General features: G+C 39.4%; 1 protein-coding gene across 1 annotated transcript; it reads left to right on the plus strand.

Annotated features, from left to right (window-relative positions):
• Nucleotides 1-113210: 113210 nt before the first annotated feature.
• LOC117873759 (general transcription factor II-I repeat domain-containing protein 2A-like) lies at nucleotides 113211-115527 on the plus strand. Its single transcript, XM_034763497.1, has one exon. The coding sequence runs from the start codon at nucleotides 113446-113448 to the stop codon at nucleotides 115252-115254; it is 1809 nt and encodes a 602-aa protein (XP_034619388.1). The 5' UTR covers nucleotides 113211-113445; the 3' UTR covers nucleotides 115255-115527.
• Nucleotides 115528-144179: the final 28652 nt, after the last annotated feature.

A 144179-nucleotide genomic window follows, 5' to 3' on the forward strand; every position in this document is an offset into this window, starting at 1 on the left:
TCTACTTCAGATTTGTATAGCTAGAAGGGAGTAGGGCTAGAATGTTTCTTACACATACTCTGCATCATGTCATATCAATGACATCATATCATGTCAAGAAAGACATTGATAAGTTGGATAGGGTTCAGAGAAGAGGCACGAGAATGATTAAAGAATTAGAAAACATGCCTTATAGTGATACACTTGAAGAGCTCAATCTATTTAGCTTAACAAAGAGAAGGTTAAGTGGTGACTTGATTTATAAGTATCTATATGGGGAACAAATATTTAGCAATGGGATCTTCAATCTTGCAGAAAAAGGTATAGCACAATGTCTGGAAGCTGAAGATAGATAAATTCAGACTGGAAATATGGTGTACATTGTTAATGATGAGAGTAATTAACCACTGTAACATATTACCAAGGGTTCTGGTGGATTCTGCATCACTGACAATTTTTAAATCAAGATTGGATGTTTTTTAAAAAAGATATGCTTCAGGAATTATTTTTGTGGAAGTTCTATGGCCCTTACTATACAGGAGGTCAGACTCGATCACAATGGTTTCTCCTGGCCTTGGATGAATCTATAACATAGACCATTACATTTGTGAAAAGCTCAATAAGGGGATGTTTCTATGCAAATAGTAACCAAACTATTTGGTAAAAAGCAAGTTCCGGTGCTTTTTTGGTCTAACATTGGTGTAAATCTGGAGTAACTGTACCAAATTCTTGCACCTGGTACAGGGCCACTGATGAAGAGTTATTAAACTTTAATGATAGTCCATTAAATAGAGCATCTGTGAACACAGAGATGGCTGGCACTCAGAGCAAATCAATGTTTGAAGTCTGAACTCCATGTGGGAGAGAACTAAGCAATGGATTGCTTGCTGAGGGACTTTGATCTTCAGACAGAAGGGGACAGGAGGTTGTGGAAGGGCACATGACTGACTCTATAACTCAGAGGAGAAGCCATGAACTGCAGGAGAATCACCTGGACACCCTAGGGGATTCTGACCTACGTGAAGAGTGGTGAGGAAACTGAGTGAGGAAAATGCATGTAGAGTTTTATTATTTTTTGTTTGGATTTTTATCTCTTTAGTGCTATTCAAAATACAGAGTAAATGTGTTTAGAAAGCCTTGTAAGACTATAGTTACACCTATCAAGTGTCCCTGAAGGTGTAAGCCAGAATGCCCACAGTGCTGGAGCACTGGGAAGGGTGTATTTAAAGCAACTGGTATGTCAGGGTCTAGTTCTGTGGACTTCAGTCTCTTAGCTCTCAGAAAGGGGTGCTAGACAGTGGATCTGTCTATAAACCCCCAAACAGAGGTAGAGCCTGGACTCTGCACAGACTCTGAAAACGTAAAGCACTTGGGGCCCAACATTGTGAGATCCAAACCCAGAAGCCTGGTGAGTATCCAGGAAGGGGAGATTTATCAGGGCTGTGTGACAATTACGAATAAGATTGCTAGGATTGAAAGATTTTTAAGACATAGGACTTGTGAATATTTTTAACTCCATGAAATGCTTGTAAATACTATTTTTCTCAGTATTCATTATTGGGCATTCAGATAGTGCTGATTAGTTTTGATTGGTGAGTAATATCTCATAGTAGTGCTTCTGTTCCCTGATAGAACCTGTGTGTATGTGTGTGATTCTAAAATTAGATTCCTTCCAATCCTTCATATGCTTGGAAATTTACTTTCTGAAGTAGAAAAGTGAACTTGAAAAGTGTTTGGACCAAATTTATTTAAAAAATCCAAACAAGTACTTATGGAAGAATTGAAGTTATTCACACAGCAATACTGAAAACAACAAATATTTAGGTTGAATGTGGGGGTTGGGGGAAGCATTACTGGAGGCATCCAAGGCAAAGCTAAGCTCACTAAAAGCTGGCCAGATGGGAAATAAGTGAATCTTACTTGGAGATGGGAAACTCCAAACTATTTTTAACCTAACAATGGCTTTAAATTGTAATTCTGGAAGACTGGAGGAAAAGGAAAATATTCCTAGACAAATTCATAGCATTCAGTGCATATATCCACACTTACATAGAACAACTATGGACTATTGTTTTCACTTAGAATAAATGTTTTTTTTTTCCTTTCAGGATCAATTGAAACAGCTACAAAATGTTTTGAAAAGCTTGTAGAAAAAAATATTTTCTCTCACCTATCCCGTGTCAAGAAAAAAAAATAAGTTAAACCATTATTATTACCATTTGGAAAGGTCAGCATGATTAATAGCATTGCATGCCTGTTTATAGTCTCTTTATATAGAAGATTAATTGAAAACACAGACAAGCAAGTTGCTCCTATCAGAAACATCAGTTTATGGTATTTATTCATCTATGTCAATAAACACAACCAGAACAGAGGACAAATTGAAACATCTCTGAGAGCAAGACCAAACAAAGACTTGACCTTTCTTAAGTCTTGTCTACAGTGCCCTAAGTTTGAACTAAAGGGGTATGAATAGCAGTGCGCACAGAAGTGCTGCATTGTTACTCCCCTATGTGAATGGTGCAGGTGTGAACTAAAACATTCCTAGTTTGCATTAGCACAGTTCTCTTCAAACAGCCATTTCTCTGCAATGCATCTAAGTGTTACAGATCACACAGTTCTATGTAGTCTTGCTAATGGATGGTTTACATTGTATCTGATACTGCTCCAACTAAGTCTATATGACTTTTTCCATTTACCGCAATAGAATCACAGAAACATAGAAGATTAGGATTGGAAGAGACCTCAGGAGCTCAAAGCTGGACCAACCCAATTAAATCATCCCAGATGGGGCTTTGTCAAGCTGGGTATTAAAAACCTCTAAAGATGGAGATTCCACCACCTCCCTAGGTAACCCATTCCAGTGTTTCACCACCCTCTTAGTGAAATAGTTTTTCCTCATATCCAACCTAGACCTCCCCCACCGCAACTTGAGACCATTGCTCCTTGTTCTGTCATCTGCCACCACTGAGAACAACCTAGCTCCATCCTCTTTGGAACTACCCTCAGGTAGTTGAAGGCTGCTATCAAATCCCCCCTCACTCTTCTCTTCTGCAGACTAAATAAGCCCAGTTCCCTCAGTCTCTCCTCATAAGTCATGTGCCCCAGCCCCCTAATCATTTTTGTTTCCCTCCACTGGACTCTCTCCAATTTGTCCACATCTTTCTGTAATGGGGCCCCCAAAACTGGACGCAATACTCCAGAAGTGGCCTCACCAGTGCCGAATAGAGGGGAATAATCACTTCCCTTGATCTGCTGGCAATGCCCCTACTAATGCAGCCCAATATGCCGTTAGCCTTCTTGGCAACAAGGGCACACTGTTGACTCATATCCCTCTTCTCATCCACTGTAATCCCCAGGTCCTTTTCTGTAGAACTTCTGCTTAGCCAGTCGATACCCAGCCTGTTGCGGTGCATGGGATTCTTCTGTCCTAAGTGCAGGACTCTGCACTTGTCCATGTTGAACCTCATCAGATTTCTTTTGGCCCAATCCTCCAATTTGTCTAGTTAACTCTGACCTTATCCTACCCTCCAGTTTATCTACCTCTCCCCCCAGCTTAGTGTCATCCAAGAACTTTCTGAGGGTGCAATCCATCCCATCATCCAGATCATTAATGAAGAGGTTGAACAAAACCAGCCCCAGGATTGACCACTGGGACACTCTGCTTGATATGTTGCCAACTAGACATTGAGCCATTGATCACTACCCATTGACCTTGAAGATCTAGCCAGCTTTCTATCCACATTATGGTCCAATCATTCAATCCGTACTTTTTTTAACTTGCTGGGAAGAATACTGTGGGAGACCGTATCAAAAGCTTTGTTAAAGTCATGATATATTACGTCCACTGCAATACAAGTGTTGGAAATAATCATCTCCCATGCATCAGCATTACAAGCTGGTGATCCCTGCTAGGGTCAGGAAGGATTCCCTTATCTACCATAGTACCTCCCAAAGAAAAGTATAATGCTTCAGTAATGGCATTCCCTCTTTCCATGTTGTCATAACTCTAAAGGGAAGGGTAACAGCTGTCCTGTGTACAGTACTATAAAATCCCTCCTGGCCAGAGACTCCAAAATCCTTTTCCCTGTAAAGGGTTAAGAAGCTCAGGTAACCTGGCTGGCATCTGACCCAAAGGACCAATAAGGGGACAAGATACTTTCAAATCTTGGGGGGGGGAAGGCTTTTGTTTGTGTTCTTTGTTTGGGAGTGTGTTCGTTCTCGGGACTGAGAGGGACCAGACATCAATCCAGGTTCTCCACATCTTTCTAAACAAGTCTCTCCTATTTCAAACTTGTAAGTAAATAGCCAGGCAAGGCGTGTTAGTTTTCCTTTGTTTTCTCAACTTGTAAATGTACCTTTTACTAGAGTGTTTATCTTTGTTTGCTGTACTTTGAACCTAAGACTAGAGGGGAGTCCTCTGAGCTCTTTAAGTTTGATTACCCTGTAAGGTTAATTTCCATACTGATTTTACAGAGATGATTTTTACCTTTTTCTTTAATTAAAAGCCTTCTTTTTAAGAACCTGATTGATTTTTCCTTGTTTTAAGATCCAAGGGGTTTGGATCTTGATTCACCAGGAGTTGGTGGGAGGAAGGAGGGGAATGGTTAATTTCTCCTTGTTTTAGATCCAAGGGGGTTGGATCTGTATTCACCAGAAGTTGGTGGGAGGAAGGAGGGGGGATGGTTAATTTCTCCTTGTTTTAAGATCGAAGGGGTTTGGATCTGTATTCACCAGGGAATTGGTGAAGGTTTTTCAAAGCTTCCTAGGGAGGGAATCCATTGAAAATGTTGGCACCGGCCAGAGCTAAGCTGGTAGTTAAGCTTAGAAGTTTTCATGCAGGCCCCTACATTTGTACCCTAAAGTTCAAAGTGGGGATACAGCCTTGACACATGTATACATGTTGGATTTGTGCAGTTTACCTAGTCTCTGCTTGCAGTGATGTAGAGGTTGAATACAGGGGGGTTGGCCTATGATTTTACATTTGAAAAACTCTCTGACAGAAGGCCAGATTGGCTGCAGTACTTAGAATCATAGGACAAGAAGGGATCCCGAGAGGTCATTCAGTCCAGTCCCCTGCACTCATGTCAGGACTAAGTATTATTTAGACCAGCCCTTGGCAGAACTTTCTGTACTGATCCCCCCTCCTTTGCTAGAAAATGATTTTTGGCTAGATTCTGGCCAGCTCTTATGCAGATGTGCAGTAGGAAGGGAGGCAGGAAGGAACTTATCTGCCCTTAGTGAGATCAGATTTGCAGTTCCTGTGCTCAGATGACTAGAACTCTTGAGGTGCTCCCCAAAGGGATTGAGCATGGGTGAGAGAAAACAGAGCCCCTTCTTCCCCAAGGTCTCAGTGTACTATCAAGCTTTGGTTAAAGGGGTGTAGTATATTGTACTCAACGCAGCACACCAGGGAGCTCAGAGAGAAGCCTCTAGTGCTTCCCTTATGGTACACCTCTGTGCACCCTTAACAGAGGCCTGTGATGAACAGGCATCACCTCCACCAGTATATCTGACTCTGAAAGCTTTGTTTTACTTATCTATTTGAATAAGAGCCTCAAATTTAACTGAATATAGTTGGGAGGGTGGGGATGAGTTCTTCCCTTTCCAAAATTTATTTTAGCATAATTTGAAAAGGTTTAGATGTGGGATTTATTAAATGGTTCTTTCAGACAGACAATACAACAACAAGAGTGCACTTAAAACAAACATCAAACAAAGATGTTACCAATAAAACTGTAGCATGGAGTTGGTTTTAGAACAGTTAAATACCCTGGAGGGAAGAAAGCTCAAACAGTAAGGCCAAAATGCATGAAGAAATTTTTTTAAAAAGATAGAAATCTTAAATTCTAACAGCTGAACACACACATCAGGACTCTGGTCTTTGATCCATACAGGAATTTTGCTTATAGGAAAATCAAATACAGACAACCCAAGGAAGTTCCATCCTAACAAATCCCAGAAGGATATCACACAGGTAGCTTTGAGTTACTTTAATGACTTTGCATCCAGCAGCCTTACCACCTTGCCAAACACAGTACCTTGGATCCCTTGATAATATTGAATACCAACAGCTCAAGTTAAGCTGTCTTCCCTCATCGTCGCTGTGACACTGCACCCCATATTCTTCACTGGGATATTATTATGATAGGATTATGGAATAATTATGATGCATTTTGTACAAGACAGGTCATGTGAGGTGTCACTGGAAAAGTTATGATTTGCTAAATATGAGTATCCTATTTGCATGCACGTATCATTTTTGTATCTAAAGTTAGGAATATTGACTCTATATCTGTATTTCAATCCTGCTTACTCTGGGTGACACCCACAACTAGCCTTTCTGGTACAACAATGAAGAAGCCAGACATTGCTGATGGTCCATCAGCAAAGACAATGGACCCTGGAAGAACTGAACCTTCCTGTGAACGTTCCAGACAGCCTGTAAGTAATGACTGCTAGGTATGCAAGAACATGTAACCAGGCCACATGACTCTGGACTCCATCTTGGGATGTCAGTGTTTTTCCACAAACTGAGTTTGGGACAAAGGGTTCCCACCATATGCTAAAGCTATATAAGGAAGGGAGTGACATCATCTGTCGTTCTTCACTCCCCACACAAGAGGATTCCTAGAAACACCCGAGGAACAAAGACTGAACTGGGCAAAATGCTGGACTAGGTTAAAGGGCTTTCTAGCCTGTGAATGAAAGACTTGGGGATTCCAAGCTGTAAAGCAAGTGCAGCTTGTCCCTTAAGAATCTGAAGCCTGCTTGTATCATCAGTCAGGATGAGAGTTTGTTAATTCAAAATCTTTCTTGTATGTTAAGCTTAGTTTGCATATTTGTTTATTTACTAGGTAATCTGCTTTGATCCATTGGCTATCCCTTATAATCACTTAAGATCTATCTTTTGTAGTTAATATACCTGTTTTATGTTTTAAATTAAGCCCAGTGCACCTTTAAGTGAGATGTCTGAGGGAAAATCTCAACTTGGTTTAACACAGGTTCATTGTATTTCCTCTCCCCACTGAGAGAAGTGTGAACTCTATGAGCTTATACTGTAAAGTTTCGTGTGCAGTGCAAGACGGTATAATGTGGGGTTTATTCTCCAGAGGGGGTGTGTTCCTGGGGAGCTGGAAGTTATCTTGGCTGTAGCCTTTCTATTGTTGTTTCATGCAGTGGCTGGTCAGAGAGCCTGCCTGTAACTGCAGCTGGGTGTGACCCTACCTGTGTGGATGCTGGTGGAAGTGTAGGACTGGGAGCAGGTCTGCAGCTTGTCACAGCACCACAGTGTGAGAGGGAGCCCAGGTTCATGGGTCCGGGGGCTCAATTGTACCCCAGTTGCCTCCACCCACATTTTTGAATAAAGTTATTTTTGAGTAAAGTTGTTAATTTTATAAATAATTATATTATTTAAAATAAGTGAATCTTCTCAGATCCATGGGAAATAGATGAAAAGAATAATATTTATTGATGTTACCGATTCCAACTTCAGTAATAAGCCATGTACAAATACTGAAAAATAATTTCAGTTAAATAGAACCTGCCTTGAAAGGATAAAGATGATACTCTTAAGTACATAGAGGAATACTAAGCACTTAAATGATAACTAACTCTCTGTTGGATAATAAACTGTATATGACATTTTTAAATCCTAAGATTTTGTTTTGAGAATTTGTGATGCTCCTTCTTAGGCAGTGCTCAGTTATTAAGTGGTTGGGTGGATGTATTGATAGATAGTTGGAATCAGCAGTCCATCCCACAGCTTGACCCATCAGAAATGCGTCATGTTCTATGGTGTCTTCCTTTTATTTTTTTTTCCAAATCAGAAATGCTTCTACGTTTTTCCAGTGAGTCAGAGTTAAAAGCTTCAATTCAATCAGTTACCAGCAACATTGCCTGGAAGTTAGGAAACCTTTCTTAGGAGAGGTCACCACTTGCACTTACTCATGTTTTCAGTGCTTGTAAGCTGATGTCCTACTTTGGAAGCTTCTGAAATCTGAGGCCCTTGTCTTAAAATGAGACCCTTACCCTGAGCCAACCTGTTTTCAGTTAGGATCAATGCTAGAGCAAAAGTAAACAAGTACCACATGGACAAGAATCAAAGTAAACCATACTGGCCAATTTTATGCTGACAGTGTTGTTCAGTTCATGCTGATTCCATTCAGGCACACTGAGTGCAGAACTGACCAGAAGAGGGCACTCTGCTATGTCTCTTGATAGCAGAATGGGGGAGCAGAAATTTGAATGCCTACAAGAGGTGCGGCATAACTGACTCCCTCCCTAAAAAAGAAAAAATAGCTTGGAGCTACCAAGCAGCTGTTAAGTATCAGAAGGTTAGCCGTGTTAGTCTGGATCTGTAAAAAGCAACAGAGAGTCCTGTGGCACCTTTAAGACTAACAGATGTATTGGAGCATAAGCTTTCGTGGGTGAATGCCCACTTCATCGGATGCAACCATTCACCCACGAAAGCTTATGCTCCAATGCATCTGTTAGTCTTAAAGGTGCCACAGGACACTCTAAGCAGCTGTTAGTTTCCATTGCTCCTTCCGCTCCCCAGACAGAGAGCTAAATTCACGTTAAATTCTAAAGAAGTGATTCTCCTCTCACTTATATCAGGATTAATCGGGAGTAACACCACTGAAACTAGTAGAATTACAGCAGTGTAAAACTGATGTGAGAGAAAAAAAATCAGGCTTTATGGGTATGTCCACATTGCAGTTAAAATTCAGGGCTGGCCTGTGCCAGCTGAGTCTGCCTTGGACTGAGGGGCTGCTTAATTGCAATGTTGAGGCTCAGGCTGGAGCATGGGTTCTAGGACTTTGTGAGGTGGGACAGTCCCAGAGCTTAGGCTGCAGCCCAAGCCCAAATGTCTATAGTACTAGTAAACAGTCCTGTATCCGTAGCCTGTGTCAGCTGGCATGGGCCAGCCATGGGTTTTTAATTGCAGTGTAGACATACCCCGACTCTCCAGTTTTGCCACAGAACCGGAAATATAAACCTGGAGAACTATAGCATTGTAATACCGTCCAAGTGAATAAATGTGCTATAATGCTTTATGGCTTTGGTAACATGTAAACAAACAAAATACATCTCAGGTGATCACTTGCAAACAGCATATCAGCTGCACACATTTTAAAAGACTGGACTTATAAAACCTCATAACAAATTAGGGCTTGTGATGGAAAAGATGTCCCTGAGATTGTGGGACTTATGGAGATCACAATAACTCTTGATGTATTTTATGGAGAATCCAGAATTTATGTCTGTATAGTTCACATGTGAAAGGACTATAAATAGCTTGTTTGGTACTAGCACCTACAGAGCATGGCATTTCTGTTCTTTCTTGGTGTTACTATGAATGATCAAACAACAAACAAAACACCACCAGTAACTAATTATCTCTCTCTTAGTATCATTTTTTAAATAACCACACTGTGCAAAAATACTTTTCTTGAAAGGATCTGATATTAAGTCACAATGACCTTTATATCAATAATGCTATATAACAGCATGGACACTCATTAGGACCTGTTATGGTAACTCCGGGTTTACCATCCATTCCAAAACCAGTGCTTGGGATATTAACATTGTTGGGATTCCCTCCAAGATTCTTTCCACTTGGCTTATCCAGAACACCTTCTTCTAGTTCTGGGAGAAAATTTCATCCAGTTCTCTGGGATCCAAAAATTCAGTTTGACTCCAGATTTCATCACTCAGGTTCCTTTACTTGGCACACAGAAATGCGACATTGTGTTGATCAGATTCAAGTGTAGCGGGTGGGCATACCACAGATTCAAAATTATACAGAAACCCTCTCCCTTTACATACATTTACACATCTCATTGCAATTACTATTCATTAAATCACACGTTTTTGGATTGGCTTGGTTACTTTGCAGGTACCAATTCCTGTCCAACATGCTCTGTCCATGAACTGTCCATGCTCAAACTACCCTTTACCTCATCTCTACATTCCTAGCTTACCATGCCCATTGCCAATAAGTGGTTACCTAGATGTTCTCCCTCTTATTTTAGCTGGTTCAGATATTGTCTTTTTTCAAACTAATGATCTGTTTACCTCCCTAATATTATCCTTCAAGAAATAAGATCTCCCTCCATGTGTTAATTACTCATGTCAGGCCAGGCCAGGCCTCAGCTACAAACAATTTATATTTAAATGATGCACAAGTAGGTGCTTAAGGCCACATTTATTTCTTAAACTTTATTTTGATTTATGGAAGTGTGAATCTGAAAGTGAGTGTGTTTCTCCAAAGATGCTGTTCTCCATCCCATCTATCCTCAGTAGTATATATTGACCATGGTTTTGGCAACATATCTTAGAAAAAGGTCTATGTTTTGGGGGTGGGGGGGGGTTAGTGAAAATTAGCATAATTGCTAAATGATTGAAGTTTGCTATACACTATTGTCTGTCTAATTGGATCTAGATAAATGTTCAGACATATACTACTGATTTTTTGTGTGTGTGAACTAACCAGTGTTTTCAAACCTCATGTCTTTTGCCAATAGAGGACTGTCTGTCTCCTTCTGGTTTAAATCTGTATGCATTTATAAGGCTGAAAGTTTGTGGATGCGATTTCATAGAATCTTCTTAAGGAAACTTCTTAGTGTAGCATCTCTACTTATAATAGCTGTGAAAGTTATGGTATGTTTCTTTAAATTTATGAATAGATTATTTGCTCAATCTGTGAATGATCTATTCTTGATCCTCTGTTCTCCATTCACCTTCACTTTTTGACAACACAATCTGTGAAAGAACACATCAGAATGGAAATTGCTTCTGGAAAACTTGGTAATAAATATATGTCAGGTGTATTGTATGGAAAGTGTTTGTTTATTTTTGACTCAAAACAAATTATTAGCATATGAGAAAATTTGAACACATTCAGTATCTTTCATTTTCACCTTTGTTAGGCAAGAGTGTATCATGTTTTTTACATTTCCTTGGTAGCTCACGAAAGAAAAAAAAGATTCCTCTGACACGAGCAGCATCTCTTAAAGAAAATGTATGTGTTGGCTGTCAGATGTTTGATAGAACTACTCTGTCAAATGTAGGGGCCCTTTTAATGTGAATGTTAGTGATATTAAAATGTAGCATTATGGTTACAATGTGTTTAATTTAGTAAAAAAAATATTTAAAACATTATCTAAATGCAATGCCAGGAATATTTTATTTTTGAACTTTTTCTTCTTCAGGGGATTTTTTTGTTTTATACCTTAAAGAGAGTTTTCAAAAGCTATAATTCAAAAGCCTCATGCTGGCACGTTATTTCTATGAAGTGCTGTCTACTTACCAATTTCTTACTGTAACAGATAGAGACTGCTGGGTAACTGAGCTTTGGGAAGAACTGATGAGGAGAGGGGAGGAAACACACTGTAGTGGAGAAGAGGGTAGAAGGGAGTAAATGAAATGAGGTCTGCTAGTCCTTAAAAAAAAAAAAAGTCTGTAGAAGTTGAAGTGATTTTTACAAAGAAACAGAATCTGGACATAGTCTGGGACATATGCATTGTTCCATCACATTCAGGTACCAATAATGCTACCACAAAGAACTTGTACTTTCCCAAAATCTCACATAGATCAACATCATACTGAGATGTGGACATGACCAAGAGACAGACAAACACAGATTGTCTGCAGCTAGTTCTGTAACAGTCCCTGTCACATTCACTCTGACTTTCTTTGCATTTGAGCACAGTTTTAGTCTGTTCTTCTTAATTGAAGCCCAAAGAATGATTGAGCCTTGGATAATTCTTTGGGTTTTGAAGGCTTCATACAAGTCATGCCCCAAAGTATGCATTTGACTGACAACTTTAGCTATGTCATCACTGAAGATTGTTTTCGTCGTGATATTAATGAGCTCCGATCCATCCTGTGTGAATGGGTTGCCAGCAAAGTACACATATTCTTGGTGTAACATTCAATGTGATGTGCAGTGTTGTATGTATGGGCGTCTTTTGGGTCCATACACCCACCTAACTTTACTTTCCATGAAACTTTTTTGCTAAGAGTGACGGCTTCATACAGTTTCTCACCTGTCTCACGTGTTTAAACTATGCATATGCTTAACACAGAAGAAGTTATTCTTCTCGAAACACATACTGTGGGACCTAGTATAAGGCAAGTCTTGTCCACAGATTGAACTCATCCCAGCATCTTCAACTCTTTCCTGATGCTCGATGTTCTTCCTTTCCAATCTTGCCAAATGCAGTTTATGGTTGCACTTATAGCCTGTAAGGTGCCACTGAGCTTTGTATTTAACCAGGTCCACTGGAGTGGTATTCTCCAATGATTCAGCTACTAGTTGGTAGTCTTCAATTCTCCACTGATGGCTAAAAATGATCGAGACCAAAGTAAAAACAAGGATTTTGTAATAAATTACTTTGGGGTTGTAATTAATTATGTTATGTAATTGTTTGTGGATAGATTACATTAATTTCTGGCTCGGGGCTGGTGTTTTAATCAGTGCCTCATTACGACTCTTTTGACATAAAGCTGATAATCAATATCAGTGAACTTTTTTGCTGATGATGTCAAATCAACTTGAAGCACCCCTTCCATTTTTAGTAATGTGTAACATTAAAACAATTAATCAGGTATCACGTTCTGCGCATTAACTGATAACACAGTATTGTTGGTCAAGGACCACAATTTAACTTTGTGAGGGCTGAATGTTTGACATGCCTGCGTTAAGGTATAATTTTTAAAAAGTTGCTTTTTAAACATTTACTTGAATACATACCTGCATACTTGTTCTAGATTTTGTACCCTTGAATTCATAGGGAAAAGTGCTTTTGAACCATAACCAACCTGACCCATTTTCGATGACTAAACAGGAGACGGGGGAGCAGCATGTCCACCCAGCCACACCACAGAGGGTGACATCACTGAAATTCTGATTCTGCAAATTTTTACAAATCAAAGGACACCTCACTTACCTTTTTACTCATGCTCCAGACTGACAACGGTAGCCAGTGAGAGCAAAAAGGCATACAGGCTGTATTATACACACGAGTGCTGGTCCCTTTGTATTCTTCTTGTTCTATGGTATGCATTTTAATTAGATGCATGTCAGGTTTTTTTTTGCTTGATAATGCTTCCATTTGGGGAGTGTAGTTTTCACTAATGCAAAATATCAGCTGTTCTTTGCAGAGACCTTGCTTTGACATTATTAGTGATAGGGCCAGGGTGTGGGCAGACAGGCCTTATGGAACCAGGAACTGGAGCCGACATCAGAATCACTGTCAGGTGCCAAGCCAAAGGTCAAGGTCAGGAGTTGAGCTGGAGTTAGCATCAAGGGTAGAGCAAAGGAGTAGGAAGCTGAAGCAAGGGAGGAAAGCAGGAACCATGAACAGCCGGGAGTCTGGGATAAGGAGGACAGGAGCAGCCTGGGAGATAGGAACCAAGAACAGGAGGGAAGGCAGGGTCAGGTAGGCAGGCAGGGCCCAGAGTAGCTGCTAGCCAGAGATTCACCTAGTTGCTCATTACTTGTTCACATACTTTTTTGTATATTAAGTGATATACCACTCTGGCCTTTGACCCTAGAAGGTGATGGCATTAGCCATAAAAATAACACATGGCATTATGCCTCCCTTATGGGAAAACAATGTATAACTGGGTTGGAAAATATCTATAATGACACCTCATTCCAATTATGAAGATAATATAAATTCTATATCTGCAATTGACACATCAGGAGCTCTTCAAGGTCCTCTCTTTCTAACCATAACATTCTTTGAGACGCTTCAGAGAAGTGCTCACCCATTTAAAGTGTAAAAAAGAGGTCTACAGTATACAGGAACAATCTACCACAGAGGACTAAAGGTTAAAATGTATATTGGGAGCTACCAAACGATATGTTGCCTACATATCATTTATGGAAAAGTTCTATCAAATATAATAGGGATAAACTTATAGGATTCTATAGAAATTTGACAAAGAGTCCTGTGGCACCTTGTAGACTAACAGATGTATTGGAGCATAAGCTTTTGTGGGGGAATACCCAATTCATCAGACGCATGACGAAGTGATGCGTCTGATGAATTGGGTATTCACCCACGAAAGCTTATGCTCCAATACATCTGTTAGTCTATAAGGTGCCACAGGACACTTTGTTGCTTTTTACAGATCCAGATTACCATGGCTACCCCTCTGATAATAGAAATTTGAGTAAATCCTAGAGAACTGAATAGAGAATGATATATTTTCCATTCCTTGAACCATCCTCTAGAATTTTATACCAGGGATACTGAGTCTGATCCATCACAATATTCCAGTTTTTATCCAAATTAACTACATTAACTTCAATAAAGGCCTACTATTTTTTCTATCATTTTTTAAAAAGTCCTGTAGATAAGTTTGCATCATTTTTTATTAAATAAGACTTTATCATATATTGTACTATTCACTTAAAATTGGCTGTGTTGGTGAACATTCCTGCCAGTTTGATATTTGCTTGAATATTTTTGAAAAGTGAACACAAGGACCATGAACAGAAGTGAGGAAATTGTTTTTATTGAGAACAAAAACTCATAGGAAATATTTTTATGAGCAGCCCAGCCACAGTACTGTGTAGTTTTTGTGAGCTCTGAGCTCACAACACTTTATTAAATACCCCAAAAGTCACAATCCTACAAACGAGGAAGAAGACAATATTGGTTTGAAAAATGATCTGTGTCAGAGGGAAGGGAAAATAGATCCTGTCAAACTAACTTAATATATTTTTTATGAGATAGCAAGTTTGGCTGATAAAGGTAATAGCACTGATATAATATATTTAGATTTCTATTTAGACTTTTATAAGGCATTTGTCTTGGTACAACACAGCATTTTGATAAACTAGAATAGTGTATAACCAACATGGAACACATTAAATGGATTATAAACTAGCTAATTTATGGGTCTCAGTGTAATTGTATATGGGGAATCATCATTGAGTGAGTGTGTTTCTAGTGGGATCATACAGGAATTGGTTTGCTGGGCCCTGTGCTATCTGACATTTTTATCAATTACTTGGGAAAAAAACATAAACCCATCACTGCTAAAGTTGTCAGAACATTGCCTGATCTATGGATTGTGTATCAATTATATTGTTTACAGAAGAATTTCCAGTTATCACTCTGAGGTTTGACAGGTTCTTGTTCCAATATCAGGTCCAATATTATTAAAATTACTCTTCAGTTGGGAACCCCAATGTGTAGAGTTACCATACTCACACTTTAGGAACCCTTTTGTATTTGCAATAGTTTTATTAATATGTTTAGCAAAGTCACAAACATTGCAACCCATCCAGGTAGACAGAGATAGTAGAGAATGTACATCTGAACATCCAATTACTCAAACCATCCTTTGAAGAACAGCCTGAAATGTTACCCATTATCTTCCTCATCACCTTTGCCAGTGGCCATAATTCTGGCACCCCTCCCCTCCGAGCTATATTTTTTCCTCCTCAAGTCCACAGGCTGGGATATTTTTAGAACAGATTACACCAACGCCATTATGCCTAATGCCTAGTCAGTATCAGTAGGGGTTTCTCCCCTCTTCCTTATTTGTATTTCCTCACCCTACTAATGTAGGGGTGCTTTTCTCCTATAGGTTAATATTTTAATGAACTCAATTTATTATCTGTGCATCAATTAGTTACCATCACAATCTTGTGGTCTGACATCTGCAGATGTTTCTATCCTAAAATATCCAAAAGCTGGTGGTAGTTAATATTCCTATGGTTGCCTGGTGTCATTATGTACAAACTTCCCCCTAAACTCTATTCCCGGTTCTCCAAAACTTAGGGGTGAGCATTGTGTCATTTATCTGTGCCAAAGTTCACCAGTCTCAAGCCTTATGGTAACTGTTGAAGACAATAATCTCAGAGGGATACAGAACTGTAGTTTCCTTGTGTTGCTTCTAAATAAAATAAATGTAAAAGTTAGCTCTATTGGGTACAAGAAGATTCAAAAATGGGGGAATGGTTAATAATGAAGAGGACAACCCACTGATAGGGTGATCTGGATCGCTTGGCAAGTTGAATGCAAGCAAACAATACATGACATTTAGCCATATTGAAAATAAATACATCTAGGAACAAAGAATGTAGGCCATACTCACAGGATGGGAGATGCTATCCTGGGAAGTAGTGACTTTGTAAAAGATTGGGAGGGGTGTGTGTGTCATAATCGGGTGAACATGAACTCCCAGTGTGATACTGTGGCCAAAATGGCTAATGCAATCCTTGGATGAATAAACAGGTACATTTTGAGTAGCAGAAGAGAGGTTATTTTGCTTCTGTCTTTGGCTCTGGTGTGACTGCTACTGGAATAGTATGTCCAATTCTGGTGTCAACAATTCAAGAAGAATGTTGATAAATTGGAGAAGATTTAGAGAAGAGCCACGAGAATGATTAAAGTGTTGGAACATGCCTTATTGTGATGGACTCAAAGAGCTCCGTCTATTTAGCTTGACAAAGAGGTTAAGGGATGGCTTGATTACAGTCTATAAGTACCTATATTAGGAACACATATTTAATAATGGACTCTTTAGTGTAGCAGAGAAAGGTATAAAATGATCCACTGGCTGGAAGTTGAAGCTAGACAAATTCAGAATGGAAATAAGGTGTACCTTTTTAACTGTGAGGATAATTAACATTGGGACAACTTACCAAGGGTCATGGTGGATTCTCCATCACTGACAATTTTTAAATCAAGATTAATTTTTTTTCCCTAAAATATATGCTCTGGGAATTACTCTGGGGAAGTCATATGGCTTCTGTTATATATGAGGTCAGAATAGATGATCACAGTGGTCCCGTTACATAAGAACATAAGAATGGCCACACTGGGTCAGACCAAAGATCCATCCAGCCCAGTATCCTGTCTGCCGACAGTGGCCAATGCCAGGTGCCCCAGAGGGAGTGAACCTAACAGGTAATGATCAAGTGATCTCTCTCCTGCCATCCATCTCCACTCTCTGACAAAGAGAGGCTAGGGACACCATTCCTTACCCATCCTGGCTAATAATGGACTTAACCTTCATGAATGTATCTTTTGGCCTTGCAGTCTGTTCTGTAAGACAAATCACATCCATATAATCACATATACAGTGGAACTGCAATAAAGCACAATCTTCTTTGGGAAAAGACAGAAATTACTTACATTATGGCAATAAAAAGGTTTGAACTATGAAATAATAACTACAACTATGATTTTCACAATTTTTCCCCACACAAATTGAAATGAGTGTCAAAACTTATTTATTCAGCATTTTACTCTATAGCCTGACAGTATGTTTTGCCTAGAATAGCAGTGCTCTATGAAGCACAACAAGAGAAAGGCATTTTGGAGCATTGAAAGCGCCCATGCACTTTTAAAAATAAATGGACTATATATTTGTTTTTCATGGTAATCTTTAAGAACTTTGTAATCACCTGTCTCTTTTTTACAGCTGTCATCTGCATGCTGTTGAACTCATTCAGGATGTCATGGAGTTCTGAATAGAGAGATTCATAAGGTCATTTTCTGCCTTGCAGCTTACACTTAAAAGCTTCCCAATCTCTGCATCTGGAAAATGCGAAGCATTTTGTCCAGAATAAATTTCCTGTGGAATGACAATTCATATCTATGCAAAATGTAGCTTTAATTCATGTGATAGGAATGTTTCTGAGTAGAGAAATTGAAGCTTAGAGAAGCATTTTAAATGTATTGCAGGGAATAGCTGATTTGGGGATGGGAACCTGCCCCACAAAATATTTCTAAAATTGATCCCAGCTACTCAATTTTTTAAAATTTGTTTACTTCATTTTATTATCTAAGGCTCTGAGACTGTGCGACAGAGCCACAAGTACTCCTGTTCTTTCTGCATATTAAAATAGTTTGGTTTGAATAGAATTCCATTTGGGAAGTAAAAACAAATATGGTGTTTGTGTTTTATAGCATAATTTTTTCCAGAATTGCTATTTTTAGCTATTTGAGGACTGACTTTGTTGTTATTTACTATTTATAATGCAGTGTTACCTAGAGCTTGCAACCAAGATCAGGGTGTCATTGTTCTAGGCATTATACAAACACATATTAAGAGACACTCCCTGTGTCAAAGAGGTTTAAAGAGGTGATGCAAACAATGGGAGGGGAAACTGAGGTACATAAAGTGAATTGCTTTGCTCAAGGTCACATATGGGATCAGTAGCCAAACCAGGAATGTAACCCATGTCTCCTAACTCTTATCCTAATATCCTACCTATGAAAAAAGGTTTTAGTTTGGGACATGGGAAGCTGTGAATTCTAGGGTAATTCTACTGCTGTAATCAGGTTACTGGTGAGGGAAGAGAGAAGTGATTTAGGTAGAAAAAGTGTAAAAAGGAACTAAAGAAGTGAAAAGCCAGCAACAGAGTAAAACAGAACAAGTGTGTGAATTCATATTAAAAATGAAGCAGAAAGAGAGATTAGGTCTAAATATACTGTCTGCATGCCAATGCTGCTCCTGTTTGAGCAGTTTCTCATGCCAGTTGGACATACGCTCCAGTAAATAGAGTTCTGGTGTCTGAGAGCTCCATTTTGATCACTAGTGTCGCTCTGGTGTCATCTAGACAGGCCTGCATGAGGCCGAGTGGAGAATCAGGAACTGAAGAACCATGTACTTTTTTCTCTTCTCCTTTAAACAAGAAGTTTAATTTTTCAGTCCATGTCAGTTTCTTGGTGCTTTGCTACCTGCTTTACTGATGTCAGTGCTCAGAGAGTTTGCCACTCAACTCACTGTTAATCTGAAGCAGGATGAAAGAAAAACTGATCACAGGGACACTCTGCCTCTGACACTAAGTGCTTGTAGGGAATGGGGAGAATCCCATAATGACCTCACAAAAATGTGCTGATAGCCTACTGGGAGTGGCTCTCTTCTCATAGATCAATCTTCAGTAGACCACTGTGGAACACAGGGAGCAATCAGATTTTAAAGAAATTGCAGAGGGGCTTCATGATTTTTAGTTTACATCATTTGTCACCACAGACAATGATGAGGAAATAGCTACCTGGGGGTTACTCTTTTCAGACAATGAAGGTGAGCTACTGTCAAAGTTAGAGGTATCACAAATTTCACAGATAGAACAGCTCAAGAAAGTAAATTACAATAAATGATGAGTAATAGGAGATATTCACCTGAGACTTCAGAAGGAACTAAACAGTGAAGTAGCTGAGCCATTCATAAAAACAGGTAACTTATTATTTAAAAAAAGCAGCTGCTATTCTGAAGGACTTTTCACCTACCTTTTAAAAGGTAGTTGGAGGATCTCAGGACTGCAGACTGCTTCCCCATACTTCAGTGCCAAGCAATATGTTGGAGTATATCAACTTCTAAAGCCCTTAGTTAAATATAATACACAATAACATTTTTAGGGACATCTGAGTGTTGTATTCATATGCATGGGACTAGGAAATATTCTACAGAGATCCCAGAAAAACTCACTAGTACACCTCAGTGAATAACTGATTTTCTGGTTTGGCCAGAAAACAAAAATTAGGCAAAATATTCAGTTTGGTTCCAAAAATGTTTGGAACTTGTTAGCAAAATGAAAAAACAATGTGCCAAGGAGTTGAGGAATTTGAAGTTGAAGTGGAATGAGTTCACATACCTGGGGTCAACTATCACAGTCAACCTTTCACTTGAAACAGAACTCAACATCCACATTGGAAAAGCCACCACAACAATATCTAGACTGAGCAAGAGGGTCTGGAAAAACAACAAACTGACAGAACACACAAAGATCTGTGTGTATCGTGCATGTGTTATCAGCACACTTTTGTATGGGAGTGAGACATGGACCTTATACTATCTGGAAAAGAGGCTCAACAGCTTTTATATGCGTTGCCTTCATCAAACCTTTGGCATCTCCTGGAGGGAGAGAGTCACCAATACAGAGGAGCTCAAACAGGCCAGCATACATAGCATGCAAATACTCCTCAAACAGAGATGCCTCTGCTGGCTTGGCATTTGTTCTGAATGAATGATGGGCACACCCCAAAGGACATCCTCTTCTAGAAAAAGACCCAAAGGACGCCCAACACTGTGTTTCAAGGATGTGTGCAAGCAAGACTTCAAAGAAATGGACATGGATGTGAACAACTGGGAAGATCACACTCAAGACCACAGCCTTTGAAAACATGATCTTAACAAAGGTCTCCGGAGTTAGGAAAGGAAGCAGTCCAGATTAACATATGAGAAAAAAGCTCGCAGAAGGCAGAGTCTAAAGGGTTGAAACATCACCTTTAAATGTGACAGATACGGCAGAGATTGTCTCTCTTAACGTGTCTTTTCAGCCACAGCCACGGCTGCCATAAAACCAACTATGTACATTCTTTACCTCTCAGGGGCAGATACCCATGGTATCTCGACATTGAAGGATGCCTACTACCTGAGATATGTCAATAATATTTTCATCCCCTAGACAAAGCAACAGAGTCCTGTGGCACCTTATAGACTAACTGTCAAGGCTGGATCCCCACTTTGAACTTTAGGGTACAAATGTAGGGTCCTGCATGAAAATCTTCTAAGCTTAACTACCAGCTTAGCTCTGGGTCGGCTGCCACCATTTCAATGGATTCCCTTCCTGGGAAGCCTTGAAAAACCTTCACCAAATCCCTGGTGAAAACAAATCCAAACCCCTTGGATCTTAAAACAGGGAGAAATTAACCATCCCCCCTCCTTCCTCCCACCAACTCCTGGTAAATCAAGATCCAAAACCCTTGGATCTTAAAACAAGGAAAAATCAATCAGGTTCTTAAAAAGAAGGCTTTTAATTAAAGAAAAAGGTAAAAATCATCTCTGTAAAATCAGTATGGAAATTAACCTTACAGGGTAATCAAACTTAAAGAGCTCAGAGGACTCCCCTCTAGTCTCAGGTTCAAAGTACAGCAAACAAAGATAAACACTCTAGTAAAAGGTACATTTACAAGTTGAGAAAACAAAGGAAAACTAACACGCCTTGCCTGGCTATTTACTTACAAGTTTGAAATAGGAGAGACTTGTTTAGAAAGATGTGGAGAACCTGGATTGATGTCTGGTCCCTCTCAGTCCCGAGAACGAACACACTCCCAAACAAAGAACACAAACAAAAGCCTTCCCCCCCCCAAGATTTGAAAGTATCTTGTCCCCTTATTGGTCCTTTAGGTCAGATGCCAGCCAGGTTACCTGAGCTTCTTAACCCTTTACAGGGAAAAGGATCTTGGAGTCTTTGGCCAGGAGGAGTTCTATAGGACTGTACACAGGACAGCTAATACCCTTCCCTTTATAGTTATGACACTAACAGACGTATTGGAGCTTAAGCTTTCGTGGGTGAATACCCACTTCATCAGATGCATGTGATGGAAATTTCTCAGGACTCTTTGTCGCTTTTTACAGATCCAGACTAACATGGCTAGCTCTCTGATACTTGATCCCCTAGACAGACATCTTAAACTTCCTCATAGATTTCCACCACAACTTCAACCACTACCACTGCCCACTAATTTGTAACCCACTAACCCCCCTTTTTGTCCTACACTGCAGTGGTATTAAAAGGGCCACTCTACCTTGAATGATTCCTTGGATTATGTGCTAACTATTTATGCTAAGTAATCTGTTCCATCTTTCATTTAGCTGTGACCCTCGGAGTACATTTCCTAGACCTGAAGAAGATCTCTGTGTGGCTTGAAAGCTTGTCTTTCTCACCACCAGAAGTTGGTCCAACAAAAGATATTACCTCTTCTCTTTAATATCCTGGGACCAACACAGCTAGAACTACACTGCATAAAACAATATAAGTATGAAGTCTTATTTATTATTAAAACAAACAAAGCCTTATATAGGAATGAACACTTTCCTAATTAATATTCTCTGAAGGTTATGGTGACTTTCTTTTAGTCTTCTCTGTTGGATCACATTCATAGGCGATAACTTTTGGTTTTGCCAGTGGGTGCCCCACACCAGCTGCGCCGCCCCTCCCCCCCCCAAGCACCTCTTGCCCTCTGCTCACTCCTTTCTTGCCCTGTCCTGCCTTGAGGGGGGAATGTAGAGGCAAAAATCTTGAGGCCATCTTGGATCCTCTTAAGGACAACTAGGCGTCCATGTTTGTGAGTCTTCTTGTTCCTTCCCCACCCCAGTTTGGCGCCCTTTTCTGGTTTAGGCGGGAAAAGGGAACTTTCAGTCACATAATCTGCCCAGAAACTGGGAGTCTATATAAAGTAGTGATCAGATCGGGGCTGCCTGAGTGGCAGAGTGCAGAACAGCCAATTAAGGGTAGGCCATTCGCCTCATATGGGTTATTCTTGTTAGGGAATTTCTCTCTTACACACACTCATTCCATCTTCTGGGAGATTTACACATCACATGCACGATGACGCAGATTCGCTCACTACACACACGACAACGCAGGTAAAGGGCAGAGGGAGGGTAGAACTCAACAACTTACCTGAAAGAAGCTCGTCCAGCCCTGCTTCAAGATCCTGCTTTCATCCAGGGGATCCAGCGACCTGCTGCGCTGTACCAATCTAAAAAGAAGAGAGACATCGGTACCACAAGCTGCTGGAGATGGTATTGTAATCATTGTGTGTCTGCTTGTACAGTTCCCTATTGATACAGCCTGTCTTGTTAGCTATTTGCCCTGTTAACACCTGTTTCCCCTTCCCCCTGGTTATTTTTGGGGTCCTTGTCATGTTCTCCCTTTAATAAACCTTGTTGTACCTTGATTCTGTGAAGTTTTTTTTATAAAATACAAACTCCCGGTGACAGATACAGGTAGGGGGCGAAACTAAGACCGAAAGATCTGGGCTACTTTTATTTCCAACTTCTGTTTCGGTCCACAGGAGGAGGCAGAGAAGAATGGGTGGCCCCACTCAACAGTTGACAGGTGGTGGGGCAGCAGCCCCAGCCAGCCCCTTAGGTGCTGAGGACCCCCTATTTTTTTTTCAAGGGTGTTTCAGCCCCTGAGCATCCATGGAATCGGCACCTAAGATCCTATTAGTATACATATTTGTGTGATTTTCCTCACTAGGATTATCATTAGCTCACACAAAAATAAAGATTTTTCTCTCAGAATGTAAGTGAAAGCTGGACAGAGAGTAAGAGGGATGCGAAAAAGGGAATTTTTTAAAAAAGAATGAATCTAAGAAGCTATTTTAATTCCCTTCCCTCCTAGGTCGCTAGCATCTCACATTGATTTTCCATTAGATCAAGTAGTAGAGCTCTATGCTGTCGAGTGCTATGTAGGTAGAAATCAATACATTATATATGAACCAGAAACAAACAGGCAGTCATTACAGACAGAAGAACTGGTATAAGAGCTGAGCACCTTTTTTTTTTTTGCCAATAGTAAATATGCTAAAAAATATTTTTTGGGGGCACCAAAACTATTTGCCAAATTCAGGTTTGAACTGGGGAATTCATCCACAAAGAAAACAACAACAACAAAACCTCTGAAAACAAATTTCAGAAATGTTGAAATGGTTAGTTTTGGGAATGTCAAAACAAACCATTTCAACATTTAGTTTTGAATTGACATTTTCTAAATGAAGTGCTGTTTCAAACTGACATTCAAAACATTTCTTTCACCAGAATGAGTTTTTTGTTTGTTGTTTCAGCAAGAAAGACTGGAGGAAAATAGTTCTGGCTTAAAACTAAACAGGTTTTTTTGGAGGGGTGGGAGGGTGGATTTTTTGTTTTGGCCCTCAAACCTAAAAAGCAATTATTCACTCAGCTCTAACTCGTATCTTGTACTTCCACAGAGATGCAGCATTTACCACATGAGCCATCTCTTTCTGAAGTACCTAAATTTTCAGATTGACTGAAAGAGTGAAATCCAGATTTCACTGAAGTCAATTGAAGTTTTCCCTTTTGTAGAGGTCATTAAAATAGTCCTATCTATAGGTGACCAAACCATGGTTCTTCTTCGAGTAGTTACCCTATGGGTGCTCCACTATAGGTGTGCTGCTTGAATCCCTACACTGCTGATTGGAGAACTTCAATAGCAGTGTCCGTTAGGCATGCACATGCGCTGCCTCTCCTCATGCCCTGCCAGGAGGCTAATCAGCATGTGCAGGCTAACCTCCTTTACCTTTTCAGCTGCTCCCAGCTAGAGATGGAGCTATTAGTGATCCATTAATAACTATTACACTGTGCTTTCTTTGTAGCCTAGAGCCTAGTTTTTAATAGTAGTTAGTCTAGTGTCTTTCATTTGTATCCATTCCAAAAAATAAAACACAAAATATACTTAGATATTAGTTTACTTTCTTCCTACCCATCTTGTTGTGAGCCCTTTCTCCCCCAGCCGGGCATGTCTGGTTCTCTGGGCTTCAAGAAGTGCCTCTCCTGAAGCAAGACTATCACCGTTGGTGACATGCACTCATGGTGCATTCGTTGCCTCAGGGAAGGACACGTTCCTCAAAAGTGCACTCTCTGCCAGCAGCTTAGACCTTGGTCTCGCAAGGACAGAGAGCTGAGGCAAAAGATTGTATTCATGGAGGCAGCTCTCAGACCTTCTCTGGACCTGCAACAAGAGTCTCCATGCAAATGTGAGTCTTCCCCACAGCCCATAATATCTAAGGACCAGAGGGTGAAGAAATCAGTCCCTCACCCCTCTCACAATCAAAAAAGAGAGTGGGAAGTCCCCACAGTGAACCACAAGCTAGTTGCAAAGGATCCCCTGCACGCTTAGTATCCTTGGTGCTATTGGCACTGAGACAGGTCAAGCCTGGTACCCATGGCTCAAGGCACGTACCACTGATGTGCCCACAGACCCTATGGGCATAGGCACCAAGTCAATGGCACCTAAGGAGAAGGACAGGAGCAACTCCTCATCCAGTCCTGAACAACTGGTGTGGACAAAATCTTCATCCTGCCTCACCCCCCACACCCACAGTGGCACTGAGCCAGTCAGCACTCCCAGAATTCTGGCACTCAAGGGACCTCCGTGTAATGGCAGTCTTACTAATGCATGCCATCGCTGGGGACTCCACCTCCACCTTCTGTCATCTTTAGCTCCACAGTGCTGTCATCTGTAACTGACCCTTGGAAATCACAGCCCTCCAGAGAGGATACTGCTCGGGACTCACCTACAGTGGAGCATCCATAGGGACATTACTTGAAGAAGAAGTTACTCACCTTGTGGAGTAATGATGGTTCTTCGAGATGTGTCCCCTATGGGTGCTCCACAATCCACCCTTCTCCTCTCTATTTGAGAGGACTTCCTGTTAATGATTCTGAAGAGAACTGAGGATGCTGACTAGCCTCATGGCAGGGCACAAGGAGAGACAGCGCATGTGTAGGCCTAATGCACACACTGCTACTGAAGTTCTCTGATCAGGGCCGGCTCCAGGCACCAGCCCACCAAGCTTGTGCTTGGGGCAGCAGCTGGAGGGGGGCAGTGCGGTGCTCCGGCCGCCGGGGAGAGCGGAGCCCCGGCTGGGCTCTCCGGCCTCCCCCCGGCACTCTGGCCGCCGGGGAGAGCGGAGCCCCGTCCGGCACTCCGCCCTCCTCCCGGGGCTCCGGCTGCCAGCAAAGCCGCGGCAGGCTCGCCGTCCTCCCCACTCTGGCTGGTTGGGGAGAGCGGCCTGCGGCCGGGCTCAGTGCCCTCCCCTGCCGCGCTGGAGGGGGGGGCAGCGGGTGGCCTGGGGCGGCAAAAAAGCCAGAGCCGGCCCTGTCTCTGATCAGCAGCGCAGTGATGCAAGCATACCTACAGTGGAGCACTCATAGACACACACATCTCAAACCATCATTATTGCACAAGGTGAATAACTTCTTAATCCAAAAGTGCCCCTAGCCATTTTGCAGGCCAGGTATAAAATGTTTTTGGTACCCTCACCATAGGGCAGAAAACAGCTGACCAATTGGAGGGGAACAAAAAAGAACCCTGCCAACAGCCAACCAATCTAAGGGGGAGGAAAAAAAAGAAAAGAAAGGAAAAGCCGATCAACACAGTGAAATGGCGCCCCCTGGAAGGGACTGCCCTGTTCATCTGACCCTAGAATCTGCTCCGTATGGATTATGGTAGCAAGGGGTACTTCTTGGGAAATTTCTAGTTCTGTCCTATATTATTAATTAATGATAATCCTGCTTCTGGTCCGAACAGAAAGAACCTTTAGTTATATAAGGCAACTGGCAAGATTTAAGAATGACCACTGCACCTAATTAATTATAGTCCCACTAGGAGAATGGTAAAGGGAGGAATAGTTTTGCACATGTTGAAACATTTTTATCCTATTTTCTACTAATGCATTCCTTCTGGTTCTCACTTAGGTATAAAATAACTTCATGTTAAAAGTTCATTTTGGTTGAGAGAATTAATCTAGCCTATAGGGAGAATAACAGATGGGCAGTAGCCTCCTTGGAGGTGTTGCCGCAGGGAAGGTGGCTGGATACATATCTCCAAACATTAGCACGCGAGCAACTTCTGTGGGTTTGGGAATTCTCCAAAGATTTAGATCTATGCAATTTATTTTAAGCAGTTTGGGATGGCTATCATCCTAATTTCATAATTTAAAGAAAACCTGTTCATATGTACCTTGCCAACACAGAGAAAATTCCAATAATGATAATCACTTCTGCAAATAACTGTAATATATATTACTTATTTAGAAATATCTTTAAGAATTTGACTTTGAAATAAGCATAATGAGTCTTTTTAAAAAAAGACTGCTTATATGAACAACATAGAAAAACATCAGAAAATGAAAACTGTGTATGCAAAATTTGAGGGAGAGAAGATGGATAAGGTAATATCTCTTATTGGACCAACTTCTGTTGGTGGAAGAAACAAGCTTTTGAGCTTCTTAGAGCTCTTCCTCAGGTCTGTGAAATTTATGCAAAATTTAGCAAAGGGTTACAGTACTTTACATCATGAAGCATGAATGTCAGTCAAAGAACAGGCATGTCACACCCTTGCTTTTCAGCTCTGGCATGGCTGTAAAAGAAACATGTTCGATATATACACCTCTACCCCGATATAACGTGATCAGATATCACATGAATTCGGATATAATGCGGTAAAGCAGCTCTCCTGGGGGGCAGGCCTGTGCGCTCCGGCAGATCAAAGCAAGTTTGATATAACGTGGTTTCACCTATAACGCGATAAGATTTTTTGGCTCCCAAGGACAGCGTTATATCAGGGTAGAGGTGTACAACCATTAGTGTACACTCAGGCTGTCAGCCACAAATACATGTGTGCATCCGCAGTACTTTATTTTGGAGTTTACTCTTAGAAAGAGTAAATATAACTTGACTTAAGAATTACAAGATCTTTAACACTTGTTGACAATGTTATTTGGGACAATTTATTATAGCTACGGAAAGAAAGAAGAGAAGGAACACAGACACCGGAGGGATAAGAGGAAGATAAGTACAAGTGTAATTGGGATTTGTGACAAAGGGCTAAGAAAAGAGCAGACAAAACAAGTGAGCAGAAATGGGAGAGGGAAAATGGGATTTCCCACTATTTTCTGTATTTGATTATTTGGAATCTCTTTGGAGAGCAGACTATTGGCCAGATTTTCAAACTGTTCAGAACCCAGCCACTCCAATTTGATCATATGTTGTCTTTCCTCTCCAAAGCATTAAAGTCCTGAGCCAGTTCCCACTGAAATCAAAAGAACATTTCCCATCGGTTTCGTCTGAAAGTTGGATCAGGCCTCTAGCCCAGTAGTGGTGCTATTCAGATGCTAAATAATGATGATGCCTAATTCAGTAAGTGATCAGGTACACTGAGGGGGGCAGGGATTTATCACACATCTATTGATGTCAATGGGAGTTTTGTAATGGACTTCAATGGGTGCAGGATCCATCCATAAGTAATGAACTCTCTCTAAATCTGAAGGCATTTTCAATTAGAACAAATAGTTAATATACCAATGAGTTCAATGAGTGATTTTTTTTTCAAAAGAAGAGTTTTTTTCTCTTTGTTATCAATCGTAGCCACCATGCAGCCTATTTCAATGTGAAGTGCATTCTTTTTTATATAGCAAGATATATTTCAGTAGATAATGTATCAATATCAGCATATGCCATCCACAAATCTTTCAGATTTATGAAATGAACTACTCGCCATATTTGTTGAAGTGGTTCTGGAAGATGAGAATATGAAATTAAAAATCTCTTATATAAGGTAATATTTAGCATTCTATCCACCCACCTTTATTCAGCCAAACCTTCCACTGAATTCCAGAGGAGTCTGAGTAAAGAATATAGGCTAGATTTTTTGTGTAGCTTGTTTATATGTGAAGCTAATCTCACCATAAACCAAACAATCAATGAGTTATGGCAGAAATTCATCCATATTCTGTGTTCAGTACAACATCAACATAATTCACAAAGCCCTTTAAATAAATAAACGAAAATCAATAGTGTGCACAATAGGTAATTTTTCTTGTCTACAGTGTATATATTGGACAGAGAGATGGAGATTCATTGTACAAAACAAGCTGGTATAAGACTGTTAATTGAGAAAACACAGACATAGACCAATGGTCATGTTTTGGTTGAGAGGTAGCTTTTTTCACTCTGGTATTAATTTTCTTCAGTATATTAAGCAGGCAAACGAATCCAAAGACTCTCCTCCCAAACTTGTTTCCTGGAATACTATTCTCAGAGGAAAGAATGCTTAGCCTAAGTAGCCAGGCTGAGTGATTGGGAGATGTACAGGGAAAGCAGGAGAGGAATTCTCCCCTGCAAGCTGTGAATTGGCTGTAGAGAATTGGCTTCAGAAAGCGCTATTTCAGTCCAATATCTGTTTATATACCTTCTGATGTCTTTTATATAGCGGTCTAGCAGAGGGTAGATACAAGGATCGGTCTAGTGGTGGATGCCCCATCCCTTCCCATTTCCCGGCCTGCCCTTGCTCTGCACCTTGTTTGCTGCTCTTCAGGGAGTGTGCATCCCCAGCTTGGTACCGCACATCAAGATCACCTTTGCAAGTAGAATCACACCAGTTCCACTCCAAATGGCACCTTCACAATCACACAGGATGGGGCTGGAGTTGCCCCTAAAGGCGTAAGTCTGATGCTGTTTCAAAAACACACTTAGGCCTGTATTCAGCCTGATTTATAAACAATTCATTGAAAGATTTTGAGTTTTAGTTAAGCTTCCAGGAAGTAACTACTGTCACTGGGTGGCAGCTCGATCATTACAGCAATTGTGATTTGTATCTGGATATTGTTACAAATTCTAGGTATTGTTGGAGATGGTTGGTATTTGCCTGTGGAGATGGTTTTTAACCATATGTAGAATAGCACCTGCATAATATTTAGTTGGTAGCTTATTCTGAGTTTCTTTATATTCTTTGATGTTGTTTAATAATAATCCTAGGAGTTTGTAAATAACACTTTTGATAGGGTGAATCAGTGTCTGATTCCCTGTAAGTAGTTTTAGTGAACAGGATTGTCAATGCCATGTAACTGGGTGAGCATATATCATTTGTATCAACATTCTGAATTTATGTCTGAAACAAAGTTTATTGGGCATGCAATGAGAATTTCTGAAGTATGGAAAGCTAGTGTCTGACCATTTCACTATTGCAATTTTTTCCAGAACAAGCAACACAAAAATACATTAAGCAAAGTCTTTCTCATTTTCAGATTTTGACAATAGTAAGTTAAGTTTCCAGTTTGCTCATGATTGAAATACTGACTAACACAACCAAGTTAAAAGGAATACAGGGAGCAGCAACATACTACTTCATGCTCTGCAGAGTACACCGACTTGGTTTCAGGTTTTATGCGGGCACAGATCCTCCCAGCCCCTGAAGCCATAATCAGCAGTACATATTAATGGTAAGGCATCCCTTAATATTATGGAAAACCAAAGGGCATATCTTTTTCCTTTAAAAAAAAAGTCGATTAGATCATCTGGGAAGAGGCACCAGGAAGGTTTATTTTTATTGGCACAAATACAACTTTTGTTAATATTTACTAGCATATTCAGTTACAGTGATGGTTTATATCCATGTTAATCATGCACACATGCTTGTCTTAGATCAATGATATGATTTTCCCTTCAATTACATTACCTTTAATCAAGAATAACTGTACTGACCTTAGTGGTGTTAATTTATGTAAAACTTGTGTAAGTGGAAGAAACTGATTTTCAAAATCTAAAACAATCCTGCATTGACAGGGAGATAGATTTGATAGTTGAGTCTGCTTAGGTTTCTCTGCACAACTCTGACCTTTCCTACCTCTGCTGCCTTGAAGAATTGAAGGAATCTTCCTGGATCCCACTTCCCAGACAAATGCTGCTTCCTTCTGTTAGTGAAACTGGGTCCTGAAAGAACATGATCATGAGACTCCCTGTATGAGGACCGAAAGGATCTGACTTGCACGTCACAAGTATTTTTTACAAACATATCTGAGCTATGGATTTTCCCTGAACATGTCAAAATGAGTATTCACTCGTTTTATTCAAATACTCAGAATTCACTTTTAGAGCTCTGTGAATGGTCTCCCTGCTGCAATGACATAGGCCTAGACTGTAAATGTTTTTTTCAGGAACATTTGCATGTACAGAATTTCACTCACACCAATGTTTATGAACAGTTAATCTTAGTATGTCCATCAGTTTGAGCATTGCTCATTACAGTTTCCCAGTATGTCAGTTGCACTTGCTGAAGTACATGTTAAAGCAACAGTAATCTAATTAGAAGTAAAACAAGGAGAAATTATTATTTACAAAGCAAAGAGAAGAAAAACACCTGTGTAGCTGAGGCTGAACAGACTTTTTCTTATTTTAAACCAACTAATAACATGAATTTCTGTGGAGGTGAAATGATAGTTCATGGTACCAGATGTATCTATGAAAATAGAACCCATTGCTAAACATAGCTAGAAAAACAAACCAATATAAACTTCCAATCTGCTTTAACCAATGCAAGTTTCAGTGTCTCAAGAAACGAAGTTCCAGACTCCCATAGTATGGGTGGTGTCTGCGAGCAATGAGAAGGTGGTCTTCATTCTTTCACTATTAGAGTAATTTTTGTTCTATATCATCCAAACATTAATGTTTTTTACTTTTGCTAAGAAACGAAAGCTTCTCTTAAAAACACACCCAATAGAGACAGTAAATTCTCCCATTTTAGCCTTTGAAAAGCCTTGTCTTCATTGCAGGTATTGTTATTGGATGTATTTTGGCTTTTGAGTTTCCCATGTTATATGTGTCTGTTTATATATATCGCAGTCAGCTATTTTCTGTGTGGCTTTCTACCATAAATCCCACTTGGTCTGGGTTTATTGTTTATTATAATCATTATATTTAGTCTAGTAGTGATTTTTTAGCCTTTAGTTTTCAACCATGTTGGGGTATTAATTGGATTTCAATATAAAGGACTCATGAAGGAAGATAATATTCCTGTATAATTTCTGTATGTAGAGTTTAATATTTGAATATTCTGATGAATTCTCCCACTATTCGGTCTTACACTGGGGATTAACTATTTTGAGGTATCTATGATATTACTTTCTATTTTTATGTTTAGTTCAATGTAGTTTGTCCGGCTCTGGAGAGTTTGTGTTATTTTTTTTCCCTGTGCTGATGTTAAAAAATAAATTTTCAAAGACAATTTTGTCTCTTTGAAATTCTGATATATATATATTGTAGAATGAGAGAGAAAGTTGTGCTGATTTATGTGGGTCTGCTGACAGAAGTTTTATTTTGGTATATTTGAAGCATTTGTAGTTTTATATTTATGTGATTTCTGTTCTAATAGTTTGCCTATTTCTTGATTCAGACCGGGCTTGTTTTAATCTAAGTTGTTTGCCCTCTTTCTGCATTTCTAGCAAGTTCTAGTCAGGATGAACTCCAATATCCAGTATATTCAGATAATAAAGCATCTTGGCCCTTAGTACTTCAAGTTTCAAAACCAAAACTTCCCACACACAACGACTCTGAAAAACAGTATATCTCATAAGATAACTTGGTATTAAGCTCAGTTTACTTACAGCACATTATGCTCTCCTTTGGAATTAAACAGAACATTCTTTCGAAAGGGAAGAAAGAGAGAGAGAAAGTGTACCTATTTAAAAGAATCAGCAAGAATGAGATAAAGGAGCTCAGATGTTATCCCTGCCAAATGTGCTTTGTGATTGTAAAGGATATAATGGTCATTTAGGTCCTAATCCTGCAATGTGCAGAGCCTCCTCCACTTCCATAGAAAAAGTTTAGATCTTTGCAGGACTGGACTCTAACTCGGTGCTTTGAGACATAATCTATTTTGCAAGAGGTGCAGCAATACTTGGTGTGAAAAATTCTTGATCCCTTTAGGGGCTGTCATATAGATTGATAAGCATTGTTACTCAATTTAGGTGGCCATTTAGCTCCTCTGAACTTGAAGGCCTTTTCTTCTGGCAGGTGGAAGAAAAAAGATAAATAGGTTAAACTTCTTTTGTGCCCAATAGTACACCGCATATGGAATGCAAAGCCTTATCTGACATCAAAGCCACACTCTTAATTCCTGTGTCATTCACCTGTTTCAAAGTGGGATTGATGGTATGTGTGACAAATGCAAGACCTTGGAAATGTGGAAAGACTGTTATATTGAGATGTGCCCACAGGGATTAGTCATAAACTTTTGTATCTATAAATGTTATATGTATCTGTGTGGTATTGGCGCGAGGGGGTGTAATCTAACCCCATACAGGGGTGGGAGAGGGGAGTACTGAGCTTCCCTAGAAACTGAAAGCAGTGTGTGTGGGGTGGGAACTTTGTGCAGATCCTGGGCATGATAAACAATTCCAGAGAAATACGCCCCTGGTTGAGACCAGGTTCAAGAGGTGAGAAGACTAAGAAAGAGCTTGTGGTATAAAGAGTCACCCTGAAATGGCTGACTGTCCCTAATGTTGATCCAAATGCTGACATGGGACTGTAACCAAGATGGCAAAATCTGCAGGAAGACGGTGAAGGAGTGGAACCAGCCAGGAATTCCACATGGAAGATGGGTGACACCTGGAAAGCTTAACATATGTGTAGACTGTTGTTTTATGATAGATTTTCTCTAATGTTTTTGCCCTAAAAATAAATATACTGTGTGCTGTGAAAATTGGCTGGTCACTGACAAATGCTGTCTTTTGAGAAAGAGCAAATAGCACGTGATGGATTAAGGCCAGATCTGCGGGGATAATCACAGTGAATTGCAAACTTAAATCCTCAGTCTGGAAGGAGAAGGAGACAGCTCTCTGCCATTAGAGCGGTGATGGCTGGAGGGTGAGACCTAAAGGGGTGCCCTTGAGCAGACTGTGCAGGAGGCAGAGGTGCAGTTAACCCCAGAACTGTGGCAGTTCAATTCCCATATAAATAACCTTTGGAATGAACTATTTTGAATATTACTTTTGCTGAAATAATGTTATTGTGACTTAGCAAGATATCCACAATGTCTCATTGGTTATTATAATTAATAGCAAAATGTGGGTGAGATTGTGGCTCACCACATGTGCCTGAACAGAGGACTCCTATATACTAAGATGATCATCCTCTTTCCCCTTTCCAGGCAGGTGGGTGGGGAGAGGGGTAGGCAGGAGTGGTGACTAAACCAAGCCCTGACTCCATACACGTATCTTGGCTAACAGAACACTACTGGTGTGGAGATAGAACTAGACTGCACCAGGTAAATGGATGACAAAGATTACTTCCCCCTTTGAAGCAAGGGAGACAGGAACAGAATTGTTCTGAGTTGCAGTTCAGTCTCTGATCTGCTTGTGGAGCAGCACAAGTACATGCAGTCTCGTACTCGGGATGTGTGGTTAACCCCACAATGGCACCTGTAGTAAAGGTCAAACGACTCCTGTATTATAAGAATATATATAATTCTTAATTGTCAAAATTGTGCTCCAGGATGTAACACTGTGAGTCAATGCTTTTAGAGATGTCTCCAAACTGTGTTGTATTCTGAAGGTAGAAGTACCTCAGAATTTCCTACCATAAAGATAAGTAAAGCTCCACAATGAAGTTTGAATATAATTAAAATAATAGGGGTGTTGTAACTGCATTAATGCATAATTAACATCCAGTGTATCACTAATTGAGGAGCTAAAATTCAATTAATTTAATTAATGTAGTTCAACATTTGTAAACAAAGGGGTAAAATGTATTAATTAAAAATGTGATGGTTTCTTTTTTTCTGAATATTGGAGCTCTGTAACACTGAAATGGCATTATACTGTGATTAATTTATTCAGAATGTTTCCTAGTTAAAGTAATTATATTCAATCAAGGTCTGTCAATACAAATTGCTATCAATTGTCACTTTATATCAAGTATAATGGGTTCAGGTGCATATAAACTAATTGTCATTTGAAACATTGTTATTTTCCCCTCAGACAGGAAAACACAACTATTACTGTTTAACATTTCATTTAATTTGATGGTTCAATTTATTGTAATTGTCTTTAGTGCTGTATTTTGATTGAATGAAATATTGTAACATAGACCAGCACTAGTGTATTTGCATACTATTCTGTGTTGTGGGGAAACTCTCAAATGATAAAATCTATACTACTGAAATTAGAGTAGCAACCTATGTATCTATCAAAGGTACTCACATGGCCCTCAGTGTATAGTACCTGAGCACCTCACAGTCTAAAACATTTTTATCTTCATAATATCACTGTGAACTAGAGAAGTATAGTTATTCCCATTTTACAAATGGGAACTTCAGGCCCAGATCCGTGAAGGTATTTAGGCTCCTAACTTCCACAGACATCAGTAGAAGTTAGGAGCCTAATTACCTTTGCAGATCAGGGCCTAAGAGAACAAGTGACTTGCCTAAGGTTACACAGGAAATTTATGGTGGAGGAAGGAACCAAACTGAGGTCTCCTAAATCCCAAATTAGTACTCTAACTTTCCTCTCCTTGTACCTTCTTCCCATGTCTTACTGACACATCAGCCATAATTAAAGGTACTTTGGCGTCTCCTGAGATGCTTTTCTCAATGGGTTTTGAATCTTTGTAATTCATTCCTTCTCTTGGTCCACAATAGGCCTAATCTGTCAATTTTTAGGACCACCCCTTAAACCCTATATCTAGCCAGGCTTTTTGAATGGGGAAATGGAGTTGAGGAATGAGATGGACATGTTGTGGGCTGAGATCTTTGGCTGGAATAGGAGTCTTTTCTCTCCTTTTCCGATTAGGGAAGCTGTTTTGCTTATTTTTGTTGTCTAAATGCTCAATCCTACTCCCATGGAAGTCAGTGGAAATTTTGCCATTGACTTCTGTGGGCCATAATACGTTGATTTGCATTTTCTAGGTACATTAAAGGTGCCTGGACCCTCTAAAATCCAAATATACCTTGTAAAACACAAATACATAAATTATCCATAGTGTTTGGATACATACTTTACTACCTATGCTTGAAAACAAACTTCTGCCATATAATCTGCAGATGTGCAGAGGAGGAAAGAATCATAGAATATTAGAGTTGGAAGAGACCTCAGGAGGTCATCTAGTCCAAACCACTGCTCAAAGCAACTAAATCATCCCAACCAGGGCTTTGTCAAGCTGGGCCTTAAAAACCTCTAAGGATGGAGATTCCACCACTTCCCTAGGTAACCCATTCCAGTGCTTCACCACCCTCCTAGTGAAATAGTGTTTCCTAATATTCAACCTAGACCTCCCCCACTGCAACTTGAGACCATTGCTTCTTGTTCTGTCATCTGCCAGCTCAATCCTCTTTGGAACCCCCGTTCAGGTAGTTGAAGGCTACTATCAAATCCCTCCCTCACTCTTCTCTTCTGCAGACTAAATAAGCCCAGTTCCCTCAGTCTCTCCTCGTAAGTCATGTGCCCAGCCCCCTAATCATTTTTGTTGTCCTCTGCTGGACTCTCTCCAATTTGTCCACATCCCTTCTGTAGTGGGGACACCAAAACTGGATGCAATACTCCAGATGTGGCCTCACCAATGCCGAATCGAGGGGAATAATCACTTCCCTTGATCTGCTGGCAATGCTTCTACTAATACAGCCCAATATGCTGATGGCCTTCTTGAATATGAGGAGAATCTTTCAGATGAGCTGCACTTTCTAAAGACCACACTTTTAACAAATTGTGGAGGTAATAGGATCCCCAGTTCTCAATAAAACATTGAAATCACTGGAGTTATACAAGTAAAAAAGTGAAAAATCCAATGATGATTCAGATCCTTTGAATTTTTTTATTCACTCATTGTTATGGCTCAGCAAATAGTTTGTGCAAAAAAATTCCCACCTGACCTGTTCACTTTATCTATCCATTATTAGAGGTGTGGGTCGGATCACTTATCATACTGTTTTTTTCTGATTATATGATTGAAACATTTTAGGCCAATGGGGGTGCGGGAAGTGGCGTGGGCCGAGGGATGTGCTGGCTGCCACTTCCTGCAGCTCCCATTGGCCTGGAACAGTGAACTGTGGCCAGCGGGAGCTGCGATCAGCCAAACCGTCCCAGCCCACCAGCAGATTTCCCTGACAGGCCGTGTGCCAAAGGTTGCCGATCCCTGTTTTAGACAGTTCTGATTTTTTTTTAAATTATCCTCTTTTCCTGGCAGAAATGCTCTGTTCACATGAGATTATATGTATTCATATGAAGAGCAACATTCAACACTCATGCAAATGGAAACTTTAGTCTGAACGTTCCCAAATATTGCATGAAGAAGGAAAACTAATCTAGTTGAAGCAAACAGTCTTAAGAATCCTAACACTGTTATGTTCTAAAATGATTTTAAATCATAAGTGGGTGAAATGTATTAACTAATTATTAAAACAAATGTGAATTGTTACTTTGGAGCATTGTAATGATGGGATGTTCACCCAACACATGCTTTAAGAGGGTTAATACTGAGAAACCAATTAATCAGCCTCTGTGAACCTGGAGGGTTGGCCAGGTCTAGTTACAGATAAAACCCATATACATTCTCCTTAAAATGTATCAAATTGTGAAGGAGAATGTATATGTTCCTTATTCATTGGTTTTGGGACTAACTACCTATCCTTCATAATATCTCATCCAAATGTCAAGTAAACTGAATAGTTTTAATTACTATTTCTGTCCTTGTGACAAAATAGTCCTGAATAACCAAGGATGTCAGGATGTTTACATGGCAGTTAGGAGATTGATTAAGGCAATTAACTCTCCTAAATCCAAACAGGATTTTTTCTGTAAATGGAGAAGGATTAAATTACTGTGAATTTAAATCCACTCCTCTCGAATGAAAGCATTCATATGGGGGTTAATGAACTTTAATTTATATACATGGACTTCATACCTTAAGTTGATTCACCTTAACTTTCCTGAGTATCTCCATGTAGACATGCCCCCATGAGTTCTGCCCCAGTGGATAGGAAGTACAGACAGAGGGGAAAGTTAACACCATAGCAAGCATTTGTGGGGCTAGTAAAAGATTCCATTAGATGCGAGATTTTTTTATCCATGTGATGTATTTCTTTAATATTCCTTGAAATAACTTCTCTGAAGAAACAAACTACATCAAGAGGAGACTTAAATATTTTGTGCTTGTCTCTTCATAAACTCTTTTTAAGCATTGTTTTTCCTGTTAAATGATTTTAACTTTCTGTTCATATCACTTTTTTGTAACTGGATCCTACATTTATTAAGACATCAATGCATGCATAATTTTATGACACACTCTGGTTCAATCATTTGAAAAAGATCTCTTTTAAGTGAACTTTCTCAACACGTACTTAAATAGCCATAGCTTAAGAAAAGGAGATCTGAGTTTGTTTATTTGTACTGTCTGAAGGCCTGATTTTCACTTCCTTGTATCTTTATTTGCACCTGGGCAAATCAGAATGGCAGCATTTTACAGTTTGAAAATGAGAACCCAAGATCCAAGGCAGTCGAGAATGAAGATCAAAGTATAACAGCAGCTACTGGACTTGAATTGGCTTTCAGTGGGAGTTAACCTAACCTGCTTAGGCACCCATTAGACACCAATCTGCATCTTTGGGTACCAAAATATCTTTGCAAAGCTGGCTCCTTGTTTATATTGTTTATATTGACCCCTGCCATCTGATAGGGCTATAAATTTTGTAACCTGAATGCATATCATATGGATGTAAAGGATTGTTTTGTGTATTACAACAATCTTATTACATGGTGTCAGAGGAAAACAATGTCATGAATATGTTTATGAACAGAAATTGGTGTAGTTACAAAGTCTTTCATTGAGTATCTTAATACATTTACAATCCAAAGTTCTACAGCAGCCATTTGCAACATTGGAAACGAATGAACAAAAATAAATGTTTAAAATGGACCGTGAAATAGTCAAATGTAATCACAGCTAGCATGCATATAAACCCTTAGTATCAACGTCTCACAAGCTTCTTGAGCCAAAGACAATTAACCTGTAAACAGAGCTGGTTGGGAATTTTCTGTCCATATGATTTTTGCAAAATCAAGATTTTTCCATGGGAATACTTCAGATTGGCCAAAACAATGTGACTTTATCTCAGGAAAATCAAAATAACAGTTCCCTGGCTGTCCAGCTCCAGGCAGGGAGTCAGGCTGTGGGGTGAGGCTGGGAGGCTGAGCATCCTAGCTCCCTTGAAAGTGGGGAGGCAGTGTGGGGTGCTCAGCCTTAAGCAGCCAGCATAGAAGGCTCTTGTCAATTTTTCTTTCTGCCTGTAGGGAGAAAGTGAAATTGTTAAGAGCCTGCCATATGGGTAGCTGGCCAGCTAAATCATTCTATTTAGGTTCTCCTGGTATAGAACTTTTCTGGGAAGCTCTTCCTGTGAAAAATAATCTCTGTCTTTGTGCCTTAAGGACGTCCAGAATGCTATTGACAGTGCTCAGGATAGAATGTGCCAAGCTATTCAATGACAAGGTAATACTGTTCATTTGCCTACTAGGGAGTTGGAAACATAGTAATGGATCCATCACAGTGGCTGAAGAGGCTGTTGCTGAAAGAAATGTTATGATCTCATCTGTTGGGTAGTGATGTTTTCTATGCAGATCCCCATCCTAGAAATCTCCGGGTGTTTTGTTAGGGCCCAATTGTACAACATTTATTCAGGTTGATGAATGCCTACTCACAAAAGTGATCCCTTTGACTTCAAATTGAACTATTTGCATGAATGAATGCCCACCAGCCTGATTAAGGGTGGCCCAATCAGGTCCTTGCTTGGCAGCATTAGTTTGTGGTGGTTTTGGTTGAAACTGTATTTATTTTAAGATGTATCAGTGGTCTCTGGCATCAGTGAGTACTGATTTCTGCCATGCAGCAGATACAGAACCTTTTGTTAGTCATGCGATTGGGGCCAAGAATTAAAGAGCAATCTCTTATCAGCATTGTTGTGTGTCACACCTTTATAACACTGGAGACCTGATTCTGTTCACACTTACCCCAGAGTAAATGGAGAAATAGAACCACAATGGTGTAAATCTAGTGTAATGAGATCAGAATCTGTCCAGTAAGATTTAATATAAATTAAAGTTCACAAGGGAGGCAAGTGCTGGGGGTACACAGAGGAGCAGCAGCAGGAGGAGGTTAAGGGTGGAGAAGGACTGTAGTTAGAGTCTTAACTTGGAAATCTGGACTCTTGAGTCTGCCACTGTGTGGACTCCCTGTGTGACCTTGAACAAGCTGTTATCCTTGCTGGGGCTCACTTTATACATTTGTGAAAAAAGAATATGGTAAATAATGCCAGTTCCTCTCAGGAGAGTTGTGAGACTGTTTTTGCATAACACCCTGAAAGCCTCTACAGAAAAGCTGAGATATACGAAATGAAAAGTGTTTGTGATTTACAGAATATTGATTAATATGGATGAGGAAGATAAAACTATGATTTTTACCTGTTGGTTTAATTTCAGATGGTGGCTGTAGTGTTTCTATTTACAGGCATGTTCTGAATTGAAAAGAGAGGCTTGTGCCAGTAAACTTGATTATTGATCTAAATGAAAAACAAAACTTCAGTTAGTTGCCTTTTCCTGTTGTAGCTCACTGATCTGTCAAAGTTTCCTGCAAAAAGGAAATGATACAAACAGGTTACAAGGACATGTCCCAGTTCCTGACTCTGATGTTGTCTTCGGTAAATCACAGCATGCTTTGAAATCGTCTAAACTGCAGGAACCCAGTCTGACCAATAGGAGCATTAATAAACAGCACCATGTCTATTTTGTTATTAATTTAAACAAAGTTGGATACAAGCACGTCTAATATAAAACCTCTGAGGCCATTATTGTTAAATAAGAGGTCACACCATACATAAATTTACAATTTATCTGTGGTATAAGTGAGCTGTCTTAAGTGGCTGAACAAATTAAATGTGTGAATAGTAACTAACAAATTTTCTTAAACTGAAGTGCAGCCAACAGCATATTATCATTCTGAGGATTTCTTCAGTGACCTCTCAACTTCCTCTTGTGACCAAATGTCCGAAAGGTCACTGCATATTCAATTCAAAATATTCAATTCAAAATATTCAATTTGTGATAACCCAGATCAATTTGAGAAAACGCCAGAATTTTTAGGCTCAGAGCAGTATCTAGAAAGGTAAGGGAGCTGATTGGGTGGAGTTTGCCAGGTCATACGGAAACATTATGAGGTGACTTGCGGGGGGACTTTCGGGGAGGTAAAAAAAGCTGAAGGATATAAAGACTGGGAAAGGAGGGAGGGAGGGAGTTTTTTTGGCCAAAAATTTGTGAATTCACCAAATGATTTTGGGTGGGGAAAAAATGAAATGTTTCATGTTCACCTTAGTGAAACAATGTTTTGATTTTTTTTTTTAGTAGAAAAGATTTTCATTTCAAACTCTACTTCAATTTTATTTAAAAAAATAAACCACCGCTCAACCAAAAAGAACATGTTGTTTTGGGTTAAACAAAATGTTGTTTTACCTGAAATATTTTTTGTTTGTTTTGGTTCACCAGAAAAGTGTTCAGGTTGACTGATACAAATTTTGTTTCTATTTTGCCATTTTGGTCAGCAAACTGAAAAATCATTTTATTTGCACAGCTCTAGTTAGGAGTAGAGAGATCTTTATTGCATTCAATGTGAAAAGGTTTCCAGCTTTGTCTGGGTCTCTTAGAACATCAGAACGTGGAATATTGTTATGTTGGACAGATAGATTACTCCGCAGTTTCCTTTTGAAATAAATATCAATGCATAGGTAGAGGCCTTCATTTTTGAAATAGTTATTCATAATGTAAGAGTAGTGCTAATGGTTTATCTTTGTATTAAGCCATGCTGTCCCACTTAGCAAGCAGCTTCCCTCTCACGTTTGAATATATAGCAGTTGAATTTAAGAAACAGCAAATATTGTTGCAGAAACATCTGTTAGACGACTGTTATGCTGGTTCCAGAATATTGATTAATATTAGTCATTTCCAGGGACAAATGCATTTTTGGCAACATTTTATACATTTGTGTCAACTGAAACAATATCCTTTTGGGGTTCAACTGAAACATAGGGGAAGGATAGCTCTGTGGTTTGAGCATTGGCCTACTAAACCCAGCGTTATGCGTTCAATCCTTGAGGGGGCCATTTAGGGTTCTGGGACAAAAATCTGTCTGGGGCTTGGTCCTGCTTTGAGCAAGGGGTTGGACTAGATGACCTCCTGAGGTCCCTTCTAACCTTGATATTCTATGATACAATGGACGTTAGCTGTAAATGCTGTAGAACTGAATGTAATCATAACTAAGATATTCTCCTTCTATTTTGGCATACAAATATGTACTATTGTGAAATCTTCCACATTAACTGTCCTCTATTTGCCCATAAAACAGATGTGGCAGAGGCAGTGGAGAACACAAGCTTTATGCTGACCCACCAGCATGTCTTAACCTAGACCTAAGAGGACTGCCTCTGGAAATTTTAGTGGAGATTTTAGTTCATACTCTATGCCCATTGAAGCTCTGGTTTATACAATGAGACTGACAGGAAGGTCCTGTTGTACTTTTTGTGTTCTGGATTGTAGCGGGTAGTCACCCCGCTCCAGCCCTGAAGGGGTTAAAGCAGCCCTGGAGAGGGCTGTGGAGGGGAAAAGCTAGGTTGATGGGGGTAAGCAGCCACAGCTGGGGCCACGCCCCAATCAGGCCACAGCTGGCCCTATAAGAGGGCTGAAGGCCAGAGGCTGTAAGAGTCTCTCTCTAGCTTGTGAGAGAGAAGGGCCTGGCTGCCTGAGAGCTGAGCAGGGTACCTGAGGTGGAACAGTGCTGGGGAAGGGCAGATGGAGCTGGGGAGCTCCAGCCTAGTAAAACCCCAGGCTGCAAGCCTTGTTAGGGTAGATCAGTGCTGTGGAAGGGCAGAGGGAGCTGGGGAGCTCCAGCCTAGCAAAATCCCAGGCTGCAGGCCTAGTTAGAGGCCTATGAAAGGGTACTGGGGCTGCAGAAGGGCAGCCCAGAGGTAGGCAAAGGCAGCAGGTCCTAAACCCTTTTGCCGATAATGAGTGGTTTACAGACTGCAGACTGCAGTCTGCCCAGTGAGCGGGGGCTAGATGGTGACTGGGGGTAGCCACTGAGGCAAGGTGGGGATAGAGGGTTGGGAGTTCACCTGGATGGGGAGACCCAGATTGTGGGTTACTGCTGGGGGCAGAACCCTGATGTAGAGGGGCACCAGGGTCCAGGAGGGACATGGCAGGCGAGACTCTGGCCTTCAGCGGGCACTCTGGGCTGGAAGAGCTAATTCCCAGGAAGATCAGCAGGAGGTGCCGTGCCAGTGAGTCTTCGCCTCGCCACATGGATACTTCACCTGTTTATTTGGAACTGGCATCAAGACCACCAATAATTATTTTCACTGGCCAACAAACAGCCTTTAGTCATTAGCAACTTACCCAATACTTCAGCCGATATTTTAAGAGTGCAACGGTCCATAGACCATAATCTGATCAACATCCCAGCAAATTCTCCTTTAATTTTAGTGTGGTCTGATAAATTAGCCAATAAACTTAAAATTGTCATTATAAATATTACTACAAATATATGATTCACCCTATCTGGTCAATCATTGCATATAGAACAGTGGCTTTCAGAATATGAAACATAAAGAGTCGATGGGTTTTCACTTTTCACTGATATTGCACTTTGAAATGCCTGAGGTCATTAGGGCTGTAAAATTGTTATTGATATCCCTTATCTACTTTCTCTTGTCTCTGTTATCACTCTCTAGTAAAAGTAAAACATCATTCATGTATTCAACAAATTAAAGTTTAAACTAAGTATTCAACATCATAAAAATAGTGGGTAACTATAGTGTAGTTATTCAGCAGTTTCAGGAGTTGAAAAAGCATATAGAAAATATTTCAAGACTGTTAGCTAAGACAGAGAACAAACAGTAAAATGTAGTATCAGAGGGGTAGCCGTGTTAGTCTGAATTCCTGTGGCACCTTTAAGACTAACAGAAGTATTGGGAGCATAAGCTTTCGTGGGTAAGAACCTCACTTGCATCTGAAGAAGTGAGGTTCTTACCCACGAAAGCTTATGCTCCCAATACTTCTGTTAGTCTTAAAGGTGCCACAGGAATTCAGACTAACACGGCTACCCCTCTGATACTACATTTTACTGTTTGTTCTCTGTCTTAGCTAACAGTCTTGAAATATTTTCTATATGCTTTTTCAACTCCTGAAACTGCTGAATAACTACACTATAGTTACCCACTATTTTTATGATGTTGAATACTTAGTTTAAACTTTAATTTGTTGAATACATGAATGATGTTTTACTTTTACTAGAGAGTGATAACAGAGACAAGAGAAAGTAGATAAGGGATATCAATAACAATTTTACAGCCCTAATGACCTCAGGCATTTCAAAGTGCAATATCAGTGAAAAGTGAAAACCCATCGNCTTGCATCTGAAGAAGTGAGGTTCTTACCCACGAAAGCTTATGCTCCCAATACTTCTGTTAGTCTTAAAGGTGCCACAGGACCCTCTGTTGCTTTTTAGTAAAATATAGGATTGTAATATTATAATAAATATGAATAATCATTCCATGACAGGAAATCAAAAGTGAAACAGTTTCTGGACTTCTCTCTTTGATGTTCAATTTGAGGGTTTTGTTTGTTTTTCTTTCTTTTTCCTTTGACTATGATTTTTCAGGAACCAGTTTCTTGTATTTGCGTATTTTTTTTGTTCAAATATCAAATTTAGGACAAATGACCTCCTAAAATATCAAAATGCAATAACTTTCAAACAAAGCTTTTGATAAATATTGAAATTCAAACACTTAAGAGAACTGAAAATCAAGCATAAGAGATAGCTTTGTTTAAAAAAAAATATGATAATTAAGAACCTGATCTAGCTCCATTTAAGCGAGTGAAAGAGAGTCCTGTTGACTTCAAGGAGAATTAGATCAGATTTTAATAGTGCTGAGTGAATAATAAATAACATTTCATTCATGAATATATGCTCATGTTTCCAGAGTGAAATTGCTTTAGACATGCTCCAGTATAGGGCTGATTACTATTTTTCCCTTTCTAAGGGCCAGATTCTGCCATTTTTACTCACACTGGTCCTGACTTCAGTGGAACAACACAGAGAGTAAGGATCTGCTCAGAACACAACCTGCCTCTAACATGTAAGGATTTGTGTGTTCCTTCCATGCAGCTGCATTTTTGTTCTTTTTATTAAGCTTGGATCATCTACAAAAAATATCCCGTTTTATTTTTGCATGAGAGACAAAATAACAGTCTTGGTCACTATTTCTTTAGAAATAATATCAGTTGCTCTGAACAGAAAGGAATAAAATAGTACACTTAATACCCAGAGATTGTGTTAGAATCTGTCAGTTTTTGTTTTCTGTACCGGGGCATGGGCCATTTTCTGACAGCTGTGAATTGTAGCTATAATGAATTTTTCCTAGAGACATTTGAATGGGTTTTTAAAATAAATTAATTCTTCTTCACAGAAGTTGCCACTTGCTATCTCCAAGTCAAAAGAAAGTTCATAAAAATAGGCCTCTCTTCAGGCAAGGGAATTCTGCAAAGGCATGTACATGTGTCCCACAGAGAAATAACTAAGGCAGAGTTACAAATTCCAGTGAATCAGTTTACATTCTAATGGTATCATGACACTTCACCACAAGAAATAGATCCATGTCACATTTGCACAGAGCCTCCCCATCTAATTGGAGATTTGTTACTTGCTTATAGATTTAACTTGAAAAGAATTCAATTACTTTATTCCTGGGGCCAGATTCACTGATGGGGGCACACTGGCATAAGCCAGAGAAGACACTTCAGTAGGATGCTAAAGACAGAAAAAAGTCCACTGAGAAAGAGGTTGTAGTGGAACAAAGTAAGTCCAAAATCACTTTAACTGAGGGAATCATGGAGGAATAGGCATCATAGTGCAAAAGTGGGAGGCTCTGGCAAGGAAGGGCATATGCCCAGAGCACGTAGGAGATGCACTGAATCAGGCCATCCCTTCAGTAGCTACTTTGGAATTGGGGCAGTTATGTAAAGCTTCCCTGGGCAAACCTGCAGAAAGAAGGCAGGAGCTGTAACTCTCTTGGGGTGAGTTCTCCATGATATATGGAGGTAGGGCAGGGAAAATGGGAATTAATTGCTGCAGGGAGTTGTAATTTACATCTTCCAGGACTAATGAGTCTGACCCTCAGAATGTAATTAAATTCAATTGCTAAATAAAACCAGCATTGTATTTTCCTGAAAGTTATTTAGCTCGGGATTTTATATTTGTCTTCTGTATATTTTTAAGTTAAATGGTGAGGGTTTGGGGTTACCCTGTCATGGCTTATGGATCATTTTAGATATTACTTTATTAACTCTATTACTTTATCTAAGTTCACCATTAGGCACGTAAATTAGCAGCCTGATTTCAGTGGTAGCTTTTACGTGCCCAGCTCTCTTCAAATTCCGACATTGTTAGCTCTTAAATCCATGTTTAAGCCAAACGTTATCTACCTATTTTTTAAATTCTTACTGAAAATAGGATTTCATTCTTTGTCCTCCTTTCTCATTGTGTAAGGTGTAACTTCCCAATAGCCACACTGTGCTTTCAACCTTCTACTTTATTGACCTGGCTACTGTAAAATTATAGGTTACAAACCAAGCTTTGTCATCTTGAATGATTGCAATACATGACTGCAAACAAAACATTCTCAGGTTTCTTACAAAACTGCTCATTTTGTTAAATCAATTTCTCAACCAAACAAAAATAAAAGAGAAAATAGAAGAAGAGAATATAGGAAAATAATTTCCATTAAACTTAGCTGGGGGTAGTTATTTGTTTCTTCAGGTCTTTGAAGTGGCACTTCTCTTATGCTTCAGAGACCCTGATCCATATGTGGATAAGTCAGAATGGAAGACTGTATCAGAAGTCAGGTCCAGTTGTCGATGTCCCCTCCTCTTCCAGGTGGCAGGAGTTTGTGGAGACAGCATCAACAGTATAGCCAAAAGCTAAATTCAGGACTGACTCCTTTATGTTGTTCAACTCTAAAAACACCATAGCCTGAGGTTAAATAGGCTTAACATCCATTCAGCCTGTAGCTTAGGGTGGAAAATAAGCACAGTTAAGATTGCAAAAAAAAAAACAAACAGTAACACTCAACAACAAAATGAAGTTGAGACACACATTTGTGCTGGCTTTTTATGAACCAGAATTGTGTCAAAGCATTCATTTATTTTTTGTATCAAAGAGTCTTTTTTAAACTTAAAATCCTCCATCAAACAGAACTGCCTTTCTCTGTCAAGCTCTAATAGTTGTGTTAGCTAAAGTTTCCTAGTAGTCTCTCAACACAGTCTTAATCTTGAAACTTGGCACCGTTGAACTGAATCTCAGAATGTATAATAAGAATCCACACTCCAAAGCAAAATTTCCAGGATTCACCATGTTCCTCTTACTCTGACCTTGGTTAAGTGATTTTTAGGCCTTCCTCCAAAGTTCAAGTCCATAGCCTGTAAGGAACTTACAATCTTTCTCCTAAGCCATATTAGTTGGTCTCATTGTTATTACAATGCTTAATAGGAGGCATTAAAGCATACCTGAATGGGCAAATCCTGCAGTCTTTACTTAGGAAAAACTCTTGATTTTTGTGTTAATTTTGTCTGAGTAAGATCTATGGGTTAGCTTGTTAGAGCTGCTGTATTATAAGCAGGTTCAAATTTTAAAATATTTTTGGCATTATCAGCAATTACACTAAAATATCTTTAAATAAAACACCTTTGCAGAGGAAGAAAATCATGTGGAAAAATGCATTACTCTATTTTCTTGTATAGAGTGCACCAAAGACCCATGAAAACTTCATTCAAGCACATGGCAAGGATACTTTGTGGTACCCCACTTTAACAGTATCTTTCTTTCCTACAATGGTGTTGTTTCTGTTAACGCATTGTTGTTTTTGTTGTTGTTGTTTTTTTGGCAGTGGTAAATAATAAAGACCCTATGAAGTTGTTAATGTTCCAGATGCAATGATATTGTGTTTGAACATATGGAAAATAAAGACTTGAAAATGATCTTCCTAGCAATTATCAATGATATCTAGTGAGCATGTTTTTAAATGTCTATCACATATGTCTGATCTTGGTGGTTCTAAGCTTTCTTTTATTAACTTAGCTGTGAGTCAAACAGACTTTCCCTGAAGCCAAAGAAAAACCAGCATTGCATTTCTTGTCATATCACGATGTAGTAATTTTACATCAATGCACTCACTGCTTAACCTTTAGAATCTGACCCTGACTCTACCTCAGTTTCCCCTCCCTCAGAGATTAGGAACTTGCATGACATGATTTTTCATGTGCCTACCCATGGTAACACTGTGGAAATATATGTTCTCACATTATATTATATGGCCACATTTTGACCTCTTATTTATCCTTCACTCTTCCATGGAAAGAAATAAGATAATAAAATAATTGTCTTATGTAAAGAATAAGTATAACGCTGTGTTTTAATACTTGACATTTTCAGCTTATATCAAATTTTAGTTTAGAGTGTGATGTATGTTAGTAAAAAAATTAAATTAAACACAGCAAAGCAACATTGTTAAGCAAACAAAGCCATTCTGTTGAGATGAACATTTTAAAGGGACATAGGGACAGTGCCCCACCAGTCAATGTCTGAGAACCAATCCAAATAATGTCCCCCAGTTTGGAAGGGAAGCACCAAGTGAATGGTGTGGGGAGGGATGATGGATGGAGAGCACCTTTGCATCCCTAATTCTTCCACACCCAGCCTGAGTTCTACCCATCTACATGGGGGGAGGGATAGCTCAGTGGTTTGAGCATTGGCCTGCTAAACCCAGGGTTGTGAGTTCAATCCTTGAGGGGGCCACTTAGGGATCTGGGGCAAAAATCAGCACTTTGTCCTGCTAGTGAAGGCAGGGGGCTGGGCTGGACTGGATGACCTTTCAAGGTCCCATCCAGTTCCAGGAGATAGGATATCTCCATTAATTTAAACGGGGGGAGGGATAGCTCAGTGGTTTGAGCGTTGGCCTGCTAAACCCAGGGTTATGAGTTCAATCCTTGAGGGGGCAAAAATCTGTCTGGGGATTGGTCCCCCTTTGAGCAGGGCTTGGACTAGATGATCTCCTGAGGTCCCTTCCAACCCTGATGTTCTAGGATTCTATATCTGGATACTGATAGAAGGGCATTCATGGGGAATGGATAAAGTCACATTGTCTCCTGCCTGAATCCCAAGCAAGAGATTCATTTTTTGTCTCCTCCATTCAAAGATCAAGTGGACAATCTGGCCCTAGACTTCAAACATATGATGTCCACTCAGTAAGTGTCACAGAGTAGCATGGCTCTTTAAGTGAGTTGAGCTTAGCCTACACCTTTGACCAATCAGCTGCCTCCAAGCTAATAAGATAAAAGACAAACAAGCAAGGGGAGTTGCTTAAGGGGAAGAGCTGCAGGGAGACTCTGCCTCAGGGAAACGACCTTGAAGTGAAAGACCAGATTGGGAATTTGTGTTGTGTCCACAGCGTCAGAAGTTCTCTGAAGCAGAGACCCTAGGAGGGGCCAGACAATAGGACTTAGGCCATGTCTATACGTACAGCACTGCAGCAGCGCAGCTCTCCTATCGGCATAAAAAAACCATCTCCTCGAGCTGCAGAAGCTATGTCAGTGGGAGAAGCTCGTGATTGACTTGCTACAGCAGGAAAACTTTTAACAAGTGCATTTTTTTTTTTCACATGCATCTGACTTGACTCTGAGGTCAAAAGCAGGAAAATATTTTGTTTTGGGTTTTATTTAAAAACAAACAAAAGCCCACAAAGCTGTTAGTGCTTGAAAACAAACAAACTGTTAAGTCATGATGTTACTGGGCCTACCTGGTCTGCCATTGTATTCCTCATCCCACTGTCTAAGACATTGTGTCAGACGGTTACTTGATGTACAAGTGGTAAGGATACTCATAGTGATATTCAGGCTGTCCTTTCCTAAATCTTACCTATGGCCAAAATTATCTTTAGGAAATAATCCACATCCAAGGAATGGAAGAAAAAACTTCACTAACATCCATTTTAACGTTGGCTTTAATAAGCTCAGCATCAGCTCCATGTCAAAATTCTCTATTAATTTAATGTGTGTAGATTTTTCTAAATAAAGTTTTTAAAATATCCAATCTCTCAGCAATGCTTTTTGTGACTAGCTAATTGAAATAACAGAACCAGGACACCAGAATTGCAGAGGGTAGTCCCTCAATACTGAACCCAGCAGCTCAACCGTATCTGTTTCAGTGGGTGGATAGGCTGGGCCTGCTTCACTCTTCTCCTGCCATAGGCTACATCTCCACTTGGAGTTGGAGAAGTGATTCCCATCTCAATAAGATATATGCTAGCTCTGATCAAGCTAGTGCACTAAAATAGTAGCGTAGCTGCAGTAGCACGGGCAGTGGCTTGGGTTTTGCTGCCCTGAGTAAATTCCCATGGGGCGGGTTTGTACTCGGGGTGGTTAACCCAGGCTCCAGCTGGCTGGTGCCCATGCTACCATGGCTTCCCTGCTATTTCTAGCATGCTCAATCACACACCCAGCTTCAAGTGTAGAAGTATGCATAGAGTTCTTTACTAGGAGACTGCTGGCCTCTACAGAGCAGTGGGTCTTTGGACTGAGCACCTCAGTGGAATGAATGGTGCTGTTAACACCTCTCTGAACTATGATTTCAGTCTGTTTGCAGACTCAGGGAGACAGCATTCCATCAGTTCCATTCAGTTCTTTTCAAGCTCTTTTCCAAAAACATGAGGAGTAGAAAATAACCATTTTTTATTAAATTTGGGATTCTGATGTTAATCACATTACTCCAAGTACTGAGGTCGTAGATGTGGGTCTATAGTGCTTATGCATCAATCCATCCCTTTCTTCAGAAGCGGAGACAGTATTTCACTCAGTGCAGCTCCACTGGTGTGCAGAGGGATGAGGACATAGGCATGCACACTCTTATATGATTCTTCTGGGACCACTAGAATTGTCAACAGTGTTATCATCATCCATCACGCTTCCCTGGCCAGTCACTGATTTAGGATTGTCTTGTGCATTGGTTGGTGGATGAAGCACAGACAGCACTTCATCCCCTCAGATCACCTTTACTGAGAAGACACAGTGTAATTCTGATTGTTTTCAAATACTGCCTGCTGAACATCAGCTGTTCATTACATTTGAATTGTATCAGACTGGCCAAACTTTTTTCTTGCTCTATTAAACCACAGCAGCATCCGTTTGGTTGGATAATGAAAGCTGGTGAACTTTGAAACCTAGTCAGCATGCTAAGATGGAAACAGAATGGTCTCCTGAGAAATTTTCAGAATTGAACTTCAATTTTGTGCATGTGTTTGATGAAAAAGTGAGTCAGTCATGCTTCAGATCTGTATCTAATTGTATTTCCCCACACATTATTGATTTGGAACCAATTCTTTAACCTTTCCTTTTTTTCAATAATTAAAAGTAATTAAATGTTGAAAGTCAGTAAAAAGTGATCTTTAAAGAAGACTTAAATGACTGCAGTATTTAGAATTGGCCCCAGCCAGCTGTCACTACACTGCATCATCAAACATACTATACGGAATTATCAGAGCAATAGTACTTTGATACGTTCCTCAAATGCATTATCAGAGTGCCATCTCTCTGATGGCCTAGCATAGATTCAGCCCATGGGGAAACCCAATCATGAAAGAGCCAGTTAAAAAGAAATTTACACTTAGATTACATGATAGAATTATTTGAAAGGTAAGGATGGATATCAGTTTGGTCAGGCTCAGTAGACCTACTAAATTTCTCTTCCAATTATGCTTTCAAGCCACAGTAAACTGGATAGTAATATTATTGACTCTGTGGGGACTTGGCCTCTTTTCCAAATAACGTCTGTGGTAAAAGCTGCCTTTTGAAATATTGTATAAGAAAGAATGTTTGCTGAAATTCTCCATAGGATCCCAAAGTTATATATAAAATTATTTTTGCAAGGAGGGCACGGAGAAATGGCAAATAAAATTAATAAGGACAAATATAAATATCTTTTAACAATGAATGGGTTAGAGCTCCAGTAAGTGTAAATCAGGATCGCTCCATTTAAGTCAGTGGAGCATATTGATTTACACCAGTTGGGGATCTGGCCTGAATACTGGCATTGGAGGTGTCTTTTAGATGAGAGATTCATGAAAAAGGCTTTTTGGCATTGAAAATATTTATTTAAAAGTTTGCCCTTCCATCTATGATTTCAGGGTCTATATGTGACAGGGAAAAGGAAAGGATCCTTTCTGAATACTTGGGTGGAGTTTAAACACATGTTGTTGTTTTTTGTAAGAGAGAGAAATAAAAGTAAAGAATGTCCTGTACATTTGAAGGCCAAAATCAGGTACAATAAGATTTCCCTCAGCCAAAGGACAAATTAAAGATTTGAAGTGTGGCTAAGACTTATTCCAGCAAATCAAGGGGCCCTCCAAAGCCACTACATTTGCCTCGTGTGTATCGTTCATCAGCAATGACGAATCCAAGATGTTGGTTGGCAAATGCATGGGACTATGCCATTTGAGTTAATTGAATAAATGTGTTAGCTGGTAGCAGTAATACGTTCTTATTCTCTTATGTGGACCAGCTACCTAAGGGAAATATGTGACACGTACTCAACAAACATGTTAGAGAAAGCCAAAATTTGGTGTGCAACTATATCCTACACACATTTACCACAAATTCCTTGTCATTGCAGTGGAGAGGGATTCAGTCTCACAGAGAGTGAGTAGCAAGTAATGACTCCAGAAATAGTGTACGTTTGTGGCACAAATTAGGGAAGTAGCTCATGGAGGTTTTCTGGAAAAAAAGAAGCAGGAGCAACCTGCAATATGCCCTAGCCAGGAAAAGGTTGAGGAGGAGAAATCCTGATTCTACAGGATGTTCAAGTTATTGGTCCTGATATCAACATGTGGATGTCCCTGGATGCCTTTAGATCACAGGACATCTGCTATATTTTGGGGAGGACCCCACAGCCTTTTCCACAGAGCAGTGATCCCCTAACCATACCATGTAGTGGGATCCTCATCTCCCTGTGATGAATGAACTAGGGGGGAAGAGGCTTTTATTGACTTGAAGAAAGTTTTTGATTAATGGAACAGCAATAAGTACAAAAGAACTGTAATAATTTACGCTTGAGATGAAAATTATTGGAAGGTACTGAGATATATGCAGTGAAATTTTGCCTTCAACACAGGGTTTTTTCTCTATGTTGCAACATAGGGGAAATATATAAGGCAACACCCCCCCCATCACTCTACAGCCTATATGAAATCCTCCATATTAATACAAATAAATTTTCACAGAGTGCCAGTTAAAGCCTCAGTGGACTTTGGGTCAGACCCTCTCATGCTTTATCTACTTTGGGCTAAGTCCTGTTCACCTTGCTCATGAGATTGATCCTAGTGTCAGCAATAGGCATAATCCTCGGAAGTTAATGAGAATTTTGTCTGAAAACAAATGCTAAAGTAAACTTGGGCCAAATAACTGCCATATGAGTCTTATTTCAACAATGGTCTCATGGCATTTTCATTCTGTTTCTTACTTCTTCAGTAATCTCTTCAATCATCTCTTGCATTTCCTGTGATCAATACATTTGTTGATTGAAGCAGTTCTCCTTTGCTCTTCTTTGAGTTCAGTTGTATCCACTGCAATCTCTGCTACAGTGTTAACAGCTTTGAAATAATGCTTCCTGCTCCTTTGAACGTTCTTTTGCATTTCCCTTTTCGACATTTCCTGTTTCAGACAAAAGTTTAGTGCATACATCTCAGTGTCTTCAAATGATTTTCATCACAAGCATAATTTATTACTTACAGCTCTTTTTTAGTTATTCCTGTTCCATTTCACCCCCCAAAAATTTCAAGTCTCTTCCCCACTAGTTCATTCATCACAGGGAGATGATATTCTCACATTTGGAGAATACTGATATTGCCACATTTCCTGGGCAATAAGTTGTGGAAAATGTGTCTCTTAATGGGACTGCAGTGTCATTCCATTTATTGTGGTATCAATAGTATTGATTTCTCATTTAGGAGATTTGTGTCTTCATCTTCTTCATCACTTCATCTATATTTCCAGTACAATTCATTTTGTTTTGTTTAAAGGGTAGTTTTCCTTCTGAGTATTTAATTCCACTGTCTGGAAGTGGTGAGTTAGTGTACATGTTTAGAACTGCTCAAAATCTTTTTACACATATAAAAAACCCAAGTCAGACAAAGAGATGTTTCCTATTAAATGGTCATTTTTAACAACAAGACACAATTAGAGCAAATTTAATCCTTTGTCTAAAGTTCATTTACTCAGAATTAAGGAGTGGGGAAAATTAGCTTATACTCACTTTTTGGTCCTGGTTCCCCATCACACTACATCACTTATACACATATGTGATTCCATTAACTTCTAGATAGTCATTGTCAAGGGCTTCATATACAACATGTTCCAATAAAATTAGACTGTAGACAGTATAGAACTAATGAGGAGCATAATGTGATTTCATAGATGCAGAAATTACTTATGCCAGACCAAAACTTTCATCACAGTCTGTAAATCACCCATTACTCATTTTGTTTATCCATCATCTGGGATTCATTTAATTCTTGCACCACACCTGATTAATAAGTATCTAGGAGAACTTAACAGGGAGGCATCACCTTCTTTCGCATAATATGTCATGACATTTTAAAGTATTTAATTTTTCCTTTGTCTGAATTTTATTGCCTAAATTTAGCTTATATCCTAACCCAAATATGTTTAGTAGTCATAATACAAATTATACAGTTAGGTGAAAGAATTTCCTCTGGAGGTTGCAAATGTTTCTCCAAATTCACAACTGCCAAGTTGTGTCCAAATCTGTGTATGTACAATGCCCAGCACAATTGGACCATGATCCTGATTGGGGCTTCTGGGCATTATTGTAATAGAAAAAACAAATAATCAGAATTTTTTGCTTGGAATTCAAATCAGATCTAACGTCTAACCTAGCCTTAAAATATCACTAAATATTATATTGCTATTATGCTATTATATTCTATATAAAAGTACATACATTCCATTAGTGCCCCAGCTTTTGGCAAAGTCTCTGTCGTGTGTTAATAGTGGATTTTGTTCAGTGTTTACTCTTAACACAGATTTGTACTCCGTATTAATTTCTCAAATCAGTTACATTTATTGAGGATATTATTTGATTTTCTTTTAATACCAAGATGTGTGTAGATGTGAAAATGGTATAGAGCAGCTTTAAAATTTAGCTAATTCATTAGATACCCTGGTGATCTTTACTTAGTGAAAGATTATATAACAATATTTGATCTACTGCCAGCCTTAGAATGCTCTGTACTATACGCTCCTACTATAAAAACAGATGGTTCCTTGGAAATCTTGGATGAGATTCTCATTTTCCCTTAGCTTCCTTGACCTGATATAAAGGGGTGGAGCAGCCTAAAGGAACCCCAAAAGTCCTGCATCTGGATGTGGGAAAATTCCCCTAGGGTAAAAATTAAGATAACCACGGTCTGTCTTCCAACACCTCTCCATTAAACCATGGTGTAGGGGGCATGCTATGGGTGGGGAAGAAGATGAGAAAGGCATGTTGGGACAGGGCAGAGTGGAGTAGGTAAAGCCTTCTATATCTTAGACAGCCCTCTTTTTCTCAAGTTACAAAGGGCTGACCAGTCCTGGCCCTGGAGTAACCCAGAACTGGGAAGATGCAAAACAAGTTAACGCACACTCTTACTCCTTATGTTCCCTTGAAACTGGATGGACACTTTTTTCAAGAGAGGTAGTTGAAATACATCAACAACAGGTGATAGAAAGTCCTATTTTGTACCTTTTTATTCTTTCTCTTTCTAATTGTCCTATTCTGTAACCCTTGCTCATGCTATGTAGTGCTAACTCATCAATAGGACTTCTTAGGGGGCTTTCCCTTCACCCTCTCCTCTGGTTCTTGTCAACAGAGAGAAAGCAGAAGACCAAAAGTCCAAAGTGCAGGCAATTCAATGTTTATTGGGGTTAGTTCCAAACAAGCATATCCATAGCTCTACACCCCAGCAGAGTCTGTTTCCCAGTGTTCCATTCCCAGCTCTGATGCCGCAAAGCCTTGCCTTTGTCCCCATTCCCCCTTCCCTATTCTCATTCCCACCTCCTCCTTCTTAGCAGGCCTAAGTATACCTGCCATGCACGCCCACAGTCCCATCCCTTACAATTTAGGGTCATGTTCCATTTGGGTCTGGGGTCTTCATCCCATCCTTTTAAAACAACAAGGAGTCTGGTGGCACCTTAAAGACTAACAGATGAGGTGCCACCAGACTCCTTGTTATTTTTGTAGATACAGACTAACATGGCTACCCCCTGATACCTGATCCCATCCTTTTGTACCCCATGTGAGGGGTATGGAGTGAGGTTGTGCTCCAGTCAGGGATGGGCATTTCTTTGGTCTTTTAGTGTTTTATACCTCCCTCCACACCAAACTCCTTTGCTCCTCCTGACTGGTTGCTTGATTTTGCCTTGAGATAGGGTTGAGACAATCTTAAAGTGTGCTCTCGAGTAACACTTTGACTGCTCTTATCTGTTCTCATTGTACTAACAAATCCAGCTGACTAGGCAGAAGCAACATCACAGTGTCTTTGTCCCTTGTTTACACATTTTAGTAGAAGAGTATCAAAAAGTCAAACCCAATATTCTATCCCAGGCTAACAAACAGACCTATATACTAACAGGACTATGCAAAGAAAGTAAGGATTATGGAGGTAGGTCCTTAATTGCTTGTTAATTATTAACATACCTTCTAAATGATTACTTTTCTTAGTGACAAACCATGTTTCAACTCACAATTGGAAAGATAGAAAAAAAAGTTACATCGAAAGAAAGCTATATTATCAATTTAAGAGTGAAATTTCACTCTCTGTGTAGACGGTCAATACAAAGACTTCTGCACCACTGAAGAACTGCATTGAGGATGAGCTTGGAAAAACGCATGAATGCCTTAATAACCTGTTTCAAAGTGGCAGCCATGTTAGTCTGTATCAGCAAAAACAACAAGGAGTACTTGTGGCACCGTAGAGACTAAATTTGTTAGTCTCTAAGGTGCCACAAATACTCCTTGTGATTTTTGCAACCTGTGTGATCCATGGAATGGTTCTCCACCCTGGCCCAGCATGGGCTAACAATGAAGCCACAAGGAAAGAAACACTGGTGCTGGGCCAGTGTTAAGGTCACAGGATACATATTCACACAGATTCATCCATCTATCTCCTGTCATTTTTTAGCCAACCCTCTTTTAATCTTTCCTCTTAATTTACTCCTTCTACTTCCTTAATTACAGTATTTCTGTTCATGAACTCCCTTCCAATTTGTCTCTATCTTTTTGGTAGTAAGAGGTTCAGAACTGAATGCAATACTACATTTCTAGTGAGAACACACATGGAATAAGACACATTATCATTTGCTGATTACAGATCTCTGAAAATTCAGCACAAACCTGGCCTTATTTACTTCAGTGGCATAATTCAATCTTGTATCTAATTTGCTATCTACTATCACTCCCAGGTCTCTTTAGGCATCACTACTTCCCAGGTTTCTCCCTCCATTGAGTGTTTGTGATTTCTGGATTATTTCCCCCTGATGTATTAGCATACATTTTACCAGGCATCTCTCTCTATCTCTATCTCTCTCTGACCCTAATTCTAACCTCTCTTGTTAAATTGGTCCCATTGCTTCTATCAAAAAAGACAGTTTCTTTATATCCATGTCCTTATGGAATAAAGCATTTAAATAAAGGCAGTGGAGAAGTGAATGGTGATCAGATGATGTTATAGTGAAGGATTTTTATCTATTATAATATTTATAAAAATATTTTGATGATATGGACAACCTAGCAGCTGAGACTGAATGAGATATAAACAAAAACAGTACTTTGGAGCTTCTTATACTGGCTTCTTTAAAATAATTATTTTCAGACCCAATATATGGGCTTAATTTTTAAACACGGGTGCCTAAAGTTAACCAGCTAAATATTCATTTCAGGCACTCTGACCTTAGGCACCACATTTGAAAATTAGGACACTGAATTGCTGTCCTGATGGACCAAGCAGGGTGCAAGAATGGCACTCAGCAAAAAGTACATCAATTATTAATTTAGCTGATTACCACTTTGAGTTTTGCGAGCAGTCTGGTGATTAAGGGAAGTTAAAGAAGGATTGAGAATTCATTCATCAGGTACAGAAGACTAAAATGTTAATACTACAGCACTGGAATTGACCTACATCTCCTAGGATAAAAAACTGGTAGAGTGGATTAAAGAGACATGGCAACTCCTGAACGAGTAGCTTTCAAAAGAAGAGGTTCCTTATTTTTAGTGTTTGAAACTCCTGTGGATATGATGTCTGGGGAACCTGGTGGAACACTGCTGGATGTTGTTGTTGTTAGAGCTGGTTGAAAAATGCCATTTTTTCTCTCTAAAAACTTTGGAGAAAAATAGCTTTTGTTTTTCCCTAAACCTCCAGAATTTATTTTTCTTTTAAAAAAACAAACTATTATTTTTTTCAGTTAAAAAAAAAACAGAAAATTTCTGGGTTGGAAAACCATTAAATCCATCTTTTTTTTACCAAAACTTGAAAATTTTATTTTAATCAAAAAGCCATTTATTTCAATGTGATCTATATGTATGATGAGAATTTCCAAAATCTGTGCGGCATTTCTTTTGTCCACATGTTGTGTTTTTCCTATCATCTTCCTTTCATTTCCTGTGGATGTTTCCCTTTCTCAGTTTTCTTATGAATCAAGAAGTGAACAAATGTTGATGATAGAATGAATAATGTACTTAACTTTATATTTGTATTTCAAACTTATTTTTATTTGTATCATAATAGAAATATTATGTATTATATATGGTCTGGATAGGGTCCTGATCCTACATTGTGGAAATCTGCACGGGCACAGCAATCTGCACATGTGTTATACAATGTAAGATTGGGACCTAAGTCAAGAGTACTTCCCATAGACATACAAAGGGTCAAGCAGCAGCAGCTTTGAAGTTTTGTGTAGGGTTGCCAACCCTCCAGGATTGCACTGGAGTCTCCAGGAATTAAAGATTAATCTTTAATTAAAGATTATGTCATGTTGTGAAACCTCCAGGAATACGTCAACCAAAAGTGGCAATCCTAGTTTTGTGGAACCACACATTCAGATCCTGCAAGGTTGACTTTGTCCTTATCCATTCCATAAATTCATCTGACTTTAGCTTAATAAGCAGAATCGTTTAGACGAGACTTTAAAAATAGAGGTCTGTCTTTTTTGTGTGCCAGCTAAAGATCTTATGGAATTTTATTTTTGAAAGATTATTGATTTGTTTCAATGTATAGGCTAAAATTTCCCCTTCCCCTCATTGTTATGTTGTTTGCTACCCACAGATTGGCTGCTGCTGTCCACCCCACTGTTGGCTGTATTTAATTGGTTCATTGTGCATATATAGTTTATGTAAACCTAACATATTTATATTTAAAGTATTTCCTATCCTTTCCCCAAAGTGGTAATAGAGCTATACATTAAACTGAGTAGGTTTTGGGGTAAGGTTTGATGGCTTATAAATAATGTATCAGAAAATGTAAATCAATTTTCATAATTCATCTTCTTCAGGAGTAAATGTCAAGGACACTTTCAAAAATGATGCTTTTCTACTCAAGATCACAGATACTGAATCAATCCAGTTCACAGTAACACTACTTATTTTAAATGTGAAAGATGTGGAAGTTAGAAATTCTTCCATGCCATTTACTTGTGTTTTTCCAGTCAAAGATTCTCATTACAAATACCAAAACTGTATTGTATCAATGCCGTCATTTTTCAAAGCAGGACCTACAAAATTTCCCAAACATTTGTCTTTAAAATTACTTGTCTATCCATTATTTTTCATGCAAGAGCTGACTTCTCATTACATATCTAAGCAACTGTTCTTGAAATTACACACATTGTCTATAACCATTAGTCACTGGAATTGATCCAGTTCTTTTTCATGATTTCTGCCCAGCTGTTAATTTGGTAAATTTCTCCCAAATCTCCTCAAACAGATTGTTGTGCTGTAGCACACATATGATATATCAGCTGTTGAGTCAGTGGAATAATACATATTTGGACAGATAATGCAATTATTAGAGACTGTGAATGAATTCCTAGATGACAGTGATGATAAAGAATTAACTATATTGATTTACAACTAGAAAATGTGCACCTCAAGAGTATTGGAATAACAACCATGACACTGCTTATTTCTAATACTCATACCAAGGACATTTAATCAAATACCAAAATCATCTGAAGCAATGTATATGGAAATTAGAACTGGACAAACTATTCTAACACAAAAACAATGAGGAGTCCTAGTGGCACCTTAGAGACTAACAAATTTATTTGGGCATAAGCTTTTGTGTGCTAGAACCAATTTCATCAAATGCATGTAGTGAAAAATACAGGAGCAGGTATAAATATATGAAAGAATGGAGGTTGCTTTACCAAGTGTGAGGTCAGTCTAATGAGATAAATCAATTAACAACAGGATACCAAGGGAGGAAAAATAACTTTTGAAGTGGTAAGAGAATGGCCCATTACAGACAGTTGACAAGAAGGTGTGAGAAACAGTACGGAGAAATTAGTATTGGGGAAATTAAGTGTAGGTTTTGTAATGACCCAACTACTCTCAGTCTTTATTCAGGCCTAATCTGATGGTATCCAGTTTGCAAAATAATTCCAGTTCTGCAGCTAGACATTGGAGTCTGTTTTTGAAGGTTTTTTTGTTGAAGAATTGCCACTTCTAGGTGTGTTATTGAGTGACCTTGGCATCCTGCTGTTAATTGAAGTGGGTTCTAGCCCAAGAAAGCTTATGCCCAAATAAATTTGTTAGTCTCTAAGGTGCCACAAGGACTCCTCGTTGTTCTTGCTGATACAGAGTAACATGGCTACCACTTTAAAACCTATTCTAACACACTATCTTGCCTAGAAAAACTAAAATGGATATAGTCGAACTTTTATAATGGGTAGTAATAGTAAGCAATAAATAATTGAGTAATTATTAGTAAGCATCCAGATAGGTGCACTGTTCAGAGAGAATAATTTAGCCCATTCTAGTTCTTTTTTCTCTGTTTGTATTATCCATGAAATGAATTATTTTTGAAAATGTATTCATTATTGACAAACTCTTTAAGATAACATTTCAGCCTAAGGGTTGTCTGTGAAGTCTTCAACTTTTCATTATTCATTAACTATGTCATAGAATATTGTTTCTGCTCCCTGATTGGATTATAAATATTTTATAAACAAGAGGAAGGAAATCCAATCAATTTTAAGATGGCTGCTTAGATTTTTCTGGCATGAACAATAACACTGGTTGTGAATACTGTCAAGGAGAATTTGTAGTTTTAAATACAATACATAACTGTGAATAGTTTTTGTTGTTGTTGTGTTTGTCCACCTAACAGTAGTTTATCTCCACAATGTCTTTTTCAACCATGAAAAGCATGCTTACTGTCATTGTCGTACATCTATAACACTTGTAATGTGCCTTGTTTTCACTACAAAAATGTATTCTGTTAGAACATGACATTAAAGAGTCAAAATAATGAATACAATGCTGATCATAGCTTTGCAGTCAGTGTAGTGAGAGCAGTTTGTATCCAGCAATATATCAGACCATCATAGTTACACCCTAGTCATAGCAGGGCTGTTAAACGGTAATATACATATATAGATATATATATTGTTAATTTTTGTCCTGCTATATATTTATTCCAATTTTTATAAAACATTATAAATAATTTTATTTTTATAAAGGTATTTAAAGCAAAAAAATATTTGTCAATTCAAGAACAGTTATTCTTGAAATATTTTTACATAATTCTTTATTGCCAGAACACTTCATCTGAGCATAGGCAAAGAAAAAGGGGGGAGGAGTTAAGCAGCTGTGTCTCTTCATTATTATTCTCTCTCTCTCTCTCTCTCAGCTAAAAAGGTAATGATAAAGATGATGCAAATCTCCATTTGGTCTTCATAGATGGAGAGAAAGACAAAGAGGAAAGCAAAATTGTATAGGCAGCCACCGGTCGTATGCCCTGAAAAGTTTTAAAACAAAAGGGTGAACTGATAATGGTGTAAGCAGAGTCAGGATGAGCTCTACCCTGACATCTGGTGGTGAATTATGGCGAGTGTGGAAAAGAACTCCAGGGGCTGATCTTGTTTGCATAGGCACACCCACTCGCCTGGCATGAAACAACAGCAACTCAAAGTGGTTACTTTGGCTGGTGTGGGATCCCCAGTTTCTCTGTTATTGGGGCAGGAAGAATAAAGTTTTGTTACCCTGATTCTGTGAATCAAGGCCAGTGGAACTGTTGTATGACAGAAGGACTGAGTGAGTCCTTCACCATTACCTAAGTAGCACTTGCTTGACAAGGGGCATGGGTTACAAAACCCAGTGAATTGAGAGAGGATGGGGACAGGTATTTATACCTGATGGTATGGGCCCCCTGAGCTTGAAATACCAATTGCACTATGAAAAGCAACAGAGGGTCCTGTGGCACCTTTGAGACTAACAGAAGTACTGGGAGCATAAGCTTTTGTGGGTAAGATGGCATCTGAAGAAGTGAGGTTCTTACCCACGAAAGCTTATGCTCCCAGTACTTCTGTTAGTCTCAATGGTGCCACAGGACCCTCTGTTGCTTTTTACAGATTCAGACTAACACGGCTACCCCTCTGACAATTGCACTACCTTATCTCTCCACTGTTGAATGTCAGAGCTAACTTTGATTCCATTAGGAGTCTAGTTACAGGCTGCTGAGCTGAATTCACTTTGGGCCAATGGTGCACTAGCACTGGGGCTCCCCTATTATGAGCTGAAATTGCTAAGAGCTGAAATCAGAAAAGAGCTAAACTTATTAAGAGCTGAGATCACTGAGTGCTGTGTTAATTAGTGGGGAGCCTGAACCTATATTGCTAAGCAGCTGGTGGAGCAATTTGTGGGGACGACTGGAGGAGCGGCACGGAGCCTTGCGGGGCCAGTTGGAGTGGCCCAAGGAACTGTGAGCAGAGCTGTTTGCGGGGACGGCTAGAGTGGCTCACAGGTCGGTGAGCAGAGCGGAGCAGCTTGTAGAGCGGAGCAGTTTGTGGGACGGCAGGAAGGGGACTGGCTCATGGTGAAGGCTGCGGTGGAACCCCACAGAGAGATGGCCAGCCGGCCTCGGATCATGTAAGGTGCCCCTTAACACCCTGCGTGCCCCCCCCTTTTACTCTGGGGCTGCACTGACCAGAGACAGAGACTTTGGGGTTTGTTGGTCTTTTGGGACTTTGGGTGGTTGCTGAACCCAAGAGACTTTGGGGGTGTTGGATTTTGGGGACTCTGGGTGATTTTTGGGTTGCTGGATTCAAGAACCAAAGGGAAAGGACACAGCCCAATTTGCTGGGGTGGGTTCTTTGCTCATGTTTGTGTTATGAATCCTGTTTGTGGTATTTTTCCAATTTAATGCTGATGTCGTTTACCTCATGTTATTAAACATTTCCTGCTACACTCAGACTCTGTGCTTGTGAGAGGGGAAGTATTGCCTCTTAGAGGCACCCAGGGGGTGGTATGTAATTGTCCCAGGTCACTGGGTCGGGGCTCAAGCCGGTTTTGCATTGCGTTATTGAAACGGAACCCCTAGATACAGAACCCGGCCCTTGTTGCTGCCAACTTAGATGGGCAGAAGGGTTAAGGTGGTAACAAATTATACTTGGCCCTGCTGCTTCCTGCAGTCTCAGAGAGATGATGTCAGGCTGCCCTTACACTGTAAGGCATAGCAGGGATCACCAGCATCATTGTTTCCCCAATTCTCAGGAGCTCTTCACTTGCAAAGGATAGGGATATTGTCAGAAGCACTCCCCTGTGTGCTCACTTGCATGTTTGCTCTCTCTGTGTCACACACACATACACACACACACCAGAAGCTTGGGAACTGCCCCAGTTTTGCTGCAGCCATCTGTGTAAATGATCAAGGCCAGGTGGGTCCAGAATTTTATCAGTGCATAGCTATGTAATTCCTCAGTAGGGCTGGTCAGAACATTTTTGGCAAAATATGTTTTCGCTGAAATATGCTGTTTCATCGAAGACAAAATGTTCCATAGAGACATACTGATTACAACAAAGTTTTTGATGGGAAGGTTTCTGAGGTTAAGAGTGGAGTCTCTAGTCACTTCCAGAGAGAGAGAAGAATCAAAATCCTGACCTTTTCAATATGAAAACAGATGTTTTGACACAATTCCATATTTATGGAAAATATTTGAAAGGTTTTGACTTCAGTCCAGTGCAGAATGAAAACAAATTTTGAAACCTAGAAAGTTGTCATAAAAAGGAATTGTCGTTCATTGTCAAGCTCTGTCCCTTGGGTACCCCATTAACTACACACTAGAATTTATGGGGCATCTCTCATAGCTTGTAGCTGTCAGGACCAAATTCAGATGTGATCTAAGCAGCTGTAATTCCATTAACATTGATGAATTCTGAGGATTATTTTTAATTAGTAGTTCTACCTTATTACCTTCTCTTCTTTCTTTTCAATATTCTTCCCTGCTTTACCTTCCCCTCAGCCCCTTCTTTCTTCTGAGTTCTCTGTTCTAATTACCTATAGTTTCCTTTTCACTTTTATTTCTTTTTTTCTTCCTTGATTTCTCTTCCTCAGCTGTTGCCCATTCCACTTGTCTCGCTTGTCTCCTTACAGTTACATCTTTTTTCCTTGTACAGCCTACACACCTTTACCACTACACTCCTCAACTGCATTACCCCTCCCTTCAGTCACCATCCTTCACCCTCATTTATCTCTGTCACAGATCTGGCTAGGTGCTCCCTGATGGCTGCAAAGGGAATCCAAGCCTCTAGGTCCCTTCGTACTTCAAGCCTCCAGAGCCTGAACAGAGCTCAGACACTGCCCCAGTCTTGAGGGTCCTTAGGCAAATGTGAGGTGCAGATGCTGTGTCTAACACTCTGTGAGCTGGAATCTGCTGTGCAACTGCCTAGTCTATGGGCTCAGTGCTTATCCACCTCAAGTTGTGAGCCTTCTGGTTTACCACGTAACTCTCAGGAGGCACATGGCAATTGCGAAGCATAGAACACTTTGACACAGACACTTTGCACAGATTCGAACATCACTGCTCTTTTATGCTTAATCATATAAATCACAAGAGAGTACATTTAGAAAGCAAACATCCTAACCATAAGGCTCTTTACTAGCTTCTCCTTCTCCTGTGGGTCTTCGAGCTCATTCAGGCAGAACTTCCCCTGCCTCATAAAACTTCAATTAATTAATTGTCAGTACACTGCACACAGTTACCCTGTCTGTGGAAGTAGAGCTTGCAGCTGATGAAAAACATGACGGAGTGATTTCAGTGGTTCTAATTGCTCATTTACAGCTTCCCACAGTTAAACCCCTAGTTTCTTAGGGTATCTGTAGTTTGCATTCCCAGTGATTCCCTTTTTCTGACTCAGATATATATCTTGCTTTCCAGTATATTTCCAGATTTTCTGTCATAGTATATTCATTTCCTAATTGCATGATTAGCATCTGCTGCTTACTCATTATTTGTTGGTGGTGTATGTATATACATATTCTTGTCTATTGAAGTTAAGATGTTACTTGCTCAGTCAAAAGAGTGGAGTACTGTGTTAAAAATCACTATGTCTTCCTTAACAAGTTTATCAAGCTTGCTTTTTTCCCTTCTTAACATGAGCATAGAGCAGTAGTGCTGCAGGAAGCAGCACAGACAGCAGGGACATGCTGGCCTCTGCTTCCCGCAACTCCCATTGGCCTGCAGACGGTAAATGTAAACACTGTCTTGCGGCCTGCCAGCAGATTACCCTGATGGGCCGGGTGCAGCTTGCAGGCCGCAGGTTTCTCACCACTGCCAAAGAGCAATGGTTCAAGAGTGAGCTGTTAGGTCTTATCTTAACCCAAAGAAGATTAGGGTTGGAAGAGACCTCAGGAGGTCATCGATTCCAGCCCCTTGTTCAAAGCAAGACCAACCCCAACTAAATCATCCCAGCCAGGGCTTATAAAAGCCTGGTTCATAGGTCAACAAGCTTAAGCTGCTGAAAATGACCAAATACACCAAATCCATTGGCTCTTTCTTTTTACGACCTTCCAGTCTCCTCTATCGGGAGAATTCCTAGCCGGCTTCTCCAGCTGACCAGAAACCCCTGCCAGGTGATTTTTTGTTGTTGTTGCCAAGGTGACTTCTCCTTTGACAAACCAGATCTCTTGGGCATGAGCTATATTGTTGTTTAAAGAAATTACATTTCAGTGTTTGAGCATTTTATGTTAATAACGCTCTTTTGCCACCAGCCTTTAGAATTTCAGAGGCAAACAGACAATAGAGAAGGCAAAAGACTGCACATTCAAACTGGAGTTCCAGCTTGGTAAAGATACATACAAAAAGTTCATAATCTCACACAGAATTCATAAATTGTACTGACAGATTCCCCAATTAGTCACACACGCCACACTCACTCCCAGATCATCCTGCAAATCCCATAGAACAATGCCTGTATGAAGGGATGAGTGTTGCAATGTAGAGGACACTCAAGAGAATCTGCTGCCCCAGGCAACACTTCAGTGTACTTCCCCACAGGCTACACTAATTTGGCCTGGCCACCGGGTGATAGTTATGGAGGGATGTTTGGACCACATCTGCTGCTCTAGGCAGCTGCCCAGCTTGCCTATAGTTAGAGAGACATCTGCCCAGAAGGTGGCATGAATTGAACTCAGTCAGATTTCCAAAGGGTTTGGCCTCTCAGTCTCTCTTGCGAAACCTTAATGGTGACCTCATCAATATACAAACAGAATATCTTTTCAAATGAATGGACTATGTTACAGTCAGATGTGTTAATCTATTGATACCATGAAGTCACCATAAAGGTTTTATGGAACACAAACTGGAATAAGGTGGCATATGGATTCTTTTCAGTGTGTGTTGGAAATGAAAGTGAATGCTGTGTTGGAGTGTTTTGTCAAAAACATTGAAAGCAAAGGGAAGGTGACAAGGAATCCTGGAGACTTTCCCCTTAACTTCTTGTTTCAATACTTTCAAAGATTGTGTGGATGGAGTAGGTTGAAATGCAACCTTAGTAGTCACTAAAAATGTTTGTATGTGTGTGTGTGTGCACTAATAATCTTACATGCATTTTTATCATGCACAGAGGTCCAGCTTTGTTGAGTGTGAATAGTAGAGAAACAGCCTCACCTACTCCTTCCCTCTATATCCTATCCCCTGTTGGGACACCATGCACTCTTAGGGGAAAATGGAGGGGGCAGTTCATGCTGTCCCCAAAATGTGACCTTTTGTGGTATCATAATAGGAACGGAGTGTTTATACCCTACCTACACTATGCACCTGAATCAGAGCCAGGAACCATATGTCTGTAAATAGTACACTGACAGACAAGTGAGGAAATAAACAACAGGAAGGGCAGGATTGACATAGGATGTGAATTATGGATATATGATTATGCACTTATTCACTTAATGCATGCACATGTCTTGGTGGGACCAAGGGAATTATCGTGTACCAATAGGTTTCAGAGTAGCAGCCATGTTAGTCTGTATCCGCAAAAAGAACAGGAGTACTTGTGGCACCTTAGAGACTAACAAATTTATTTGAGCATAAGCTTTCGTGGGCTACATCCCACTTCTTCGGATGCATAGAATGGAACATATATTGAGGAGATATATACACACACACATACAGAGAGCATGAACAGGTGGGAGTTGTCTTACCAACTATGAGAGGCCAATTAAGTAAGAGAAAAACAAAAAAAAAAAAACTTTTGAAGTGATAATCAAGATAGCCCAGTACAGACAGGTTGATAAGAAGTGTGAGAGTACTTACATGGGGAGATAGATTCAATGTTTGTAATGGCTCAGCCATTCCCAGTCTTTATTCAAACCTAAATTGATTCTGTCTAATTTGCATATCAATTCGAGTTCAGTAGTTTCTCGATGGAGTCTGTTTTTGAAAGATGATCCCTCACTCTCACAGCTCTTGGGAGACCGACCTGTCCTCGCTTACAGACAACACCCCAACCTGAAGCAAATACTCACCAGCAACCACACATCACTGAACAAAAACACTGACCCAGAAACCTATCCTTGCAACAAAGCCCGATGACAACTCTGTCCACATATCTATTCAAGTGACATCATCATAGGACCTAATCACATCAGCCATACCATCAGGGGCTCGTTCACCTGCACATCTACCAATGTGATATATGCCATCATGTGCCAGCAATGCCCCTCTGCCATGTACATTGGCCAAACCGGACAGTCTCTCCGCAAAAGAATTAACGGACACAAATCTGACATCAGGAATCATAATACTCAAAAACCAGTGAGAGAACACTTTAAACTGTCTGGTCATTCAATAACAGACCTGCGGGTGGCTATTTTACAACAGAAAAGCTTCAGAAACAGATTTAAATACTAAATTGCTGATTTAAAAGAGGGTTTACGTGAAAACATTGCTAGGCTTCTTACTGTAGTCCTACTTTTTGTGTTCTGTGAAGTATTTGGATTATTTGGTCATCTGTACAATTATTCTAGTATATTATTCTTGTAAATAAGAAGAGGGCAGCATTATCTCCTGTAAATGTAAACAAACTTGTTTGTTTTAGCAATTGGCTGAACAAGAAGTGGGATTGAGTGGACTTGTAGGCTCTGAAGTTTTGTTTTTGAGTGTAGTTATGTAACAAAAAAAATCTACATTCGTAAGTTGCACTTTCACAACAAAGAGACTGCACTACAGTACTTGTATGAAGTTAATTGAAAAATACAATTTCTTTTGTTTATCATTTTTACAATGGACATATTTATAATAAAAATAATATACACTTCGATTTCAATTACAAAACAGAATACAATATATATGAAAATGCAGAAAAACATTCAAAACATTTAATACATTTCAATTGATATTCTATTGTTTAACAATGCAATTAAAACTGTGATTTATTGTTTTGAGTTAATCGCGTGAATTAACTACAATTAATGGACAGCCTGAATATACACACTTGTTCTAAGGCAAAGACGGAGATGAGAAGCAGACCGGATGAAGGTCTGTGGGTGATGATAAAAATGAAAAAAACAGGGGTGACATTATGGTAGGGATCTATTATAGACTACCAAATCAAGAGGAGGAGGTGGATGAAGCACTTCTAGAACAAAACATAAGATCTGGTAATAGTGGGGTATATTAGCTATCGTCTGTTGCAAAGATGATATGGCAAAACACAACATGTCCAGTAAATTTTTAGAATGTATTGGGGACAACTTCTTGTTTCAGAAAGTGGAGGAAGTAACTAGGGAGGCTCCCATTTTAGAGTTGATTGTGACAAACAGGAAGGAATTGGTTGTTAATCTAAAGGTGGAAGGCAACATGGGAGAATGTGATCGTGAAATGATAGATTTAATGATTCTAAAGAAAGGAAGGAGTGAGAGCAGCATAATAAGGACAGTGGACTTAAAAAAATACACTTTAACAGATTCAGGGAACAGGTAGGTGAGGTCCGATGAGAAAAAAAAATCTAAATAAAAAAGTATTTCAGGAGAGTTGGCAATTTCTCAGAGACAATATTAAAGACGTAACTGCAGATTATCCTGATATGAAAGAAATATAGCAAGCAAGGTGCAGAAAAGTATAGGTTCATTATTTAATGGGGAAGGTGGTTGTAGACACCATTTATTGTGATTTTTGTAAAGGTTTTGACACAGTTCCACATGACATTCAAACAGTCAAATTAGGGAAATGTGGTTTAGATGAAATTACCATAAAATCGATGCACAACTAGTTGAAAAATCACACTCAAAGAATCATTATCAATGGATTGCTCTCAAACTGGGAGGTTATATCTAGTGGGGTTCTACAAGGGTCTGTCCTGGGTGTGATGCTATGCAATATTTTCATTAATGACTTAGCTACTGGAGAGGAGAGTACACTTATAAAATTTGTGGATGACACCAAGTTGGGAGAGGTTGCAAACACTTTGAAGGACAGGATTAGAAGTCAAAATGACCTTGAGAATTTGGAAATTTAATCTTAAATAAAGATATTAAAAGTACTACACTTAGGAAGGAGAAATCAAATGCACAACAACACAATCGGGAATAACTAGCTAGGCAGTAGTATTGCAGAAAAGGACCTGGTGGTTATAGTGGATCACAAATTGAATATGAGTCAACAATGTGATGCAGTTGCCAAAAAGGCTAAAATCATTCTGGGGAGTATTAACAGAATACTGAGTCATGAACTTAAAAGATTTAAATAACTGGCCAGCTATGTCAGTTCAGGAATTGTGATTTCTAAACTGAATTGATAAGAGTTTTTTAAAATGTTACCTTAATTTGCAGTTCACTAGCAATGGAGTTGGATTTAGCGAGGCGGGAAGGGTTGTTCGGAGGTACAATTAATAAACAATTAACCCTTTTATGGTACACTTAAGAATACTGTCTGGAATTTCATAGGATCACAATGTATGGCTATGTCTACACTACAGACTTTATAGTGGCACAGCTGTACAGCTGCAGCTGTGTCACTGTAAGGTCTTCGGTTTAGCCACTTTATGCTGATAGGAGAGAGCTCTCCTGTCAGCATAATTAAACCACATCGAACACTTTTGTCGGTGAAACTTATGTCGGTCAGGGTGTTTTTTTCATACTCCTCACTGACAATTTCTTTTACTGGCAAGAATGCTAGTGTACACATCACCTATAAGTTTGAACTCTCAGACCTCATAAGTAGAGCTGGGGGAACTTTTTCTCACAAAACTTTTTTGGTCGAAAAATGCAAATTCAGTTGACCAAAACACTACCTGAAATTGGATTTAATTTGCCAAACTGTTTCAGTCAAAATAAAAAATCATTTTGTTTCAAAATTTTTGAAATAAAATGTTTAAATTTTTCAATTTGAAATGACATTTTGTTTCAAAATTTACTTCAACTTTATGGGAAAAAAAAGAAAAGAAAAAAGTAAAACCTGAAAAATTAAACACTTTTTATGACTGAAAACAAAATATTATCTTTTATTTTTTGGTTCAGCCACTGATCTGAAAAAAAAATCAGTTTTCATAGAGCTCGATTTGAAAGTAGATAAGACACAACGGGGAAAGATAAAATCCACTAAGCTGTTACTAGAGTGACATCATCTTTTGTAACTAGATTCAATATATGAATTAAGGATTATGAAATACATATGGGAGAGAGAACTGACTGCAGCTGAGATGTGATCTATTACATTGCAGCAACTGAGCAAAAATGTTGACAGACTTGGTCACAACTGACAGGGAGGAAAAGCTACTGAAAAGGTTTGTGGATTTTTTTAATAGAAGATCTTGTCTCTTATCAATTAAATTATCCTGTGTACAGCCCTTTGATGACCAATCATTGGCGAGAAAGTCTGTCATAGTAACCTTGTTTCCTGGCACAGAAATACTTCTCATAATTCAGAGCCTTTCATTTTATTTTCTGATAAGACAGACTGAAGCAATTCACTAAGCTGCTTTGGTCATGTCATGACAGAAATTTTCAGCAGGACGGTGTAGTTGGAGGGGTGAGAGGTTATGCCATATATTCCATGCCTCCAAGTCAGAGTACAACCACCTACAGAGATGTGATGGAAAAAATGGCAAGAGCTTGTTGTAGGTGAATTCTCAAATAAACAGCCTAAACCAAGGTTTATTGCTGACTAAAAAAATATGTGCACCCCTCTTCTATCTAACGTATTCTCTGCTAGTTTGTATCACCAGCCCCTCGAGGATTAAGTGCCTGCTAACAATTAATCTCATTAGCATTCCTTCAAGGAGCACCTGAGAATCCACTGTGCTTTGTTAGCTAGTTGTGTTAGGTTTTTAATCAGACTCTCTGTTTGTTCTCTTTATCTCATTAAATATATGAACCAAAATTTGCAATCTAATGGTGTACAGTGAGCCAAACCCTGGATATTACAGATGAAATAAAGTTTTTTAAAGACTATGAGATGCTTACATAACTATAAATGATATCTGACGTTACAATATGTTTAGTTCTCATGTTGTCAACTGGACAGCGTAGGGGTCACTGAACATGTTATGCTCCTCCAGGATGTTCTGTCGAGCCAAATCTGTTGCATTATGGGGTGGAATGGCTGTGAGGTTCGAGTGTCTGTTGACGCCATCTCGTCATCATGTTTTAGGTCTTCCTGCTTTCTTTAGGTCAAAGTCAAAGATGATTCTCCAAGGGAAGTTGTTAGGCATTTGGCATAGATGAACAAACCACCTTAGAGTGTATTGGGTGACTGCTTGAGAGAGTGGGAGCTGTTTTCTTAGAATATTCAACTTAAATTCATACAGCGTAATGTTTTTGATCATTCTGAGATACGTCATCTGAATGGTATCCAACGTCTTTTAAATCTTGACTGTGAGGGGCCATGTTTCAGTACCATAGGTCAGAATACTGACCACCAAACTGTTATATATCCTCAGCTTCGTTTCCCTACTTATCATGGTGTTCGGTTTGTAAAAGACATTCTTGATGAGTCACCCCATTTCTGATGATGCTTTTGCAGTGTGGGCTTCAAGTTTTTTCTCAATGCTGCTTATGTTATCCTACTGAAGTCTCTGTTTCTCTTCAGTTATAAATGATGCAACCCCAAAAAGCAAGCTCCTTTCCTGGAGAAGAGGGAAAGGTTGGAAATCTGCTACTATGCATATTTCACTACAGTATTACTCCCATTAAGCAGATGAGGAAATGGAGACTCATACATGTAGTATAATGATTTACCCAAAGTCATGCAGCAAGTCTGTGAGAGAAGTGCATGTAAAATCTAGTTTTCTCAACATTCAGTCTTGTAGTCTCACCATTAAAGTATCCCTCACTTTCCTTCCCATCTGCTGTTCCACCCTTTCCATATTTTAGTGTATCTCTCTTCAGGCTCTAGGCAGGTCTGGCCATGTTTCCTAGTCTCCAACAATATACCTGGCTAGTGTACTTATGTGAGAATATCAGCAAAGGAAGAAGAGCGGGGGGGGGGGGGGGAGAGAAGGAGGTAGGAAACACTGTGGAAGTCAAAGAGATGGGGTTATAGTTAAAGGTCTACTCAGCAAGGGCCAGTTTAGGTGTGGAAAGGAGAATACTAAAACTCCATATCAAATCTCCAAACAATGGCCTGGGCCTGCAACGCTGAAGTCAATGAGAGCTTTGAAATTGACATCAGTGGGTTTGGGAATCTTACTGAGATTTGTCCATCACTAGTTGAAATGAGTCACTGTACAATGATAACAGTGGGAGAAATAGTAGCACATGGCAAGGAGACAATACCTCTACGATAACATGTATTACACCTTCCATTATCACATTCTGAGCCAGGGCCTCAGAATGTAAAATCAGCATGGCCCTGCTGAAGTCAATGAAGATAAGCTGATTTATACAAGCTGAGGATTTGTCCTACTGTTTAGAAAACATAGTCCCTGTTCTGCCCTCTTTTGAGTATGATCCTGTGTCGTTCACCATGGGAGTGGGGAGACCTCAGAAGATCCCATCCCCATCAAGGCAGATAATTTGGCTGCATAGTGCTGGGGAGTGCAAGCAAACAAGCAAGTGTGGATGATACTGCTTGCAGTGCTCTATGCCCCCAGAGGAAGATGGGTTTAGGTAGGACTATGACACTGCCCTTTGCCATCCTTCATTCTTCCCAGCCCTCCTCCTTTTATTCTGTTGGGTACTGAGAGCTATACTTTAGTCCTAATGATGATATATTTATTGTTCTCTGTTTGCAAATTTTTGCTTCACTCTCTGAATGGCGTTAGTAGCTGGGCAACAAAACTGTTTGGACAGGTAATGATTATATGTAGCTATCTCTTGTAGCTGTCTACTCTAACTTAAAACACAAGTTAGTAAAGTCTTACACTTTGCTATAACTGTCTCTTTCCATCAGATTTTCATGTATTCATAGATTCTAAGGCCAGAAGGGACCATTGTGATCATCTAGTCTGACCTCCTGTATAACACAGGCCACAGAGTTTATCCAAATAATTCCAAGGACATATCTTTTAGAAAAACATCCAATCTTAAAAATTGCTGGTTATGAAGAATCCACTACAACCCTTAGAAAATTGTTCCAATGGGTAATTTATTCTCTGTAAAAATGTATGCTGTTAATCTGCACTGTAGTAGGTGAAATTTTATTCATGATGGAAAATGGTCCAACCCATCTAGCCTCCAGAACATGATTTTTCTATATTAATTTCAAATACATTACTCTATCTCCGATTTTCCATAATTTACTGTCCTGAGCCACACAAGAATCCACAGTCTCTTGCTTTTTCAATGGCATCAGTCAATTTAAATTCCATTCTCTTAAGTTCTATTGGTAACTCCCTTACCCATTGGGTAACTGATACCTCCGCTTCTTTTTCTTCTCCTTCTGCACACAATAAAGGGCTTCACTATGTCATAGGCCTCCCAAAGAGAAGTCGATAAGGCTGATAGCCAGTCCCCAATCAATCATTACTTCGGATGGCCACCAACACCATTGGCAATTTATCGTCCCAAACTTTGCCAGTTTCTTGCACAACTTTGCATAGAGCTTGTTTAATAGTTTGATTCATCATGTCTACCGTCCCTGACAATTGAGGATGATAGGGGATATGTAGCTGTTGCTTTATTCCAAAAGCTTTTAATAAACTTTTAATTACTCCTCCTACAAAATGTGGCCCATTATCTGAATCAATTACATTTGGAATTCCATACCTACTAAACACTACTTCCCACAACTTTTTGGCAGTGGTCACTGCAGTATGATTACTGGTGGGAATTGCCTCCACCCATCCAGAAAAGAAATCTACTATCACTAAATTCGTTGGTGTAACAGGGGTCCCAAATTCGGTGGTCTATTCCCATCTGCTGCACACCTTATGCAGATTTTAACAATGTTTTCTACGTCCTTTTGCACCTTATACTATATTCCAATTTGGTTTACCTTAAAGAGAGTATTCTCTATTCCTTGGTGGGCCATAGAGTGACACAGGTTAATAATCTCTTCTCTTTGAAGTTTGTCAGGCATCCACTTTACCTCTCCTGTTTTCTTATTCACTGCATAGCCCCCTTGTATATTCCAGTTTCCCCATCTTTCCTAAGGTTTAACCTCCTGTTTTATGGCTTGAGCCCTAGTAACTATCATAACTCTCAAAGGTTCCTTTGCTACTAATTTAGCTAAAGCATCCACTTTATCATTCCAATATTTTTCATTCCCATCTCATTTTTGATGACCGTTAATATGTCTTACTCTAAATTTTTCTGGGTGTTTTTTCAACCAATCATAGATAGATTTCCAACCCTCCTTTTGGACCAAATTTTTCCCCTCAGCTGTTTCCCAATTATTGTTTTTCCAAATCCCAAACCTGTATAACAGTCCTTGTACCACAAAGGCTAAATCCATATAGACATAAGGACAGTCTGCAACATTATTTTTCTGTTTAAGCAGATCACTAAGAGCTCTGACCTCTGCTCCCTGAGCTGAAGTCATATTCATAGAACCAGAAATAGTTTCCCCATCAATTTGTACAGCAGCATATATTGTTCATAACTCTCATGTATGAATTACCATCTGTAATCCAAACCTCTTTTTCTCCGAAGCTTTACACTTCGTCTACCAAGGGTGCTTCTTCAACTAACTTTGGTTTGTTTTCTGGAAGTGGGCATTCATGCTCCTCTCCTTCCATCAGGAGGGCATATGGTAACATCATTGCTTGTTTGTTATTCTCATAACAACCTCTGCTAGTTAACATCAAGGTCCATTGGGCCATCCTGGTATTTGATACTCCTTTCCCCTGCAGTTTCCCTGATTAAATATACTTCAGGGGAGATTAAGGTGTTTGTATTATAATATGGGCTGTGCCAGTAGTCAAAGCAAAAGCTTCAATGGCCCACATAGCAGCTAAACATTCTTTTTCACAGATCCCAAACTGCTGCTCCATAGGGTTAATCTTCTAGACTCATATGCCACTAGGGTGACCAGACATCCCGATTTTATCGGGACTGTCCCGTTATTTGCTTGTTTGTCCTGCGTCCCGACCGATGTTCGGTCGGGACACGGGACAAACAAGCCATTTTGCCTTCCGCTCCAGCGCACAGGTGGAGCCCGGAGGGGCTCGTGCCCCCCCACCCCGAATCCGCCCCCTCACTGCCCCATTGGATCCCTCCCCAAATCCCTGCCCTGGCCCTGCCTCTTCCCCAAGCACACCTCATTTCTCCTCCTTCCCAGGCTTGCGCTGATCAACTGTATGGAGGCGCAAGCGCTGGAGGGAGGGGGTGGCACCCAGAACTCACCCTGAGAACTGCTTCAGCTTCTCCAGGAAGCTGAGCGCACCCTGACCCAGAGCTGCCAAGCCCACGTGCTGCGCTAAATCCCCGGGGCACGGCCTGGCAGAGATCCCGCAGCGGCTCCCTCTGCCCGAGCCCCCGGTAGAAGGCGAGGCAGGCCTGGGCCTCCTGCGCCGCAACCAGGGCTCACGAAGCGGCCCGGCCTGGGCGGGGAGGGCGGCCAGGAAGCAAGCCAGGCTGCCCCGGGGATTTAGCGCAGCACGTGGGCTTGGCAGCTCTGGGTCAGGGTGCGCTCAGCTGTTGCGGCCACCATAGAGTCGGGTGGAGACAGGGCTGTGCCGCCTGGCGGTGGCCGTCATTAAAAAATTCTGCCCTGCAGGCGCGCCAGCCACCCATCTAGTGCTGCAGGGGGTCTAGCCAGGCTACAGGGAGCTGCCGCTGCTCCCCCGTCCCAGCCCAGCTCGGCTCCCCGGGGCCCAGCTCCCACCCGCTGCAGCCACCGCTGGAGAATTCCGTGGGCACAGCTCCACAGCTGGGACACCGTTTCTACGCCTCTTTGCACTGCTTGTCTGTGGTCCCCATCATGCCAGTCCCTTGCTGGGCTCCCCTGACACCTGCGGTGCGGTTGGAGGGACTGGGTGAACTCGGCAGTGGTTTTCAACCTGGGGCCTCCGGCGCCCCTTTTTTTTTTTTTTTGCTCCGCCACCAGCTTTTTTTTCTCCCCCCCGCATCCCGATATTTCACCTTTATCATCTGGTCACTCTATATGCTACCGGTATTAACTTCCTGTCAATTTCCTGCATTAGTATTGTTGCTAGACTCTGTTGGGTTGCTGCCAACTTAATCACAAATGGCTTGTTTATCTCTGGGAATTTCAATGCTGGAGCTTGCAACAAGGCTTGTTTTAAATTACAGAAAGCTTTTTCTTGTTCAGGCTCCCAATCCTATTCTATTTTCCTTTTTAGTAAACACCACAAGGATCCAATTATAATGGCAAAATTCCAGATGTGTTTCCTTAAATAGTTAAACCCTTCTAACATCATCCTGAATGCATGAGAATCCTCTGGCCTTGGTAAATTGATAAATGATTTTACCTTTTGTTAATCTACCTGAATTCCTTGTTCCCCTAGGGTCAACCCCAAATAATTCACTCTCCTCTGCACTAGTTGGGATTTCTCTTTATTAGCCTTGAAACCCTATTTCCTGGATGAGTCTCAACACATTTTTAGTCCACTCAGTCACCTCCTCTTCGGTGTTCCCTGACACTAATATGGCATCTACATATGAGGTGACATTCTCCCAATCCTCTTTGGATAATTGATCCAGTATTCGCACTGCATATTGGTGTATAATAGCTGGAGCGCAGAGTAGGCCCTGAGGAATTCTTTTAAATAAGTGCTGTTGTCTCTTAAATAAGTGCTGTTTTCCCTTTCAGTGCAGCCAGGCACATGCCACAGAACTTCACTAGTTAAACCAGAACTAACCGATTCCTCTTAAAAAAAAAGGAGTCCCCAATATTACTGGCTCAGCCGCCTGATCTATCTGAAGCATTTGTTCTTTACAACAAAAATCCCCCACTCTCTCTCTGGGTATAGCCCTTTCTACTGAATGGGCTATACCCATTTTTCCTGTCACACCTTCCCCAATAAAGGAGGCTGCTGTACTGATCTCTGACACATATCGAGACAAATCAGAGCTTCTATTTACAATATTTACACCAGCCCCACTATCCAATAGGGCATCTTTGGGTCCATTATGTCCCACAATGACAGTTGTCCTAGGCCTCCCATTTGAATCCCATCTTAGTCTAGTTACCATCTCCAACTCCTGAGGACCCATTTCCAATGGGAGCAACTTGTCATCAGGGCTTCCCTACAGAGCAGGTTTCTCTGAACCTTCAGCTTGCATAGCTGCAACCTTTTTCTGCTCCTTAAACATTTCTTCTTCCATCCTTTGCATTTCTTTGATCAATTCATCGGTATGTCTCCCATTCCACATATCCATATCTACTCCCCTCAATTTCAAATACCTCCAAATCACATCTACTCCCTTCTGGGGCTCATTTTGATTATTCCACCCTCTACCTCCTGTCCTCTACCATGGCCTCTTCCCCTCTTACGGTATCCTGATCTATAAGCACTCTCATTTGAATATGTTATTGCTTCAACAAAAGGTACTCTGGGTTTCAATCCTTCCACCTGGCTTCCCCCTTTCATCATTTGTTGGCATACTATCCAGTGCTCCCGTGCATCCATAACAGTTAACCCCTCATCCTGGGCTGCTTGGTTCACCAAATTAGTAGACATCGATAATTAATTTCTGTCCAATCCTTCAAACACATCATTCCAAAATTCCCTCTGATTCAAATCAACTTCCCTCAAAGAATCGGCTGTGACATATCTGGTGACCTCCGCCCTGGGATTAGTCACTGGTTGTATTTCATCAGCCAATAATCCCAATGTTATTCTCCTTAACAGGTAATCTCTGGGTGAATCTCCAGGCTTCATGTAATCTGCACTGGATAACACCTTCATGGGTCTTTGACCTATCTCTTTCCCTAACAGCATAATAAATCGTGGTATCAGTTGGTGTGCTTCTGGCGGCCTGTCCAAAGCATTTTTCTCTTGAACTACTGCCTCTCTAATCTCTCCAGTGGTAGCTGCCCTGATTAGCCTATAAGATTCACTCATATTTAAATTCTCTGTTCCTCCTAACTCTTCCCACTGTACTAGCCACGTAGCTAAATTTTTCATATTCACTGGGCCTAATATCTTTACCATCAATTGTAAGTCTGACTCACAGGAATTATTTGTATTTGCTCTGACTGTATCTCCCCCGCTGCATCCATAATGGTTGATCTCTGTTTTATCACTGCTACAGACTTTTCGGGCTTAGGCTCTCCTGGCCAGTTTCTTATTTCTTCCCTCAACTTAGTATGAAGCCCCTCTTGAGATTGGTCAAATTCCCTTTTCTCTTGACCCCCTTGCAGATCCTCTCCATACCAAATATCATTAGAATCCAAATCCAAATTTCTCTCTGTTTGACACACAGCCACAATTTGCAGCTCCTGTATTTTCATTTTCTTTTTCAATGCTGCTATAGTTTTCTGGCACCAACTGTGGGAATCGCTTGCAATCTCCTCTTCCTTTTCCTTAGGAATGAAACAGTTAATTTAAGATTTGACTATCACTTGATGGTCTAATTTATCTTTGTGTGCTTTAAATCTCTTCCCAGTCCATCATTCTTTTCTCCAATTCCCTATTTTGTTTTCCCATTTGTTCTGAGTTTGCATTATCTGTGCTTACTTACTTCCCGCTCCAAATGTTCCTAGCAAGTTTTAAAGTTCTCTTGTAACGTTTGTAACCCTGCACAGACTTCCCCCTTACCTGCAGTTGCCTTTTGTACAGCTTGCCACAACAGCCATACTATGTCCGTTTGCTTTTTACTGGCATTAGGCTTGTACAGCTGTACATATTTCTCAAACATGTTTTCTAAGGTATCAAATATTACAACCAGTTCCACTGCACCTTCCATCCAAGGGCTTGTCCCAAAGGCAATAATCTCCTTCTCTAACAGAGACAGGGGTTTAACTTTAGCCCACTGGGTGCCTCTTCCACCCCTTTACTTCTCTTCTTAAACAGTGTTTTAAACATTATTACAATAACACCATGCGGTATCTCCTCATGCATCTTTTTTCTCACAAATTTCTCACAAATAAGGAGTCACCCTTATTAGTCTTAAATAAGGACTCCCTCAACACTGTAAGATCCCGTGGTTCACTGAGGGATTTCCCAGCCTAGTTGCTCTTCTGCTGGCACTCCTGCAAAAAGGAGTCCAGTTAATCTGGTCCTTGTAACCCCAAACCACCTTTGATTGGCTAAAAGAGAAGTTCTCCACAGCACACATCTTGATTCACCCAGATCCCACAAAACCATTCACAGTGGAGACCAATACATTCAATTTTGCTCCACTCCACCTATATGCCTATTACTCTTGCAAGCTAGCCCCAGCAGAGAAGAATTATGATATATCCATAAGGAACTCTTAGTTATCAAGGCAGCATTAGAGGAATGGTGTCACCTCCTGGAGGGTAACAGGTTCTCTGTCCAAGGGCTCACGAATCACAAGAACCTGGAATATCTTCAAATGGCCAGAGACCTCAACTAATGACAGATCCACTGGTCACTGTTCTTTTCCTGGTTTGACTTCATAGACACCTGTCTCCCAGGAGCAAGAAATAGAAAGGCTGACACCCTGTCCTGTAAGGACAAGTACCTGGAACCAGATGAGAAGACTCTCACTACAAGTCAAAAGGTAAAATTCTTTTGATTCTTCTGAATATTGAATTCCCACCAACGATTGTCTATCTTCCTTGGATGGTTAGTGATCTTTTTGTGGACAAGCTTGATTTTCTTACAGGTTGGTCCAAGCTGTCAGTTACAGGTGTGTCCTGTATGTCTTCCATTTCCTTGGACCAGCTGGATCTTGAGACTTATTTTTCACAGTTTTTACAATGAGGACTTGGTAAACACAGTGGATCAGTGAAATAGAGCACAGGTCCTTCTTCCTCCCACTTTAGTGCCCTATTCATTAGGTCACAGTGATTCACTCTAGTACAGTTTTTCACTTACATTCTGTTCGTTTTTCAGTGAGGCTGCTTATTATAATTTAGTTCCAAGTGAACTCCAAAACTTCTAAGACTTTCAAACAATAAAAAGAATGTACATTTAGATTAATTGATAAATCCCTTGCTGCAAACAATAATCAATCTGGCTACATACTAAATTGTGCTGAAGACGTCTCAGAAGAGTTACTGATTACAAAAGAAATAGGGCTTTTTTTTAAAAAAAAGGAAAAAAAAGTTACTCATGTTTACATTTAAATCCTTGATGGAGGGAATGACAGATACTTATTATTGTTAAAATATGTAAAAAACTGTTTGCCCAGAGGGATGCTATTGTGCCTGTTGTAACATGAAGGGAATATGTACCATCAAATAACTAAAGGCATCCCTTTCAAAGCATATTAATTTTTGACTGTAGAAAAACCGAATTGTTGGAAAGGAAGTTTTAAGAATATGACACACAAATCTCCTGGATAAACATTTGACATGTTCCAGTGGGTTATTTTATGGGCATTTTTGAAGAGGATGAAAATAATTGCAAAACTAATATGACAACCAGCTGCAGTCCATATGTTTGTAAGTGTTAGCATATCTTAGTTATTTTAAAACTAAGACAAGAATGACTAGCGATAATCCCCCCATAATATTGGTTCACATTGATAGCTGATACTGATTAAAGGAAGCAGACAGTATATTTCAGAGTACCATTTTTAAAAATAAACTAATGTTTAATATTTTAGGAGTAATAAATTATAGATCTTGTTCTATTATGGGTCACTGACATACATCAAGTGGATCACTGGAAGCTTTCATTAGTTTAGTATTGTGTCTTGTTGTGTGAGACCAGTGTTCTCTATGCTCCAAGGAAATCTTGAATTGACAGGAAAGGAAGGGATTATTAAATCCTCTAACTAAACTTTATTCCACTTCCCTTTATCTGTCCTTCAGATGGAAGAAGAGCTTGAAGAAGTGACCAAAGAAGGGCAAAAGGTTGGGTTCCTGAGGAAATTTAGGAATTCATCTAAACTAGATTTGGTTGGAAAGAACATGAAATAAATCATGCTTGGATGACTAATGGGAGTACCATCACCACTGCCATAACTTCCTCTCCAACAAAGCAAACAGTGACATCTGCCATCTAACTTTGAATCTGAGCACAAATTGCTGTTAACTGAACTCTGAGCTCTGACCTTTTATAATATGGCAAGAGTTACTGATTCAAAGGCAATACAACAGGATTGCAAAGCTCAGCCTGTGGTGGTTGTTTTTTTGTTGTTGTTGCTGGTTTTTTTTGTTTGTTTTGTTTTTTACATAAAGGTATTGATCAGAACTCCATTTCTGGTTCACTTTGAAGTTTTAAGACTAAAAGAACTGTGACAGACTTAAAACAGAGATAGAAGAAGAAGAGAGAATTCCCAGAGTTATCATAAAGAATTAAAAGAAAATGTGTAAAAATATGCATGTACATGTGTGTTATTCTGCACAATAAATCAGCACAGTTCACTGTTTACAATACCAAGCTATAATTAAATGCTTAGATTTTCATCGTGTGCTCTGTGGGATACCAGGAGAATTCTGGGTGAATCTCTCACATATGGAAAATATCTTTTGAACATTTCATCTAACATAAGGGCTTCAGTCAATGAAGTCAATATTCTAAGCTCCTCAAGTTTTTGAAGCCTGCAGTTGGATTTTCTTGTTGCACAGCAGTCCCTTCCCAGCCATGGGATGCAACTCAGCTGCTGGTGTCAAGGAGTTAATGATGTCATGTTCCTCAAAAGATATTACAAATGCACAAGTTGAAAGAAGGAAAAATGTGTCCGAAAAATTGTCATAACGTAGTAGGGGGTGTAGGAACACAGCTATTCCAAATGGCTGGTGCAGTAACTGAAGAGTCTAAATATGTAAGGCATTGGAGCCAACTGTGGTCTCAAAACAAGAGGTGATGCCATTCAGAGTACATTTCATCTTTAGTGTCAATAATAATATGACATGATGGAGTGCTTTTATGAGACTAAGCTTTATTTCTTGACTTCATTCACATGACATGGGTCAGAGTTGCAAAAAGAATCACACATCAGAATCCAATGACAAGGTCAGTATCCATCTTCCCCTATTTTTTCCTTCTTGAAAATCAAATGCAATTTATAAACATTAGATGTAAGTCACCTGCCTTAACAGTTGATTTGTTAGCTATGCTCCAATCCAGCTGCTGAGAACAGGGTGTCAGCCTCTGAGGGTGCACTCCCTATCGCTCCCTGGCCCCAGCAGCTATGGCCAGGACTGGGGTTTGCTGCATCATCACAGCTCCCACCTGGCCAAACCCACACTGCAGAAAGCTTTTAGAGGAGGGAGTCCTTAGGTATTCAAATGTCCAGCTCTGGGTCTGCCAGAACTTCAATGGCTACCTGATGACCCCATCTCTTCTGGTGTTTAAAACTCACTGAACCAAACTGTTCATGCTCTCTGTATGTGTGTGTATATATATCTCCTCAATATATGTTCCATTCTATGCATCCGAAGAAGTGGGATGTAGCCCACGAAAGCTTATGCTCAAATAAATTTGTTAGTCTCTAAGGTGCCACAAGTACTCCTGTTCTTTGAACCAAGCTAGAAGCTCTTATTGAGTTTTGAAATTATTTGATTATCTTCTTCTTTTGTTTGTCTCTGAACTTCCTGGTTCTGGCCATGACAGAGGCCGTGTGGTAGCAAAGGATTTGATGCAACACAGGGCCAAGGAACTCTTGAGCTCTAATTCTGGCTCTGCCAGTGACTTGCTGTGTTCTTATGTTCAGATTGTCACATGTAATTTCTCTGTGCCTCAATTTCCTCATATGTAAAGCAGGGATAATACCTATAGCACATTTTTCTCATGGGAGTTATGAGGACCAATTTGTCAGTGTTTGTATATTGCCTTGACTGTATGGCACTATATAAGTGTAAATGTATTTTTGCATTGCTAGAAGGCACAACAAATTATAGTCCAATATATGTTTCCAGCATTTTAAAGGGTCTCTTACGAGCTAGATAGCTCACCTGTCTATTATACGTGGAACTTTTACTCTCTAGAACAGATGATGAGTAGCTAAAAACCTTTATGATCAGATGGCTGCTGAAGTGAGTTTGTGGTCTCATTCCAGTTACTTATAGCCAAAAATTGATATTTCAAAACCCACCCTCATTTTTTGCCAGTCTTAGATGAAAAAGGTAGGTTTAAATTGGCAGGAGGAGTAACTTCCTTATTTCTTCTGGGGGTGCTGCTTCATGTTAGCAGAACAAAGTGGAGAAGGTTATTATTGTTCAGTATAGCAGTAGTGGGATCTGCACCATAGTTAAGTTTACAATATGGAGTTCAATTTAACAGGGGATTTAAACCTCTTTTTATTAAAAACCTCACTGAAAGGGCAAGGATGGAAGCATAGAATATAGAGTTTGAGCAGTGTTTGAATTTTTCATGGTGGATTGATGGAAAATTAATTGATACAGAGAGAAAAGTAGGAGTTTAAAAATCACCCCTTTGGGCAATTTTTGAATTGTCTTACTTATCTATGTTCCCCTCCAGCAAGAAATATAAAACACTCTGATATCTGTCCTTTGTTCACATCATTGCTCTTCATGTGCTGATTCCTTCAATATCAGTTATGCGTAGATAGTGTTTGTCTATAGAGCATTTTATAACAACTTAGCCATAATGGAAAATATGTGAGGCAGGGTAAACAGTGCTGCAGGGCAAACAGCATCACTCATGTAGAGGCAGAGACTTACTAAATCTCCCTGTGGCCGGAACAGTCTCTGGGTTAAAAAGGAGATCAGATGTTCAAATCTCACCTGTGAGCTCTGCTTAAATACCCATGCAATTAACTCAGGTCATGTACTCCAGCCCACAAGATGGAAGAACTCCCAAACACCTCTGCTTCCAAAATAAGCTCTCAGAGAGCTTATGCAAAGTCATTGCAGCCCAAGAACCCAGTTTTCTAACATGACAAAGCCCCAGCTTATCCATTGCACCACAGTGCCTTAAAAAATGAAGAAGCCAGTTTGGGTTGTTCTGTATTTAATTACTGTAAGCCACACTTCTCTCCCAAAGACAGAGATAGTATACAGGAGTCCTGATTACTAGAACTGTCTGGAAAGTGAAATTTGTGTTGTGAAAAAATGAGGTTTTTTTTTAAATATTCCAAATCAAGTAAAACAAATATTTTTTTGCAGGACTTGAAAATCCTGAAATATTTCATTTTGGAAGCATCAGCTCATTCCTGTTGCTCTGGCTGCTGCTAGGCAACAGCCAGACAAGTTGGCCATCCAGGTAGCTGAGGGATATGGAGAGTTAGTCAACGGTAAAGCTGGTAGCCTGGGGAGCTGGGGTGTCTGCTTGCCAAAGAGTGAGCAGTCCTCTCTAAAACAGATTTTTGTACTGTAAAAATTATGACAAAATTAAGGTATGGATCACCAAAATACACATGCTTCACATTTCAGTCATTTACATTTTGCTTGTGTAACCCACCAGCCAGTATGTGCTATATAGCCCCCTCTGTACCCGATCCACAGAAGATGAGAGTCTGTGACAGCTCTCCCATTGTAAGTGTGGTTCTTTACTAGAAGCTGTAAGTACTTATACTTTTAGTTTTGGAGATCATCTGTTCAATCTTAGGTGTTGGCTGAGATGGTAGCGATCACAGTTTCAGCTCTCCCATGTTGGGATGTTTGTAGGTTAAGAAGTATGCTTCATACTGTCAAAGATGAGAGACTCATAAGAAAGGGGAGTAAAATAGGCAGGCACTTCTGGCAATTCCCATATGTCCCAGAGAGACTGTTTTGGGATGTAAGTGATGATACAGACTCATTCATAGATGTTCCCTTGAGCTGAATGGTTATATCATCACTTCTAAACATGGAGAGTTGCTCATGATATACTTAATTTTAGTACCTATTAAGCAAGGAAAGATGTAATATATGAAAAAAATTACTAATGCACATCTCACTCTTCAGGAAAGTCAACACAGGAGCTACTTGAACTGTGCAGTTTATCCATCTGAATCCCAAGCATGTGCAAGTCCCCTTCTCCCTGATTCTGAGGGTTTCTCTACATGGGAAAATTGACTGGCATAGTTAATCTAGAATATTTTTTCTGCTAAAGCTATTCTGGAATAACTCTATTCTGAAATAAAAAACAACAGAGGGTCCTGTGGCACCTTTAAGACTAACAGAAGTATTGGGAGCATAAGCTTTCGTCGGTAAGAACCTCACTTCTTCAGATTCTTAAGTGACTTCATTCCAGAATAATGAGTCCACTTTGGAAGTGGAGTAATCATTCCAGAATAGAATGTACGTGCATATGGGGTATTTTATAGGACTAACTTCTGTTGGGGAGAGAGACAACAGAAGGTCCAATAAAAGATACGACTTCTCCCTCGTTGTCTTTCTAATATCCTGTGACTGGCACATCTACAGTAACACTGCAGACATCACAAGGGAGGTAGTTATTCCAGAATAGCTAAATTATATCAGGGTACATCTACACTACAGGGGGGAGTCGATTTAAGATACGCAAATTCAGCTACGTGAATAGCGTAGCTGAATTCGACGTATCGCAGCCGACTTACCCCGTTGTGAGGACGGCGGCAAAATCGACTTCTGCGGCTTTCTGTCGGCGGCGCTTACTACCACCTCCGCTGGTGGAGTAAGAGCGCCGATTCGGGGATCGATAGTCGCGTTCCAACGGGACGCGATAAATCGATCCCCGAGAGGTCGATTTCTACCCGCCGATTCAGGCGGGTAGTATAGACCTAGCCTCAGAATAGCTATAGTGGAATAGTTATTCTGGAGTAGCTGTGCTGGTCAATTCCCCTCATCTAAGTATAGCCTGAAGAGCTATTCACTGAGGTACACCAAGCTATATGTAAAAAAAACAGGAATTTATCAAACAAACTAAATTTAGTGTCAGGACACACTCTATTCACTCAAAACCTTAAAAGCATGGAAATATCTATTCCAGTCAAAGGCTTGTGAATTCCTTTCCATCTTCATATTGCCTACAATACTGTTGCTAACACACTCCAACACTTTATAAGGCTTTCACTTCCATTTACAACAGATACCAAAAAGCAACACATACCCCAAATTAATCAGAGTTACTCTCTAAACCAAAACCTTGACAGCAACCTCAGCAGTGTTAAGGCAGAATAACTTCCCAAATGTGCATGAGGAATGAGTGACAGTCAGTTGTGCTGATCTGTTGCTATATCTGGTATAAAAGCATCAGAGGTTGTGTTAACATGGCTTGTTTTTTGGGTTATGTGTGGCTGTAGATACCTATACGATCAATGAACAATTTAGTACATTCTTTTAAAAAATACAAAATCAAATACTGAGTAGTAAAATGTTTTTAAGTAGATTGATTATGTACATATCTCAGCAACTAAATAGTTTGCATGACTGCACTACAAACTAAAATAACTGTTTTTAAACAAAATGTTTTTTAGTATAGACACAATGCTCAATAAGTAAGTTTTACAGAACCATTTATTTTAAAAACCCATTTTGAGAATGCTCCTTTAATTAGGCCACAAAACACGAACAGCACAGTAATGGACTTGAAATACATTTGTGATGGTTACAAAATGAGAGAATTAATGAAATCATGCTGATGTTTAATATCTGCTAGTCACTGATTAGGAAGAGAACAAGAATGATTGTACTCTACAAGGACAAGAAGGTAAGTTTCGGGGATGAAAAACGGGGAAACCCGCATTAAGTTAGCAAGTTTTGGCTTTATTGACGTATTGAGCATGAGGAAATATCCTCTTTCCCCCGCCTCCTCTGAAAACCAAGAGTCAGATGGTGGGGCTGCAAAGCAATAATGCTTTCTATAGACCTTTTCATCAATAGATCTCAAAGCATCTCCCAACAAAGTGGCCAATATTTTTATCCCAGTAAAATCAGAGCCATGACTAAAACCCAGTCCTGGGGTCTAGTCACTTGGACACACCAAACCTATGAATGTAACACACTTCATATGGCTGCTGTTCCAGACCGTAGACAATCAGATTGCTCAAACTGAGTGGAGGCTTCATTCACACAAGCTTGTTTTTATACTTTGTTTAACCCCGAGCATAAATGGTGGTGCTGTGTTGCCTCATTTCACCCAATGTGAGAAGCCAAACAACAAAATTCACCAGTGTATATGGCAATGGGTTGCCATCCCTGCCATAAGGCTTGAAGGGTTGTCTTGGCTATTCACATATGGCTGGGGTGGTCAACATAATGGACATGGCTTGAATGAATTCCTCTAATTGTCACAAGCGGGGGCTGGACTGTTACAGGAGTGGAGAAGACCAGGCCAAGGCTTCCCTAGTCAAAACTTAAGATGAGCCCCACACAAGTCTGCTCCTTGGGTAATGATGAAGGGCATATCAAGAACAAGAGCTGATACTGCTTCAGGAACCCCCAAAACTTGTCCTGGTTTCCATCAAATTTGTCAGGCAGCAGAAGGGCTGCCCAAAGCAGCTGCACCACAATAGTTGTTTAAGAGAATTGTGTGAGTTAAGCAATTTCTCTTGTCTGGATGGAGACTTGTAGAGAGGGTAATCCCTTGGGACATTAACTTAAGTTAAGTATGTGTAAGTAGCAGTTCAGTTCCATAGGTGGCAGGAATAATAATAATACCTACATTCTATATAGCACTTGTAATCAGTAGATCTCAAAGAAGGTATAAGTACCCATTTTACAGATGGGGAAACCAAGACGGAGAGGTTAAGTGACTTGCCCAAGGTCATCCAGCAGCAGAGCCAGGAAGAGAGCCTAGGTCCGCTGAGTTCCAGTCCAATGCCCTATCAACTAAGCCATAGCTGTTGACCGATTTCCACAGATAGCTGCATTTTTCCCACTGTTGTTTAGTGCTCTTTGAAGCAACTCTACATGATGAGGTGGTTTAATGGCCAGTGACATGTATGGTCTTGTCTACACTCCTGTTTCATAGATTCTTAGATTTTTAAAGCCAGAATGGACCACTAGATCATCTAGTCCGACTTTCCTGTGTAAAACAGGCTATTTCAGCTTGGAAAAGAGATGACTAAAGGGAGATATGATTGAGGTCTATAAAATCATGACTGGTGTGGAGAAAGTAAACAAGGAAGTGCTATTTACTCCTTCTCATAACACAAAAATTAGGGGTCACCAAATGAAATTAATAGGCAGCAGGTTTAAAACAAACAAAAGGAAGTATTTCTTCACACAACGCAGAGTCAACCTGTGGAACTCTTTGCCAGGGGATGTTGTGAAGGCCAAGACTATAACAGGGCTCAAAAAAGAACTAGATAAGTTCATGGAGGATATTGGCTATTAGCCGGGATGGTGTCCCTAGCCTCTGTTTACCAGAAGCTGGGAATGAGCAACAGCGAATGGTTCATCTGATGATTACCTGTTCTTTTCATTCCCTCTGGGGCACCTGGCATTTGCCACTGTCAGAAGACAGGCTACTGGACTAGATGGACCTTTGGTCTGATCCACGTATAGCCGTTCATATGTTCTTATGAATATCACCAGACAGCTCTGAATTGAAAACAGTGGTAGGAATTGTGAAATAAAAAAGCAAAATAGCCTAAAAAAAACAAGGCCTGTGCAGTTGCATCTGGATTTTTTGCAAGTGGAATTGCCAGTGTGTAGCTTTGTTTTATTTTGTGAATATAAATAGACTAGGACCAACTGCAAAGTCCCCCAAACTGCTACTTCTCAGCAAATGGGCAACAGCATATAACATTGCTCAAAGCAAAGGGAAGCAGAAGTATAGAATAACTTACTAGAAGGAGTCACAGAAAAGATTTTAAGACACATGAAGGGGTCAGACAACTTATGTCAAAATAAAATTTTTATGAAAAATGATCAAATAATTTTACAATTTTTTTTCCAAAATTGGTTCTATTTTCCAACCATCTTTACTAATTAGTACAGCTAATTGGAACAATAATAATAACCATGGTGATGAAAAACTGAATAATTTATTGAAAATATTATGACATTCTTTTACACATTATTCAGTTAAGTATTCAACCAGCTCTATTAATAACTATAAGATACATTATATATTCATTTAAAGTAAAGTGTTAAAAAAAGTTGTATTCAGTAAACACACACACAAAAGGAGGCAGCAGTACTAAATATATAAAATCTTATTGCAGATATCATGGAAATATATTTATGGAATTAATATACAGTAACTGCTCACTTAATGTTGTAATTATGTTCCTGAAAAATGCGACGTTAAGCGAAAATTGGAAAGAGTCCAGCGGAGGGCAACAAAAATGATTAGGGGTCTGGAGCACATGACTTATGAGGAGAGGCTGAGAGAACTGGGATTGTTTAGTCTCCAGAAGAGAAGAATGAGGGGGGATTTGATAGCAGCCTTCAACTACCTGAAGGGGGGTTCCAAAGAGGATGGAGCTCGGCTGTTCTCAGTGGTGGCAGATGACAGAACAAGGAGCAATGGTCTCAAATTGCAGTGGGGGAGGTCCAGGTTGGATATCAGGAAAAACTATTTCACTAGGAGGGTGGTGAAACACTGGAATGCGTTACCTAGGGAGGTGGTGGAGTCTCCTTCCTTGGAGGTTTTTAAGGCCCGGCTTGACAAAGCCCTGGTTGGGATGATTTAGCTGGGAATTGGTCCTGCTTTGAGCAGGGGGTTGGACTAGATGACCTCTTGAGGTCCCTTCCAACTCTGATATTCTATGATTCTATGATTCTATGATTCTATGAAACTATGTTAAGCGAATCCAATTTCCCCATAAGAATTAATGTAAATAGGGGTGGGGGGTTAGGTTCCAGGGAATTTTTTTTCACCAGACAAAAAACTATAAATTATATAGATATACACACAGTATATGTTTTAAACAAACAATTTAATACTGTTCACAGCTATGATGATTGTGAAGCTTGGTTGAGGTGGTGAAGTTAGAGGGTGGAAGAGGGAGGGATATTTCCCAGGGAATACCTTGCTGCTAAATGATGAACTAGTACTCTGCTGAGCCCTCAAGGGTTAACACATTGTTGTTAATGTAGCCTCTCACACAAGGCAGCAGGAACAAGAGGGAGGGGAGACAGCATAGCAAACAGAGACAGACACACTCTTAAGTGCATTGTCTTTTTAAGTAGATCAGAAGTTGAGACAGCAGCTGCTGCCCCAAGCTCTCTCTGTCTCTCTCCATCTGTGTCCCCTCCCTGCTCTATATGGAGAAGGGGCAAGTGGGGTGCAGGAGCCGGGAGGGACATTAGCTCTCTCCCTTTTTCCCCTGCACAGCAAGCAGGAGTCTCTGGGAGCAGCTTCAAGGCAGAGGGCAGGAGCAGCACATGGCAGTTGGGGGAGGGACAGCTGAACTGCTGGCAATTGATAGCCTGCTGAGTGTCTGCAGCACAGGGAACTTAGGGGAGCAGGAAGCTGATAGGGGGAGCCGATGGGGGGCTGCTGGTCCACCCTGGTTACAAGCCCCCACCAGCTAGCTGCAACGGGCTGCTCTTCCTGCAAGCAGTGGACAAAGCAGGCGGCTGCCAAAGGACTTTAGAAGGGAGCATTGCAGAGCTTTAAATGAGCATGTTCCCTAATTGATCAGCAACATAACAACGGAACAACGTTAACCGGGACGACTTTAAGTGAGGAGTTATTGTATCTTAATATGTGTGTCAGGCAAACCCCCACCTAAATAAAGACAGGGGGTGAGATTCTAAATAGGATTCCTATAATCAACTTTCTACTGAGTCTTCTCTCTCTCTAGTCCTTCTGCCGTGATTTTTTTTTTTACCTGATACATTTGCTATAGGTGAATCCTGGATGGCATCTATTCATCTCTTTACTTAGACATTGATAGGACCAATTATTTCATGTTTTAGAAACTGAGGTCAGAAATGAGAGCACCTTGTGACGGACCTGGACTGTTACAAGTTGAATTATTTTGTAATAGTGTCTGAAAACTGTTGTGAGGTATACGAAAGATGTTCTACCACATTTTTGTAGTAAAAAATCCGCTAATATCATTAGGTTGTCCCCAAAGAGCACTATAGGAACAGAAAGCACGTTTTTCTAGTTTCCATGGGGACAGGTGAATGTGGGGCAGTTATAAGGAAGAACTTTGGAAGTATACAACTGGAGTGTATGTAAGATAAAAATAAGAAGAATAAGAATATAAAAAAATTGAGAGAATTGTCACTGGACTGCCAGTTGTTGATGGTAGATAAATTGGGCAAGGAATGCAGAAGTGTAAACTGTTAACTCCAAGAGGGAGCTTGGAATTAAAATCAGTTCATGTATGGAAGGGAAGGACTAGGTGAATGAACCTGTTCATTCTCTAAATTGTCAGATATTAGAGCCACAATGTTTGTACCTTGATTTGACTGCCTGATCCTTCATCTGGAATGAGACTTGGGAGACCTTCCTTCCATCAGGGAACACTGGAATCTCAGATCTTGATCTTACAGTGATTTTACATCCATGTAACTCCATTGACTCTAGTGACATTCCTCCACATTTAGGCTAGTTTGAGAGCAGAATTAGGCCCTGAGATAAAACATTTGAAGTCCCCTATGAAATTGGAGCTAGCTACATGAGAGATCATCTCTGCTTCTGAAATAAGGACTTCTAATTACAGCTATTTTCACTGAAACCTAATAATGCCAATCAACAGAGTGAGGCTCATGAACCTGGGAGATATAACTTGCACAGGAGCTGTCCCTAGACAAGGATAACCATAACCACTGAATTCAGACCCAAATAAAAAACTCATCTCTTTGACTTGGCTTTCCAGGGATTAAAACACACAAACATACACTGAAGTTGGAATACAGTACACTATCTGTAGCACTGTTGATGAAATTCCTACACAGATTAGAAATCAGATAATCATAGAAGTTAGAGAGAGGAAAGAAAAACAACCACTGGAACTTCCACCACTTTCCTCACAAGGCAATTTCACCATTCTGACTGTTGTTGCCTGTAGGGCCCACAATGAGATTGCTCAATCATGGCAAACTGCAAAGAACGCGGCAGACAATCCCCAAAACTGGTGATTATTCTAAGAATTAGATCCACCAAGCCAGCAACAAAACAGCTTCTACAATACCTTAATGGTTACCCAGAAGCCAAAAACACAGTTCCCTTATAACAATCCGGCTGTGGGCCCTGACCCAGACAGCAAAGTCAAATATTATGAGGATTACTAAAAATCTTGTTAATCATCAATCCTTGAGGGGACCACTTGGGGATCTGGGGCAAAATCAGTACTTGGTCCTGCTAGTGAAGGCAGGGGGCTGGACTCGATGGCCTTTCAAGGTCCCTTCCAGTTCTAGGAGATGGGATATCTCCATTAATTATTATTATTATTATATATGATTTTTTCATATATGATATTATTACACCCAAGTTTCATCTAAACGTTAATATTCCCTTCTGATCTCTGAATTAATAGACTATAGTAACAGACATGAACAGTCTGGTTACATTTTTAACCTCTAATAAGATATAAATAAACACGTATGAATACCTGTTAGTATTTACCTCTAATTCTCTAACAATACAGGTTTGCATTTCAAAGCTCTAGTCTATCTAACATGGCTCTGTTAGCTATTTATAAGAAATGGCCTTAATTACCATTTACATACTTTTCTAATATGTCTTTAAAGGTAGAATTTGGGTCATTTAGCCTGCTAGTTGAGTAATCCTTTCTGGCTCAGTATCATAACCTCTATTTGCCAGAAGCTGGGAATGGGCGACAGGGGACAGATCACTTGATGATTACCTCTTTTGTTTATTCCCTCTGGGGCATCTGGCATTGGCCATTGTCAAAAGACAGCATACTGGGCTAGATGGACCATTGGTCTGACCCAGTATGGACATTCTTATGTTCTTAACCATTAAGAAATTCTCTCATTTTTTCTTTCCCGTATTTTCATCCCTTTCTAGGTAATAATGCTGTTTTTGAATTACCTTAAACAATTCCCTCCTTTTTGTTCTTGTTTATACCTTCAAATACTTGAAGGCAGTTATTGTGTCCCCCGGTACAATGTCTGATTAAGTTCTCCATCAGCAGATAAATTGTTATAGTAGAACAGAACGATTACTCTGTATTTGAAACAAAGGCAAAATAGCTTCTAAACCATCAATTTTCTTTAATTTATCTTTGCCAGTGCACTCTGTAAGCCTGAGCATGAAGGGTTTGTGTGAAATACATCCCCGTTGATTTCAGTGGGAGTCGTGTGCAGAATGCATTTTAAGATCAGCCCTTTTGGTTGCAGTTTTTGATGACATGGGAACAAGAGCTAAATTATACATTAGATTTAGAGCTAACTGAAAAAACTTTGAAGGAGCTTCTTTTTGTTGTTGTTGAAAATGCAGTTCCATTGAAATTGAAATACTTCCTGAAAATGTGCCAATTTACCAAAAAATTGTTTAGGACAAAATTTTCATTTTACACACTTTCAGAATCAAACATTTTGATTTTTTTTTACTTTAAAATTACTTTTCATTTAGTTTTTTTTATTTTGCATAATATAATATAATATAATATAATATCAAAACAAACTATTCTGATTCTGTTGAAATCAAACATTTTGATGATTTTAAATGTTTTTATTTCTGAATTTTTATTTGTGGAGAATTTTTTTTTCTGATTTGAAATGAAGCCAAATTTCAAAATCCTTTGTGAATTAGAATTCCCAACGTCTCCACATCTCTAATTAGGTTATTTCTTTCCTGTATGGTCCCATGGAAGGTGTATTTGGAAAACTGATCATCTGGTCCAAGGTATCTCTCTATGGCTCTGTCAAGTTCCTCATCACCCTTTTTTTCTTCACATATGGGAAGCTGTGTGGGGAGAGCTGGGTTGAGTAACTAACAATGTGCTGATGATGCACAGCTCAATGCCCCGTTTACATCAGAGACAGATGTTTAAGTATCTTTGCTTTCCCACTGCTTGGCTGATAGAGTATGGATGAAAGTGAGATGGCTGACAACAAATCCAGATAAGATAAAGGTGACGCTAGTGCAGTGGAGGTGAATTCTGAGGATATGTCAAGGGAGACTTCAGCATTGTTACAGGTGGGGGGTTGATTGACCATTCATCCAAGGGGCTTGAAATTTGGGAGTGTCCGTGGACTTCTTCTGTTTGTTTTAGTTTCATATACCTTGGATGATAAGGGTGATTTTTCCATCTGTATCTATTAGATATCTGGGATTTCTCCAATTTGATCCAGATCTTTCAACTGTGATCCATGCCTTTGTTACTTGTAGATCAGATTATTGTTATCTATGTGGGGTTGGGGTTATCTATATCACTGGCATTAGGCAAAGGAAACACATTACATCCATCCATTGACAACTGTGCTGGCTTTCTCTGCATTTCCAGCAGTGATTAAAGGTAATGACTGATCATTTTATAGTCCTAGAAGCCTTGAGATGTAGGAGACTGCCTCTTACCCACCCTGTGAGCCAATATGGAAGTTACAGTCAGCTGAGACAACTGAACTAACACGTCTTTCACATAATCAATCTATTGCTGGTGGTTCAATGATAAGAGTTAGGGACCTGGGGAGAAATCCTGGCCCCACTAAAGTTAAAGGGAGTTTTGCCATTGGCTTCAGTGGAGCCATAATTTTACCTCTTGACTCAGGAAGAGTGTAATGACCTTTAAGGCTCAGGCTAAGGATTCATCTAGTCTCTCAGGCTTTTTGTTTAGGGCAGCGTGGGTGGTTGGTAGAGGTCTTTTTTTAGTGATTTTTCCTTTTTGTGTAATGTAATATTTTAATAGGTGCAGGCATCCTGAGACACAAAAATGGGAACATTTTATTACCTTGTGTTTGCCTTTATTAAGATAAAATTATTCGGAATGCGCTGTGTTTCTGAGCAGCTAACATGAAGAGTCCCAATGTACTTAGGAGGTCAAGGGCTTTTGAGATAGAAATGTTCCCCTTCATTTTCTATAAAGATATGAAGAATTATTCTATTCTTATGCGACCTACTGCCAATCTGGCCTTGTAATATATTGTGCTTGTTATATATTATTACCCTTAATAGCAGAGTTGGCTTTTATCAGAATAATGGAATGTTTCCATTTCATTAGAGATAATTAAGGTGAAAGTCAGTAGGTGCACGGTTTCATAAATAATGTTTTTGTTTGTAATATCATGTGAATAAAATATGCGGGGCAGATCCTCAGCTGATGTAAATTGCCAGAGCCACCACATCCTCCTCCTTTGGTTTTGTGAATGGTGCCTAATTCCTCTCTGAATCTGGCTTGAAAAAAACTGTGCAGCAAATTTGTGTTGAATTGTCAAAGAGTTTTGGGTTGACTCAAAACTGCATTTTTCATCAAAAAAACTATTTGTCTGAAAAAAAATCACCCAGGTTTTCCTCTTATAATATATATATATATTATTTTGGCCATGCCATTTAGCTAGCCTCGACCTGGCCAAAACAGTGCTGACAAAGTGCTCTGTTCTATTAGCCTATGCAACAGTTGCTGTATACTCTGAGATGCATGTGATATCCAGCCCAGGATTTTGAACCTCTGGCCTTTATATAAATACAGTATTGATGGGTGCAATATAATAACCTAAATAGAAGGGTTTTGTTTTATTATTCAAATGACTCTTTCCTAACTCTCTGCTCCCCTATTTTGTGACTTGGAAGCTGACAAAATTTGAAATGAACGACCATGAGAAGGAATAACCCTGAGAAGATAGGAGGCAGTGCCATTACTCTAAAATTTTCTTACCCTGCCATAACACTAGATAAAGCATAATGACAGGTTTCAGAGTAGCAGCCGTGTTAGTCTGTATCCGCAAAAAGAACAGGAGTACTTGTGGCACCTTAGAGACTAACAAATTTATTAGAGCATAAGCTTGCGTGGACTACAGCCCACTTTTTTGGATGCATCTGAAGAAGTGGGCTGTAGTCCACGAAAGCTTATGCTCTAATAAATTTGTTAGTCTCTAAGGTGCCACAAGTACTCCTGTTCTTTTTACTAGATAAAGCATGTGGCATCCTTCAAAGAAAGACTTAAAAATATGCCTGGTTGAAATATTTAAAATTGAAAAAGGGGGGAAAGCAACTTAAGGGACTTACTGGTAGATAGGGTAGCCGGGGTCCTGAGCAAGGTGGGGGTGGCTCTGGGACTCTGGAAGGAGCAGGGCCTCAGGTGGAAGGGGCGGGGCTGGGGCCAGACTCCCCCAGCCAGCCCTTCAGTGCTGCCCGTGCTGTGCTACCCAGAGCTCCAGCGGTGATTTAAAGGGGCCAGGGCTCTGGTTGCTGGCATGATAGCAGTAGCGGCAGTGCTGGCCGGGAGCCCTGGGCCCTTTAAATCACTGCTGGAGCCCCGGAGTAGCTGTGGTGGCAGCCAGGAGCCCCGGGGCTCCAGCGGCGATTTAAAGAACCTGGGGGTCCGGCCACTGCTGGGAGCCCCAAGCCCTTTTAAATCGCCGGCCCCAGGGGAAGCTGCCCCTTTTGCCCCCGCCCCGCCATCAGCGGCCCTGCCAGTATGGTCGACTGTGTACCAGCAGCCACTTTCTTACCAGTATGCCGGCCCGGCCCGGACCAGCTTACTTTCACCTCTGGTTGACCTTGACCTGCTATACTGAGGTAAAAACTACAGTACCTTGGCTCCACAAGATTTTACATAGAGATAGTTATGTAAAAACAGATCATTTATTGCCATGAAGATATATATGCTTCCCCTCCCCCCCAGTCAGCTGGAGCCTCCAGCATGGCCTTTCCAGGAGACTGCTCAGCTGTTTGGCCATATAGACCCATTCAGTCTTGATGGGTTGTAATCACTGGACCCCTGATTGTGTCTCCCTTGTGGATAAGAGTGTTGCAAAGTATATGAATATGAGTATGTCCTCTTAATCACTTTTATTACTCTTAGAAATCAAACACATATCACATTATTGGATACAGGCTGAAATATGCAATTAATACAGATGACCAGAGTCTATTCACAGCACAGTGCTGCAGCAGGGAAAAATCCCTACATGGAATGACTAGTGTACTGCACCTGCTATTTCCCCATCTCTGCCATAGCAATCAGGGCCAGGTATGGAATGTTCGGAGGGAGGACTGAATTATTTACAGTGAAACACGGGCTTTAGTTTGGCCATGTTATGACACATGCACAGTGCTACAATATACACACATAGTACATTTAATATATGTGTTTTAGGGTTTTCTCCCTAAACTCATACAGGTTTACTTGCATGTGGCTAATTTATCTGCATAGTGAAAAATGTACTGAAGATGCCTATAACCTTTTGGACCAGTCACTAAGGATCACAGGAGATAGCCCCTATTACGATGCACTTTTTGGAGTTGCACAGTGAGGGGGGAGGGATGTAAATCTGTTCCTGAGAGGAGGTGTTCGCTCTTGCAGTCTTGGTAAGGTGTTTGGAACAGTGTCTCTGTGATAGGTATATAAACCCCACAACAGCATGGAATGGGTTAAGAAGCTGCTTTGGGCTGGAGTGGAGTGACTGTGGACTGTTTTGTTTGTTTCACCTGGAGCCCTGAGTGGGGAAGAAACAGTTAAAAGGCCTCAGCTGGAGGGGTGAACATTGAATCTACTAGACAGACACTCCACTGCAGCACCTGCTGGGGTGGAGGCAATGGGACCTACATGCTTGTGCTCCCCATCTAGCTCTTAAAGGGGGGCGCTCTGCCAAAGACAGATTCATGGCAGTGTCTCTCTTACAGAGCCTGATAGATAAGTGGGATAGGTCATTTTGGTGACATCTAGCCAAATATTGCCAGAATGTGAAATTTACATACACTATTGCCAGGTTTTTTTTGTAAGTTTGAAGAACTTCAAAATAGTAGAAACTGAAACTTCTTCTATCTTTCCCTTTTTATAAAATCTAGGATCTTTAATACAAAATGTGCTTAAAAAGAAAAACCCTTTAAGTCTGTATAGTATAAACGAAAATCAGGAATTGCAAAAGCTAAGATTGTATTCCCAATCTTCATGCTGCTCCCATCTGCATGTGCATTCCAATACAGTTTTTAACTACATGATCACATACTATTTCTAAAATACAAAAATAATCTGTTTTAGGGATTGAGAGAGTACTACTCACCATGGGATATAGCTACTGGATGTGATGCACAATTTCCTGCATCTTTAACGAGAGATTCTTGCACTATTCTGAATACCCTCAAATTGCTAAGAAGTCTTTGCCAATATTAGCTTAGTATTGCTAGGATTCAGTTTTGCCCAGCTGGTCTCCATCCTGATGCTCATTTCAACAGGGCATTGAAAAGGCCAAAACTGGGTCCAGTTCATATTTGATGTGATGGAGATGTGCTGGATGTTATTTGTGTATGGCTAGCACTTTGTCCCATGTTTCATATGGCTTCATATAGACAGCATTTCCTGCACATACATTTTGGAAGAGGTTTGGGTGTGAACATACTACTGGTTCTTTTTTGCCTGGATATGGGGAGAGTTCTTATTTCTGTCTGATGAAGGAAATATGGGGGGGGGGGGGCAGTTCGTGCAGCTCATGCCCACTTCCTGCCCAAGAAACCAGTCCAGGGAAATGAAGGGTGGTGTATGGGTCTGGAGAATGGAACTGTTTTCTTGCGTAAAAGCTGCAGGATGAGGCCCAACACTTTGTTTAGAAGAATCAGTAACAATTCCCCTTCTTTACAAAAGGAAACTAACAAAATCTTTTCTGAGTGAAGGTTTTCTGGCTGAACATTGATTTCATGTGGACACCTTTGTGCCTAATTAGTGACTGCCATCATTCTTGCAATACATTTGTAGATCACAGTCAAGTATTTGGTCTCTACAGAGTATGGGATTTTTTAATAATTCTTGGTCACTAAACATCAATAGCTATTTCTAAATGGAAGCATCAGCCTAATAAAATTCAGTAACAGCTACAGAATAAACTAAAATTGCATTAATTGTCTTTGCTTTAGTATGAAATACATGTGTTCTAACATTAAAGATTTTTAAAGGAAGAAAAGAAAATTCTATAAAGGTTAAACATGTGCAATGATTGGAAGACATGTTGTCTCAAATCCTTTAAATCTTTATTTCTTCTCCTAGAGAATACATTATGGATTTTCTAAACAAATCACTTTGTCAGATTATGTAGCTTTGATGGATGCCAGAAAAAGAGGTCAAGATAGTTTTTTACAGTTTGTTCACAGTAAAAAAATTTGCAGCTGACATTCTGAACAGGCTTCATTGGCTTGTCAAATTTATTTATATCTGACAGTCTTGGTCCCAGACAAACAGCTTTAGTATGCTAGTAATATTATTGTTACAACAATATCTGACAGCTCCAAAGGCCTACTAGTGAATAATAAATTATTTTTGCATATCATGGTTTTTGGGATTCAGTAGATGTCTTTAAGCTATAAAACAAATTTAAGATGTTGTAATGGGACACTTTTTATGGAACTTCTTACAACTAATGACATGCAATAGGTTAATCGTTGAATATAGTGATTATTTTGGAGCAAATAATTAACTAATTTTACATACATTGTTTTCACTTTTGATTTATGAAAAGTTTGAAGGGGAAGATGGTTAGTCTTGCTGCTACAGCACCAGCTGCAGATCAAATAGATACATTTATTTTCTATATGGTGAGAAAATGTATGATCACGCAGTGTAGAATAAAGGTTTTATCAGCATTAGTTTGGAATGGCCACATTACTACAAGTATAAAATCCATGAGTGAGCTATATAGGTCATGCCAAGCAACTATCAATAAAATCTAGAAAATAAAACCTAGGATGTCAGTTGGCCAAATATGCAATGAAAATTGAACTGTGAGATATTTTATTTATTACCAATGTAAATTAGAAGAGAATTTGGTGCAATATTTTTGTCAGGGGTATCTGATAGTTATCAAAGTAATCTTTCCCCAAACAAATACACATACAACTTAATTTCCTCCAGAATAATGCCTAATGCCCCTCTCTCTTTTCTAATTATTAGGCATAATTCTGCCATGATTTTGATAATGTTGAGTATTTATATATGGTTGAAATGACAGCTCTCACCTCTGCTAGAGAACCACTGTTTACTAATACCAAAAAGAAGGTAGGTGTAAAGAACTTCAGTATGCTGGAATGATGCAGTTTTGCTTTTGCTTATTCAAAAATTCTTATTTTTTCCTCTTGGTCGAAACTCATTTCACATTTTTTCTTAGTGATACAGATACTGAGTTGATAAATCTTGATAAGTCTGGAATGAATTGTCCATGACAATTTAACATTGACAAACAAAAATCTCTGCTCAGAAACATTTTAGGACACAGCTGCATTTTCAGTAGCTCACAACATAAGTTTAAGAGATGCAGAAGGTTTGCCTCTATACTATGTCTTAAGTAAGTAGCTTGATTCATGAAGTAATTTGATTTTCTTTATTAACGTCAAGCAAAATGATGTTTTTGCAATTTTTTCAGATTATCTTTGACATATCTTACATGTTTCTCTGTATCTCTTAAATCTTTTCCAATTCATAGAATTATAGAAACATAAAAGATTAGTGTTGGAAGAGACCTTAGGAGGTCATCTAGTCCAACCCCCTGCTCAAAGCAAGATCAATCCTAACAAAATCATCCCAGCCAGGCCTTTGTCGAGCCTAGCCTTAAAAACCTCTAAGGATGGAGATTCCACCACCTCCCTACGTAACCCATTCCAGTGCTTCACCACCCTCCTAGTGAAATAGTTTTTTCCTAATATCCAACCTAGACTTCCCCCACTTCAACTTGAGACCATTGCTTTTTGTTCTGTCATCTGCCACCATTGAGAACAGCTGAGCTCCATCCTCTTTGGAACCCCCCTTCAGTTAGTTGAAGGCTGCTATCAAATCCCCCCTCACTCTTCTCTTCTGCAGACTAAATAAGCCCAGTTCACTCAGCCTCTCCACGTAAGTCAAGTGCTCCAGCCCCCTAATCATTTTCATTGCACTCCACTGGACTCTCTCCAATTTGTCCACATCCTTTCTGTAGTGAGGGGCCCAAAACTGGATGCATTACTCCAGATGTGGCATCACCAGTGCCCAATAGAGGGGAATAATCACTTCCCTTGATCTGCTGGCAATGCTCCTACTAATGCAGCCCAATATGCCGTTAGTCTTCTTGGTAACAACAGTGCATTGTTGACTCATATCCAGCTTCTCATCCACTGTAATCCCCAGGTCCTTTTTTGAAGAACTGCCACTTAGCCAGTCGGTCCCCAGCCTGTAGCAGTGCATGGGATTCTTCCGTCCTAAGTGCAGGACTCTGCACTTGTCCTTGTGGAACCTCATCAGATTTCTTTTGGTCCAATCCTCCAATTTGTCTAGGTCACTCTGGACCCTATTCCTACCCTCCAGCATATCTACCTCTCCCCACAGCTTAGTGCCATCCACAAACTTTCTGAGGGTGCAATCCATCCCATCATCCAGATCATTAATGAAGACGTTGAACAAAACCGGAGCCAGGACTGACCCCTGGGGCACTCCGCTTCATACTGGCTGCCAGCTAGACATTCAGCCATTGATCACTACCCATTGAGCCTGACAATCTAGCCAGCCTTCTATTCACCTTACAGTCCATTCCTCCAATCCATACTTTTTTAACTTGCTGGCAAGAATACTGCGGGAGACCATATCAAAAGCTTTGCTAAAGTCAAGGTATATCACCTCCACCGCTTCCCCCATATCCACAGAGCCAGTTATCTCAGCATAGAGGGCAATCAGGTTGGTCAGGCATGACTTGCCCTTGGTGAAGCCATGTTGGCTGTTCCTGATCACCTTCCTCTCCTCCAAGTTCTTCAAAATGGATTACTTGAGGACCTGCTCCATGATTTTGCTGGGGACTAAAGTGAGACTAACTGGTCTGTAGTTCCCAGTGTTCTCTTTCTTCCCTTTTTTTAAAGATGGGCACTATATTTGCCTTTTTCCAATTGTGTGGGACCTCCCCTGATTGCCACAAGTTTTCAAAGATAATGGCCAATGGCTCTGCAATCACATCAGCCAACTCCCTCAGCACCCTCGGATGCATGAGATCTGGCCCCACGGACTTGTGCATGTCCAGCTTTTCTAAATAGTCCTTAACCTGTTCTTTCATCACTGAGGGTTGCTCACCTCCTCCCCATACTGTGCTGCCCAGTGCAGCAGTCTGGGAGCTGACCTTGTCTGTGAAGACCAAGGCAAAAACAGCATTGAGTACTTCAGCTTTTTCCACATCATCTGTCTTTAGGTTGCCTCCCCCATTTAGTAAAGGTCCCACACTTTCTCTGACCTTCTTCTTCTTGCTAACATACCTGTAGAAACCCTTCTTGTTATCCTTCACATCCTTGCTAGCTGCAATTCCAGTTGCGCTTTGGCCTTCCTCATTACACCCCTGTGTGCTCGAGCAATATTTTTATACTCCTCTCTTGTCATCTGTCCAAGTTTCCACTTCCTTTAAGCTTCCTTTTAGCGTTTAAGCTTACTGAAGATTTCTCTGTTAAGTCAAGTTGGTCGCCTGCCATATTTACTATTCTATATGCACATCGGGATGTTTTTTTCCTGCGCTCTCAGTAAAGCCTCTTTAAAATACAGCCAGCTCTCCTGGACTCCTTTCCCCCTCATATTATCCTACCAGGGGATCCTGCCCATCATTTCCTTGAAAGACTCAAAGAAGTCCAGGGTCCATATTCTGCTGCTCTCCTTTCTTCCTTTTTTCAGGATCCTGAACTCGACCATCTCATGGTCACTGTTGCCCAGGTTGCCACCCACTTCTATTCCCCTACCAATTCTTTTCTGTTTTGTGAGCAGCAGGTCAATAGGAGCATGGCTCCTAGTTGCTTCCTCCAGCACTTGCACCAGGAAGTTATCCCCAACACTCTCCAAAAACGTCCTGGATTGTCTGTGCACTGCTGTATTGCTTTCCCAGCCGATGTCAGGGTGATTGAAGTTCCACATTAGAACCAGGTAACTTCTGTTAGTTGTCCAAAGAAAACCTCATCTACCTCATCCTCCTTGTCTGGTGGTCTATAGTGGATGCCCACCATGACATCACCTTTGTTGCAATCACCTCTAAACTTAACCCAAAGACTCTCAACAGGCTTTTTCTCCAGTTTCATACTGGAGCTCTGAGCAGTCATACTGCTCTCTTACATACAGTGCAACTCCTCCACCTTTTCTCCTTTGCCTGTCCTTCCTGAGCAGTTTATAACCATTCATGACAGTGCTCCAGTCATGTTAGTTACTCCACCAAGTTTCTGTTTTTCCAATCACATCATAGTTCCTTGACTGTGCCAGGACTTCCAATTCTTCCTGCTTGTTTCCCAGGCTTCCTGCGTTCGTGTACAGGAACCTAAGATAACTAGCTGATTGCCCTACTTTCTCAGTAAGAACCAGGAGGCGTCCCCTGTTGTACCCTCTTCCTTGTGTTTCCTCCCAGTATCCCACTTTCCCACTTACCTCTGGGCTTAGGTCACCATCCCTAGTTTAAAGACCTCTCACTAGGTTTGCAAGCCTGCCTGCGAAGATGCTCTTCCCTCTCTTTGTTAGGTGGATCCCATCTCTTCCTAGCAATCCTTCTCCTGGAACAACATCCCATGGTTGAAAAATCCAAAGCCCTCTCTCCGACACCAGCTGCGTAACCACGCATTTACCTCCACAATTCAATGGCCCCCAACCTGAGCCAGCTGTGAAGATGCCATCGAAACAGATGATCCCCCATTTAACTCTTGTGCACTCAACACATTCTCTGAAATACTGTAGGTATGCTGGCTATGCTATATGGTAACCTTTCAGATTAGAACATGCCTTTGTCTGTGCTTACAGTAAGGATTTACATGCTTGGAACAAACAGGTTTTGTAAACTTCACCTCATTCCTAAGCTAGGGCCAGACTGAAAGTTTTGCAGTTGTATACTACTCCATTTCTGACCACGATTGACAGTAATGTTACAACCCACACAAATTCTTACAATTCGATCATTTTTGGGAAAGTCCTGAAACTATCCTTATAGTATGGAACCTAGTGTATATAGAGAGACTGAAGAAATAGAATTGTAAGGAGAAGAAATAGATAGAGGGAAGTAAATTGAGATATTTATGATTAAGAAAGGTAGATTAAATGATCAATCATTCATTTAGATGTTGTGCTATAATTAGAGAACAATAGTCATTTCAAGAAGCTAGTGGCAAATTATTTAAAGTAATTGAAAGGAAATAATATTTTCACACAGCATGTAGTCAGGCTGTGGAGTTCATTACTTCAGGAGATCATAGGGTCAAATATTGAAGCTGGAATATTAGAAGGCCTCAAAATTATGTCCAATATTATTATTTGTAATGATGCATGCTAAAATGAGGTAATTGGATCTGCTCCTTCAGAGTGGCAGTAAGTACTGATACAGGTAGATAGATCAGAGATTGATGTGATTGGAGAAACATGGTGGTTGACTGACACAACTTCAACACTGAAAAGAGGGTGACAGTTTACTTTAGAGAATAGATGTTTGGGGGAGGGAGTACATGAAAGGGGTTTGTTGGGCATTCCTATTTACTCTTTTCACAATAGAAGAACAAATGGACATCCAGCACAACTGAGAGGTGCCAAATTTAAGACTGATAAAAGGAGATAATTTGGTACATTATTCCTAATAAATCTGAGTAATATTACAGTAGCAGTAGAAGCCATAGCTGAGAGGGGGTACCCTTGTGCTAGGCACTGTACATACACACATGATAAGATACTATTTAAGTAGACAAAATGGGGAAAGGATGGGAGGAGAAAGAGAGGCACAGAGAAGAAAAGTGACTTTGCCCATGGTCACACAACAGGTCAGTGGCCAAACCAGAAGTAGAACTCAAGTTAGACCAAGAGGTCAGTAAGATTCAGAAAAGGATTAGAAATGTATATGGGTAATAAGAACATCCACTGTTACTTACAGAGGGGGGATAGAAACCTTCTGCATAGAGATATGGATCCATATAAAAACTTTGAGGTTCATCTCTATTCTTCCTACCCATCCAAAATAAAAAAAAGGTCCTCATTTGTCTCAGTTATAAGAATCCCCACTGTAAAGTTCTGATTTCCCAAGAGTGGCAAATACCCACAACTCCTTTAATGTCATTTGGAATTGTCTTGTACTTTTGAAGCTAAAGGCTGGGAATTCACGTTCTGTGGCTTCTGCCAGAGGAGGTTTGTTTGCAGATGGCAAGTCCATACTAATAGCATTGTGATACCCAAGCTAGATACACTTGAGCTCTTATGACTCTGGGTGCCCTCTAGCTTTCTGTTGATATTATTGCCGGTTTGGGATTTTTGAAGAAAAGCTGTCATAGACATGGTAGAATGGATAATCTAGCAGAATTTCTCCTTCAACTGTACTGCAAAGAAAACTGATCTTGATGTGGAAACTCCTGAGATGGCACTGGGTTCTCTTGTAGAGCTGGCAGGTGTATGGGGAGGAACAGCTCAGTGGTTTGAGCATTGGCCTCCTAAACCCAGGGCTGTGAGTTCAATCCTTGAAGGGGCCACTTAGGGATCTGGGGCAAAATCAGTACTTGGATCTGCTAGTAAAGGCAGGGGGTTGGACTCACTGACCTTTTGGGGTCCCTTCCAGCTCTATGAGATAGGTATATCTCCAAATATAATGACCCACATATTGGTATAAAGTTGCACCAGTCCATAACACCATGATTTCAACTGCAGACAAAAACATTGGTTTAGCTTGTATTGTATTGATTCAAATAACTTCTGTAACCGGAAGCAAGTAGAAGGAAAAGGGGCTACTTGAGAGAACAGAAACACGCTCGATCACTTGCAACAGTTTCATCTATTCAGACTCTTTAACTGCAACATAGGCTGAATATAACAAAATATATGTAGATCAAAGGAAAATGAAATCCTGGAGTGTAATGGAATGCTAAACTGTATAATACTGTTCCACCACTAAGTGGCATGGAGTATAAAATACCATATTGAAATGAACTTTCCCATACCTGCTAGAGCATTAAATATATTATAATGAATATACATCAGATGTGTAAGCAAGCTCTGTGACCTTCTGGTACAGGAACATGACATGATGTCAGGAGTAAACTAAGAGCAGAAATAGAAGGAAAATAGCAACAAAGGTTGCAAACAGAAGGAACAAAGCTACAAAGGTTACAGGATCTCAATGTACCACTCTGCAGTCTCCCGAGAACTTCACCTTTGAGAAGCATTCAGAATGGAAAGACTGGAAACAATATTTTGCAACATTTCTCATTGCTACAAAGCTGCACAAAGAAACTGGAGATATGCAGGTATCATCTTTAATTTATGATGTGGGGAAGCAAGCAAAGCATACCTTCAAATCCTTTGACTTTACTGAAGATAGTCACAAAGATGACTATGAAAGGGTTCTGGCTATGTTTGATGTATACTTTATACCTCATAGAAATGTGGCTTATGCAGGAGTGGGGCCATGGTTTTTGGTGCCCTAGGCCGGGGTTCTTCCGCGCTCCCGGTCATCAGTGGCAATTCTGCGGCGGGGGGTCCTTCCATGCTCCTGGTCTTTGGGGCACTTCGGCGGTGGGTCCCAGAGTGAGGAAGGCCCCCCCGCTGCCGAATTGCCGCCAACAGCGGCAAAATGCCGCCCCCCCCCAATCCTAGTGCCCTAGGCAACTGCCTAGGTCACCTAAATGGAAGCGCCAGCTTATGAAAGAATGTGATTTTGCCAGATAATTCAAGAATCAGGGGGAACGTTGAATGTTTTGTAAGAGCTCAGTACACATTGGCTGAAAAGTTTGATTTGGGGAATGCAAAACATGAAAATATCAGAGACAGGCTAGCTATTGGGTTAACAGATAAAAACCTTTGACAGGAGCTACAATTTGAATAGAGATTTTATCCTACCCACACCTATACAGAGAGTGAAGTCATCAGAATTAGTCAAACCACAGAACCAAAAGACAGGAGTAACTTGAAAAACCTGAAAATAGTTTAGAAGCTATAAACAGACACTGGAGTGTTAGAAGTCATCATCATAAAACCCCTGAGGCAAGGAGAGAAATGTCCCAGGCTAAGAGAGGCACATTCTAGCCTACATGCACAAGGTGTGGAAAAAGTTATATTCCAAGATATGATGCGTGTCCAGCCCAAGGTGCATGGTGTAAAACATACATGAAATATGGATATTTTGCAGCACTTTGCTGCACCAAACCAGTCAAGGAGTTGACTCATATTACAAACAATCATGAGTCATTGTTTCTGGGATCTATCACTTCTGACTACATAAAGACTTCCTTGAAAGTGAAACTGAATATTCATGGCAAGACTATTGACTTTAAAATTGATTCAGGAGCTGATATCACAGTCATTTCAAAAGGGATTTACAATCACTTTCAACTTCCCTACTCCAGAGCTGAAGTCATCTGATATAGGTCTAACTAGCCCTGCAGGTATCCTGAACTGTATGGGTCAGTTCACCACAGAAACAACCTACAAAGATAACAGCTATGCATTCAGAGTCCATGTGATCAAAGGATCAAAACCCAACAACCTTCTAAGCTGCAGCATGGTAGCCAGATTGGGCGAGAAAGTTGGACGAACTCCACAGAGGATTTGATGATATTGGAAAGGAGATCTACTACAAATCAACTTAAGAGATAGTCCTGAACCATACAGAGTACAAACACTTCCAGAGAGACTTTGGAAGAAACTAGCTGCATATTTATGCAAATTCAGAGGACATCATTACCTCTCATGGACTATTTTTCCAGGTATATAGAAATAATGTACTTGAAAGACATAATATGTCACAGTGTTATAAAAAAATGCACTTTAGCTCTCTTCAGCATTCCAGAACTAGTGATGGACAACGGACCACAACTTACTGCAGCAGAATTTGTCATTCTTAATGAAATATTATTTTGATCATATTACTAGCAGATCGCATTACCCACAAGAGAATGGAGAGTCTGAAGAGCTGTAAAGACTGCTAAGAAATTCCTAAAGCAAGAATATGCATTTCTTACATTTTTGAGTTATAGATCAACACTGACAGTTGCTACTGGATAGAGTCAAGCATAACTCCTGATGGGAAGACAACTCAGAACTACTGTTCTGACTTTGGAAAAGAAGGACCTATTTCCAGAATGGCCAGACATGAAGAGAGTAACTAAACTGGACAAGAAAGCCTAAAAGATCCTAAAAACAGTTTTACAACAGACATCACTCAGAGAACTGCCAGGCCTAGAATCTGGTGATTGTGTTCATCTCAAATTGGCAGGAGAAAAGGATGGAAAACTCCAGATGTTGTAAAGAAAAATAATTCAGTGCCCAAATAATATGTGATTGACACCAACAGTAGAGTGTTCCACAGAAACTGTCGCCATCTATAGTTTCCTTTCTCAGAAAGAAAAAATCAGAGCAAACTCTGCAGATGGCAGATGCAGAAAGAAAGAAGACTCAAGGATTCCAAAGTGACCCCAGCCAGTCGTTGCAAATAATGGACAGGTGGATGACCATGTTGTTACACACTTTTTTAATGTAATAAGAAAACCAATACAATTCAGAGATACTTAACAAACTGATAGATACTGAACTTCAAAGACAGTGTATTAGTATAAATATTGTAAATGGTAGGAATGTAGAACTTAAAGGGGAAGATGTAAAGGAATGCTAAACTGTATTATACTGTTCAGCCACTAGGTAGCACTATGTGTAAAAGACCTTATTTAAGCTAAACTCAGCCACACCTGGGAGAGCATTAAAGGATCTTGTGAACACATCTGGTGTGTATAAGTAAGTTCTGTAGTCAGTCCATATCTGATACAGGAATATGACATGGATCATAAAGACAATGAAAGGTATCAGCTGTATAACCTGTGACTGATGCAGAAGTAGTCCCAAAGTTGCCAACACAAACTGCCTGAGGAGTCTGCCAACAAGTCAGATGGTGCTGCTAGAAAGAAGTCTTTCCCAGCTTAGCAGCTGTGTGCTGTGATTTCCATCCAAAGGAACAGAGTAGAAATGTTCAATCTGGTAAGAAAATTGTTTCTTCCCCAATGTGCTTTATTTAATTTAAGAAAAAGCAGAAAGATAGTCTGAAAATATTAAAGTTCAAGGAAGAAGAAGTGTGCCAGGCTGAGAGTGTCTGTTGTAGTCTCTTTATAGGGTTGCAGAATAAACATAGGCTCCTCTCAGGTGACACAGACATTTTAATGAAACGCAGAGAGAATCTGAGAGCTAAACAGCATCCTATTACTGCTGGGAATGGATTCTATAAAAAGACACTTCAGAACTGTTATTTCTTTTTGCACACTGTCTCTTTCCACCTTGATTTTAAGGGTAAAGATGGTGATAAGTCCCCTTGCAAATCTTATAAGCCAGGGTGTTTTTATACTGTGACATATGCCATTGTATCATTCCCAGTTCATGACATAATGTGACATGACTGGTAACGCTCAACATGACAAGCTGTAGCTCAGTGGCCCAGACTGAAGACAAGGGAGGGAGAAGAAAATATGCTTTTCTCAAAAATCTATGTTAAAAGGAAATACTTTTTTATTTTATTTTCTAGTATCTGGATGATTGGTCCACAGAAATGTGATTTAAAATTAATGTGTATGGTAGACCTTGTGAACAACAAGCAGTGTTTAAGTCCTTGAGTCACCCCATGGAGTGATGTACTACTGAAAGTAGAAAAGAGCATCAAAGTCTGGCCATTAGCAGTTATTTTTGGAGGTATGTTTTTCTGCAGAGTTTCATTACCTGAATCCTTCCTGCGTCATCAGATGTCACTTACAACATGAACAAGTTTTCCTATCCTGGTCTATTCTGGACTGCTCCTTGCCTGCCCTCTATGCTAAATCCCATACTTTCCTCCTCTCTAAATACTGTTTGATGGAGGGAACTTGTGGTCGGCCCTTTTGCGGGTTCCTCCAGCTGCTCTATGACAGACCTGCCATGACAGGTGGCCTGGCTTTATTCTTAACATGTCCCATGCCCTTCTTTCAAATTTTGAGTCCTCAGAGTTTTATAATAAAGACTCAACATTAATTTCCAAGAACAATATAATAAGTAAGGTTTCAGAGTAGCAGCCATGTTAGTCTGTATCCGCAAAAAGAACAGGAGTACTTGTGGCACCTTAGAGAATAACACATTTATTAGAGCATAAGCTTTCGTGGACATATATGCTTCCGAAGAAGTGGGCTGTAGTCCACGAAAACTTATGCTCTAATAAATTTGTTAGTCTCTAAGATGCCACAAGTACTCCTGTTCTTTTTATAATAAGTAAGATCATCATGTCATGTAAATTGGCATAGGGAGTCAATGTAGCTACACCGATTTACATCAGATGACTAACTTGCCTACTAATTAAAAATTGAAGTTTGTTTTTGGTGAAAGGAAAAATAAACTAGGACCAAAATGCATTTTGTTTATTGGGTAGCATAGCACCTAATTTAAGACCAAGTCCTTCAAAGTTTTATTCACATGAGGATGATTTGTGTAAGTAAAGTTTTTCAAGATCTTGCTCTTAATGTGACCTCAGCTATTAATTTTAGTTCTGGAAAACTGAGTATATTGGCCGTTATCTGAAAATGAGCTAAGAAAACAGTTCTATCATACTGGAACAGTTAGGATAGATATGCAATTCCTGTATTAGATTTGCATATGGTGGATACAATTGGGCAAAATTGGCAAAACAGGCTTTTTACAAATCCTTTGCATTTTTTTTCACCACTTTGATTCACCTGTTTAGGCACCTTCTAAAATTGTTGTAAATAAAATAAATAGATTTACATTAAAGTTTTAAACATGTAATATACTAAAATGTAAATTATGTGAGGTGAGCTGCATGCAGAAGACAAAGTGAATTGTCCTGGCTTGGCACACGATGCTTTCCCCACTGTGTGGCTGTACAAAGACCACACGCATAGCAGCACCTGCACGTTGGAAAGTGCAAAATCTGCTCAATCTTGCTGCCTTTTCCACCCCACGAGAAGCAGGCCTGTTTCAGGACTGGAGATACAGGACCAGATTCACTACTGTGAAAAGGACAGTCATATAAAAAAAGCATGGACAAAACCATTCATTTATCACTTACCCAGTTTTTATTCCAGAAGAAAACATTTATTTAATTAATGGAAATATTAGTATGAATTTAGCAATGCTCTGGATATGTCTGGAATCATGTATAAGTAAGAAAGAAGTTAGGGTCTTATGCCTCTGTCTTGTTATAAAGATGTGTACAATATAGATTCATGTGGTTAATAAATGATGAATATTAGCTCCTATTCTAATGATTAAAATAAGAAACTGTATCTTGGTATTTTGACTGTAGTCATAAACAACCCTCTCCCTCCCTATTATCTTTGGTTCTTTGAAGAAACAGTACAAGTTTGTTGGAAACATGAGAAATGTATGAGTCAGTACTTGAAGAAAGATCAAAGGGAAAGAAAAGGGTGGGGGCTGCAAGTGTCAAAAGTTTATCTGTTCCTTGATAAAATAATCTGATTTAATGGAGCGCAAACTTAACATGAAGGAAAAGTGAAAGCCTTTGATCCTGCAATTGGATAAGGAGCCAGGACATGAACTAAAGGGGTGATAATGTACGCTTCTTGGAAGAGGATTAAAATAGAAATGGTAATCAAATTCAGCTGGAGAGTTAGATTATAGAAAAATGAATAAAAACTGGTAAGGTCACAGTGCAAAATGTAGCTGCCTTGGTTGTCTGGCTATACCGAAAGAAGGACAGGAGACACTTGATATGGTTTTAATCAGGCCACAACTTTATTGTTAGATGTCTGGGACTACACAGCAGATAAATGTGTATAGTGCAGATAACCCCATGTTCATTCAATAACTACCTGGGGGGCTTCAGCCAGCCCCCATTTTTTCCCAAACAGATCCCCCAGCCAACCCATTGCTGGAACCTTACCCCCCAACTCCGAATAAGGGTTAAGGTGGGCTGTAAGAAAGGGGGTTGTATCCCTTCCCTATGGAGTAGCTGCACTGGACATCCGCCCCACATTCACATAATGAGTTGTGACATACAACATAACTCCCTTCACTCCACACCCTATAGAAGCCCTCCCCGAACCCACTGTGGGGAAGGTGAAAAAACCCCAACTCCACCTAGGCCAATCTGGTGATAAGGGAAAAATTCCTTCGCAGCCCCCCCACTAAAAAGGAACAGCTAGTGTGATGCCCACAGCTGGTCCTGGCTAAACCTGGAATTTTATCACCTCAAGGGGAAGGAGAGTGGTTGTTGCTTCACCTGCTCCTCAGCAAAAATGGATGCTCTAATTTTGAAAATCTGGCCCTAAATAATTACATTAAATCAACAATGGAAGTGCATGGCAGAACAAAGAGTAAAATCCTAGTTTCCAGTTCTGTATCTTAGCCACAAGACCAGCCATCCATTCTCCCTGTGAGAAAGTTGCCACTGCACTATTTCCCTTGCTGGCTGAATGTGGCATTGCTACAACTGTGCCTCAGTTTCCCTGAACATCTTCTTTGTCCTATTTTGGTCATTGGCATGACCCGACCCTCCAGCCAAAGTGAGATGAAAGAGATGAACAAGTTGCAGGGCATTCAAAGTTCTTCTCTTAAAGATGAACAGAAAATAGCAAAACAACTGAGTCTTCAGCCCAGGGTAGCCTACTTTGCATGCTATCTTCAGCTTCAAACTGTCCAAACACTGACCCGAGTTCCACTTTAACCCTTTTGTCACCCATCACACTCACAAAAAAAGAGAGCCAAACTAGGCAGGAGTTAAATTTGCAATCATCTAATCCACAGTAAAATCTGTTACCCATTGCAGCTATGGCTCACTTTAACTGAACTCTAAGAACGGTAGCTCAGATTTGAAGTCATTCTTAATCTTTTATAGCTGCTAGATCACATGTGTCAAACTCAAGGCCCGCGGGCCACATCCGGCCCGCCATACAATTATATCCGGCCCGCGAAATCGTTTTATATATCTGTTTTTAATGGCCCTGTGATATGACGCCCCAATAACACACACTACAAATCCCATGATGCAGTGCAATTGCCGCCAACGGCAAGCCGCGGTTCAAGTTCGCGGTCTGTTGATGTATACAACGCTAATATCAAATCAAAGCTAGACCCCAACAATGGCCAAGAGAAAAATTGATTCTGAAAACCGAGGCTTTCAAAGCCGGTGGGAGAATGAGTATATGTTTACTGAAATTGCAGGTAAACCAGTGTGTCTCCTTTGCGGGAGTAATATCGCTGTAATGAAGGAGTATAACCTAAGACGGCACTACGAGACGAAACATGAGAACAAATTCAAAAACCTGAGCGCAGGACAGAAGCTACAAAAGGTAGAGGAGTTGAAGAAGAATTTGACATCCCAGCAGACGTTTTTCACCAAAGCAAAATCACAAAGTGAAGCTGCTGTGAAAGCAAGTTTCATTGTGGCCGAAGAGATCGCCAAATCAGGACGGCCGTTTACCGAGGGGGAATTCGTAAAGAATTGTATGATGAAAGTGTGCGACGTCCTTTGTCCAGATAAAACGCGAGCGTTTGCAAATGTAAGCCTCAGCAGAAACACTGTTGCTAATCGGGTTTGTGAGATGGCGACTGATTTGAAAACACAGTTGATTGAAAGAGCAAAAGATTTTGTTGCATACTCCCTTGCCGTGGATGAAACTACTGACGCGACTGACACTGCACAGCTGGCGATATTTATCCGTGGTGTGGATTCCAATTTGTGCGTAACAGAGGAAATACTGGACATTAAATCGATGCACGGGACAACGAAAGGAGAAGACATCTTTGGAAATGTATTTCAAAGTGTAACCGACATGAAACTGCCGTGGGAAAAACTCGTTGGACTTACAACAGATGGCGCACCTGCTATGTGTGGTGAAAAAAATGGACTGGTGGGAAGGATGCGCTCAAAGATGCGGGAGGAGAACTGTGCCGGTGAGTTGACAGTGTATCACTGCATCATACACCAGGAATCGCTGAGTGCTAAAGTCCTAAAAATGGATCATGTGATGAACACTGTAACACAAACCGTCAACTTTATCAGAGCCCACGGTTTAAATCACCGCCAATTCCAGTCTTTTCTGCGGGAAATAGATAGCGAGTTTGGCGATATGCCATATCATACGGAGGTCCGGTGGCTAAGTCGGGGAAAAGTTCTCAAAAGACACTTTGAGCTGCGAGAGGAAATCTGCCAGTTCATGGACAGTAAGGGGAAAGACTGCACAGTTCTGCGGGATGAAAAGTGGAAATGTGAGTTGGCGTTCCTGGCTGACATAACGTCGCATCTTAGCGCTTTAAACCTTCAACTCCAGGGACGGGAGCACATAATAACCGATATGCATGATGCAGTGAAGGCATTTCAAGTGAAGCTGCGCTTATGGGAGACACAAATGCACCAATGCAACCTGTCTCACTTTCCCTGTTGCCAAGTAATACGGAACCAAGAAAGTGCCACAGTTTTCCCAAATGCCACCTTTGCTGAAAAACTCAGCGCGCTGCGCACTGAGTTCGCACGGCGCTTCAGTGACTTTGAGGCACAGAAAAGTAACTTCGAGCTGCTTCGCAACCCATTTGCAGTCGATGTGGAAACCGCACCTGTAGAAATGCAGATGGAGCTGATAGAACTGCAATGTAACGGGACACTGAAGGCAAAGTACGACACTGCGGGGCCAGCACAGTTCACTCGCTTCATTCCTGAAGCGATGCCGCAGCTCCGCCAACATGCGGCTCGAATCCTGTCCATGTTTGGCAGCACATATCTGTGCGAGCAGCTGTTCTCTGTGATGAAAATTAACAAAACGTCACACAGGAGTCGCCTCACTGATGAACACCTGCAATCGATCCTGAGAATCTTCACAACACAGAACCTAACCCCAAACATAAACGAACTTGTTGCAAAGAAAAGACTCCAAGTATCAGGCTCTGACTAAATAGGACAAGAAAATGGAATGTTATGATTTGTTATGATTATACTTTTGCTTTAAATTCAATTTTTTATTTATATTTTCAGATTTTTTAATATTCCAGCATGTACAGATTTTGAATGTATTGTATTGACAGGATATTTTTTTATGAAGAGCAAAATATTTTAAGTTGAAATGTATTTATTTTGGAATGATATCCTGTATTTTGGTTCATATTAATGGTTAAAAAACATAAATATTTAGTCTGTTAAATAAATGGTTATACTGTTCGGCCCGCGAGTTTTGAGTTTTGGCCCCCTGTGCAATTGAGTTTGACACCCCTGTGCTAGATGGTGAGAAAATACAATGATTGTCCTATCTATACATAAATTGAGCAAGCAATACCTGTTTTGCAATGTGCAGGTATATATGTGTATTAATGTGTTCTATTTAGATTATTGATCAAGAAGACATCAAAAGGTCAGGCTCAACTGGTTTATTCATCTCAGACTAGTTAGCACAAATTGAAAGGTAATGCATAATGATTTGGGTGCCAGGTATATCCTCTTGCAGAGGTTCAAATTGTTACAATTTTCATGAGTTTTTATACATTACTTGTTTACCTTATGTTATAATTTGCAGTCAGCTGAATAATTTTGCATTGTCCAACTATTATCAAACGTCAACTTGTTATGGAATTTGTGCCATCATACTGTAAAATTCTAGTTACAAAGAACCATAACAACTTTGACCTATTGAATAAGAGCTTAGCATGGTTTCGAAACAAGAGTCTCAAACAATCATTTTATTTTGCTCTCTGTGGCTGGATATGTTATGCAATCAGACATTAATGTGACCTTTGTGGTCAACATTTTCTGTGCACCTGTGAGGTAAGCTATGTTTCCCCATATAGACCCAAAAAGTTGGAACTTCACTGCAAGCACAAGGACAACCTTGAATAGCTGTAAAAATAGGTTATGATCTTTAGAAATATGTTTTCACTCTATAAGCAAATAAAATCTACCTGCTAGTAATTCTTTATTGTCTCTTAGCATTAATTTGCAAAACTTCATGGTAGTCTTGCCTATATGCTAACCGTCTTTTGACATGACAATAAGGGATGCTGGGAACTCAAGGCCTTTATGGCAGTGGTATAGTGCCTGTTTCTAACTACGGGAATTGTTCAAAACTTGCTACATTATAAACAGATCTTGCTAAAAGGTGACAAACTTCACTAAATAATCCACTAAAATGACTCAAACATTTAAGTTCCAAAAGCTTTCTGACCGCATTTCCAAATTAGAACTCACCATTGTACGGCTTTGCATACATGACAACATCCTAACTACCAGGAAAAATATTATTTTATCCATCTTAATAATACATTTTATAACAGCTAATAATAACTATTAAATAAAATTTGCAGCAAGACTACTAGTGATTAAAAATCCCAGTATTACATATGTACCAAAACAAACTTTAGCTAGAATCTATTTACTGTGCTCATTAGTTATTCAGTAAGAGATCCTTTAGTGGTGTCAACCTGTCAAATAGAAAGTTATCATAATCTCAATTAAGTCATCAAGCTGTCTTTACAGCTAAGGTTAGTTGAACAAAAAATGATTTTCATTCATTATCTTCTAGTTTTTCCAGCTGACAGCTATTCATTATTTTATAATCTTTCCAGACAGGAATTTATTTCAATAGATTTGTGGAGTTTAAGTGGATGGTGTGTGTATCTTATTCTGGGAAAATATATATTGCTTCTCAGTTTTTCCGTAGTTTAAGGCAGAATGAAAACATGAATATTTTATTCTTCCTGTTTCTCTGTCTATACCTTTGATGTCCTCTGACTTTTTTGAAGGATTTAAACCAGTTTTCTTTCAACAGTGACTTTGATGAGTTATTGTGAATTTTATTTTCAGGTTCCCTGCTTGCAGCATAAGTTACAGAAGATTATAATGATGTTGCAGTATATTGATGTTTCAATATATAAGAACAAAAATTTACTTTTATGGCAGTGGCCGAAAATATGAAGCTCCTTTCCCACTTCCCTTCCTTTTTTCTCTCCTCCCTCCACCTTCTCTCTCTCACATACCCCAAATTGAAGAAAGAATTACTTTTGTCCTTTATAGGAAGTGTCACAGGGTGCTACTCACCATTGGGTTGTCCCCTCATGGCTGTGTCTGGGGATTAGCTCTACTTGGTCTGATGCCCCCTTCTGTCTCTCACTTGCGTTGCAGCCCCTCTCACACTCCAGGAGTTGCAGTGCATCCTTTTTGTGTGTTAGGACACTCCCTCTTCATTGCCCTTATGCCAGGTTACTGTATAGTTTTCCCCTTCAGGGGTATCATTTCCCCTATCCGGCTATCATTCCTAGCAGTCCTCCAATTTCAAACTGTCATTTCCCCAATGGCTGGTAGGGGAACCTAGGCCCACTGACTACTCTGGGTTCCAGCCCAGGGAACCTACAATCAGCCACCAAGACCTTGTAACTATTTCCTTGGGCTGCTTCCTACTCTACCTCTATCAGGCTTACTTCTCAACCTCCTCATTTAAAGGCTAAAATACTAAACAAACCTCAATATATGTCCCAATCCAGCAGTGATTGCAGGGAAATATGTAAACTATAAATTTACTACTGCTTGTTCTCAGCCAGGAAACTTGGGTGTGTGAATGACAGAAATAGCATATGAACATTTATTAGTTTCATTGGGTTGTATGTTGTAATTAGAAATGAACCTGAGTCACAGAGATTGGATCTGGGTTCAACTCTGAATCCAAACTCCCTTAAAGTTCAAGAGTTTGGGATTTAGTGTTCCGGTCTGACCCCAATAAAGATGTTCTCAAATTGACGGACTTTTCCAAAGTTTAGGAGCATCTGGATTGAGTGTGGAAGCACATCTCTGATCACACTATATTATATACAATTAGCTGATATTGTCTTTATTGTTATATTGCACATCAGACTGCTATGTAAGTAAAACTGAAACAACATATGATTGATATGACACACAGTCCATCAGCACTACCACACGGGGAGGTGGCAGGCTCTTTAATGCTTATTTCCTACATATTTGTATTGCCTAGTCTATGCCAGGGTTTGATCCTGTTGAAAATGTGAAAGTTACTAGTGACCCCCCTTAACAGCTAGCAGCCTTTATGTCAACCAGTGGCCATTAGGGGGAAGCAGATACCTCACTACACAGTAGCCTGAACTTTTGAATGGTCATCTCTCCTCTGCCTTGAGGCAGAGGGAACTAGCTCCAAGCTGGTTTTCACTGACCAGATAGCAGAAGCACGGGTCTGGCAACCACCAATCAAGTGTTAATACGGCAAGGGCCTTTGTCTGAATGTGTATAAAGGATCTGTAAAATGTGTGTAAGACTGAGTTTTTGTACCAAGGTGCAAAGCTCTCTTTTCTTCTGCAGAATAAAGCAACCTTTTCCTTATCCCTGTCTGGCTGTTATTGGCTCTCAGCTAGGTGGACCCGACATTTTGGTAACAAAAACATAATCCATCCTGACCTTATGTGCCAAAATGTTGGCACCTTTCAACTGAAATAATCCTATGCTGGTGTGGCAGGCCAACAACTCCCCCTCTGATAGATTGCAGACTCGATTAAAGCTAGAATGGAGTGAAAAGATAACTTTCTTCCTTTTCCCTTGGTAGACTCCAGTAGCTTTAGAATGCTGAGGCTATGTATTGCTTATATACCTGGGTAATGGAATAGGATAACAAAGCAAGCAATAAGGAATTCAGAAATCCTCACACATGCTGATTTCCACCCCTTGATTAAGGATCCTGTGGGAACAAGAGGTGACATTAGGTACTCAGATATTATGGAGATGGTGGCCTTATAAGTACCGGGATAGATTAGACAAATTACATCAGCAAAGGAACTTCTCATATGAGCATGCTTTGATTCCAGAGCAATTAGATACCAAATGATAGTAAATAAATACATACATTTCAGGGACCTGAGAAGAGAAGTTAAGATCGGACTAATACAGGCCATCTTTTCAAGATCTAGTGCCAAGTTCAAGTGGCAAACTTGGAGACCAAATTTCCAAAGTACTGGATGAAAACTTCTTTGGACTACAGTAGCTGTGTTTTAGAAAAAGGGGGTACTGACCTCATTCTTGCAAAACTGGCAGATTTTGTTAAGTGGTCTTTAAATTAAGGAAAAAAGTGAAGCAGAAACAGAAATTTGTTCTGAACTAAAGGATGATGATGAACAAGAGGAAAAATAATATTTTAATGTTTAAACACAATTTCAGTGAGGAAGGAAACAAACAAAGAGCAAGAAGATACATTACAAGGTTAAAATAATGGTCTTGCTTGAATAATGGCAGCTTAGTTAGTAGATTCTCATAACTGTATCATCTACATATGTGGATATAATAATCACTATAGAAACTGTAGAAAAGGAAGTAATAGTAAAAAGGTGACACTTTTTATCAAAAGTATTCCTAGTGCCAGAGTTATAATTTGAGAATGGAATGTGATTGAAGAATTTTTGGGTTTAAGATACGAACATCAAGGACAAAATGATTTTGGGAAGCTATTGCAGTGTATCAAGACCAACTCTTTAAGTTGAAAACATTGTACTAGATAGATTATAATTATCCAGATATCTGCTGGGTAACAAAGACAGCCAGTGACAGCAAAAATGTTGCTTAAGTAAAGAAAATAATGATAGATGCTATAGAAAATGCAATGAAAGAACAAGTTTAACACTGAGCAACAAAGAAATGGTAATAAAATAGATTGTTTCCTTATTATTTTAAATCTTTCTTCATTTTATGCTGTGCAATATCTATACAACACTCCAGTCTCATACTATCTGTTTTAATTGACTTGTCTTCAGACATTAGGTTAGAAACATTGAGCTGCTTTGCAATTCTGTAGCACTATACCTAAATTGCTCACACAAGGCAACCTATATTTCACAGAGAAGGTCTGCCTATCAGTAGTTCTGGTGTACCTGTCACTGTAATGACTTGGCATTAATTACAAGGATTAGTAGCAACATCTTTGCTTTTCCAATGGAACCATCCTTTCTGCCCATCTTAATAAGTCCTGTTTTTTAATATTATTAACAAATGATCGCTATTTATAGCTATTTTTTTAAATGGACATTTCCCCCTTAATTTTCACTTTTTGAATTGATGAAAGAGTCCTTTATGTTGACATTTTGTGTTTGTTTCAGTACTCTAAAAATGTCACTAAAAGATTAATGGTCTAAACCTTAACTATTGCAGACCTGGTGGTCCACTGTAATGGGTGAACCCTGATGTCAATAGCATATTTGGATCTGTGGTTTGTTTGTTTGTTTGTTTTTTGCTGCAGTAGAATCCTTTCAAAGTGCCAGTGTGGAGGAGAATTTGTTCAAGGTTATTTACATTTTATAAAATCTGGCAGGGCTTAAGAATTGCTTATTCAATACCTGTGCTTAGAGAGTGACATTGACTAAACTAGATATGAGCGTGTGTCCTTGTTATGTGGCAGCCTTTCATGCCTTCATGTTATTCTTGTATGTTTTTTACTAATTAATTATCTTCATTTAGGTACAAAAAATGAAAAAAAAATGGGACTGTGAATCAGCTCAGAGCCCACACATGCAGCACTAACTTTATTCAGATCCCTCTCATACCTTTTTGGTAATTCTTATTTGTGACACACATTGGTATCTCATTAGCCTTGAGAGCTAACCATTGTGGCAGATAAGTTATCCTCAGTTTACAAGGACAGCTAGTACAAATATGTAGCAATGATCATTTGCATTGGGGAAAACTGCAGCTTACAAAACTGATTTATATTCCAGCTGAGTGGTATCCTTCCTTAAGGATATTGTATTACTATAAAGCTAAGTAAACTGCTCAAGATCCAGTGTGATCACTAATTCAAAATTCTGTTTTATTTAAGCAATGAGTATTGAATTCCTTTGCTCTGCCTATTTAAATGGCTATATTAGGGAGATGATAAAGTATTCAAAAGTAATTTGAATACTCGTCAAACTCTGCTGCTCACTCTAGTGAGAACGCATCAGCAACTTGAGTGTAAGAACGTCCCTTCTTTTTGTTGTAATAAATTCAAATTAGGCACTTGAAATCAATGGAAGTTAGGAGCTTAAATAGCTTTGTGGTTCTGGGCCTTGCTGTCTGACTTGATAGAGGGTAAATGATTTGAAAAATATGGGTGCCTTTACTTGAATTAAGCCAGGTGATTTTGTTATACCACTGATGCTGTATTTCACTATTTAATGCACAATCCTGTTGTCATTGAAATCAGTGGAATAGATTCCATTGATTTTAGTGGGAGCAGGTACAAAACTGGAGAACATAGTTGCACATGGAACTGTTAATAGTGTTCATGGAGGATTGCTTTGTGTACTGGGATGGTTGTGCTTAATATTTGTGTGAGGATGACATGGATATGTGCACAACAGGCATTTTCTAGACATTGGCAGAATTGAGCTCTGGAATGTTAGGTCAATCCAAAGCATACCAAGTTGTTAAGTGTTGGGCCAGGCTATTCCTTGGTGTCAGGTCTATATTTCTCCAAAGCAACAGAGGGTCCTGTGGCACCTTTAAGACTAACTTTCTGTTAGTCTTAAAGGTACCACAGGACCCTCTGTTGCTTTTTACAGATTCAGACTAACACGGCTATCACTCTGATACATTTCTCCAAAGGTACTCCCTGTTTCTAAACAAATAATTAAATTATTTATATCAAGTGGGAAGCAAGATGTTTTATCAAATCACATAGTTCCTGATTCAGCGAACCACTTCAGTGGTTAAATACTTATTTTAAGCATATTCTTAAATCCATTCTGATTCATCAAAGGACGTAAGTAAATGTCATAAAGCAAATAACTTAAGCTTACAGGCAGACATGTGTAAGTGTTTTGCTGAATATTGCTGGGGTTATTCATATGCTTAAAGTTAAGCATGTACTTAAGTGTTTTCCCGAATTGGGGCATTAGTACATACCTTTTGGCAAATTTGGAAATGAGTTCAGACTTGGGCTTTGATGGAAAGCTAGTAACAACTTAAACTGTGGAGAGACTGATTGCCAAGGAGACAGTTATTTCACTTCTTGTTATTATATATATGTAAGGGTTTGGACAACCCACAATGCCCATCCACAATGCCCACCCTTTTCTGATGGCAATAAAGATTTGCTAAATTGCTTCTTATATTTGTAAGTGAGGTAATGTCTTTTATTGGACCAACTTCTGGTGATGAGAGATTGAAAGCTTCTCTCTCTCATCAACAGAAGTTGGTCCAAAACAAGATCTTACCTCAGCCACCTTGTCTCTCTTATCCTGGGACCAACATGGCTACAACCACACTGCATATCTTATAGTTGTAGTTAATTAGACACATATAGACAGTGGACAAAAGTTTTGTTCTGTGAGATAAATTAGGCACAAAGCTCCTATAAACATAAATGAAAGTTATATATGCAACTCCATAAGCACCATGCTGAAAAATTCACCCAGTTCAGCAAAGAACACAGCTTGACTCTCATAACTCAGATGGATGTCTTTCCATTGACTGCAATGGGCTTTGGATCTGGCCCTAATATTGCAGTGCTGGAAGAACAAATATCTCTTTAGTTATAAATTGAGCACATTTGGAAACCCCTGATCAGTTTCACAGTAGAAATGCAGATTAAGGTACAGCTAAATCAGAAGCTGTTTGGTTTTGTATAGTAAAGTTTTACCATTTTTCCTAATCCTGTACTTTAAAACACAGGTAGAATATTCAGTGGTCTTTTATCTGCATGCAGTATATTCAGCCTGCAGGATTAGGGTGTAGATCTATTGTTAAAAGACATGTAGTGTTCATATGACTTGATCTAATCCTGAAGTTAGTATTCCCAATATCTTGTCAGTCTGGCATTCTTTCTTACCAGTTTTAAGTTATAAAATAAACTGGTGAAGGCTTTTACTCAGGAGTTTTACACAGTATTCTCATGAGCCTTAAGGCTGTTCAAAGCTTACACAGATGCAAGTTGGTTTTACTTCTTTCCTCCCCACCTCCATAAGGATTACTTGCAGGTCCAGTGAGTATTACAATGCTGGTAAACTCTGAGTGATATACACTGAGTTTGGAATAGGGCCAAGTAAACATATGGCTCCTGCTCATCTACCTGCAGGTAGTACATAAACTTCAGGTGATCTGAAATCCCATTTTTAAGGCGTCATTCGTGGTCCATCTGCCTCAGCAGTTTTCATCAGTACTGTAATCTTTCAGCCTTTTGTTCCTGCTCTGTTGCCCCTTCTTTGGCACTACCTTATTGTTCTTCCTTTCCACTTGTGACAAACAAGACTGAAAAGAGAAATTTGACAAGACTTTTACACTGTGTCTACATTCAGCAGTGGGAATGAGAATGGATTTTTTTTCTTCATTCACCTATAAATCTTCAGCATTCAGTATACAGCATTTTCCTACACATTGTAAATGGATTGCTCTGAACCTGTCTTTCAGCAGATAGATTCTTTCAAAGTGGCTCTTTCCTCCATTGTTCAACGGTTTGTTTTTTAAAAGGACAAACTTTTATGTTGTCATTACTACATGGTTGAACTTACTAAGTAAGACCACAACTTAGGCCTGAGTGTAAAGAGCTTCCTTACCTGACTGTACTCTGCAATATAATGTAGTGGCCAAATCCCATTCTGTGATAAACAAGCAGTGGTATTGCTTACACTGTAGGCAGAATTTGACTCTGAAACTGGAAGGTGTTTTTATTCTGACTCTAGTTGATCTGAATGTGTGTCAGAGGAATATATATCTGGGTATGTTCCTTGTCTATCAGAGCTGCAAACACTCTCCTCCTCACTGTGCACCACCACATGTGTATTGGACTCAAGCTATTATGGTGATGGGTTTTTTTTTTTTAGCTCCACAGTGTACTCAGTGCTTTTTAGAGCACAAAGCAACAGCCAGTAACTACCCTGAGGAGTTTACAATCTAGACAAACAAGCTACAGAAGGATTTGTGTTGGTATCCCTTAGCCATTTATTTTTCATGTATAGCATCTTCAACATTCCTTTTACCAACCCTTCTTAACATTCAAACCATGAAGTTCATCTAATAATATATTGTGCAAGGGGCATTGTTTGGCATCATTCTCAAGGCACAGAGTGTTTTGTTTTGTATGCCTAGAAGCAGTTTAGAAATGAAGAACCAGATTGTCAACTGGTGTAAATAGACACAGATCCATTGACTTAATGAACTTACACTGATTTACACTAGCTGAGGATCGGCCCCATAATACCAATCCAATTGAAACTTATTGTTTCTATTAACTTTGAAGCAAATATACCTGTTTTTTTTTTTAAATGACTAGTAACAGAGGAAATAAAAATTAAGACAAGAACTGCACTTTGCATCAGAAAATGATGCATGACAGGACTAACTATGACTTTCTGTATGACTTGTGATTTTTGGGTTAAGTGCATTTTGAGCACTCAGCTTGAAAAATCTGGACTTTTCTGAAGGTTGGTGCTCAGCACTTTCTAAAAATTGTTTTTTTTTCCCCATCAGTCTCTGGCTGGGCACCCAAAATCAATAATCTTGTAAATTTTGGCCAGAAGGCTTCACCTTTAGTTGCATTGTAGTTATCAAAGTGCTGAATGGTGGGGTTTTAATATTATGAGAGAAAATGAGTGGACAGCATTCATGAGATCATGATGTTATAACCAAGCTAATTTTATTTAGAAAATGTACAGATTCCTGCCAATAGACTTTGAGCAGAAAGGATTTAAACAGCAAAAGCAGCACAATGCAAACTGGCTCAAAATAGCTGATAGCTAGTTTTTCTTACTGTGTGCACTCAACAGACAGCACCTGGAGCATTTTGCAGAACTCAGATTCTCGTCCCTTTTAATGTTCATCAGTCAAAAAAGCTCTGCATGTAACTTCACACCAAACACATAACAAATATGTTCTATTTATCCTGACTATTTGTTTTCAAGAAATATCCAAGTGGACCAGTATTCTTGGAGACTCAGTTTAAAGCAAATTGCCCTCTTTCATTTATTCAGTACTTCTCAACTACCCAATCAATGTGGTGTAACACTTATGTTCTTCCAATGGTGCACTAGAAATGAATTGTATAGACTAAAAATAATCGGTTCCATGGGCTAAAATATTTTCAACAAAAGATAATATACAGTTTGATTTTAAAGCCATATTTAGGCACCTACCTTATTTTCAAAAGAACTGAGCATATTTGCAAAAATCAGGATTGGTTAATGAATGATTCAGTTTACAGACAGGAAAAAGAGTCTAATTTACAATGGATATTTGAAAAAAGTAAAGCAACTAGTTAAGTTAGTTTATTTCAAAAGGCATTTCAATCTGGTATTGTATATTATAAAGTCAGGTCCTGATCTGATGTAGAGCAGTGTGGATCTATTGAAGTCAATGAAGTTATCCCAGTTTCCACCAGCTGAGAATCTGGCCCTATTAACATAGAACTGCCATATAATGAAAGTTTGGATCAGCAGAAATATAGTAGATTAAAATATTAACAATATGGTATTCCAGTACTGTAATTGTAGGCAGTAATATAATATGGATAGCTAGAGAATTATTTTTATAATTTACTTTGTATTGAGTTTTTTTCCAGGAAAAGTACAATATTCATCCATTGTTGCTGATCTATTTTCAATTTTATATTTATGGAGTCAAATAATTTATATTAGTGAAACTATTAGTAGATAATATCTGGAAATGTTTCCCTTGCAGTATTAGGAAATTGACCCTGAAGTTACAATAAAATTTAAGGAAGACATCATTAATTTTGTGTTTTGGGTAATATATAGTTGCTTTGGGTAGATGTGGGTGTGAGAGGATATTACAACCTAACATGAAGAACTCACAAGAAACATTAAACAAAGTATTAGGAGTTGACATAGACTAGAACAGAAGTTAGGGCATAACTTTTAGAAAGGACAGGGCAAAATGGCATAAATCAAGAAGGATCATGAGGATGACCTTGTACAGGACTGGAGAACCATCTGAGAAAACAATTTTCATTAGAACATTTCACTGGTCCTTATTAGTTTTATATCCAATAAACCTGCATAGTGTGAGTCATACAAGACATCAGAATGATATATGGCACCTACAGTTTAGTTAGAGGTTGCTAGAATAGGTCATATAAAGGAATTTGCACATGTAATGTCTGAGACCTTCTTGTACTTGGCAATCTTGGATATTGCACAATTAATCAGTAGTAGGAAAAATGGTGATTTCCAGGTGGAGACCTTTAATCCTTTAACTACCGTACAATACTAAGGACAAAAATAAATACAAGTGTAGGCCAAATTCAGTTGCCAAGCATTATTCTTGGATTTTTGTCACTTTATCATTGTGTTTTGGATGCCCAAACTATTATGTAAACTGTTACAAAATAGTCAAATAGAGCTTGTTAATTCGTTCTGGGATCCTAAAGCTATAGGGCCAGCTCCCTAACCTTATTACAGCCCCTTTGTGCTTTTCCGGTAGTGCAAAGAAGCTGTATGCTGGCTTCCTGAGGATTTTCCTGGTGTATGGGGGAATCTTGGAATGAGAGAGCCAGCTTAGCTCTGCCACATGCTCTTGGCTTCCAGTATAGGAGGTGATTGCAGGAAACAGAATACATAAACAAAGCATCTCTATCTCTGGCAATCCTTAGCTTCAGGAATGGTCATTGGTGCCATAGGTAGGAGTGCAATTTAAAGGTAACCTTGAGGTAGACTTAAGTTGTTCTTCTTTAGGATTCAAGCTGGCTGTTCCCAACAGCAGAATGTCATTAAGGTCACTTAAAACTTCCCTTGCCTACCTCCATTCTGAACTGTAGTTTGAAGCAGGAAATTTCTCTAGTCCAAGATTCTGTTAAAATAATAATAAAAGGGCAAACTCTATAGTCTACCATACAGCTAAGTTTATAAAGACACAGCTAAGTAGAGCTGTGCAAATAACTGATTTTTCAGTTCTCTGGCAGTTCCAAAATGTTTTAAAAAAATCATTTCAGGTTGAGTCCTAACAAAATATTTTGGAAATTTTCTGTGAAGTGAAAAGTAAAATAAAATTCATGTTAGGTTGAATGAAACATTCTCTATAATTTTTGGGGTTTATTTTTATTTTAAAAAATAAAATAAAGGAAATTTCAAAAAGAAAAAGTTATTTCAAATAGAAAAATCAAAACATTTTTTCCAAACATGTTAAAACAAAACATTTTTTTTCCCGGGGTTTTTTTTTTTTTTTTTTGACCAAACATAATTTGATGAAATCAATACAAGTTCACAAAATGTTTCAGGCAACACAAATGTGCAGTTTTCATTTAACATCCATAACAACAAAGTTATGGATGATAAATTCCATCTTTCCCTAGTCTTTAGTCTTAGTCTACCACATATCCATCAGGAAGGTGAGTCTCAGCATGGATGTAAAATCCTCATACAGGTACAAGATCAAGAATGCGGTGCACTTTATGCTACAGCTTAAATTTAGCTCCTATGACTTTTGGATCTCTCTCTTTTTCCAGTGTCATGGTCATTAATTTCAATAGTCCCAATTCTGTCACTTTGCAAATAGTTAGCCCAAATTTAAAATATTTCACATGCATATGTTTTTTATATATATATATATATATAATGCAACGTTGACCATAAAACTATAATATAGATAGAAACTAGGTAAATTATAATATACAGGGAAAATATAAACAGCCAATTCATTTTTTTGGTCTAGTCAGACATGATTAACAGTTTTTTTTTATTTACATATTTTTTTCTCATTGTGTCTTACAAAAGGGTTCTTCTTTCAAATTTCATAAGTCAACTTTCCATGTATCAATATGTACTTTTTTTGGGGGGGGGGAAGGGGGAATACTGATAATATAATTGAAAATGAATTCATGATATGAAATTCTCCAGTTGAGTTTTGTAATATTGAATGTTATTAGACTCTTTGCCACCCTTAATGCTTGGTAAATTAGTTTTCAATAATGTTTTTAATGATTAAATCAATTTCTTGTCAGAAGTTTTCACAGGCACTTGTCAAGGACCATTTATCAAGACCTCAATTCATTTTTGAAATAGCCCTAACATTGTACACAAAAAAGGATCTATTTCTGGCAATGAATTCACTTAACACTTCCTAATTCATGTTTTATATTCCCTCTTTTATTCAAAGGGACTATCTCATTATTCTTCTTAATACCAAGAAATTGGTATGTATTAGGCTTTTAACTGAACTTATGTAATTAGTCACAGTGAATTTCATTGAAAAATATCTTGTTCTTTAATAGAAGTATTGACTTATGTGAAGTGAAAAACCCATTTCATGTACTCAAGAGAACTCAGAAATGATCTCCAGGCAGGCATCACCTGTAAGTTAGAGACTGTGTGCTCTACATACAAGATAAATTGACCTATATAGGAGCGGTGCTTTTTATTCTCCACCCACCCTTGCCCCATATTTATAACTTTACTTTGACTTATTCAACTCTTTATGTAGAAGATTTGGTGCTATGAAACATAAAATAAATATGATTAAGCTAAATTATCTGGAAACATTCCCCCATCCTCTCTCCTACCCCTTTCACCATCTCAGCTGTTCCCTTTTCGTCTATTTAAATTTTACAAATTTAGGACTCATAAAGCCAAGTTTATGATACACTTCCTTAGGGTGAGATTTACAAAGATATTTAGGTCTAAATACTTTTGAAAATCAGGTCATTATTCCATAAGCGACTATTGCCACAATGAGTCACTACATTGTGTGATTTCAATGGGACTTCTTGTTGTGCAAGATAATATGTAACATTAGCAAGGGCATTGCAGTCTGGCCCATAATTATTAGTGATGGGAAAAATCACTGAAGAAGAAAGAGATATTGAACATTGCTAAATTCTTTAAAAATAAACTCTGAACTTGGGTTCATTTCTAGCTATAAAGTTAATTTAAGAAAGCCAGTCAAGTCTCCTGTCTGCTTGAGCAAAGAACAAGCTTCAACCATGGGTTCAATGTGTCTGTAAGTCTGGCTTATATATATATATATGGCTATTTTCAGCCATTGCTATTCAAAACTTATTGGGGGAACTGTAAAGTAAGTCATTTATATTTACTGATAGGGGAAAGAATATGCAATAAAAAAGAAGTAGCTGCAAGACCACATTTTACTTATCCTACCAGTATATCTTTCATCTAAACTTTTGTAATAATTGTTACTGAGTACATTTAATGTCAAAGAAAAATATCAAGCATTAGATTGAAGTTGTTAAAAGATGATTTTTATTCCAGATAAATTGCCCACCCTAATTTTAATAAATGTAAAGAAATTTAGTCCAGAAAATGTCAGAGACCATCCTTGGTCATTGTCATTGTGTTTTGTGTAGAAATGCAAAATAAGGATTGGAAGGTAACAAAACATATGATTTACTGTGAATTAAGAAGAAAAAATACAAGGGAAGGAAATGTCTCACTGGGTTCTAAAAATAAAGAATTTGATTTCTGGGAAAATCTCCCTTCCATCTTTTACTGTAGCTTCTGAGTGATGATTTTCCTTTCCCAAATACTCAGAATTTTTGGGAAGAAAATAACTGATTAAAGGTTTTTTAATTCTGTTTTATCAGTTATCCTCTGGAATGTTGCCATTGGTGATCAAAGAGATTAATTTCTGCATCTTATTACCACTTTCAGCTGAGGAATTTTGGAAAGATCACAAAGGTAGGAAGATTTTTACTATGAAGTCTCAGGCTTTGTAAGATGTTCTGTTTACAAGGACTCAGATTATGCAAGTGGTGCAAAGGATTTATAAAGCTTTAGGGAAAAGAAGAGAACTCGGTGGGGGTAATATTTATTACTAAATGGGAAAGAGATTTAGAGGAAACAGCTGGATGTAGATTTATGGAGTCTAACTATGAGCTATCGTAAAGCTTCCAATGCTTCCCTTTGGATTAGTTGAAAACATTTATACATATGTATTTGACACCTGTTTGGATGTCCTACATATTGATAAAAGAAGAACAGGAGTACTTGTGGCACCTTAGAGACTAACAAATGTATTAGAGCATAAGCTTTCGTGGACTACAGCCCACTTCTTCGGATGCATAGAATGGAACATATATTGAGGAGATATATATTAGTTATATAGATATAGATATTATATATATTAGATATATAGGAGTTGATTGTGTCTAGTGTCTACAGACAACCCCCCAACCTAAAGCAAATACTCACCAGCAACCACACATCACTGAACAAAACCACTAACCCAGGAACCTATCCTTGTAACAAACCCCGATGCCAACTCTGTCCACATATCTATTCAAGTGACATCATCATAGGACCTAATCACATCAGCCATACCATCAGGGGCTCGTTCACCTGCACATCTACCAATGTGATATATGCCATCATGTGCCAGCAATGCCCCTCTGCCATGTACATTGGCCAAACCGGACAGTCTCTACGCAAAAGAATTAATGGACACAAATCTGACATCAGGAATCAAAATACTCAAAAACCAGTGGGAGAACACTTTAACCTGTCTGGTCATTCAGTGACAGACCTGCGGGTGGCTATATTACAACAGAAAAACTTCAAAAACAGACTCCAAAGAGAGACTGCTGAGCTCGAATTGATCTGCAAACTAGACACAATCAACTCCGGTTTGAATAAGGACTGGGAATGGCTGAGCCATTACAAACATTGACTCTATCTCCCCTTGTAAGTACTCTCACACTTATTATCAAACTGTCTGTACTGAGCTAGCTTGATTATCACTTCAAAAGTTTTTTTTCTCTTAATTAATTGGCCTCTCAGAGTTGGTAAGACAACTCCCACCTGTTTATGCTCTCTGTATGTGTGTATATATATCTCCTCAATATATGTTCCATTCTATGCATCCGAAGAAGTGGGCTGTAGTCCACGAAAGCTTATGCTCTAATACATTTGTTAGTCTCTAAGGTGCCACAAGTACTCCTGTTCTTCTTTTTGCGGATACAGACTAACACGGCTGTTACTCTGAAACCTACATATTGATAAAATACTTGGATATATGTTAGCGAGGATGTGGGGACAGAGTTTGTCATATCTTGAAGTAGCATGGTTTTGCACAGTACATAGATTTAATGAAGTACTCAATGCTTTTTTTGCCTTGGTCTTCACAGACAAAGGCGGTTCCCACACTGCTGTCCTGGGCAACACAGTATGGGGAGGAGGTGAGCAGTCCTCAGTGTGAAAGAACAGGTTAAGGACTATTTAGAAAAGCTGGACATGCACAAGTCCATGGGTCCAGATCTAATGCATCTGAGGGTACTAAGGGAATTGGCTGATGTGATTGCAGAGCCATTGGCATTATCTCTGAAAACTTGTGGCGACCAGGAGAGGTCCCAGACGATTGGAAAAAGGCAAATATAGTGCCCATCTTTAAAAAAGGGAAGAAGGAGAACTCGGGGAACAACAGATCGGTCAGCCTCACATCAGTCCCTGGAAAAATCATGGAGCAGGTCCTCAAGGAAACCATTTTGAAGCACTTGAAGGAGAGGAAGGGGATCAGGAACAGTCAACATGGATTCACCAAGGGCAAGTCATGCCTGACCAACCTGATTGCCTTCTGTGATGAGATAACTGGCTCTGTGTATATGGTGAAAGCAATGGATGTAATATATCTTGAGTTTGGCAAAGCTTCTGATACGGTTTCCCACAGTATTCTTGCCAGCAAGTTAAAAAAGTATGGATTGGATGAATGGACTATAAGATGGATAGAAAACTGGCTAGATTGTCGGACTCAACTGGTAGAGATCAACAGCTCGATGTCTAGTTGGCATCCAGTATCAAGCAGAGTGACCCACGGGTCGATCCTGGGGCTGGTTTTGATCAACATCTTTGTTAGTGATCTGGATGATGAGATGGATTGCATCCTCAGCAAGTTTGCAGATGACACTAAACTGGGGGGAGAAGTCGATATGCTGGAGGGTAGGGATAGGGTACAGAATGACCTAGAGAAATTGGAGGATTGGGGCAAAAGAAATCTGATGAGGTTCAACAAGGACAAGTGCAGAGTCCTGCAATTAGGACAGAAGAATCCCATGCACTGCTACAGGCTGGGGACCGACTGGCTAAGCGACAGGTCTGCAGGAAAGGACCTGGGGATTACAGTAGACGAGAAGCTGGATATGAGTCAACAGTGTGCCCTTGTTGCCAAGAAGGCTAACAGTATATTGGGCTGCATTAGTAGGAGCATTGCCAGCAGATCGAGGGAAGTGGCTATTCCCCTCTATTCGGCAGTGATGAGGCAACATCTGGAGTATTGCATCTAGTTTTGGGCCTCTCACTACAGAAAGGATGTGGACAAATTGGAGAGAGTCCAGCAGAGGGCAAAGAAAATTATTAGGGGGCTGGGGCACATGACTTATGAGGAGAGGCTAAGGGAACTGGGCTTGTTTAGTCTGCAGAAGAGAAGAGTGAGAGGGGCTTTGATAGCAGCCTTCAACTACCTGAAGGGGGGGTTCCAAAGAGGATGGAGCTAGGCTGTTCTCAGTGGTGGCAGATGACAGAACAAGAAGCAATGGTCTCAAGTTGCAGTGGGGGAAGTCTGGGTTGGATATTAGGAAACATTATTTTACTAGGAGGGTGGTGGATCACTGGAATGGGTTACCTAGGGAGGTGGTGGAATCTTCATCCTTAAAGGTTTTTAAGGTCTGGCTTGACCTGGGGTTGATTTAGTTGGTGTTGGTCCTGCTTTGAGCAGGAGGTTGGACTAGAACTCCTGAGATCTCTTCCAACCATAATCTTCTATGATTCTATGAATGATAAACAGCTTATCCATTTTCCTTTACATTGTGAATATAGCTATTAAGTGGCTAAGATGTGCAGTGACAATAAAACATACTTTGTACCATTCGTCTTTATTAGCTAAAATGGACTAAAAGAAGAACATTGCATTTTACTTGGTACAATGTTAACATTTGCTTTTGGGGAAAAAATAATATTTCTGATCGCTAGAATAGGTTCTACTTCTTGATGTCTAATAACACATGGCCAGACAAAAACATTGGCCTACTTTTAAGGTGTTAGGTGACCTGTAGGTTCTTGCATCCATCTTGGATTGTTATACTAACACTCCTCTAGAAGTAATGCTGAATCTTCTAGACTTTCAATTTGTGAAGAAAAAATTCTTTCCTTGAGAGAACTGTATAGAAAAATGGAAGAGGTGTGTTGAGGGTGTGGAGAAGTTTGTCAGCAAAGGTTCTTTAGCTGTTCCTCAGCTGATAGAATTCCCCAGGATTGAGGGGAAAGAATGGTGGCTTAGAGAAGCCTTTCCTTCCACCCTCCCCGTGACAAGTTGGACTCATCTCCTGAGAAAGTGTTGGCTTAACAAACTGTATACAACTCCATATGTCTGACTTCTAGCTATCAGAGGGATGGATTAGTGTGTCAAGGTGAAATAGGGTCTGGCACTGAAACAGGGCTAGCTGAGCTGATGAACAATCTACTCAGGGCTCTGAACAAGAGCCAAAAATTCTTGCTAGTAATAATTTTATTATTCCAGCCACCATGTCTATTCCTCAGTGTGACCAAAAGTCCTGGTAACACTTTTTTAATGGGGTTGGTAGAATTTCTGGTTTTGGCCTTGTGATCCTGCTATCTGTAAAACTTCAGTACTTTCAGTGTGAAGATGCTATTCTCCACTTAACTGCTTCTTTTGAATAAGGTTCACCATCAGCATCTTTTGAAGCTCCTCATTTATGGTTTTGTGTGTATTTTCCCTCATTGTGTACTCTTCAGTGTGTATCTGGAGGTTCAAGGCCCTAGAATATTTTATTTCTAATCAAAGTCAGATTATTTCCACAGTCTACTCTTCAGTTCATCAGAATCAGTCAACATTTTGATATTTTTATACAATGATTCAGCATGGAAAGTCATCATTTTGTGGGAGAGTTTGGTGCTTCAATTCCTTTTAAACTGAATTCTTGAATGACTCATGTAAGCATCCTACCCTCTCCATTCTTCAGCCTTTAAAAACTCACTTCTACACATTTGTCTGTAGTGAATCTTTTTGATTTGTATAGAAAATCACTTTTGTTGTTTCCCTTCCCTGACCTCTGTCTACTTGTCTGTCTGTCCTTTGACTATGATCTCCATGGATCAGGAACCTAAATGTCTGGAAAGCACCTAGCACATTGTGGGCTCTATCACAAAGTAATAATGGCCACTAATTGATTGCTTCCTGTCTACAGATGTTAATTACTCCTATTGCATTGATCATATCTTTGAAACCTATGCATCCGGATAATGAACCCTTTTCTCAATGGTTTAAAGACCTTCCTCACAGAGGCTAATCCTTAGTTTTTAGATACATTCACCAGTTGATTTGTTTTTTACCTTTAATTTGCTGATTAGAGAATGTAAATGCTCTATCTCAAATTGCATCATTTGGCACTGGTCTATTTTCTTTTTCAGGAGAGGATGAAGCTCTTGTTACTGTAACCCCTTCTTGGGCTAATGGACAGCCACTTGGTAATTGAGGCAGGAGGAAGTACGTTGAGGTGGCTTTTTGTTAGAGACATGTCCTCCATTTGGTCTAAGGGAGAGTACAGGATTCCTAGTTACATTGCTACACTTCTTGAAATACATTCCAGCAGTTTTTCTGAGAGGATGGAAGAAAGGCAATTATGGACATAGAACCCTAATTATCTCACTTTTTGTGGTGAATTAAGGGCAGAATTGATAGAAAAAGGGGAAAGTGACAAGGCATCAGAGTTAGATGCACCAAACCCACGCCACAACCAGTCCTTATAACTTATACGCCAATAACTGCATATTCCTATAGAATTAATTTGTCCTGTATGTGTATTCCACCAGTTTCTTTTACTGCTGTCTGATTCTCCCTGCCAGAGACACTGTTAGGCTAACCAGCTTTTGAGTCTCTGTGCAGTAATATAAGGGGGGAAATAACAGTCTCATAAAATAGAAACTGCCAAACCTGTTTTAGGATTTGGAATAGTAATTGTCCGTTTAAATAAAAAAAGTTGTTTGCCTTATTATCACTAATATTACAAAGACATCAACCAGTGCAACTACAAGTAAAAACACAATTGTTTAATTTACATAACTTTTCTTTTGTAGTAGCCTATTACATTTGAAATTACAGTGGATTTTAAGTACAAGAGAAAATATAAATAATGAGACTACTAAACTCTATATTAAATAGTCAACACAACGTTATCAAAGCCATTTCACAATCATTATGATTTATTTTTCAGATATGGTCCCAGTTTTCATATTTGAATACCAAAGTTTTTGTGCCTATGTAACTCCACATTTAGGTAAATAAGTTCTGTTTTGCATAGCCATCCCACAAAGGATGATAAACACCACTGTTTAACAGTGGGCAATCTAACTGTCAGTAACAATTACCTTGCTAGAGTCTTATTCTCCCACGAAACTAAACCATATAATAATTATCCAGCAAAATATTTTTGGCACCTTAGAGACTAACACATTTATTTGAGCATAAGTTTTTGTGGGCTACAGCCCATTTCTTCAGATGCATCCGAAGAAGTGGGCTGTAGCCCACGAAAGCTTATGTTCAAATAAATGTGTTAGTCTCTAAGGTACCACAAGTACTCTTGTTCTTTTTGCAGATACAGACTAACACAGCTGCTACTCTGAAACCTGTCAAAATATTTTTGATCCTCTCAAATTAAGACACCTATTACTTGTTCTGTTTTACAGCTCAAGTTCCAAAAGTATGTTAGTTTGGGAAGAAGTTCAGAATTGTTAACTAAAAATATACTTCACCATGTAATAAGATCGTATTTAAATTACCTGTCATAGATTTAACATATATGCACTTGTACGTGCTTATAATTAGGCTATATTGGTCCTTTGGTTTGATTGGGAAGTGAACATTTTGTTTTGTGTTGCTCTGAAACCGACTATTCCACAAAATCTTAATCTTTGCAGTAAAACCATAAAGGCAATATAATACAGTTTAATGTCAAAATGTGTCTCTAGTGGGAAAAAAAAGATAATGAAAGGAAAAGGAATGAATGGCTAAATACTAGTAAATTGTACATATGACTTTCACAAATATGTTGATAAATGCAGAATATATTTTGCTACTTATGCAATGAGATGTTTGTACTTGGAGTGACATTTCTGCCATTTTTAACACCTATTTAGTATCCACCTACCCTTAAATAAGGACACATACCATAGACAATGTCTTTCTGATTCATGGTCTAGTGCATAGTGAGGTAGATGGAAAGGGAAGAGACTGGAATTGTATTCCCATGTCTACCACTGATCAGTGTGATTCCTAGCACCCTTTATCTGTCTTGTCTACATTTGTCTATCTTGTTTACACTGTAAGCTCTTCAGGGCAGGAACTGTCTCTTCCTAGGTGTATGTATAGCACCTAACACAATGGAAACTCGATCACATTTGGTGTCTCTGAATGCTACAGTAATACAAATAATGTTTTTCCCATTTGTTTGGGATCTTTTTAGCTTGTTTGAGATGTGGTCTGTTTCATTGGTATCTTGGTTGTAATAGTACTGGTATTTTAAAGGTTAACTAAAAATGTTTCAGATTTCTATGGTTTTAACTACACTATTTTCTACTAAAGTTGATGGGAGTTGGGGAAACAAATTATTTGAAAATTCAGGAGAAGAAATGTAATATTCATGAGATTACCCCCACTAAAAGCAATGCCATTAGTTTATTTGTCTTTCCCAACTCCTTGGTTAACAATGCACATAAAACTAACATGTCTTAATTTCAGTGGGATTTGGTTCAGGTCCTTAAATATCAGCATAAGTTACTAGTATATGCAACCTTTTATCCAATTAGTAGATATTTCAATGTTCAGACCTTAAACTGATTCAGTTAATGGCTTCCTCACCTCCTTTATTTCACTGTACAAGCTCAATAAGCAGCTCCTTCTATGTGATCTTAGTGAAATGGACTAATTAACGAGGAGCTTAATTTCTACATTGCCAAAATTTTATGGGTGTAAAGGGAGCTGGGAGGAGGGGACAAGAGAGGAAGAGAGAAGAATAATATTGCAGAGGGGGATTAAATTATGCAGGTGATAGAAGAGCACTGTGGAAATGAGAGGAAAATTTGCTGGTTACTTGTCTTCTGTACAGAAGTTTTTTGTTGCTCCAGGCAGACTGTGAACATATTGTGCATTTTCTTATTTTGTTACTTTATTATAAGAATGTCCTTAATTTAACTTTTTTGCTATATGTTGGTTGTTTCAATGTTATTGTTTAGCTTTAATAAGAGAAGGTATGTTAAATTTTGGTCATGGGAATTCTTTTGTTCAGATTAATTGCACTTGTGTGAATTCATCAAAAGGTCATTGTCTCATCTTCTACAGAACACAGCTTGGTAATATGAGCTTGAGTTTTAATGCCTACTTTAATTTGTTTCCTTGGTAAATTGCATTTTTTTTTATTATGATATTTTACCATAGAAAATAGGAAGAGTATATTGTTTTCCACATTTATAATAGCTTTCTTTTCAGAGTATAAAAGTCTAGGTGTGGTTTCAGTTTACAGTTGAAAGGAGCTGTTTGAGAAGTATTTCAAGGGGCAAATCTTTGAATCATTGCACTGTATTTTATAATACTCTTTTATATCCTGCAAGAGAGACAGAATGGCTGAGAGGAATTAGTAATATGATACATACATAGACTTTCACCCCAGCTTACTAATTTAAATCTATATTGAACTAAATTGATATTGGCTGATGGTCATTACTAACTGAAGGCTCTTCAGTTTTCTTTCAGAAATAAATTGTTGATCTTTATCCAATTCCTAGTGAACTAGTATCCAAATCAAAGCTGAAATGTCCTGCCACCCTTGTCAGAACACAAAGAAAAAAGTCTGAAAGCATGGATGTTTAACCATCTACCTTGCCCGAGAAAGTTCCACAAAGATAAGATTCAGGCACATCAGTGCTGTAGCGAAGGCTACAGTACTATGCCCTGTGTTGTTCTTGTTCTGTAGAGAAAGGAGTTAGTCCCTGATCCTCTAAAGTAGTTAGGCACCTAACACCCATTGAAATCAATGGGAGTTCGGTATCTAGATACTTTTGAGGATCTAGGCCTTAGTCTCCAGGGCTTTCACTGTGATACCTTTCACAATCACTAAATTTGTTCAGAAAACTAATTAAGGAATAAAAAAAAGATGAAGGAATGTTTTCAACTGGACTTGTGTCTCTTGGTACATTGCCCCATTCACTTTCACTATCCTCTCAGGAGTATAAATAATTGGATTAAACCACACGAGTCCTCCTTACTTTGTTAAAGATGTTGTCATCCTTTGTTTTTTAATCTATTTAATATTTCCCTATATAACATTCATTATGTACAGTAGGTTTGTGTGGAAAACAAATCAGTCATTCCGATGCTTCCAGCACTTTTACATGCAGGACCTAGCAGAGAGTGATACCTGTAGCTGGCCATTACCAGCACCAGTCTCAAATATGTTTTCAAAAGTATTTTTACTTCTAGTTACAATCCAGTCAAACTTAGGCTATGTCTACACTAGAGAGCTTGCAGCTGTACTGATGCAACTGATCTCTCGTGTAGACGCTCTGTGCTGATGGGAGAGAGAGCTCTCCCGTCGACATAATTAAACCACCCCCAATGAGTGGCAGTAGCTATGTCGGTGGGAGAAGCTGTGCACGCTACCACCTATGCCAGTGTAATTTAGGTTTTTCATGCCCCTGAGTGACATAGGTTTTGCCAACAGAAGTGGTAGTAGAGATATGGATTTAGATCCTCACACAGTAATCTCTTCTAACTGATGCAGACACACTGAAAAGGTGCCAATTTTGCTTGAATCGGCTAATGGATATGGATAAACTTTTCAACTAACCAGACAAATCTCAGTTCTGAGCAAAACTATAGCTGTTCACAAAGTAAATCCTCGCAGATGTCTGCAAACTCCACTTTTGTATCTGGTTCACGATTTCCCACCCTTTTCACTGATCTCATGTGGTTATTTTAGCTAAATATACAAATCGTCATCTAAGGTTCACACAGATGGGTTTAGAGAGAAATCAATAAGTGAACTCTGCAGTTCATTCTACAGGATTTGTCTACAGGAGTGATTGTGGCATAGCTATTTCTGATTAACCCTGTGTGTGGATGCTCTTATTCTGGAATAACTGAGTCATATTCCACATTAGCTTAATTCTCTTCTATGAGATATGGATCTGGGCCAAAATAAGCAATATTAATTTGTATTCTAATAGCTTCTGAATCAAATGTGAAAAGAAATTAAAGTAAAAAAGAGGATAAATAGATAAAATGTGTAACTGGAGAACTTGCTGTTTGAACTGTTTTAATTATTGCATAATACAAAAACATTTGCAGCTGTATTATATCATTTTTATTTGTTTTTTTTCTTGTATATGAGACTCTTGCATTGCAATTCACTGAAATGGTGCAGCACTGATATTCATGTTCACAATGACTATTACTCTGTTGTTTTGCCCTACTCTTCAGAAATTGGAATAATTAACAAATACAAACAGTGAGAAGGTGACTACTCTTCCAACTTTCCCCAAAATAGTTGAAGGGCATAATTCTATTTGCTATGACTTTGATAGGGACGGTGTTGCATATAAAAGGATGGAACAACTCTGCTTTACAGAAATGACCACATAAAATCAATGTTAATTTATTCAGAAATTACTCTATTAAAATATTTTAAATGAGAAAGATTCAATTGTATTGGAAAACACTCATATAAGCTTAAATCCCACATGCTTTGTCTGGGATGTAAGTGTTTTTACTCATTATGCAAATATGTTTGGAGATAATAAAAATGATTTCACACCAATTAGTTTGATATTATAAGTAAAATGTCCATTATTCCCTAGGTCCATGGATAGATTTTTTTTTAAATTGTGGTGAGGTTTTAAATTAAGTTTTCTAATATGGGAAGTACATGTCCACCAAGATTAAAAACAAAAACAAAAGAGGTCGGGGTTGGCCTGAAGTTAGTCTTAAGATGAGCAGTGTGGCTTCTGTCCTTGTGAATGGCTCCAAAATGTGAATGGCTTTGGGTCACCACAAAGACACAAATGTGCCGCTGGATGCTTTTGACATGAAAAGCAACAATGCATAAAGTCATATGGTGGTTTCATCACATTATGAACAAGGATGTTAGGCATGGGATGAATTAGCCTCCAACGTCTTCCCAAGTGACTCATTGCCAGCTTAGGGGACTTGGCCAGGTGCTCTGTATGCCAGAGTCTATAGAACAACCCACTAGCTTTATGTGTTCAGTCCAATAAAAGCAGGATGGAGACAACCTTGTGGATGTCCTCACGCATGCTGGAGTGATGTCATGGCTTCTGATCTCACCAGCCTCAGCCTTAACATAGAGCAGGCTGAAACACTGGCAGGAGACCGGGCTCTTTGGAATGGGTAAACTGATGTGTGCACTCTATGCTTCACAAGCAGGAGAATTAATAAAAATAAATGAATGAAATTAGTCTCCTTAATCTATATTAGAATCAATGGGAGTTGCAGGGTGATTTAGGCTTTGGAAAATCTGGCCATTCATATGGGAATGACTTCCACAGGACATTTTTTGAAAGCAAAGCCAATCTCTGCCTTTTTTTCTTGCCATTCTGGTGCCAAAATCGGTCATCTTTCATTGGCTTATTTTGATCCTCATTAATTCTTAACCATTCATTTCAAATTTGCATGAAACACCATGGCAAAATGACTACATTAACATAGATTTCTACCTTTCCTTTTGGTGACTCCATGTAATGTTGCTGAAGTTCTACAATGTTCAGAGAGCACGATGCAGTATTTGCTTTATTTTCCAACCAAAGATTCACATTTTAGCTTCAGCATGCACACTTAGAATAAAAATATTCATATTTTAGTTGCTTTATAATATTGTAGCCATTAGCTGTTGTATTGGCATAACAGGTATACACGGATCATGTGAATTCCCCATCTGTAGCTAATACAGTAATGTAATGTATGACATTGATGAAAGAGCTCAACCTGCAGTCATTTTGCACACGGAACTCCTATTAAAGTTAATGGGAAATTTTTCATGTGGACATATTGCAGGAGTTATTACTTCATTTGTTTATAGGCAGCTCCATCACAGTCATCCCCATAGTAACTGAGCTAACATAAGCATTTCCCCCCTTCTCTTTATAAAGATCAAAAAGCTACAAAGTTCTGTGTGGGGAGTTTTTCCCTGGAAAGATTAAAGTTCACGAATGATTATAAGAACACTTGCACCCATTGAAGTCATGGGATACTGACCTCAAAAATACAAATTCAGACTCTATGTAGTTAATGACCATTGATGTTGTATAATTCATTCAAAATGAATCTGGAATCATATTGGATCCTATAAGTGGACACTATCTGGTATACTGATTGTAAATTTAGAAGTCTTCTCTTTCACCAGTTATTTTGAATGATCATCAAGAGTAACAGAACGATCCCTTCTTTTTAATTAATAGGACTGTAAACTGTCACTGAACTAGAGTTCACTTTTCCCTTCCATCTATAATTTCCATAATTTGTTTAACATCAGCCTGCATAAATATTACCATAGCACATCTAATTTATTTTTCAAGTTAGTGCATTTTGATAATTGTGAAATTATAACATACTAAATTATGTTACCAATTTTAACATAATCTGGTATAGAAAGAAAATAGGGGCCTGATTCTAAAGCTCTTACTCATGAATAATCCTTATTTCAGTGAATCTACTCGTATGAGCAGTAACTGTTCACATATGGGGCCCAATTCATCTCCTATGGAAGTCAATGAAAAGACCCCCATTAACTTTGAGGGGAATTAAATCAGGATCTTACTACTAAGCCATTAATCTATGATCTTCACTCATCCAATTAATAATACTGAGGAAATACCTCCTGAAAATGTGCCCGCCCCTCAGTGCTGAGTCAGTGTTAGAGTCTCTAGTCTCTGATGTAAACAAATATAATATGGAAATCTCTGGCATAGGACTTACAAGACCAAAGAGCATAAATATCCTTTAAAAACAATAAATGTTCCATATCAAGCCCTCACCAGCTACAGAGAGCATGTCACAGATGACTACCCTTCAAATTCAAGCTCCTAAACAGACATATCCTTCAAAAGATTAGCAAACAATATCTAGAGGTAATAAATTAATAATTTCATATTTTTATGTATTGTAGGAAACTTTCTGGGACTGAAAATAGAACTCTGCACCCATGGTGACAGATAGGTTTATCAGCATGGAACTTATACTTAGACAGTAAAAGTTGGATGTCTAACAACCTTGGGAGCCTCTGCAACTCTCACTCCATAACATTGAGTTAGTAGGACTCTACAACGAGCATTGTTTTCTGATTTATTAGAAAATAAGGTGTGGGTGAAAAATATCAAGCTTTTGGGTCTCCCAGAAACAACTCCTAATGCCACCTGAGAGGGCTTTTGAGATGGCTGCAGGAATTCTAGATCTACAACCTGACAACTCTTCTGATACAATTTTAAGAAAAAGGTGGGTAAACAAGTTTTGTACACTTTTAATTCTCTGTAACTCTCTATGTTGTCTAAAGATTCCATATCATGATGCAAGGTGAAGGCAATCCTAACAAATTCTTTCTAGACCATACATCATTGCTGGAGGCAATGATGAAGGCTTTTGCTGAAGAGGAGTGTCTGGGTCATGATTATTCCCAATTTTAAGTTCAGAATTATTGTTGGAGATCATGAATATGTTATTACTACTACAAAAAGTGCTGGATAGTTTGTAGTACATCCCACTGGAGCTGTCTGGGTAGAGATAGAAGAGGCAAATTTTACTTTGAAAATTGAACCTGGATTTCAGTGAATTAAATTGTTTGTGTGGATATCTGCTCATAGCAGGCTCTTTCATGTCTTCATCAGCCTGAGATAATTTTTACCCTGTGTTTAGATCTTCATCTCAATATGTGAAATGCTCTCAACTCCTGATGCCTTTGGGAATTAAGGAATGGTAAATTCCCTCAGGAGGCCATTAAAATTGGGCCCTAAATGAATAGCACTGTACATCATAGGATATCTTATAGATAACACATTGTCTTAATTCACTACTTTTATTTAGTCCCATGAAGTTTCCAGTAAAATTTTAGAGAACCCTTACCATTTCTACTAGGCAAATGACTTGTACTGGCCCCTTTAGGTGGTAACTTCAGTCAAATTTTATTCCATACAATTTTAGCATGAACCTTGGTTCCCACACTGTGCTGTCTGCTAGTCATAGTAGGAAAATCATAATGCATCTTAGACCAGCTTTAAAAATTGCATATTTGAATGTGCCCTTAGAGTTCTAAGTAAATGTTTATCCCAATTATATTTTCTTTTTGGTGCTAAATTCTGACTCTCTATGTTGAGGAATGGATCAAAGTTAGCCATTATACAATTAGAAGATTAAGTAGTCTCTTGCTACAAGTAAATTTTTTTAACCCACCTATAGCACTAATAAACAGAATAGTACATGAAAGCAACTAAACTTGGCAGTGTGTATAAATATTTAGTGGGAGCAGGTAGATCCATGCTGAATGAGTATTTTAAATGACAACTTGTACCTTCAGAAGTGAGGCTATATGGCTAATATTTGTTCAGAAGGGTCACATATGGATATATTTTTGCATATGTCTATTGGTTTCAAAGTTTTTAAAGGGGCAGGGGAACTACATAAATGTCTCTGAGTTTTCATATGTCATTAATTTCCCTGGGTGTACCATAAGGTCAATTTGTATTAAAACATTGTTCCCCTCTTCCCCCCAAGAGTACATATGCCTTAAATGGAGGTTTATTAAGAGCTGAATTTACAAGAAAGAACCAAGATGCAGATTTTTAAAAAAAGTTATTATAGCTACTCTGTACTCTTTGATATGAAACAAAATAG

This window comes from Trachemys scripta, chromosome 2 (assembly GCF_013100865.1).
Source record: "Trachemys scripta elegans isolate TJP31775 chromosome 2, CAS_Tse_1.0, whole genome shotgun sequence".
Taxonomy (NCBI): domain Eukaryota; kingdom Metazoa; phylum Chordata; order Testudines; family Emydidae; genus Trachemys; species Trachemys scripta.

Coding starts and splice junctions, on each gene's coding strand:
- LOC117873759 (XM_034763497.1), top strand. CDS start 113,446: ATGGCCAAGAGAAAAATTGATTCTGAAAACCGAGGCTTTCAAAGCCGG.